The sequence below is a fragment of the Peromyscus maniculatus genome, chromosome 14 (assembly GCF_049852395.1).
Source record: "Peromyscus maniculatus bairdii isolate BWxNUB_F1_BW_parent chromosome 14, HU_Pman_BW_mat_3.1, whole genome shotgun sequence".
NCBI classification, from domain to species: Eukaryota; Metazoa; Chordata; class Mammalia; order Rodentia; family Cricetidae; genus Peromyscus; species Peromyscus maniculatus.
The window spans coordinates 1642614-1786792 of NC_134865.1; the positions used below are offsets into that span (position 1 = coordinate 1642614).

Genomic DNA, 144179 nt, shown 5'->3' on the forward strand with positions numbered 1-144179 from the left:
CCCTTCTGACTTCCTTGTACACCAGACACACATGTAGTATACATGTATACGTGTAGGCAAGACATTCATACACATGAAATAACTCCAAGATATTTTTCTAAAAGAAGAGAAGCTTCATATAAAACGTAAGAGAAAGAGGGGCAAGTGTGCTGTTACACAACTTTAACCCCATTGTCCTGTTTGGAAGGCAGAGGCAGGAGATTCTCTGTGAGTTCCAAGACAACCTGGTCTACATATCTATCTAATCTCAGTCAAGCTAGGGCTACAGAGTGAGACCCTGTCTCAACAGACACAGACACATACACACACAGACACACAGACACAGACACACACATACACACACACACCATACGCACGTAAGTAGAATTTTTTTTTTTTATTGAGACAGGGTTTCTTTGTGTAGCCTTGGCTGTCCTGGAACTGACTCTGTAGACCACCAGGCTGGCCTTGAACTCACAGAAATCCGCCTGTTTCTGCCTCCTGAGTGCTGAGATTAAAGGCATGCGCCACCACTGCCCAGCTAGTAGAACAGATTTTTTTTTAATTGGTAATTTTATATTAGTTAAGAGATTAAGTTAAACCAGGAGGTGGTAGAACTCTGGAGGTGGAGGTAGAGGCAGGCGGCCAGGATATACAGAGAAACCCTGCCTTGAAAGAGAGAGAGAGAGAGAAAAGACAGAGAGATTAAGTCAATCAGCATGATTAACTTTCATATTGCACTACCTGAATGATAAACACATAGAAAATTAGAGTCTAGTGTTAACTAGTAGTCACTGCTGTGATTTGCTGTCTTAGTCTCAGGCTGCCAACCTGTAACTTATTTTGTACATTTTTGGAGGATATCACAGTTTGCATGTATAATTGCTGTGGGACTAGAATTACTTAGGTGTGGCCACCACAAAACACTCCAGGAGACCTAAACAATGCAAAAGCAAAAATAAAACAATTGAAAAGGACAAGGAATAAAGGCAACATTTTTTAAATGGTTTCTCCTAATTTTCCCTTACCTCAAAGAAACTATGACAAACTCATGTTCCTCATCTTCTACTCCACCCAAACTGCCAATTCCTACAATACTTTTAAGAAAAAAAATCGCTTGAGAATTCAAGGGCCCTGGCGTATTAAAGTGCCTCTGTGACTTGCACCCACATGTCCTCTCTAGCTACCACTCCCCAGCGTCTTCAGCTTTTTGGAATATTTCTGCTAGTAGCTTACCACCCCACCCCACCCCCACCCCCGCCTTATCTTGCACTGCAAACTAGCCTCTAACTATGTCACTAACAAAATCATCTTAGGAAAGTCCCAGTCATTTCTAAACGGTTCCTACTGGGACTGCTGAGATCGCTCAGCAGGTGAATGTGCTTGTGCCTGAAGAACTAACTGAGTTTGATTCCTGGGACCCACATGGTGGGAGGGAGGGAACTGACTTCCAAAAGTTGTTCTTTGACCTTGCGTGTGCTCTGGACCCATGTACACAAAATACAATGTAATACAAAACTCTAAAGGAGCCACATAGAATATAGAAATGAACACCTGCAGGTACATTTTGATAAATTCTTATCTATAAAAACGAGCAGTGGATGTATTTTGGCTCACAGGCCATCATCTGTGGTCTTGAAAATTCATCACGCCTGAATTTTCTCAACTTGAACACTCTAATCCCTATAAACGTTTAAGAATGGAATTTAGAAACTGGGAGGTGGTGTGGCACATGCCTTTGATCCCAGCACTCCATTGTTGTGGGTTTGTGGCCAGCCTGGTGTACAGTGAGTTCCAGGACAGCCAAAGCTAGAATCACCTTAAAAAAATTTTTTTTTTCATGTTCAGTATGTATGTCTCCTCTGTATGTGTGTGCATGTGAGTGCAGGTGCCCACAGAGCCCAGAAGTGTGGGATTTCCCGGAGCTACAGGCAGTTATAAGCCACACAATATGGCTGCTGGGAACCAAACCCAGGTCCTCTGGAAGTATATGTATTTCCCATAACCACTGGGCCATCTCTGGTCCAAGAAATAATCTCATCTTACGGAAGGCAGGCACTGTCCTGCACGTTAGCCACTAGCTACTTGGAACTTCTGTGCCGGGGGGATGTGGATAGTTCACATTGAGACACGCTTTAAATGTCAGATAATACATCTAGATCATGAAGATTTTGTATAAAAAGGCTGTTAATAATTTCTTTTTTTGTTATTTATTCATTCATTTCATGGTGCTGGGGATGGAACCCAGGGCCTCATAAATACGAGATAAGAATTCCTTCTCTGGGCTGTCTTGGGGCATTGTTTTCATTTATACAAAAATCTTCAGGACCCCAATCAGACTTCCTTTGCACAGTGTGAGTCCTGGGGGTCTCACAAGGCTTGATGACAGGCACTTCTACCCACTGGGCGATCCCACTAGCATTTTTATATTTTGTTGTTTTTTTTTCCTGCAGGCTTTGGGTAGCTCTGGCTGTCCCGGAACTGGCTCTGTAGCCCAGGCTAGCCTTTAACCCAGAGATCTGCCTGCCTCTGCCTCCTGAGTGCTGGGATTAAAGGCCCGAGTCACCACGCTGGCTTAACAGCACTTTTATTTGTTTCATGAAACAGTCTTGGTTGGATTAGAACTTGTAGCAGTCCTGGTTTAGACTCCCACGTGTTAGGATTGCAGTGTGAGCCACTACATGGGACTCAGCATCTGACTTTTACAGAAGCCTAAGCTGTTTCTGGTATCATTCTACAGGGACTCAAAACGACCAATTGGAAAATTATGGGAAACTATTCAAAGCAAACAAGTTTTTAAACAAAATACTAAAAAATATTAAAAGTAATAATAACTGTCATCTAGTCACATTCATAGTAAGGGACAGACCACCTGAATCTAAAACCTCAGTCTAGAGATTAACATGAACCTCTCTATGCCCATTTTTTCAACTAGAAAATGGGAGCCTGTCTCCCAAGACTGTTGGGAGGCTACTCAGAATTTATATGTATACATGCCTAGAACAATGTCAGACAGACATGCGGCAGACATTCAGCAAATGTGATTATTTCAATGCTTCTTAACATTCCATCTCTTTAAGTCCATCTGCAACCTAGACCTATTCACAAACTTTTTCTCAATGCTGGGGATCAAACCCAGGACCTTGCCCATGCTAGGCAAGCAAGTACCCTTGCCCTGCTAGGGAGTTGTATCCCCAGCTGATTATCATATTGTAATAAACTCAAAGATCTAAATCCTGCTTCTATAACCAAAATATTTGGTTGTTTTCCTCTCATGTGCTGTGATCTTCTTCCTCAGTCTATTCAGCTATTATAGAAAACTTCTTGCTCATCAATAATGAGTTTCACATAGCCTATAAACTACAAGTTTTTCACTTTTTAAAAGTTCACTTATGGGGGCCAGCAAAATAGTTCAGCTGGAAAAGGCCCATGGCACCAAAGCTGAGGACCTGAGTTTTATCCTTGGGTCCCACAAAGTGGAAGGAGGGAACCGACTCACAAGTCTTCCCCTGACATACAGGCCTGGGCACTCATGTACCCACACATACATATAATGAAATAAATGTGATTTAAAGTGCTAAGTGCTCATTTCTAAATGTCCTTCACAGAACTTACTTCCAGCTAGGTGTGATAATTTATATCCACAACCCAGCCCTCGGGTGGCTGAAGCAGGAGGACTATTGAGGGCAAGGCCAGCCTGGGCAACACTATGTGAGACTCTCCCTGTCTGAAAAGCAAAAAACCCACCTTACTTCCATAATTCCTCTTAACTACACTTGTTTAGTTCCCACATCCTGTTATATTAGTATAGGACAACTTTCCAGGCAAGAGAAATTCACATGTGGAATCAATTATTTTTCCTAGTTTATATGAAACAGGGTAATACTGGAGGAAACAAAATATATTAGTTGCTATGTCAATAAAACTTTTCCTCTTGCAAAGTTCCATAATATAAAAAAATAGAATTCAGAACTGATTACAGTAATGCCACGGGAAAAAAAGGCCACAATTGAATGATGTTATCTGAGCCTATTCCAAACTAATCTAGGCTATCTAAAGGGAAGTGTGCTTTTAACAGAGAAACACATTTTAATCCAAAGATTAGACCACCATAAAAATAAACATCTTAAATAATTCACAAATTTTTCAAGAAATGGAACTGAAAACCCCTGGTTTCACATATTTACATGTAGAAAAAAACGTCAATAAAGCAGGCTTTATTGATGTACACTTGTAATCTCAACACTTGGGAGGCAGAGACAAGAGGGTCACTATAAATCTGAGGTCTATCTGAGCTACACAGTAAGAGCCTGTATCAAAAAACAAACACACCAACCAACAGAACCACAAAACCTCCAAGGTTAGCCTGGAATCCCAGAAGTTACATAGAAATGTGGTCAATTATATAAGCACTGTTTCTCAAAATCTTGATTCAAATTTGATTAACAATAGTCTTTGAAAATGTTGGCTTTAGAGATGGAGTCCCCATTTCCCATAAGGGGCCACATGGTAAATATGCATTTTCAGGTCATATACTGTACCTGTGTCAGTCACACTGTTTCTCACACAATCTTTTTCCTCCAGTGATATGGATCAAACCCAGGGCCTTGCACACATACGCCAGGGGAGTCCTCTACTACCGAGCTACATCCCCAGCCCAGTTTCCTATAATCTTTAACACTCCTTTGAAAACACTATTCTTAGCACCACCTCTGTAAAAACAGGCCACAGCTAGACTTGCCCTTGCTCCTGTCTCCCAGTCCAGCTGTTACACTGTATCTTTTTGTTATAGTACCAACTGCACTGTTTTTCTCCTTCAACCGTTTGTCCAACGTAACCTTGGTGAAGCCTTCTGAACGTCCTTCCATTCCCTTTTATGTAACATACTGTGCAAGTGTCACCAGTATTTATACTTACCATCTGATCTTTGTTCTCCACCCACCGCCCCTGTATGTCCACGAAGGCAGACATTTGTTGTTTTGTACTTTACAGAAACAGTTCCAGGAATATTAGGTTCTCAATAAATCAATCTACCCTCAAACTTATACAACAGATACCACAGAGGAAGTGTGTACTCTATGAAATAATCCAACATGTTAAAAAAAAATGCTCAAGGACAAAATTGACAAGTAATTGAAAGTTGTTCAAGTAGCCATAAGACATTTTAAATAACGGGAGGGTTTTAAAAGTTAAAGCATTTTTTCTAGATATGCCTGAGTCAAGATTACAAAATCAAAACTAATCTGGATTACATATTAAAACTAAATCAAAATTAAAAACTTTAAATACTTCTTACCATCCCACAAAGTGAGCTTGTTCTTAGTCTAATTCTCTTGAAGCATACCATTACTTTAGCTAATATAATAAACAAATTTCAATTATGATTCCTAAGTCCCTCTACAGACCAGTTCTACTTTCTTTGATCTTATCCACAAGTGCTCCCTGCCAGTTCAACTAGTTCGGCAGCTTTAAAGTTTGGCAAAGTAGTAAGTTACTTTTTTTTTTTTGGTTTTTTTTGCAGCTCCTTCTTATAATATTTCAATAATATAAACTTCTGGATATTATCACTTCTATAGTCCACAAGCAAAATATATATATTAAATATATGTATATATATATATAAATATATATTAAACAAGCAAAATGCTAGACTATTGACAGCTAGGCTTCAAATATTATGTTGATTAGTCTGATATAAAAAACATTTTAAATTGCTACATATTGTTTTACAAATATAATTATTATGTCTAAGACTTATCTGACAACAAGTTGTGTATACACACACACACACACACACACACACACACACACAGAATGAGAATGAATAACTGGAATGTGGTCAAGTATCACTATTCAGACTAAGGTGGCTCAATCTCTGTTTAAAGCATTACAAACTATTAGAAAATATTTTCTACTGTTAACACTGAGAAACTGACCCTGGACATCTCAGTAAGTCACAGTAATGGATATAATAGTGAAGTTTCAAGATGAGCCTTATTGGCTGGTTAGTTAAAATGGTCTCATGTAGAGCAGGCTGACCTCAAACTTCTCCTCCTCCTGCCTCCAGTTCCCGAGTGCTGGGATTACAGGTGTGCACTAACAAACCCAGCCTTAATGTGTGATCTAAATCATACTATGTATCACATCAAGACAGTATAGAATCAAACTACAAAAAACTTGACGGATTAGTATAAGGAATGCTTACAAGAATATTTAAATTATTTTAAATTATTCATCCACAATTTTATCTTTTACATGACTATAATTCTGTCCTTATTATTAAACAAGCAACTTGGAACTCAAAATTTTAAAATTCAACTCTACTATTAAAGAGTAAGACAACCAAAAAAGGACTCTGCAAAGCAATCAATTCCTTACTTACACAATTTTTTAATTTCAAAATGCTAGGACTGTAATTTGAAAAATGCAGGATAGACTCCTGAGGTAGAGATGGTAGCACATGCTTGTAACCCCAACTACTTCAGGAGGATGAAACAAGGATCACAAGTTCAAAGTCCACCTGAGCAACTAAGCAAGTCCCTATCTCAAATAAAAACCAAAGCAAAAGGGTCAAGGATCCAGCCAGCAGGTGGTGGAGCCCTTGCCCTGTCTTCACAAGGGGAGGGGAGACAAATTCAACTGTTCCAACACTCTCCGTTGTCACAAAACACAGCTTGGTGAAATTAAAACAGCCTTAAACAGCCACTATTTAAGGGGGGAAAATTCTTTTTTTTTTAATCTTTTATGAAAGTCAGGTGAGTCTCAAATTCTCTTTTTACCATATATCCCTGGAGAGTAACATGGCCCAAGATACCAACACATCCCACTTATCTACTCCAAGTAACGTAACGTGAGAAACTGCACTGTGTAATTCCTTTATTTTCTGCATGTCAGTGCTCAGCAACACTACAACCATAAAGAACAATTCCAAGGACTGCACTTTTTAGCTGGGGGAGGGGGATCACAGTCTACAGACTCATTTACTTATATTAGACAAGATTAACCTCATTCAAAACTTACTGCAAGTTTATAAATTCACACAAGTACAGAAATTGATGCAATTAGACAAAATCTTTAGGACCTTATTTTTTTTTAATTCTTCCATTATAACTTTTTCTGCAGGCTCTAATTTCCTGCTTCGTAATCACCAATGTTATGGTTCAATTATAAACCTTTTATATATACTCTTAAAGAAATGTAAGTGAAAACTACAGTTTCTTTCCAAAAGGTTTAGGGTTTTTCAAATTTCAAGTTTCCCCCCTCCCACCTTTTCAGACATTTCAAATAAACTAAAAATAACCCATCTCACCTGCAACATTCAGTAATAGCAATCACTTGTATAAAATTTTAACTATGCCCCCAGTTATTTTAAGACACACACAAAAAAATGGCTGTCTACCAATCTGTCTGTCACAAGTTAGAATACTACATTTAAGAATCAACATGAGGGTTTCAAGTTTCCTCCAGTTTAGGCATTTATACCTTTGTGCTTATTTTGTTTCAGGATGTTACTATAGCATTGATATTCGTATAACCATATTTATGTACCTTAAAATGCAATCATTTAAAACACTAAGAATTACATTTATGCTGGAGCTTTGGGAATTTTAAAAAGCAACTGTGTTCTTAAATGTGAATCAGCCTCATTTCTAGAGATATTTTTATTAATGTGAAGATGAGAACTTTAGGCTTGAGTTGCATCTTGAATTCAAAAATCCCTCTGCACCAATAGGGGCCTACAACATAGCACCTTTTCTCATCTGCTTTAAGTTAGTTTTACTTACAGTTCATTTTTGTATAGCCTTCTGTTTCTCATACATCTTTGGTAAAAAGCTCCATTATACAATATGGCCAAAACATGAAGGACCAATACTGTCCAACTATACCATGATATCCGGCTTGATTTTAATTTTCAGACACCCTCATAAGCAAAACACTCCACCTTTTCCTGTATACTGCCCTTGCAGTCTACATTTCTGAAATTCCCTAAGTTTAATTCCTTGAGGATCACTACATTAATCCTTAAGGCTACATAAGAACCAGATGCTGCTTCACAATTCTGAATCAACATTAACATTTGGTTCAATATATTACCATAGTGGTCTCAATCTAGTAACTGGTCCTAACCAGCTCATCTTGTTAAGATCTGGGTATCACCAGTGAGCACAATGCTTACCCTTAAAGAAGAATAAATTTACATTCATTGTCATCTGTAGGTTCTCCCTCTGCCTCCTCCTCCCCTTTAACTGCCCCTCCAGTCTGCTTCATTCATTCGGCACATTTCCTTCCTTAAAGGAGATACTGTAGACTGAACCAACAGGATAGCTATTTGCATGAGTTACTCCTACAATCAAGCAAAACTAAATACCTTCTTTTAAATAAACCATCTTTTCCAGTGTTTTAATTCATGGAGATGTAGATCACTCATTAAAAAAAAAAGTCATATATCTTCAGTTTAATCAGTTGCTGTAATGTGAAAACAGGAATGTGTATTTTTTTTCCCAGCTAGGTAAAAGGTGCATATAATTTGACTTTCTGAATATTTTATTAGTGAACAAAGTAAATGTTTAGTAATTTTAAAGCTACTGGTCTTAAGATATTTGAAACAAGGTAACATATTCCAATTTTGCCTGAAAGTCACTTAAAATATCTACAAATATTTCATCTGCGTGTGGCATACACCATTATTGCTCCATTTTCTGGAAAGAGTCTATTTTTAAAGGTAAGACGAGGAGGGAGACAGCAAAGTTCCCAACTTTGCAGTGTAAAAGACCTGCGCCCTGGTACAGGTTACAGTTGTTTTCCGCAGCCTAAGTTAGCTGCGGGCGGGGAACTGGAGTTTTACTCCTGCTCACGCACGTTAATAGCTGACACTCCAAGGGATTTCTTACATTACCTGTTTAACACACTGATGTGCAACTGGAACATTACACTGGTATTACTCATTACTTTGCCACTGTGGGCTAAGTTAACCATACTGGTCTTGGATATAAAAGGTCACATTTGAAATTGCTAAAGTTAGCGCTAACAAGGAAGGGGGGGAAGGCCTTAAACATAAAAGACAAACGGCAGTTTGATTAAGCAATAATTTTCAGTTTACTAGATGAAACAGACTTGCAACACAGTCTGCATGAATGCAAAATAAGCCATCTACAGCAAGTGATAAGAAACTGGGCAAAAAGGAAAAAAAGCATACATGGGAAAAAAAGATTCTCTCAAATAGAAAAATCAAACCATTATTATAAAGGATTTTACCAAGAGCTGCTATTACCCCACCCCGTTTGCTGGAAGTCACAAGAGCATCTAGCACTGTATTCGTGTCAAATATCAGATCAGAGCATCCTAACGCAAAGCAAAAAAAAAAAAAAAAAAAAAAGGAAACAAAGAAAATCCCAACCCCACTAAACGGTAGAACTGTAACTCCAGAGTTCAGATTCAAAAAAGAAAGTGGCAATTCAAAGAGGTTGATGACGGTGGCGATAATCCTATGAATGGGTCTTTGATTTCTCTCTTTCCGGGGGATGGGTGGAGGATGCCCATTAGGATTTGTAGTTAGAGGTTAACCATGTGAGCCCCTCATAGAGTCCGTCCCCAGAGGTGGCACAGGAAGGCTGCACATACCAGTTCCTGTCCCGAATCCGGGTCAGGCCCAGTTTCTCCTGGATCTCATGGGGTTTCATGGCATCGGGCAGGTCCTGCTTGTTGGCGAAGATGAGGATTATGGCGTCCCTCATCTCCCGGTCATTGATAATGCGGTGCAGCTCCTGGCGGGCCTCGTCGATGCGGTCGCGGTCGGCGCAGTCCACCACGAAGATCAGACCCTGGGTCCCGGTGTAGTAATGCCGCCAGAGCGGCCGGATCTTGTCCTGGCCGCCCACATCCCACACGTTGAACTTGACGTTTTTGTAAGTCACCGTCTCCACGTTGAAACCCACCGTGGGAATGGTGGTCACCGACTGGCCCAGCTTCAACTTGTACAGGATCGTGGTCTTGCCGGCCGCGTCCAGGCCCAGCATGAGGATCCGCATTTCCTTGTTCCCGAAGATCTTGGATAGCACCTTCCCCATCGCGTCGGAGGAGCCGGGGCCGGGGGCATTCAGGTGTCCCGGGTCCCCTCTTGCCTACACCACCGCCGCCGCCGCCGCCGGGGATCGAAACGAAGCCGCCCCGCCGCGAGGACGCCCAGCGGCCTGCGCGAAGCTGCCTGCTAGAGGGGCAGGGGGCCCGGCCTGCGCTCGCTCACTCACTCGGGCATCGCCCGCCGCCCGGGCCCTGCGTCTGCGCCGGGAGAAGCCGCCGCCCTGCTGAGCGAGGCGAGGCGCGGCCGGCCCGGAACTGCCCTTCCCCCCCGCGGGCGCCGCCGCCGCTCGAGCGCCGCCGCCGCCGCCAGCACCTCCGCCGCCTCGGCACGCGGCGGGTCAACGGCGGCCCTGCGAGCCCCGGGACTCGGCCTCCCGACCGACCGACCGACCCTCGGCCACCCGACGAGGAGCGAGCGAGCGGGCGGGCGGGCGCGCGCGCGATCGACTCCGCGCCCCGTCAGGTCATGGATCCTCGCGGGAACTCCGCCGCCTGCAGGGACACAGAGAAGGGAAGAAGGGAGTTAACCGCCGGGACCGCCGCGAGGGTTCGCGGGGGGCCGGCGCGGGCCCGCCCGGCGGGATCGGTTACCTCCAGCCGCCGCCCCAAAGCGCGGGTTCCCCTCCGGCCTCCACCACCTCCTCCTCCTCCTCCCAGCTCTGCCGCCGCCGCCGCCGCTGCCGGAAAAGGCGCCGAGGAAACCGCCTCACTTCCCCTCCCGACCGCGCGCCTGCGCAGCTCGGGCCGCCCCGTTCGGAAGAGCGCGACCTCTGGAAGGAGAGTGGCCCGCGCGCCCGACGTCACGGGCGCCACGCGCCGGCGGGGGCGGGGCCACGGCGGGGGGCGGGGCCACGGCGGCTCGCAGGGCTCGCGGAGGGAGGCGCGCCTCTCGCGCGGAAGCCGCGGGCGCGGGGCTGGCGGCGCGCCCACCTGTCGCTCTCCGAGGGTCTCCCCCCCCCTCTCCGGGGTGGGCTTTGCCGGGCCCCCCCCCCAAGACCGACGCCCCCACCCAGGCTTGCCAGGCTTGGTCCCAGACTACCAGCGCGGGGCGCCTCTTCCCCAGCGCCTGGGTCTCCTTTTTTTACCCCGACTTCCTCCGGTTTCCTGGAAGACACGTGGGAGGTCGGTGTGCCGTGGAATCGGCCAGGCTCCAAGTAGCCCGCACTTTTTCTAGTCGCGGGTTCGCCCCTAAGCCCTCCTTTTTGAACGTTTAAACTCTTAAGTCTCGTGAGAACCACCCACGTTTCTTATGGAAAAGAGGATCGGGGCGGGCGAGATGGCTCTGCCGCCCAGAGTGAGCGCCCGCGCCCCATCCCCAGAACCCATATAGGGAAAGGAGAAAAACAACTCCCTTAAGTTGACCTCTGGGCTCGACGCACAATCAGGAAACCTAGTTGGCTTTTGCTTTTGTTTTTAAATACTTTTTCATTTACTGTTTGTGTGTGTGTGTGTGTGCGCGCGCGCGCGCGTGCGTTAGAGAGGTCAGAGGACAACTTGCCATAGTCGATTCTTTGCCACCATGCGGGTCCTTGGTATCAAACATCAAGCTTGGCAGCCAGCACCTTTTACCTGCTAAGCCAACATGCTGGCCCAGGAAACCTTTTGTATTAAACGGATAGTGTTAAGGTTAAAATAATAAGCTGGGCGGCGGTAGCTTAAACACGCCTTTAATCCCACCCAGCTCCCCGGGAGGCAGAGGCAGGTGGAGCTCTGTGAGTTCCAGGCCAGCCTGGTCTACAGAGCGAGATCCAGAACAGCCAAAGCTACACAAAGAAACCCTGTCTCAAAACAACAACAACAAAAAAGTTAAGGTTACAGTAAGATGGAACTTTAAATATCAAATAAGGGCAAAAGTAAACACAAGGTGGAAAAACAAGAAAATTAAAAGTTGCTACAACAGCGTATGATGATATACTGTTTCTACTTTGTAATTTAAAAAATTTTGAAGCCACCATCGAGACATGGTGCCTCACACCTATCCCAGGAATGATAACGCTGAGGAGGTAGAAGAATTGCCATAAATTCTAGGTCATCCTAGGCCTAGGCTAGAGCGTGTGTCATTATTTGACAAGTAATACACTTAATGTTTACTTCAGGCTGGATTCCCAGGCTGGCTTCGCATTCACTGTGTAGCTCAGGAAGATCTTGAAATTATTCTCCAGCCTCCATCTCCCAGGATAGTGGTTAGGGGTAGGATTACAGGTGTGACCCAGTGTACAGAACTAGCAGTGCTTGAAACCACACCAGGCGTTTTTTACTTGGGTGCTGACTGAAGATTCGAACTCTGGTACTTATGCTTGCAGAGCAAGAGCTTTTTATCCACTGAGCCATCTCCCCAGCCCCAATAATAAATTATTAAAGAATAATTATAGTATAAAACAGTTAACAGTAGGGGCTGGGGATTTAGCTCAGTGGAAGAGCGTTTGCCTAGCAAGCGCAAGGCCCTGGGTTCGGTCCTCAGCTGGGGGGGGGGGGGGGACAGGACGGGACAGTTAACAATAGCCAGAACATAATCACTGATAGCGAGAATTTTAAACTTTGTATATCATGCTACCTTTTAAAAATAGGTCAATTTGGGGGCTGGTTGAGATGGCTCGGTGGTTAGAGCACTTGCCACCACCCCTGACTTGAATTCAATACTTGAAATCCACATGGTGGAAGGAGACCTTACCCCTACAAGTTGGCCTCTGAATTCCACTAGCGCGCGTGTGTGCACATACACACACACACACACCAAATAAAACGTTAATTTTAAAAAATTTAAGGTAGTGTATGCCCTTGACCCCAGCACTCGGGAGACACAAGCTGATGCATATCAGAGCCAGCCTGGTCTACATATCAAGCTCCAGGATAGCCAAGGTTACATAGTGACATCTTGTTTTTAAAAAAATAAAGGTAAGATAAGTTTTAATATAATCAAAACACTTCCAAGTAGTAACTATTTAATCAACTACTAAACCATACTACAGATGAAACATTTTATTTTCTTGATTCCTTCTGGGGAATAATTTTTAATTGAACTTTTTATTATCATATTAGTGGTACATAACAACCGGTCTCATTTTGACATTTTCAAATATGTACATAATATTTTTTCAACCATACTTACCCTTGGTTACCTTCTCTAATCCCCCTTTCACTGATTTCCTTTTGTCAGCTAGGCCCCCTTCTACTTTCTTGTTTTTTTGTTTTGTTTTGTTTTTGTTTTGTTTTGTTTGTAACACAGTGAGTTTCATTAGGATTGTTTACAGGAACATGGGCACCTTACCAGTAGCTATGACCCTTAAAACATGCCTCTCCTCCCCCTTTCAATTGTTAACTGCCTATAAATTTGGAAGGGGAGAGATACGTGAGCCCCTCTCCACCTCCATGGCAGGGTATTAGCAGACCCAATCTCATGTCGGTAATCACGACCGCTGGGAGTTCAAGTGTGCCATCAGCCATACCGGGAAGTCTGTCCCCTCTTCTCCCTCTCCTCAGGATCTTAGATTCTTTCATGATACTCTCCGGGATAGCCCTGGAGGAGGTAATATAGAAGTCCTGTTGATGGTTGGTACTCACAGTCATTATGAGACTCTGCAGCCACTGCAGATAGGAGCTTCTCTGACCAAAGCGGACAGCAGCACTACACTATGGACGTCAACAGTTATCTAGCAGGCAATTTGATAGGTACATCAGGTCTATTTAACAAAAGCACCAGCAGTAGCTTCCGCAGTGGGGCCCGTGACCTCCCCGGCCCTATCCTTTTGGCCAGGTTTACAGTATCAGGCAGGAATTCCCTCCTGTGCAGCAGGCATACATTCCACTCAGACAGTTGGTGACTCTCAGAATTGCCCCTGTGGCGCCAGTGGGCTCCTCTTGCCTGGCCAGTCAGTATTGTTGCACAAAGGATTCAGGGCTGAGTAAGATGTGGAGGACAATTCTCCCCCAACGTCCTACGAAGCTCTCCGTATTTGAGGGCTGGCCAGCAAGGAGGATGCTTCCTGCCTTGTTTCAATTGAATGTCCTTATGTACTGTGACCAAGATGTGTATGTATGCGGCATTTCCAGCAACTGAGTCTTACCAGCCACCATCTTACACCATCACAGCAGGGCTTCTGGTTCTTAACGACAACACAGTCACTTGATCAACCTTTCCCACCCCAGTCCCTCCTACTCTCCCAGTTTCCGGTCACGATAATTCTACTCTCCATGACTATGAATTCAACTTTTTACACTACATTTAGGAGAGTGGGATGAAGTGGTACTTGTTCTTCTGTGACTGGAATATTGGAAACAATTTTTTTCAGTAAAGCTTAAAGTCAGGAGTGGTGGCTAAAACTTGTAATTCCAGTACTTGGGCGGGTGAGGCAGGAGGATCACTACGAAGTCAAAGCCAATCTAGGCAACAGTGTCTCAAAAACAATAAAGAAAACTCAGCACGGTGGTGCAGGTGCATCCCTTTCATCACACACAGACACAGAAGAGGTAGATTTCTATGACTTCAAGGCCAGCTTGGTTTACATACAGAGTTCCAGCCAGGTCTATATAGTGAGGCTCTGTCTCAGGAAAAAAAAAATTAACACATTTCAATTTTGAAAAGAACATTCCCATTCAGTTAAATCGTTTATGAACAAACTAGCATGTGTGTATGTGTTTTGTTACTGTTGTTACCATTTTTATTCTTGCAGGACTGGGGATTGAATCCTGGACCCTGAACTGTGGTAGAACATGGTAGGCTAGCAGTCTACACTGAGCTATAAAATCTCCATAGTTGTCCAGACTGGCCTTGAACTTATAGCAACCTTTCTACCTCCTCCTCCCAATAACATTTGTGTTTATGAAACAAAATATTATATTTCTCTAGGGTACCATTTTATTAATTTACTTTAAACAGAGACAAATTAAATATAAACTAAAGAACCATAACAAACTAAAGAAAATTTGGAGACTAGATGCCTATAGTCCCAGCACTGGGGAGACCGAGGCAGGAAGGTGGTGTTGAATTGCCATCCTCTGCCTTAGTACAACAGGATTATGATACACCCAACTGAAGAGGCTTTTTAATGAACAAAAACAGTAAAAACTGAGACTCAACTTAACATTGCACAATGTACTTCTGTCCTTTTGGCTCTCTGGGCAGTACCACGGCAGTCAGCAAGAACAAATGCCCAATGAAAGGCAGCGAGAAGAGAGTGGCTGACGCATTTCCTAAGGCAGATTGGCATGATGGGAAAGCTCCAGTCCCATTCATTGTTAGAAACACTGGAAAATCAGTAGTCACCAGGACTCAAGGAACCAAAACTGCATCTCACGGCGTGCCGCAAGGGCCGTGTGTTTAAAGTGAGTTTTGCTGATCTACGGAGTGGCAAAGTGGCATTTAGAAAATTTAAGGTAATTACTGAAGATATTCAGGGCAAAAACCATCTGACTAGCTTCCAGGGCATGGATCTTACCTTGGACAAAATGTGTTCCATGGTCAAAAAGAGGCAGAGCATGATTGAAGTCATGTTGATGTCAAGGCAACTGATGGTTATTTGCTTCATCTGTTTTATGCTGGTTTCACTAAAACCTGAAACAACCAGACACACAGAAGTCCTGTGTGCATCAGCAGGTCCAGCAGATCCAGGAGAAGATGATGGAGCTCATGACCTGAGAAGTGCAGACAAATGACTTGCAGGAAGTGGTTAATAAATTGTTTCCACAGCCAGGCATGGTGACCCACGACTTTAATCCCAGGAAGTGATGGCAGGAAGCAGAAAGCTATATAAGGTGTGACGACCAGGAACTAGAGCCTGGTTAAGCTTTTAGGTTTTTGAGCAGCAGTTCAGCTGAGATTCTTTCTGGATGAGGACTCAGAGGCTTCCAGTCTGAGCAAACAGGATCAGCTGAGGAATTGGCAAAGTGAGGTAGCTGTGGCCTGTGGCCTGTTCTGTTTCTCTGACCTTTCAGCGTTCACCCCACCCCCAGAAAAAAAATTTTTTTTAAATAAATTGTTTCCCGACAACACTGGGAAAGACATAGAAAAGGCTTGCTATTCCATTTATTCATTTCACAATGTCTTTGTTAGAAAAGTAAAAGTGCTGAAGAAATCCAAGTTTGAATGGAGAAAATTCATGGAGCTCCATGGTGAAGGTTCTGGAAAAACTACTAGTGACAAGACAGGTGTTAAAACTGAACAAGCTTCGGGCAGTGGTGGCACAGGCCTTTAATCCCAGCACTCGGGAGGCAGAGGCGGGCCGATCTCTGTGAGTTCCAGGGCTGGGCTATAGAGTGAGTTCCAGGATAAGGCTCCAAAGCTATACAAAGAAACTCTCTCTCAAAAAAAAACCAAAACAAACAAACAAACAAAAAAATTGAATGAGCTGATGGACATGAACCACTACTAGTCCAAGAATCTGTTTAAAATTCAGACTTTTAATAGGGACAAATAAAAAGTCCTATTTGTGAAAAAAGAAAGAAAAAAATCATTTTCATGTACAAGTGTTCTTTGGTAACTTTAATGGATTGTTTTCTGAGGCAGGGTCTCTTGTAACCCAGCCTGACTTTGAACCCCTTATCCTCCTGATTCCACCTCCAAAGTGCTGAGATTAGAGGCATGACACTGAGCCCACCTAATTATATCCTTAAATGACTGCCTAGCTCTTCTTGGCTTACCTGGATGATTTACTCATTAGTGATTATCAATTTCCCTATTCCTGTCAGGGGGAAAAAAATCTCTTCTATGAATCACACAGTCTGTCTTCTTCTTAGCAAACCTGAAGAAGCTGAAGCATAGAAAAGGTGAGCAAGTTCTTCAGATCAATAAATGAGCCAGGCGGTGGTGGCTCACGCCTTTATTCCCAGCACTCAGGAGGCAGAGGCAGGCGGATCTCTGTGAGTTCGAGGCCAGCCTGGTCTACGGAGCGAGTTCCAGGACAGCCAGGGTTACACAAAGAAACTTTGTCTCAGAAAAAACAAACAAACAAACAAAATCAATAAATGATGCAGAGCAGATTCAAATGAACACTCGTTTGTTTTTATTTATTTCATTAGGGACTAGTGATAAAACATGGTTTATACAGCCATCATGCTGGCCCCGAACTCGTGATATAGACAAAACAATCTTGAATTCCTCTAATTCTCCACCAAGTGTTGTGGTGACAAGCATACACTATTAGAGATGGCTTTTACATTATTTTTAAAAATTAGGTCTTATTATGTAATCTAGACTGACCCCAGAACCAAAATCTTCCAGCCTCAAACTTTCAAGAGTTAAGAAAATTAAGATTTTGGCCGGGCGGTGGTGGCACAAACCTTTAATCCCAACAGTGCGGGTGGGGGTGTCTCTGACTCTTTTGCCTGCAACTAGGACCCCTTTCCTCCTACTGCATAGCCTCGGCCAGCCTTGATAGGAGGGTTTGTGCCTAGTCTTATTGTAATTTGTTATGCCCCTTCAGTTGATATCCCTGGGAGGCCTGCAGGTTGTTTGTTTGTTTAAGGGAAATGGAGGAGGAGTGGATCTGGAGAAGAGGAGATACTGTGGTCAGGATGTAATGTATGAGAGAAAAATAACTTTAAAAAAGGTATTTTGGCTGGGCAGTGGTGGCACACGCCTTTGATCCCAGCACTCGGGAGGCAGAGGCAGGTGGATCTCTGTGAGTTCGAGGCCAGCCTGGGCTACAGAGTGAGTTCCAGGAAAGGCGCAAAGCTACACAGAGAAACCTTGTCTCGAAACCGCCCCCCCCAAAAAGGTATTTTCACAACATACCATAATTATAGCTTAATTATTAATAGAACCAGAACCAACTAATCAGTGCCACTAAAAGAAGGGACTCAGGCCAGGCATGATGTATTCTTGTCATCCAGCATTCAAGAAGCCAACACAACTCAAGATCTTGAGTTCAGAGCCTGCCTGAGTAACCCAGTGAGACCCTATCTTAGTAAATAAAAGGTAGAGGGGAGGGGCTAGAGATATAGCTCAGTTGGTAATTGCCATTATTATTAACTGTTATCATTGTCATTATTATTTTTTTAAATTTATTTTTATTTCAGGTGAGCTCGTGTTTTGCTTGCATGTATATCTGTGTGAAGGTGTCAGACCATCTGAGACTGGAGCTACAGACAGTTGTGAGCTGCCATGTGGGTACTGGGAATTGAACCCAGGTGCTCTGGAAGAACAGCCAGTGCTTTTAACCTCTGAGCCATCTCTCCAGCCCCATTATCATTATTATTGAGACGGGATCTCTCTACATAGCCCTGGCTGTCCTGGAACTCACTATCACTATGTAGACCTGACTGGCCTCCAACTCACAGATGTAAGTGCTGGGATTTAAGGTGTGTACCACCATTCCAGGTCTGTAATTGTCTTAGCCTACAGGAAACCAAGAAATTGATCCCTAATAGCACGTAGAGACAAAAACTGTGTGCCTGTAATCCCAGCCCTCGAGGGGTAGAGACAGGAAGATCCGAAGTTCAAAGCCCTCCTGGGTTACATGAGACTGTGGAAGGGCAAGAGGTAAGAGGGAGATGGGAAGGAGTGATAGAATATTTAGCAACCATTATTATCTACAGAATTCATGCTCAAGAACCTCAAAATTGAGTTATCCAAAAGAAAAACAGAAAATCTCATTTTTGAAAGTGAGTTTATAATTTTGTGTTGGGTCCATCATAGCTATCCTGGGCGACAAGCCTCCCTCTGGCTGCAGGTTGGACACACCTGCTGAACTAAACTTTCCTATGGGTCCTTGGTCCATTTAACTACCCAGTGTTAACTACCCAGTGTGTAAAAATCTCTCCTGTTGGCCTTATCCCCAAATCAGGAGGAAGGGAGGATGAAGGTGATTGAATAAACACTCTCTCCTGCCTCGGTGTTCCCTAGGATAGGTGTGGGTGAGCAACGCTCAACCAATCAACTAGTCAGTGTGTTGTTCCAAGGTTTGAATTTTGAGAGATTGAAAGTTCCGAAGTTTTAGCTGGATGCACATGCTTTACTCCTGGCACTCCAGAGACGGTGGCCGGTGAACCTCTGGGAGTTCGAGGCTAGCCTAGTCTACAGGGTGAGTTCCAGACCAGCCAGAGCTACATCGTGAAATCCTGTTTCAATCAGAAATTTGACCTTTTAAAATCTGAAGGTAGTTTTAAGCTAAAACGAGACTACTATTTCAGCAGAAACTGACACTTTCCACGGCTGATAGTCATCAGTTGTTTTTAAAGAACGGAGAGGCCCCGTCATTCAGGCTGTCTCATTAGCTGAATAGCCCAAACTTACTCATTAAGTAATAAGACAACGCGGGGCGCAGCATTTGTGGTGACAGTTGTCGGCCTGTGTTATCAGCTCCTTGGCTGTACTGTCAGTCAGACACAGTAACGCAGTGGCCGCCTCTTCCTACAGATGGCTCAGGAGATCAAGGGAAACCAAGACTCCGATGGCTCCTTCTTGTCCTTCAAAGGACACCGCCATCTGACACTGTCATTTTCAAATACATTGGGCTGCCTCCCTAGCTCTCCTGGGACAAATTCAGGTTGCTCTGAAGATTTCTATGTAAAATTTCCTAACCTCCAGATTTTCTGCTTCGTTCTGGGTTTACTTGTTTTCTCCTCTAGACGTTGACTGATGATGATGATGATGATGATATAGATTCAGACACTAACTACTAGTTGGTGACGTCACGACGGTACTAAACAGAGTCAATCATTTAAAGTATCTTACAAGATACTCTGTGTTGCTCTTTTGCCTCTAGATGGAATTTTGTGTTTTAGCTGCCTAGCTTGATAACTTGTAGGTTAAAGGGCAGTTTTTCAAGTGAGTCCTCCTAGTGTCTAGCTTGTAGTAGTGTCCAGCTTGTCTAGGTGGTAGCCACAAGTTAGAACATTCCAGTCATAAGATCCAGAAAAAAAGAGCTAATCTTCCAAATCTCAACAAAATAATTGATAAACCAGGCTGGTCTACAAAGCAAGATCCAGGACAGGCACCAAAACAACACAGAGAAACCCTGTCTTGAAAAACCAAATAGTAATAATAGTAATAATAATAATAATAATAATAGGGGCTGGAGAGATGGCTCTGAGGTTAAGAACACTGCTTGCTCTTCCAAAGGTCCTGAGTTCAATTCCCAGCAACCACATGGTGGCTCACAACCATCTGTAATAAAATCTGGTGCCTTCTTCTGGCCTGCAGGGATATGTGCAGACAGAACACTGTATACATAACAAATAAATAAATCTTAAAATAAATTAATAATAATAATAATAATAATAATAATAATTTTAGTGCCATACAGTGTTACTTTAAAGAGAGAGTAAGTAGAGTAATAAAAAGGAGCAGGAAGGATGAAGAAGGGGTGAAGATTGGCGTCGCAAGGGAGAGTTGGGAAATGCAGGGCATGTGCTGAATGAACAGCTTCAGGACGGAAGGGGAAATGCCACTGCAAACATACCCAGGTAGGTTCCTGTGAGACTTTCTGTTCCTTATCCTTTGGAGGTTTTGCTTTGTAAGCACACATAGTATGTGTACCAAGAACAAATATAAATACTGGAGCAGCTTTGCTGTGTGGCTCAGAACCTTTGAACCACCAGTATGTGATTAGCTGCAGTAGTTTCTACCCTGAGATACAGAGTATGGAAAGGGTTGTAAAATCCTAGGTAAATGTTACACTGTAACCAATTTAACAACAGCTTAGCTGAGCACAATTTATGGGTCTGTTTCTATTCTGAGAAAGAAGGATTTACACCACAGTAGATTTAGAAAGACACCTACTGGATTTTATGTCCACAAATAACAGCCCTGTCCCACAGGCTGTGGTGCTGAGGACTGGGTCAGTGGTGTGTGACCCTTTCTGGTGGATACTGGGGCAGCCGTTTCTCTGCAGTATTCACGGTGTGAAGGTCAGTAGTTACCCTGTGCACTGATTTCAGAGTCTACTAGAACCACCACCGCCCAGCTTCCATGGTTAACTAGTGGCCAGCTCCACCCTCTGATCTCCAGGCAAGCTTTATTTGTCAGAACACAAACAGAATATCACCACAACAAATGCCACAAAAGGGAAGCTCCAGCAGGGGCTTTGAAGCAGTTTTTAAGGCTTGACTTCACTTACAAGTGTAAGAATGGATCTTTCTTCTGCTCATTTTATCTTATTACCACCACAAGAAAAACAGGTCCTATGAATTAGCATGCTGATTATAGAGCAGTAACCCTGGTTATGTAGGAAGATTGAGCTTTGGCTGGATGCATCTTTAACAGTGTGTTAAAGGTTCTAGGAATAGAACGAGTCCTGCTGCATGGACACTCAGATGCCTTCGGGAACACCACCTCCAATACACACACAAAGTTGAGTCCTGATGTCCATTTTTCAGGTCTCCCCCAACACAGACATCCACACCACCTGAACCACAGGTAGACAAACTATTCTAATTACCGGCTCTTCCTCCCTTCCTCCCTCCCTCCCTCCCTCTTCTCTCTCTCTTCTCTCTCTCTCTCTCTCTCTCTCTCTCTCTCTCTCTCTCTCTCTCTCTCTCTCCCCCCCCCCCCCCCCGCCAGGGACTGAACCTGCCTACCAGCATGACCTCTAAGGTATATCCCCATATTTTGTTTTTTGAGATGCAGTCTTACTAAGTAGCCCAGGCTAGCCTCAAACTTGTGATTTTTTTCCTGTCTTTGCTGCCAAGCACTAAAATTTTAGGTGTGCACTATGCTTGGCACTAATCAAATTCACACTGATAATTTAGGATTAGATACAAGGAAAGATGATGTGATCTGTTTCTCCTCAGCACATCTACATGCTACTAACCAGGATCTGTGTCAAAGTCTATCCTTTGTGTTGGTGGGTACTGGGTGACAATGTAAGTTTTCTTTTTCCAGGAGGAAAAAAGGAGCAGATATGTGGAGGGAGCAGACTACTCCTCTATAGTTCCAGGTCCTTCCTTAGCTCTGTAAGTCAACTTTTGAGCTTTATGAGACAGATTACATCTTCATATCAAATTACCTTTCTTCTGCTAAGGCAAGCTCTAGTCAGCTTCTGTTACATGTAAACAGAAGTTACAGATTTACAAAACATGGCAAGGGAAAATATGCAGGTAAAATAATTTTAACATCAAAACAATTGCATCAAGCTGGGCATGGTCATCCATGTGTGTAATGTAGCACTCGGGATGGTGTGACTGAAAGATGTGTTCTAGGCCGACCTGGACTACACAGTGAGCCCTAGCTGGGAGGTGGTCAGGGTAGGCATTGAGGCACCAATCTCAGTTTATAAAGAGCACTACACTGCTATGGGACCTAGCCCTTTGGCCTATCTCTAAATTGGTTTATGGAGTCCTTAGAATAATTCAGTGCATTCCAATTTGGATGTGGTGGTACATGCCTGTAGTTCTATCTAGCACTTGAGAGCGACCAGAGGATTAAGTTCAAGAATAACTTCAATGACTTGTGAATTAGAGGCACATAAGACCCTGTCTTTAAAAAAGGGGGAAGAGGAGGAGAAAGAAAGAAGTCAGGCAAGCAGGTACACAAGAATGCAAGGATAATTTATACATTTTTCAGGCTCTAGAAGTAGCATTCTTGTTCTTGTCTGGCAGAGTCCTACTGTGCAGTCTAAGCTGACCTAAAACTCCTGATATAGCACAGGCTGGCCTTGAACTTGCCTCCCACGTGCTAGGATCATAGATGTGTACTACCATGTGGGGTTAGAAGTAGTTTTCTTTTTCTATCATTTTATTCTTTTTTCATTCTTTCCTTTCTTTTCTTTTTTTTCTCTCTCTTTCTCTCTTTCTTTCTTTCTTCCTCTGAGTATGTATGTGTGTGTGTGTGTGTGAGAGAGAGAGAGAGAGACAGACAGACAGACAGACAGACTCTCACTATGTAGCCATGACTAGGCTGGAACTCACTATGTCAGTGTGTGTCACAACCCCTTTGTGGGTCAAACAACCCTTTCACAGGATCACATAGCAGATCGACGACCTATCCGATATTTACATTACGGTTCATAACAGTAGCCAAAGTACAGTTATGAAGAGGCAACAAAATCATTTTTACGGTTGGGGGTCACCACAACATGAGGAATTGTATTCAAGGGTCACAGCGTTAGGAAGACTGAGAACCACTGCACTATATAGACCAAGATGAAGCTGGCCTTAAGCTCGAAAGAGATCCACCTCCTTTGCCTCTTAAGTGCTGAGATTAAAGGCGTGCACTTCCATGCCCAGTCTAGAAGTAATTTTGTTAATGTGGGAGAAGAAAGGGACATCATAGAATCCCTGGGGCAGTCTCTCAAATAGCATCATTAAGCTCAAACAGAAAATAGTCATAAAAAATGCAATAGACATCTAGTTCTTGGATATTGGAGTAGGTATGTATTTTTTACAATTCTTCTTTCTAGGCAGCACTGAGAACTATAGGCTCTACACACAAGACATGCACAAGAAGACACTGGGGTGACTCTCCATTAAGGAACCCATACACTTGAGTCGGTCTTACTTTATGTGACTATTTGGAAAAACCCAGAACCCATGCTCTGAGGTGTGTCTTAATTCCTTCTAGGCTCCTGTCTGTCTCTTAACCATCATGCTTAAGCCTGTATTAAAATATCTTCATTAAAACCCAACTCTGCCTCATTGAGAACAAGGGGAAAAGAAGACACTAGAAGGTGGAGAGAGGTAGACTGTCCTTGTGGTGAGTGCTCTGAATTTTCTTTTTACCTCTTATCTTCCAGATCTGGAGCTTAAGAAGCCAGCTACTGAGAAATGGCAAACTCCCCAAACCAAAAACAACCAAACAGAAACTCAAAACCCAGACACTTGCAGAAAAGCCTGCCCTCTTGAGAAAACCGTAAGGGAAGAGACAAGCTAAAGACTGGGAAACTTGTAGAAATGGTAGCAAGGGCTTGGTGGGGAGTCCCCCTTTGCTTTCTGTACCTGCCAGGCTCCTGGGGAGCTAGCTAACCCAGTGCCCTGCACCCTCACTAGATGGAGGAGGGAACCTGTGTGTCACTGCAGGATGGAGTCACAAGGTGCCTGGGCTCCCATTGCCACTTGACAGCACCGACCACTTGACCACACTCTTTCCCACTGGGGTGATGAGAGGAAGCCTGGTGGAGAGCCAGGACACTCACCATAATGAGGCCAGGCCCCTCTCACGGTGTCCTGATGTGACATCGTGACACAATATGTAATCTGTGTTTGGGTTTTGTCCCCAACTTAGAGTACAGAGCTGACACTGTTGGAATTCTCTGAACAATCAGCAGAGTGAATGAAGGAAACATCTTACTATTCATTATAAACCTTTCCAGCCACACCCAAGTTTATTCTAATGAGGTGACTCTAGAGGAGGTAGGTGTTGCCTGATGAACGAACCATGTGATTAGAAGGTTGGAATTTTGAACTCTCAGGGGAGTGGAGGAAAGGTGTGGAGATTGAGTCAGCCGCTTTCAGTCAATGATAGCCAATCACACTTACACCGTGGAGCCTCTATAGCAGCCTGAATGTTCAGAGAGCTTTTGGGTTGGTGGATACATCAGGGCCCCCCAAAGCCTGGCACCCACAGAAGGGCATAGAAGTTCTGGGTGCCTTGTACCACCACACCCTGACCAGACATCTCTCTCCCTTGACTGTTCCCATACTCAAGCTCCTGCCTGAGCTCTGTGAGTTACTTCAGCATATTAGGAACCCTCAGGAGGAAGCCATGGTTCATAGGCAGTGGGTCCAAGTACAAATTAACCCACAGCTCAAAACACAGCTCCCATTTCAAAGGGACCAAGAGACGGTTTACTCTGAGCCAAAGACGAGTGACCACAGCCGAGGAAGACAGAGCCAAGTTGCCCCAAACATGTTCCAGTATGGAAGCAGTTGCATGAACTTTTATATACTCACAGGACAACAAAAAGTTCTAAATCAAGACATTTTCCAAATACATTGGTGGGAACATCAGGTAAGCAAATTCCAGCAAAGTGGAGAGAACTTTGCTAGAGGTCTCAGACGCTATCTGATGACATTCTCGGCGTCCGAGGCAGTGGAAACTAGTGGTCTAAGTCAATACATTCAACCACACAGTCGAAAGGATGTTGTGTCAGACATAGACGTCTGCAATAAATGGCTGCTAAGGAGACTAAAGGTGGCCCGAGACAATTTCGCTCTGGATCGGCAACATCCCAACTTTCTAAAATTATGACATTCTAATCAGTCAATCAGCCTTGTGGAATATCCTAAGTTTGGCTTTTTTTCTGGAACCGGCAGTTCATACTTGGGACTTGAAACTGAACATTCTGTTTATTTATGAATGTACTTATTTATTCAGGGTCTCATGCCACCCAGCCTGGCTTTGAACTTGCTGTGTATCCAAGGATAACTTTAAATTCTTGATCCTCCTGCCTCCACCTCCCAACTGCCGAGATTATAGGCCTGTACCACCAAACTAAACCTTTAGCCAGGAGGATCTGCACTGACTCTGGGTAGCTCCTGTCAGAACTGAATTGTAGGGCACCCACTGGGGTCCAGAGAGTTACTAAATGGCTTGATGTGAGGGGAACTCCCAGGTTTGGTTATTCTAGAAGTGTTCTGAGTGAATAGGAAATGGTTTTTCTTTTACTCTTCACCCTGAGTATCATCATCTCCTGTGATTAAATGTCACTGAAAACCAAGTGGGTCAATTAGAAGGTAAGGTGGTTATATGAGTCTGATGAGGAACCAGTGTCCCCACATCCACCCAGCAGCGACAAGGATTTCACCCACCCCTCACCATGTCAACAGAGGTCAGTAGGAAACCTAGACCACTGATTGTCCTTACCTGGCAGAAGCAAGGTTCCTTTTTTGTCAGGAGTTAGCTAGTTAGATATTAGCAAGCTTGGATGTCTTTAGGGTCTGACAGCTCCCTTGTGATAGCAGCTCGTAAAAACAAGAACTGAAACCACAGGACTCTGACTACTGCTATACAGAATGGGGTCTGAGTCACAGCTCTGACCCTGGGTGGAAGCACGACATTCAGAACTGCCTGAAAGGTCCTTAGCAGATAGCCACCTAAGCTCTATGAGGTCATCGTCCATCTGGAGGCTTTGTGCTGAAGAACAAGAATATACCGTTGTTCTCTCCCAAAAATGTCTATCCAAGTGGATCTGTCAATCACTTGGGCAGGAAAATACCTCCTGTGAAAAGCTGTCTCTCCTCTGGCGACTTCAGAAATAGTAAAAATCCTACCTAATCAGTAGTTCAGGATGGGTGGGGTGCTGGAGAGATGGCTCAGTGGTTAAGAGCACTTGCTGCTTTTCCAGAGTCTCCAGGTTTAGTTCCTAAGCACTCAAATGCCAGCTCCAGGGGAACTGATGCCCTCTTCTGGCCTCTGAGGGTATCTCACACATATGGAACACACATAATGTTAAAAAAAAAATTAAGAGAACAATTTAGAGGAGACATACAGTGTCGTATAGAGGAGAGGTTGTTTCCAGCAGAGTAGATGAGAGCACACTCTCAAAGGGTGACAGTGAATAGTAGATCCACTGACAAGATATCATTGTGCTGACCTACTTGTTTTTAAAGGTGTGTGTGTGTGTTTTCCACAGTGTGAATGTGGAGGTCAGAGGACAACCTAAATGAGTCAATTCTTTCCTTCCACCATTGGGTTCTAGGAATTGAACTCAGGTCTGTGGGCTTGGCAGCAAATGCTCCCCTCCCTTCCTCTATCTCCCCCTCCCTCTCTTTCTTTCTCCTCCTTCCTCCTCCCTCCCTGTCTGTCTTCCCTTTCTCCCTCTCCTTCCTCTCCCTGTCCCTCTCCCTCTCTCTTTCTCTCCTAGCCTTCAATTTATATGCAACCAAGGATGGTCTTGAAAGTCTAATCTTCCTTCTCTACTTCCCATGTGCTCTATTAGAGGTGTACACCACCACATCCAGTGTCATAGTTAGGGCTTTCATTGCTGTGAAGAGACATCATGACCACAGCAACTCTTATAAAGGAAAAACCTTTCATTGGGGTGGCTTACATTTTCAGAGGTGTAGTCCATCCATTATCATCATGGTGCAACATGATAGCGTACAGGCAGACATGGTGCTGGAGAAGTAGCTGAGAGTCCTACACCTTGACTTGCAGGCAACAGGAAGTGGTCTATCTCACTGGGTGTAGCCTGAGCATAAGAGACCTCAAAGCCCACCCCACAATGACACACTTCCTCTAACAAGGCCACACCTTCCATTAGTGCCACTCCCTTTGGGGGGTCACTTTCTTTCAAACCTCCACACCCACTTTACAGAATGCTGGGATCAAACACAGACTTCTTGCATGCTAAGCAAACACTCTACTGGCTGAGCTACATCCCCAGCTCCTCACCTGAATTATTTTGTCAGAGATCTCAAGGACTTGGGGGCTGGGAGGTGGGGTGATCCAGAGCCATCGCAGTACCACTTTCCGTGTTGGAGAGGCACTAGAAGAAGCCAGCTAAAAACAGAGGTCTAAGTAAAATCTAGAAATATAATGCTCAAAATATTCAACTTTCAACCCAAACCTACTCATCCTAATAACTCAAAGTGATTTGTTTAAGATAATAAATGCCAACACCAAGATGGAAATCATGTTTGACTCTCCAACAAAGATCTCAGCAACAGCTAGAATAAAAATGCTGTAAGCAATTATGAACATACTTCAAAGAACTGAAAAAATACAAAATCTTGGCCAAAAAAAAAGTCTCAGCAGAAATATGGAAGATAGATAGATGTTGGGCGTAGTGACCTATGCCTTTAATCCAGGAGCCCAGCTGGTAGAGCGCTTGCCTGGCTCTCAGGAAACCATGAGTTCAATCCCTTGTACCACCTCTGTGGGGATCAGGGTACCTGTTGTAAGCCCAGTACTTGACAGGGGGAGGATGGAAGGTCAGGATTTCAAGGTCATCAGTTGCAAAGTGATGCAACTAAGCCACATAAGACCCTGTCTTTTAAAAAAAAAATACTGACTGGATGTAGTGGTACACACATCCTTTAATGTAGCAGTTGGGAGACAGAGGCAGGCAGGTCTCTGTGAGTGAGTTCAAGTCAGCCTGTTCTAAAGAGACAGTTCCAGCCAGAGCTGCATAATGAGATTCTGTCTCAAAATAAAAAAAGCTGGCCAATTTTTTTTTATTGTTTGCTTATCCATTTATATTTCTTTGCTTGAGACAGGATCTTGTTATGTAGCCCAGGGTGTCACAGAACTTACGTAGCCCAGGTGAGTCCCAAAAATTGATTCTTCTGCCTCAGATTCCTATACATTGGGATTATAGGCATGTTTCACTATTACATCTAGCTGTCCTGGCAAGATTATTTTTTAAGATATAGGAAAGATTATTATAAAGCATGCATAGGAAACTGAGCATGAAAGTACATCCCTGTAGTCCAGGACTCAGAAGCTTGAGGCCAATCTAAACTACATAATAAGTTTTGGACTAGCTTTGGCTACATAGTAAGAGTCTACCTCAAAGATCAAACAAACCCCAGGGCAGTAGTGGTGCACACCTTTGATCCCAGGACTCAAGAGACAGAGGCAGGTGGATCTCTGTGAGTTGAAGGCCAGTCTGGTTTACAGAGCCAGTTCCAGGACAGCCACAGCTGCACAGAGTATCATAGTTATCATAGTGGGTTTAGAGTTACAGCTTATTGTGCTTTTGTTTTTGCTGTTTTTCGAAAGCAGAATTATTTTTCAAGAGTTTTTAAAGGCTTTATTTATTTACATAGAGGTAATGCATGCCACAGCATGTCCAGCTGGTGGCAAGTATCTACTGGATGAACCATCTGCCTGCCCTGGTTTTTTGACATATGGATACATGGAGCTTAGGCAGGCCTTGAACTCCATATGTAGATAAGGATGACCTTGAACTCTTGATAGCTAGTCTGCCTCCACCTCCCAAGGATGGGATTACAAGCATCTGCCTCTTCTCTCAGATATTACTAAAACTTTTAATCAGAGTAGATAAACTACTTCCTGTATAGTAACAAATAAAAGCATTAATGTTAGTTTTCAAAGTGATAATTCAGAAAAATAAGTATATATTATATTATATATACATATAATATATATTATATATACATATAATATATATTATATATACATAAACATATATATACACATACCCTTCTGTAGTATACATATGCAACATTGTTTGTATACGGCAGTGACAAAAGATTGTCCGTGTCTCTCTTGCTCTTTTTTAGGCAAGGTCTCAGCTATGTAGCACTGGCTGGCCTGGAACTCACTATATAGACCAGGCTGCCCTTTAATTCAGACCTCTACATGCCTCTGCCTTGAGTGCTGGGAGTAAAAGTGTACATCACAATGCCTGGCTATATTGCCCCCTTTTACAGAATGTGACTTATCTGTGGTGGCTTTCCTTTCATCTCTTGCCATACCTCAGGCCATGCTCCTCTTTGAGAATAAACTGTGACAGGAATGAATCAGAGCGTTGTCATTGTGTAGTGGAGTGGCATAGACAGAGGTCAGTTGTAGCCTGTGCCTTCTGTATTCTGCATATAAATAGGGTTGCTTGCTGAGGGCATTAGCCCTAAATCCAACCTCTGAGGAAAGGCTGAATCCTTGTGGTCATTAAAAGTGGAACAGCGGGGGTGAGGGTGGGGTGGGGTGGGGATCCGTGGCTGATATGTAAAATTAAATTAAATTATAAAAAAAGTGGAACAGAATTCACAGTGTAATGCAACATTCTTAAATTTTTATTTTTTTCAAGATAGGGTTTCTCTATGTAGCTTTGGTGCATTTCCTGGAACTCACTCTGTAGCCCAGGCTGGCCTGGAACTCAGAGATTGGCCTGGCTCTGCCTCCCAGAGTGCTGAGATTAAAGGCGTGCGGTACCACGGCCCGGCAACATTCTTAATTATTGACAATGTAAACTGGGTTAATATACAGTATTTGGGAAGCACCCCCTAGCATGAATCTTGACTCTATGTACTCAATAATTACATCATCAAATTGAAACGAAATATTAACAAGTTGACTAACCATACAGAGAAAAGCTTAAAATTCCCCCTCCACAATTACAGAAGTGAAAGTGGGCTGCGATTTGAGCCCGGGAAGGCTCTTTATAGTTTCAATAGTCTCACATCAGTTCTTGAGGAGAGGAGGTCTCCTGGAAGATGTTACTTCCCTAAAACCTCCACAGAAGGAAAGTCTTTGGATTTTTGTGTTACTGGTGGTCAGGACCAAAGGTTGGACAAGATGTACACATTTTCAGTCCTTACTCAGAAATGATGCCCTTTCCCTGGGATTCAAGATGAACAGACATAAATTTGTACATGGTTAGACTGTCTGTAACATGTTGAGAAAATGGTTCCTGGCTTGTAGTTTTAATTTCAATACTTAACACTTATCCCCCAAATTAACATTTCAGGATACCCAGAACACAGCAGTCGCAGTATGTATTTTTTTTTTGATGAGTAAATAGAATGGTTTATTTAGATTAGTCGTTCTCAACCTTCCCAATGCTGCAAACAATACAAGTTCCTCATGTTGTGGTGATTCCCCCTAACCATAACATTTTTGTTGCTACTTCATAACTGTAATTGTGCTACAGTATGAACTGTAATGCAAATATCTGATGGTTGTAAGTGACCCCTGGGAAAGAGTCATTCGGCCCTGAAGGGTTCAAGACTCACAAGTTGAGAACCATTGATTTACACAAAGAATGTCGTCTTGATCTCTCACCTTAGTAAGTAATCTGATTTCCTATCAAACCTAGGCTGTTCTAGGATTAAATGTCAGCATTCACATAAATTAGATGAAGTGGGACTCCATTTTTACAACCTGCTATACTTAGTCTTTGGATTTAGAAGTAAAAATAAGGTATCTCTGGTTTTCTGTTTTAAATAGCTAGCCTGTTTAAATACATTAACTGCGGCAAATAATTAGACTTGAGAATATAAATTCAGGAAAGGCAAATTGATATGCCCATTATTTTGACTGAGTGTGACATCAGGCTGAGGGACATCCTTCAAAGGAAGAATCCTTCCAACATTGGTTGACTTAAATGAAGTCTTAGAATGATTTTCAAAATAAATAGCAAAGAGTCTCTGCCCCACTGCAGTGAAGAAGCAGAATGGGCATTCTCAATACATTCTATTTATATATATATCACACTGTAATGAAATTCTGTTATATTCTAAGATGTCAAAACATTCAGGGTTGTCAGATGCAAATTAAAATATATTCAAGTAGGAGAAAACAGGCCTACCAACTATGACATTGGTTAAGTAACTTTTAACTGTTGGGATTTAGTCTGAGAGTTAACTTGACACAAGAAATTCGTTTTTGAATTTTGTTTTTGAGATGGTTTCTCAACTACCTCCAACTGGCACGGAACTACTTACTCGAGGCTGACCTTGAACTTTGATTCTGCCTCCACCTCTCAGGTGCTAGGATTACTGGTATGCGCCACCATGAATCAGATTATGGGATGTTGGCGATATAATCCAGAAATCCAGGGTTTCACGCAAGTTGGGCATGCACTTTGTCAACTACGCCACATTCCCAGCCTAGTTTTTGTTTTGATAAGAAAATATTAATTCCATTCAAGTTAATCCCTCCAAGCAAGGTGCGGCCATTAAGTAAACGTGTGCTACATCCATGTGTAATTCCAGTTACTTCGAAGCTCAATTATTAAACGTAATAAGAGTCAAGGTCAGACTACAAGGTACATGTCCCTAAAAGGCAAATAAAGTCTGCCCTAATAAATATCCTGTATGCTGTATCAGGTAACCCCATTATGGCGAACCGCAGAAAAGTCGATCCACGATGGGGAAACGGGGTTTGGTCTGGAGGGCGCAGCTCAGGGACAACCGCGGAAGTTCCACCCGAGTTCGCCCTGGGTGATCAGGTTTCTTCTGGCTCAGCCGGGGCCCCGTCCCGCCTCCCCCTGGCCCCGCCCTGCCATTTCCAGCCCCGCCCTTCTCGTTGTCGGCCCCGCCCTTCCCCCCTCCCCCGCGTGGGCTGTGAGCTTTCCGGCTGCTGCGAGTCCGCGCGCCCTGCGAGCTTCCGCCCGGACTCCCTTGAGTTGGGGCTGGGAACTGGACCCCTGAACCCCCCGGTGGCAAGCTCGTCTCTAACCTCTGCGCCGCCTCCAGCCGCACGGCGGCCCTTCTCCAGCGTCCTCTCCGCGTCCAGCCTCCCCTGGTCCTGGGTGGCTGCCCAGGTGGCTGCCTTGGTCTAATGGCCAAGACCCTGCAGAAAGCTGTTCCGTCTGAGCCCTTGCTCTTCTGGGATTAATTTAGAAACATCATGAGTCCTCAGGTGTGCTTTGTAGACAGGTTTGCATTCCATTTGTGAGGAGGGTGTTACCTGCAACAATGTTCAGGGCCCAGGATTCCCCATGGTACAGGTTATATTTCAAAGGAGATTGCCTTTTATCCCAATCACTGCTGCTCCCAGGCAGCCGCAGGAGGATCTCCGAGAGTTGGAGGTCACCTTGACCTTCAGGGGAAGTTCCTGGAGCATAGTGACACCCGTTTCACCAATAATTAATAATAATAATAATAATAATAATAATAATAATAATAATTTTATCGTTGGGGGCCACCAAACATGAGGAACTGTATTAAAGGGTTGCAGCATTAGGAAGGTTGAGAACCACCGAGTTAGAGCATCCTGTGATGATGCAGAGGCCCCCAAATATAGTGATTTAAAATCCGGAGCTGGCCTTAGTGGCTCAACATTACTCGTGTTTGGACCCTGGTTTCTTTCTACCTAAGGCCATCCCAGGTCCCGAATGGGATCCCCGCATCTCTTCCTGATCTGCACGTTAAGTTAAAGCTGGCGGCACTGCTGCTAGCCTTCACTGACGCCCTCTAGCGCCGAGCAAGGCAAATGCACAAAGGGGAAGAGGAATTCTTCATTTACTTTTGGTTTTTTGAGACATGCCTCCAACTCCCTATGTGGCTGAAGATGGCTTTGAACTCTTGACCCCCTAAATCGCCTGTTGAGTGCTGGGATTCCAGGAGTGTGCCACCCTGGCCTGAAGTTATTTTATTTTTAAGCAAGTGTTACAAATCACACCACCACTCTTCATTCGTGTGCCACTAGTGAATAGGAAAACTAGGAAATGTGGCCCACTAGGATAAAAATATCAAACCAAAATGTATTAGCGTAATAATAGGGGTAAGAAATTTGGGGTACAAGCAACCTTCAGCAACATCCTCGTTTTTATTTAATTCCTTAAGAGGAGCTCTTTAGTTTACATTGGGTCTTTGTTCCTTTCAATCAAAATCACCGCGACTCCTCCTTCAGGTCTCAGCTTTTGCTTTACTTTGGAAAAAGGCATCCAGGGAATAGTTGTTTTTGAAGTGAAGGCTCAGGGTGGAGCGGGAGAGAGTGGGAAGGAGGAAGATAGATTTGGTAGAGGAATTTTTACAGAGTTAAGAGACCACGGAGGGTTTCCCTTCCCGGAAGGTCTAAAGATTAAACTTCGAGGAGGGTTGGAAATGGGAACGGGTTGAGAGACTTCTCCCCTCGAACGGCCAGAAAGTGAAGTTGTCTGCTGCAAGGACGGAGGGAGGGAGCAAGGGAGAAACTCAGAAAGGGTCTGCTGCAAGCCGATCTATGGTCGGAACTTTTCTCTCTCCCCTTACATGCCTTCCTAACCTCACCTTACTCTAAAACACTCTACAACCGTAAGGAACCCACGCCCACTCCCGTCTGCCCACTTGCTATCTTTCCTCCAACAACAGAGGAACCGAAAGCAGGGGTAGGCGAGGGCCGACTGACGTCCTAGGTGTCCTTCCTTCCAGTTAAGACCCCGCTGGTCTCGGCACCTTTGCGAACCCCTCACCTCTGCCGCTAGGTGTCGTGCTACACAGCCTTTAGATGGCTCGCTGGTAAACGGCATCTCCCAAAAGATGCAGCCGGCACTTGGGGCCTGAGAAGCAACGCGATGCCCAGCAACGCGATCGGTGCTCTCCCTTCGCCTCTTGCGGCGTATAAATACAGCTACGGGCAAGAAGACACAGGCCAATTTTCGAAGACTACGCACGGACTTGGAACAAAAAAAACCGCCAGGCTCCGGCGGAAGAAGGCGGAGCCGGGTGACATCACGCGGCGTCGGCCCCGAGACCGCCCGGCGCTGGGCGTGTCTGAGCCGTTGTGACCCAAGGCTTCGCCCCGCCCCCGGTGACGTCACGGCAGCCCGAAGCTCTAGTATCTCCGCGGCCGCGTTCCCGACCGCCGGGCGCGGTGGCGCACGCCTGTAGTCCCAGCTACTCGGGAGGCTGAGACAGGAGGATCGCTTGAGTCCAGGAGTTCTGGGCTGTAGTGCGCTATGCCGATCGGGTGTCCGCACTAAGTTCGGCATCAATATGGTGACCTCCCGGGAGCGGGGGACCACCAGGTTGCCTAAGGAGGGGTGAACCGGCCCAGGTCGGAAACGGAGCAGGTCAAAACTCCCGTGCTGATCAGTAGTGGGATCGCGCCTGTGAATAGCCACTGCACTCCAGCCTGGGCAACATAGCGAGACCCCGTCTCTTTTGAGTTCTACCACTGCGGTTTTTTTTGTTTGTTTTAAATGGCATTTCGCTCTCTAACGTTAAGAAAATTCGGATAAATTATCTTTTTAGGTTTCAAAGAAATTGGCTTAACACGAAGTTTAAAAATATATACTGCCATTTTTTTTCTAACTTAAATCTCTGGCTTCCTCATTCCCACTCTTTCCCCGTCTATTCACCGGTTTTCTATTTCCTTTGGGGTTAAAACTTAACAGGTTCGCTCAAGATTTTCAGGGACTTGTAGCCTCTCACTACTGACTCCTACCGGAGGATAGTCAAAACATATCCCAAAACAGATGTTATTACCCAAGGAACCAGCAGGGGCTGCTAGTTGGTTTAAAAGGGCTGGAGAAAAACCGCCGTCTGCTAAAAAGTGCTTTCCCAAGCAGCTCACAAAGCTGAGTTGCAGCTTAGTGGCAAGTGATAAATTTAGCTGTCTGTGTTCCCGCGTTCAGTCCTTAGCTGGAAATTTTCCTGTTATGTCTTCCGAGCTTTTTTTTTTTTAAATGCATGCCTCTGCATCCATTTGTGATATGTCTTATTGCAGATGAATACAGAATGACTTTTTTTTTTTTTTTTTGGTTTTTCGAGACAGGGTTTCTCTGCGTAGCTTTGCGCCTTTCCTGGAGCTCACTTGGTAGCCCAGGCTGGCCTCGAACTCACAGAGATCCGCCTGGCTCTGCCTCCCGAGTGCTGGGATTAAAGGCGTGCGCCACCACCGCCCGGCCAGAATGACTTTTAACAACTTGGACGCCATGCCTAAGGATGTAGCCCAAGGTAGTCCTAACTTAGAATGCATAAGGTCTGGCCTCTATCCTTATCACTGCAAAAGAACAGAAGGAATTTAAGTCATACATATTTACTAGATGGAAACAGCAGAGATGCCAAATATTAAAAACAACAACAATAAACATACTGTCTCCCTACTACAAAAACAGAGACAAAACAATTTTGGTATATCTCATTCTGGTTTTTGTTTTTTGGGTTTTTTCCTCCTCTTCTAAATAGGTGCCTGAATTTGAGCCATAGCAGCTTAGCTGTGCCTATAAGTACCACATCAGAGTAGCTAGCTTCCTTCTTAGCCCTGGAATTCTTACCCTCTTAGTCCTTTCTGAGACTTTTAGAAGAATTTCTCAGCTTTGTGGAACCTAAGAGTGAGAGAGAGGTGGCATAATTCCTCTCTCCTCAAAAGGTGTCTGTATGCTAACATCTGGAAACGGCCATACAGACACTGGAGGGATAAAAAGACTTCATAGATTCCTGTAACTTTGGGGTCATGAGGTAGAAAGGTTATTCTGATGGAGCCAAATATAATCCAAGGGTCCTTATGTGAAGACAAAAGTGCCAGAATTACGGAACGAGATAAACCTGGAAGCAGAGATCAAAGCCATTCAGGATCACCGAGGAAAGAATATGGCAACTTTGGGAGCTGTGAGAGAAAATGCAGGGGATTTTCCTGAGACACCCCCCCAACACACACACACACTCACTCACTCACTCACACAGATGGGGAGGTGCAGCTCTTCAGACCCCTTTGGGACCTCTGACCCTCAGAACGCTCAGAGAATAAACTCGTGTTATGGGGTGGAGAAAGCCTCAAGTGAGCATGGGTGGTTGACATAGGCACAGCCATGGGGAGGACTCCAAAGCCCCCCATTAACCCGTGGAGGAATGGCAGAGCCTTCCCCTAGGGCGAGGTTCAGAGGCATGGCAGTCTTCCTCTGGTCCAAGTATGGATGTTGGCAGTGTGTGCAGAATATGTCCACCATAGCTTTTTCCCTCTATGTATTTACAGCCTGAAGACTACTCCTCTACAGAGACTGCTCCTACTGAGACGAGCTAAATCTGTCTCCTTGATCCAGCTGTAGACCGTAAACGCTGCCTCCTTGTTCAACTGTATACAATAACCCACCTCTCTGTTCAACTCTAGTTAATTAACATGCTGAGCTCAGGGCAGGGGCTGGCGTTTCTCCAGCAGAGAGCCCTGGCCATTTGATCCCAGCTTTCTGCCTGTGTGTCTGTCTTTTTCTTCATTCTCTTACTGCCCTAGTCAGACCCATCCCTGGATGCTGCACATGGACAAGGCCTTGCATTCTTTCCATCTCTACACTTGTGGCTGTTACAACAGTAACAGAAGCCATTTACAGAGGGAGTGAAGCTTCATGGGTATGCAAAAAAACCAAATCAAACAAACAAACAAACAAAACACACACACAAACAAACAAAAACCCCGAGAGCTGAAGAGATTCTTGTCTGTTGCTCTCTTCTGTAACATGCCTGTATTTTATTTTAAATATATTATGTTGGTCACTTTTTTTGTCAGTTCTTTCCCCCAGGCCTATGTCTCTGTGTTTTGGCCATACACTGAACCTTCTAATTGTATTTAGGACAGAAAAAAAAATTTGATGCTCATTACAAAATGCTGTGATATGGATAGGGTTTGAGTGCTGGGATCTTGGTGACTGGCGAAGTGGTGTGGAGGTGACAGAATCTTTAATAGTTGGGGCTTAGATATTACCAGGTGGGTGGGCAGTTAGAACACTGGGGTCCCTGTTTCTCTGGAGAAAACAGTTTCACTCCCATGAAAGAAAACTGTCATAAAAAGCAGCCTGGCCAGGTGTGGTGGTGCACACCTTTAATCTCAGTACTCAGGAGGCAGAGGCAAGAGGATCTCTGTGAGTTCCAGACCAGCCTGGTCTACAGAGCGAGTTCCAGGACAGCCTGAGCTACACAGAAAAACCCTGTCTCAAAAAACAAAACAAGAAGAGGAGGAGGAGAAGAAGAAAAGAGCAGCAGCAGCAGCAACAACAGCAGCAGCAGCCTGGCCTCTTGAGTCCCTGCTGCGTCCTGTCTCACCTTGTAACTGTCCCCTCTCTCGCACATGTGATGCAGCCTGACAGCCCTCGTTAAATTTGAAACAGACAAGACCACTGGATCTCAGATTTCTAGCTTTCAAAATTGTGAAGTAAGTAAACTATGAATCGTCTAACCTTTGGCATTTTGTTACAGCAACTGCAAACAGATCAAGACATTTGCCAAGATGAAAGGCTTATGATCTGGGCATGGCAGTATGTACCTGTATTTCCAAAACCAAGGAGACTCGGTGAGGGAGTCTGAGGCCACCCTAGGTTATATGGTGTGTTTAGACCAGCCTTGACAGTACACTGTCTCAAAAAACTCCAAATAATAATTACAAAAATCCTTATGTATTTAGATACACTAATCTGACTCTTTTCTTGCTTTTGGTGTTTTGTTCTACAGGGTCTCACCCATTGGTCATTTGAATGCTTATTTTTAACTTCTAAGTACACATATCACTGGTCTAAAGTTTGCCCGCTTTGCTAAGAGTGTTGGTAATTTCAGCTGAGGCAAGAGCATAGAGAATTCTAAGGCAGCCTGGACTACATGTCAAGACCCTGTCTCAAAAACAACCACACACACACACACACACACACACACACACACACACACCACGCACACACATCCTTCACTGTCCAAAACTAATAGATTTTTGTTCTTAGTTTTAAATTTGTTTATTACTAATACTAGAACTTAAAAAAAAATAGACTAATTAATTAGCATATATTTGGACCCGGAATAATTCATGAATCAGTAGCGCGCAGAACCAGAAGATCAGAGAACGCTGGGATGTGGGCGAGGAGTAATTCTCCTCCTCCCACAGGAACTCACGCTTTATTTTTATCTGACATCTTAGCTAAATTCTTGAATATTTGAGGTGGTAAGAATTTATGGAACTCGGGCTGTATAGCACACCCACCACATTCAAGCTGAATGCGAATCCTGCAGGACGCTGCAGAATCCTACTTCGGATCCTACCCATCCAAAGAGGAACCCCTCTCTAGGGATGCGGAAATGCCAACAGTGCGGGTTTTCTCTGGGTTCAGAATCGCGTGCGGGAAGTGCCCTTGCTCTTCCACGCTGAGCGCCAGCGCCCTCCAGGGGAAATTCACCATGCACTCGCTTCAAAATTGTCACTGACCAGCAGTGCCATTGTGGAGGTCGACTTGAAGCCCCAAACGCAAAGAGGCAGTGCTAATCCTGCCAATGTTCAAGGAAGGGACGCGGTTTCGAGAAGGTAATTGGCCCTATTTCGAGTTGTTTTAATACAGTGGAAAAAAACCAAACCAAAACAAAACCGAGCTGATCATGATTGAACCGAGAGTCCCAGTGACATGACGCACTTTCGCTTCAAGAAATAGTGGGTCGTCTGGGCTGCCGTAGAGACGAGCCAAGCACGCGTGCGCAGAAGCCAGGCGGCCGTGCGTCGGGTCAGCAGCCGGGAGGACTGCGGTGGCGACCCGGACCCGAGCCATGAAGAGCCGCTTCAGCACCGTTGATCTCCGCGCGGTGCTCGCGGAGCTGAATGCCAGGTACGGTGGTACCGGGTGTGCAGGCTCGCGCGAGGCGCGCGGGAAGCAGACGCCGGGCACCCGGGTGGCCGCGAGGCGGGCCCGGGATCCCCGCGGCCGGCCCCGCGCCCCGGGGATTGGTGAGGCCTGGGGGGGCCGACCTCCGGGGCCGGAGCCCTCGGGGGACCCCCGGGGACGTGTGCCCGCCTGCAGCCTGTCCCCAGCGCTGCTCCAGCGGCATCCTGCCGGGTCGATCTGATAAACACTGGAGGTGCCAGACGGATGGCCATGGCCCCGGACTGGCGGCCTGGCTTCTTCGGAAATCCCGTCCTTCCGTCCCAAAGAGGGGGACCCGTGCCGTCCCCCCCCTTCCCCCCAGCTGTAATTCGCAGTTTTGGACCTGGATGCTGAACTTGTCTTTTACTGTATGAGCTTTGTCATATTTTCGTGGGGCTCGGCTACTCCTCACTCGTAATAAATCAGTGAGATTAAGTTTTACTGTATTTCCCCCAAAGTCCTGGGCTGTTCCAGACGAAGGCAGTTATCTGGTGTTCCTGAGGCCAACAGACCATTTTTGTGCCTAACTATCCATAGGTAATTTGGATGATAACCTTAGTAGGTGGTCCTGATATCCTACTGAAGAGTTCCCCTTACTCGACCTTAATAAATGACGGAAAGTTTTGCTTCAAACAAGAACGTGATTTTGTTATTTGTTTCTTTTTATCTTTGCAGCTTGCTAGGAATGAGAGTAAACAATGTTTATGATGTGGATAACAAGACATATCTTATTCGGCTTCAAAAGTAAGGATATTTTATAGACTTACTTTTGGTAAATAAATGACATTCTTGTTGGTTTTTAACCTGCATTTTAGGTTTTTATTTTTCCAGAGAGTAAGCTTTGGCAATTCTCTAAAGAAAAATTTGACTTTCTCTTGAACAGACCTGATTTTAAAGCTACATTGTTACTTGAATCTGGTATACGTATTCACACAACAGAATTTGAGTGGCCAAAGAACATGATGCCATCTAGTTTTGCCATGAAGGTAAATTTTAAGTTTGAAGTTAATTTTTACAACTACATTTATGTATTTGTTTGTGTGTAAGTATGTGTACCTAGGTGGAAACAACAGACAGGCACAAGTTGGGGCTCTCAAGTGAATGGCAGGACAACTTGCGGGGAGTCAGTTCTCCTGGTATACGGTGAGGGGAGGGGGGTAAGATCCAACTCAGATCCTCAAAGCTGGTATGCTTTTTCTGTCCCACCTGCCAGCTCCCAAATAACCACATGGAGACTTCTTACAATGAAAGCTCAGCTGATAGCTTAGGTTTGTTCTTAACTAGCTCTTATAACTCAAATTAACCCATATTTTTATTAATCTATGTTCGAACATGTGGCTTTTACCTCTATCCTATTTATGTGTCCCACTCATTTCGAGGCTCTCTGGCTTCTACATCCTTCTTCCCAGCATTCTCTCTGCCCTGAAAATCCTGCCTAGCTCTTGGCTGTTTAGCTTTTATTTAAACCAGTCACAGTGACATATCTTCACACAGTGTGTTCTGGCCTGGAACTTGCTCTTTTTTGATGTTGTTTTCAAGACAGGGTTTCTCTGTGTGGCCCTGGCCTCAAACTTAGAGATCCATCTGCCTCGCCTCCCCTGCCCCCTGAGTGCTGGAACTAAAGGCATGTGGCACCATTCCCAGCTTGAAATTTGCTATATAGACCAGATTGGTTTCAAATTTAGAATGAGCTTTCTTTCTGTGCTAGGATTAAAGGAGTTTACCACCATGTGTCACTCTAAAAAAATTCTTAGGCCGGGCGGTGGTGGCGCACGCCTTTAATCCCAGCACTCGGGAGGCAGAGCCAGGCGGATTTCTGTGAGTTTGAGGCCAACCTGGGCTGCCAAGTGAGTTCCAGGAAAAGTGCAAAGCTACACAGAGAAACCCTGTCTCGAAAAAACAAAAAATAAAAAATAAAAAAATTCTTGAGCTGGGTTTGGTGGTAACCCCAATGTTCAAGGGGCTGAAGTACGATGGTTAGTCTGGGCTACTGGGTGACATTTTGCCACAAAAAAAAAAAAACAAAAAAAAACAAAAAAAAAAAACCAGAAAACAATAACAAACTCTTGGCAATCTGATGAGTTAAGTATGTTTGTGTACTTAAATGATAAGTTTTTTTTTTTTTCAAAAGAGCAGAAGGTATATTTTAGATAAATAAAGAGTTATTGGTATAGGACATAAGCAGGGTAATTCCTAGTGCATGGTAAGTCAGTGGTTGCCCTGGTTCTCATCATTATTCTAAAAAATAGAATACAGAACAACCATTTCAGTTAGAAGTTATTAGAATAAAGGCTTAAGGATTGTCCCACTCATGAGGGCCTGGCAGGATGGCTCAATGGACAGAAGCTACCAGCTTATTGACCTGAGTTTGATCCTTGGAGAGTGGAAGAGAACTCATTCGTGCAAGTTATTTACTGACCTCCACATGCACACTGTGGCATGCATATGTTACCACACATACCCCAAATAAATAAATAAATATGTAAAATTTTTTTCTTCTGATTATCATTTGTAAGCTTTTGTTTTATGACAATTCTGTTTTATTTACCATTTAAGTATTCTCAGTGGCATAAAAATAATTTTCATAAACTAGTACCAGGTAGTTAGGAATTTACATTTACTACATAAATGCTTTTTTTCTTCTGTTTCTTGCTAGTGTCGAAAACATTTGAAGAGTCGGAGATTAGTCAGTGCAAAACAGCTTGGTGTGGATAGAATTGTGGATTTCCAATTTGGAAGTGATGAAGCTGCTTATCATTTAATCATTGAGCTCTATGATAGGGTAAGTTAACTTGAGAGGAGTAAGAGAATAGAGCAATATGTCTTTTTTGTTTTTCATTCCTTTCATTCAGTGTTATGTTTAAGGTGTTCGTCATGTTCAGCACTATCGTTATAATTGATGATATTAAGAGTTATTTTAGCTGGGCGGTGGTGGCGCACGCCTTTAATCCCAGCACTCGGGAGGCAGAGCCAGGCGGATCTCTGTGAGTTCGAGGCCAGCCTGGGCTACCAAGTGAGTTCCAGGAAAGGCGCAAAGCTACACAGAGAAACCCTGTCTCGAAAAACCAAAAAAAAAAAAAAAGTTATTTTAGCCGGGTGGTGGTGTCACACGCCTGTAATCCCAGCACTCGGGAGGCAGAGGCAGGTGGATGGATCTCTGTGAGTTCGAGGCCAGCCTGGTCTACAGAGCTAGTCCAGGACAGGCTCCAAAGCTACAGAGAAACCCTGTCTCGGAAAAAAAAAAAAAAGAAAGAAAGAAAACAAACAAAAAAAAGAGTTATTTAATTCTACATCTTTGCTAATAGTCTTTTTATTTTTATTTTTTTATTTTTTTTAATTTTTTCAAGGCTGGGTTTCTTTGTGTAGCTCTGGCAGGCCTCAAACTCCCAGAAATCCACCTACTTCTACCTCCTGAGTGCTGGGATTAAACACACACACACACACACACACACACACACACACACACACACACACACTTTTTTAAACTTGGACATAACACTAAGTTCTTGTGTATTGTACACTTAGTTTTTACTAATGTTTTATAATATTTGTTAAACAGTGATACATAATGTTAATTGAATTATAGGCTGTCTTCATTCATAGTTTTTCTGTTCCAATGTATCATTGATTTTAGGGAGTTTCCATTTGAAGGATCTGAGCAAGGAGGTATGCATACTGTCTAGGTTCTAGAAATCCAATAAGTGGTGAATACTAAGAATTTATGTATGAGAGTGTGCGCTTGGAAATCTGTTTAGTCATTGTGGTATTTGTGAGAGGGAGTTGTTAAGAATATATTTTAAAGATTGCTCTTTCCTTTCTGTGGACCAGAATTTGACCTCCTAGCTTTCTTTCTTTCTTTTTTTTTTAAAAGATTTATTTATTTACTATGTATACAGTGTTCTGCCTGCATGCCAGAAGAGGGCGCCAGATCTCATTACAGATGGTTCTGAGCCACCATGTGGTTGCTGGCAGTTGAATTCAGGACCTCTGGAAGAGCAGTCAGTGCTCTTAACAGCTGAGCCATCTTTCCAGCCCCCTCGTAGCTTTCATGTCTGGAATTTTGAGGATTAGTGTTTCTAGGGTTGATTAGACTGTGTGTAAAGAGAATCACTGCAACTTAAGACCAACTTAAGAAACTGAGAAGTATAAATTTATGATAAATTTGGGCTGTTGAGATGGCTTAGGAGCTAAAAATGCGTGCCATGAAGCCAGAAGACCTGAGTTCATTCCCTGGAACCTGTATAAAGATGGAAGGAGAGAACCAACTCCACAGACCTGTCCTCTGACATTCACACACAGTGTGACACATTCATATGCCATCTCCACAACACACACAGCATATATATGTGTGTGTGTGTGTGTGTGTGTGTGTGTGTGTGTGTGCGCGCGCACACGCGCGCACGCGCGCATTTATACACACAAAAATACTAAAGATTCAAAACTTTTTAAAGTTATGATACATTTAGTGGGAGCAGTTCTGAGAAAAGTAACATACGATCAGAAAGTAGTGTAGGAGGGGAGGGATTATTTAATTAGTTTTTTAAATTTTGTAAAAAAGATTTTCAGTATTGGGGCAATGGTGGCACCTTTAATCCCAGCATTTGGGAGGCAGAGGCAGGCAGATATCGGAGTTTGATGCCAGCCTGGTCTACAGAGTGAGTTTCAGGCAGCCAGGGCTACCCAGAGAAACCCTGTCTTAAAAATAAAAACAAAAACCTCTGTCTGGTTGCTGTAGAGGGCAAAAGGTCAAAAGAAGATGCTGAATTCCATGGAACTGGAGTTACAAATGGTCCTTAGCCACCCTGTAGGGACTCGGAATTGAACCCTGGTCCTCTGGAAGAGTAACAAGTTCTCTAAACTGCTGAGCCATCTCTCCAGCTCCCTAATTTTTTTTTAAATGAATCTTGTAAGAAGATGTATTTTTTCATTTTTAATTATGTGTATTTGTGGGAATGCACAAATGCATTTGAATGCAAATGCTCACAGAGGCCAAAAAAAAATATCCTCAGATTCCCCTGGGACTGGAGTAAGAGGCAGTGGTGAGCTGCATGCCATCGGTGCTGGAAATGAGCTCAGGTCCTGTGTAGTAGCAGTGTGCATTCTTAACCATGGAGCAATTTCCCCAGCCTGCTTTTTTTTTTTTTTTTTAACTCTTCAAAATAGGGCTCCCTATGTATCCTAGACTGGCCTGGAATCTGGAATCTTCCTGCCTCAGCCTTCTGAATGTTGTGATTATAGTTGTGCCCCATCACACCTGGCTACACCACACTGTTGTCCTTTATCAGACATACTATGCTATTTCATACTTCCATGCATTTGCATTTCATGTTCTCTTGACCTGAATTTTTTTGAAACTTGGAACTTTTGTTCTTGGTTTGTGAGACAGACTCAACTCTGACCTCAAACTTGCTATGTAGCCAAGAATTACCTTGAACTCCTGAATCTCCAGCCTTCTGAGTGCTGGGATTGTAGGCATATGCCATTCCTGCTTGGCTTTGGCACACTTATTAAAGGCACACACTGTTAGGTTTTCACAGCTAGTACTATAGTAGCTTGTGCAGTAAGCAGACAAAGAATGTGAAGTTGCTCTAGGTTCTTTGCTCTAGGTTACTCTAGGTTCTTTGCTCTAGGTTCTTTGCTCTAGGTCACTCTAGGTTACTCTAGGTCACTCTAGGTTCTTTGCTCTAGGTTACTCTAGGTTGCTTCCAACTTGGAGTCCTTAGAATTCATTTCACAGCCTGGTGGTCAGTGCAAGGAGTCCTACGTAGACGGCCTGCTGGTTTTTGATTTGCAGCTTCACTTCTGTAGCTATCTGTAGGTCTCCTGAGACATCTTTTTCAGTTTTTAAGATGCTTCAAGACTGATTTGTAAAAACATTAAATTATATTTTACTCTATTGCAGGGGAACATTGTTCTTACAGATTATGAGTACCTAATTTTAAATATTCTAAGGTTTCGAACTGATGAAGCAGATGATGTTAAGTTTGCTGTTCGTGAACACTATCCCATTGATCATGCCAGAGCTGCTGAACCTTTGCTGACTTTAGAAAGGTAAGTGTTTATACAATCATCATATTGTATTAAAAGGTAAACTAGGTTAGATTTCAGAAAAAAATTGAATTAATGTTTAATTATATAACACTGAATTGTATAAACATGCGTATGAGCAATTACATTTTATTTGTGGGTAGCAGATGTCTTCTCTCTCTCCCTCCCCGTTTTGGTGCCTATCCTGGAGCTCACTGTATAGACCAGGCTGGCCTCGAACTCACAGAGATCCTCCTGGTTCTGCCTCCTGAGTGCTGGGATTAAAGGTGTGAGCCACCACTGCCCTGGCTCCCTCTTTTTTAAGAGAAGGTTTCACTATGCAGCTCTGACTGGCCCAGAACACTGTGTGTAAACTAGGCTGGCCTTGACCTCACAAAGATCCACCTTCTTTGCCTCCAAATGGCTGGGATTAAGATATACACCACCAAGCCCAGCCCTCAAGTAGATGTCTTTTTATATACAGTTTGGATTTTTCCTTCCTTCTTCCTTTCTTCCTTTCTTCTTTCCTTCCTTCCTTCCTTCCTTCCTTCCTTCCTTCCTTCCTTCCTTCCCTCCCTCCCTCCCTCCCTCTTTCCTTCCTTCCTTCCTTTCTTTTTTTTTTTTTTTTCTTTGAGACAAGGTTTCTCTGTGTACCTTTGGAGCCTGCCCTAGAACTCACTCTGTAGCCCAGGCTGACCTCGAACTCACAGAGATCCACCCGGCTCTGCCTCCCGAGTGCTGGGATTAAAAGCGTGCGCCACCACTGCCCAGCGCTGTTTGTGTTTCTTAGTGCTTCTGATTTCTTGGCAAAGTGAGGTGCTGACTTCACTGTTCTGTGAGAAGACAGATACATTAGGCAGGCAGAGTGTAGTGTGGGTAGTTCTGATTTATTTAGGAAAAGTGAAAGGATAAGGTGATGATTAATTACAGCTTCTCTGACCGTCAGGCTTTGCTACCTAGTCGTCCACTTGATGTTCTTCAGCTCATGTTCATCAGAATCAGAGGGAGGGCTTGCTGAGCTGTAAACTCTCCACCTTTGCCATTGCAGTAGATCCAAGGGGGACTCTTTTTTTGGTTTTTCGAGACAGGGTTTCTCTGTGTAGTTTTGGTACCTGTCCTAGATCTTGCTCTATAGACTAGACTGGCCTCAAACTCACAGATCTCCCTGGCTCTGCCTCCCGAGTGCTGAGATTAAAGGCGTGTGCCACCACCGCCCGGCCTGAAATTATCTCATCTTTAATTAGGTGTAACTGTTGCAGGTGTTCAGATATGGCATGTAGGTTTACAAACAAGATGTAACTTTTATATAGAAATGCATCTTTCGTGTCACATTGATGATAAGAAATTCATGACTTTGTTGAAAAATACTGATTTCTTATAGAAAACCTGGATTTAAGTCTCAGGTTAACATTCAGGAACCTTCTAATTGTGAATAAATTATGAGAGTGTGTATGTGTGTGTTGATACAGAGTCTTGCTGTGTAGCCTAGTCTGGCCTTGAACTCAGGGTTTTCCATCTACCTCTGACTCAAGATTATAATCATATATCACCATACCCAGCTCTGGCTAAAAAAATTCCTTTTAAAGTAAGTGTGTGTGCACATGTATGTGTGCCCAGGTGTGTGTGTGTGTGTGTGTGTGTGTGTGTGTGTGTGTGTGTGTGTGTGTGTGTTGTGCGCTCTACAGAGACTAGAAGAGAGCATCAGAGCCCCTGGAGCTGGAATTACAGATGGTTGTGATCTACCAGTTGTGGGTGCTGGGAAGGGACCTCTGGTCCTCTGCAAGAGCAAGTGTTCTTAACCTCTGAGCCATCTCTAGCTCCATGGATAAATTACTTTTAGGACTAGTTTTTCATGTCTACAAGAATAATTTCAGACTCTTGTAAAGAAAGATTAAATAAATTGATGTAGATGAAGGTAATATGAATGTGAATAATGCTATAAAGTTTATTAAGTATAAGATGATAAAAAATGTGCCAATTTTGTCCACAGATTGACTGAAGTCATAGCTAGTGTTCCTAAGGGTGAACTGCTGAAGAGAGTTCTTAATCCATTACTTCGTGAGTACTCCTGCATTTCGCAGTAAGATGTTTGTGTGGCAACACTTTCACGAATATATTTAAATTTTTTTTTCCCTTTCAAAAAATTGAGCAAGAGGCTGGAAAGATACTTAAATTCAGTTCACAGCACATGACCAATGGTTCATAACCGCCTATAACTCCAGCTCCAAGGGATCTGATACCCTCTTCTGGCCTTCATGGGTATCCACACACATGAGGCATACATTTACATAACATACACATAAATAAAAATAAAGCATTATTATTTTTTTGAACAAGAAGTTAAAAGGGATCTTTTGAGTACTTATGGTTTTATTCTCAAAGAAAGAAGTTTTTGTTTGTTTTGCGGTACTGGACACTGAGCCCAGGGCTTTATGATGATGAGCAGCCGTCTCCCACTAGGCTTCATTGTCCTGAAAGATGGAGATTTTTCTATTGGTTCGATCTTATTTAAAACAGTACAGATGGAGCCGGGCGGTGGTGGCGCACGCCTTTAATCCCAGCACTCGGGAGGCAGAGCCAGGAGGATCTCTGTGAGTTCGAGGCCAGCCTGGGCTACCAAGTGAGCTCCAGGAAAGGCGCAAAGCTACACAGAGAAACCCTGTCTCGAAAAACAAAAAAAAAAAAAAAAAACAGTACAGATGGAGCTGGTTATAGCTCAGTTAATAGATGCCTGCTTAGCATTCACAAAGCCCTGGGCTCAACCCCCAGCATTATGTCAAGTGGCCTGATGGTCCACACCTACAATTTCAGTACCCTTGGGAGGCAGGAGGATCAGAGGTTTGAGGTCATCCCTTGACTTTGCAGTCAGCTCAAGGCCAGCTTGGGATAGATGGATGAGCAGCCCTTTTCTCAAAAATAAACGCAGTGGCTGGAGCGATGGCTTAGTGGTGAAGAGTGCGTGCTGCTCATAAGGATCTAGTTCAGTACCTACTTGTTGCTCTCAGATGCCTGTAACACAACCAGTTCTAGGGTTTCCGACGCTGTTCTGGCCTCCATGAGCTCTTGTTTGCCCTTGATGCAAGTAAACCCACATACACACACAATACACATAAATAACGCGTCTTTTTAAAAAAAATAAAAGTGGGGCTGGAGAGATGGCTCAGCGGTTAAGAGCACTGACTGCTCTTCCAGAGGACCTGCGTTCAATTCCCAGCAACCACATGGTGGCTCACAACCATCTGTAATGAGATCTGGCACCCTCTCCTGTATAAGTAAATAAATAAATCTTTAAAAATAAATAAAATAAAATAAAAGTGGCCAGGTGATGGTGGTGCATGCCTTTAATCCCAGCACTCGGGAGACAGAGCCAGGCAGATCTCTGTGAGTTCAAGGCCAGCCTGGTCTACAGAGCAAGGTTCAGGACAGGCACAAAAGCTACACAGAGAAATCCTGTCTTGAAAAAAACCAATAAATAATAAACAAACAAACAAACAAATAAATAAAAGTGATACAGAATATGTTATCAGTACCTCAGTATTATAGAATACAGAGCATTTCCTTTTTTTTTCAAAGAACTGTTTTGTTTAAAAACCACTTAGCTTAGTTGTTTGTATTTATATTTATTTTTTTAAATTTATTTATTTATTTGTTTATTTATTTATTTATTATGTATACAGTGTTCTGTCTGCATGTATGCCTGCACACCAGAAGGGGCACAAGATCTCATTACAGATGGCTGTGAGCCACCGTGTGGTTGCTGGGAATTGAACTCAGGACCTCTGGAAGAGCAGCCAATGCTGTCAACCTCTGAGCCATCTCTCCAGCCCAGTATTTATTTTATTATTTTACAAAGTTTGTGGACCTCAAGGCTGATAGCCTCTGCCTGATATTCATTCTCTCCTGTCCCTCTCAGCTTTACCATGTCCTTTTGTCTGTTTGGTTTGCTTTGGTTTTGACACAGGCATGGCTCAGCTAGCCTTGAACTTGTTATGTAGTGCAGGCAGCCTTAAATCCACGGTGATCTTCCTGCTACAGTTTATCTTGGCAGATTTCTATGGCTTTTGAAATTAGATAATTTAAATATTCTTAGATCTTTCTTTTTTCCTCCGAAGTTTTGACTATCCTTTTGCATTTCATTGTACAGTTTAGAGTTGGAGTATTGCTTTCTACAACAACAAAAATTTGCTAGGATTTTGATGAGGGTTGGGTTGGTTCTGTGGGGAGAATAGCAGTCTGAATTTGCAGAGTCTTCTATGAACAAAGAACGTCTTACCATTTATTTGGATTTTTCTTTTAATTTCAGTATTTTATAGTTTGTGTGTATAAATTTTATTCTTAAATGCTTGGATTTTCTTTTTGTGTTGTTGTTAGTTTTTAAAAATTAATAGGCATGATAGCCCATGCCTTTAATTACCAGCACTTGGAAAGAGAGGCAGTCAGGTCTCTGAGTTTGAGGCTAACCTGGTTTACATAGGGAGTTCCAGGACAACTATGACATAATGAGACCCTGTCTGCAAAAATAAAGAACAAATCAATAACTATATTTTAATTTGTTTTGTGAGAGTGGGCACACTCAAGCCATGGTGCACAGTGGATCTCCGTCAGAAGACAACTTGGCGGGAGTCAATTCTTCCAATGTGTGGGGGTCTTGGGATTGAACTCAGGTCATGAGACTTGGCAGTGGCAACCTTTACCTGTGGAGCCATCTCATCGGCCCATAGAATTGTTTTCTTAATTTCATTTTTTGTTAAGAATACAATTGATTTTTTAGAAATATTTGTTTTTATTTTTTATATATATGTGAGTACCTGCATGTATGTCTAGTGTCCACACAGGTCCAAAGAGTAGTCATGTCCCCTGGAACTGGCATCACAGTGGTTATAAGCCACTGTGATTGTTGAAACTAAACCAGCATCCTCACTATGATTAGCAAGTTCTCTCAATTACTGAACCATCTCTCCAGCCCCCAATTGATATTTATATATTTTGATATTTATATAAACTTAATTTATATATATTGTATCTTTCAGAGCTGATAAAGTCATTTAGTCTAGAAGGCTGAATGTGTGTGTGTGTGTGTATGTGTGTGTATTCTTTAGGAATTTTTAGCATATAGGGCCATATCTCCTCTGAGAATAAAGCTGCTTTTTCTGTTTTACTTTGAATGCTTTTGGATAATTATATCTTTTAAAAAATTATTTGTTTTATGTGTATGGGTATTTTGCCTGCATGTATGTCTGCTAAGATTTATTTATATATTTTATGTATGTGCATGCTTTGTCTACATACCAAAGAGGGCATCAGATCCCATTACAAACAAACGATTGTGAGCCACCATGTAGGTGCTGGGAAATTAATTCTATCTTACTATACTAGCTGTGATCTAGAGTACAATGCTAAGTAGCTGTGGTAAAAATTAAAAGCTTTACCTTTTACCTCATCTGAGAGAGAATATATTTAGTGTTTTATTAGTAAGTATGGTATTAGCAGTAGTTTTTTTTTTTAATAGGTATCCATTGACAAATCGAAATGGTTCCTTTATTGAGTGTTTTCTAATAGGAATCAGTGGTAGAATTTTCAGATGGTTTTCTGCATCTCACTGATATATGGTTGTTCTATGAATATGTTCTGTGAATATGGTTTATCTTATTAGCCAGTTGTTTTGTTTGTTTTAATTTAAATATTTATTTTTTTCTGAGTTTGATATTGGTTGAATCCTCCTTCTTATACCAAGCTATATCCTAGGCTCTTTCTTTTTATTTTAGTTTTTTAATTTAGTGTTTTGCTTGCGTGTGTGTGTGTGTGTGTGTGTGTGTGTGTGTGTGTGTGCGCGCGCGTGCGTGTGCGCGCGCGCACCTGCCTGCCTGCCTGCCTGTGTGTATGTGCCTGATGCTCAGGGAGTCAGAAGAGAGCGCTAGATCCCCTGGAAGTGGACTTAAAGATGGTTATAAACTACCATGTGGGTTCTGGGAACTATCAGAGTGTGCCCAGGTTCTCTGAAAGAGCAGTAAGTGCTCTCTTAACCACTAAGCCATCTCTGTCTAGCCTCCTACCCACCCGTTTAAAAATATTTGACATATCTTTACTGTGTAGTACAAGCTGGATTCCAACTTGAGATCTTGCTGTTTTCAGCCTCTTGGGATAGAAAGCATGTTCCAACATGCCCAACATTTTTTTTTTTTTTTAAATCTGGTACCTAATAAAAACTGTGTATATTATTAGGGTAACAAGATTTTAGTACATATGTGCAGTGTTTGTGTTATCTTTAGTCACCCTGCTGTGCAGTGATATACCACGACCTTGTACTCTAACTCTGTGTCTAACTCAGTACGCACTGATCAGCCTTTCTCTAACCTGTCATGCCTGTCCCTGTCAACCACTCTGTTTCTCAAATGTAATATTTTTAGATTTTACGTACTGTGAAATAATGTAGTTCTTGTGTTTCTATACCTAGCTTATTTCATTTAACATAATAAAACACAGTTCCATTCTTGTTATTGCAAATGACAAAATGACAGGATTTCGTTCTTTTTAATATCCAAATAATATTGCAGTCTTTCTTTCTTTTCTTCCTTTCTTTCTTTCTTTCTTTCTTTCTTTCTCTCTCTCTTTCCTTATCTTATCTTTTCTTTTTTTTTTTTTTTTTTTGGTTTTTCGAGACAGGGTTTCTCTGCATAGCTTTGCGCCTTTCCTGGAGCTCACTTGGTAGCCCAGGCTGGCCTCAAACTCACAGAGATTCGCCTGGCTCTGCCTCCCGAGTGCTGGGATTAAAGGCATGCGCCACCACCGCCCGGCATCTTATCTTTTCTTTTCTTTTTTTTTTTGTATTTGAGACAGGATCTCTATGTAGCCCTGGCTATCTTGTGTAACTCACTTTGTAGGGTGATACCTCATTATTGTTTTGGTTTGCATTTTGTGGATAATTAGTGATCTTGTACAACTGTATTTTATTTTATTTTATTTATGTGTATTGGTGTGTGGGTATGTGAATATGTGTGCCATTGCCTGTAGAGCTCAGAGAGGCATCAGATCCTCCTGGAACTAGAGTTAAGTCCAGTTGTGAGTTACCTGATGTAGGTGCTGGGAATCACACTTGAGTTTAACTGCTGAACTGTCTCTCCAACCTGTGTAGAACATGTTTTCCATAACTTTTGGCCATTTGTGTATCTTTTGAAAAGTGTCTTAAGTATTGCACATTTGTTAATTGTAATATTTTAGTTGATTTTTGTAAACCAAATCAACCTTGAAATACAATGACAAATCCCTCCTGGTCATGGTTTATAATTTTCCTTATGATTTCTTTGTGGTATTAAGGGTCAAGCCCAGGGGTTTTTGTTTGTTTGTTTGTTTAATATGCTAAGCAAGTGCTCTGCCACTGAACTACATTTCTAGCTAATCTTATATGTGTGTTGCTTAATGCCATTAAATACCTGTAACATGCACGAATTCTCTGCTTGCTGGAATTTCAGGCTCCTCTCTTTACTTCAGGTCTTAATCCTACTACCACTTGAAAAGAAGTAAAATTACTTTCCCTGGCTATTTATATTGAGTAGGGTATTCATACTGAGCTATAAATTTTTTGAAATTTATTTAAGTTTATCTTATGTGCATTGGTGTGAAAGTGTCAGATCCCCTGGAACTGGAGTTATAGACAGTTGTGAGCTGCCATGTGGGTGCTGGGAATTGAGCCTGGGTTCTCTGGAAGAGCAGCCAGTGCTCTTAATCATTGAGCCATCTCTCCAGCCCCTTAAGCTATAAATTCATACTGTGTTTTAAATGTGAAGTCCTAAAGGAAAATAATAACAACAATACTCTTTACTTTTGTAGCCTATGGACCAGCTCTTATTGAGCACTGTCTTATAGAAAATGGATTCTCTGGCAATGTCAAAGTGGATGAAAAACTTGAAAGCAAAGGTATGTGTGTCTGTCTGCATGGTCCAGATTTTGTACATTTTCACTTCTTTTCTTTTCCCTTTGACCCTTTTTCTTTGAAGTTTTGTGGTACTGGAAATTAAACCTAAGAACCTACAAGTCCTAGACAAATGTACTGCTGATAAACACCTTATTTATTTTCTTTTTTACGACTTGATTTTTTTGGAAATAAGCTTTCTCCTACATTGTAGTGCAGTATCATCTTGAGCTCTGAGTCTTCCTGCCTCAGCCTCCTGGATACTGAGATCACATGTGTGTGCTAGCACACCTAGCCCTTCCTTCCTTCTTTCTTTCTTTTCCTTCCTGTTTTTTTCTTGTTTTTTTTGTTTGTTGGTTTGTTTTGTTTGGCTTTTCAAAACAAGGTTGCTCTGTGTAGCTTTGGAACCTGTCCTGGAACTTGCTTTGTAGACCAGGTTGGCCTCGAACTCAGAGACCTGCCTGGCTCTGCCTCCCTAGTGCTGGGATTAAAGGTGTGCGCCACCACTGCCCGGCCTTTTCCTTCCTTTTCAGTGTGTAGGAATGTTTTGCTTCCTTGTGTATCTGTTTGCTACATATTTGCCTGGTGCCCTGGAAGGCCAGAAGAAAGTGTCAGATCCCTTGGGACTGGAGTAAGAACCCATGTGAGCCACCATGGTGGATGCCAGGAATTGAATTTGTGTCGTCTGGAAGAATAGCCAGTGCTCTTACCTGCTAAGACATCTCTCCAGCCTTTGGCCCTTGTTTCTTTACTAGGAATAACTTAACTTTTTAAAGTTAGAAGTGAATGTTTAACTCTAGACTTAGAAAACTTTGGTCTGGGATTGTTAAGATGGCTCACCAGGTAAAGAACTTGCTGTCAAGCTTGAGGATCTTAAGTTTGAGCTCCAGGATCCACATGTTGGAAAGAAAGAACCAGGTCCAGCTTTTTATTTGTCCTCTGACCTCTACATTTGGGCCCTACCCCTGTCCCTATACATACATACATGTATATGAAAATATATAAATAATGGTAGTTCATACCTGTAATCTCAATGCTAAGAGTGGATTTTGGTGAGTTTGAGGACAATCTGGGCAACATAGTGAGTCCCTGTCTCAAAAAAAAAATAATTTTTTAAAATTAAAAAGAGCAACAAAAAACAACAAACAAAAATTTGATCAGAGTATCCTACACATATGGCTTTCCTCCATTCCTCCTCCAGTGTGAACATTTATTCCTATTAATAAGCACTTTAGTCTTTTTTGCCTACCTTCATGCCTTTGAACTTTAGAAGGTTTTTTTCTTTTCATACATACCCTCTAGTTTTTGCACTGACTACTGAGCTGGGGATGGTAGCCATCTTGATTAGTTGGATCACTAGCCTTATGACTGAACGCACAGGGTACATCTAGAAATAGCGTCTGTCATGCATTTGGATTTCTGCAGTCCTGTAAAGTGTCTGCATGATGAAACCAGGCTGCAGTGGTTACTCACGGAAGCTAACTCATCAGAACGAGAAGAAGAAGAAAGTAGGGCCGGCGAGATAGCCCAGTGGAAGGGTACCTGCTCCCAAGCCTGATGACCTGAGTTGATTCCAGGATCAAACTGACTCCCCAAAGCTGTCCACTAATCGCCACCTGCACACTGAGGCACACACACAAACATACAATAATAAATAAATATTTTAAAAATAAAATAATAATAATTATTTTAAAGCTGTTATTTAAAAATGAATTTAAAAAGTAAATGTAAGGAAGATTTGTTCTTGGACAAATTATGACCTTTCTGACTCTAGATGATGTTTGAAACATTCCTAATGTTTGTGTTTGAGGATTATTTGTCATTTTCTAAGGTATAGAGATAATTTTCATTTTATGAATGAAATTTTGTTTGTTTAAAAATACAAATCAATGCCAAGTGGTAATGGTGCATGGCTTTAATCCCAGCACTTGGGAGGTAGAGGTAGGCGGATCTCTGTGAGTTAGAGACCAGCTTAGTCTACAAAGTTGCAGAACAGCCAGGAGTGTTAACACAAGAAACCCTGTCTTGAAAAACCACCGAATAAACAAACAAAAATAAAATACAAATCAAACGTTTCCTGAAATATATTAATGCCGTGTGTCCTCTTTGTCTCTAGTGACAACAGATGGTGGTGTGTAGCTGGAGTTTTCTCCTCTCCCTCCTGGGCCAGCAGCTACTCAGACCCAAATAAACACACAGAGGCTTATATTAATTAAAACTGCTCGGCCATTAGCTCAGGCCTACTACCGACTAGCTCTTACACTTAAACTCAGTCCATTTTCGTTAATCTGTATGTCGCCGCATGTTTTGTGATTTTACCTGTGTGCCATTACATGCTGCTCCCTGGATGGGCAGGCTGGCGTCTCCTGATTCAGCCTTCCTCTTCCCAGAATTCTCCTTGTTTGCTTATCCCGCCTATACTTCCTGCCTGGCTGCTGGCCAATCAACATTTTATTTATCAACCAATCAGCAACACATCCGTAGCATACAGAGCGATATCCACAGCACTTCCCCTTTTCTTTTCTTTTTTTTTTTCCAAAAAGGAAGGTTTTAACTTGAACATAGTAAAATTACATATAACAAAACAGTTATCAAGCAGATTTAGGACTGGTGGGTGAGAGAGATTTGTCCTGACCACAGGCCAGGTGGGACACAGGAAAACTTCAGCTACAAAGGTGGTATTTTTGGTGTTTTTTATAAAATGAGCAAAAGCACGGGAAAGTGTTTGGGACAACTCTGGTTACTTAATGTTAGTTATATAACCTTTTCACAGGTTACAATGTAGTATGAGGCTGTAGAAATTAAATAGTAACTTTTTGGAGAGGGAATTTACAAAGAACCCAGAAAGAAGTATATATGGAAATTAGTTTTATGAATAAAGAATCCTCTTGTTTGAAAGGTGGATGATTTAGAATAGGCTGACCAAATTATAACCTTATATATATATATATATAAATAATATATATTTAGTATATATAATATATATTTAGTATATATATAATATATTTATTATTTATATATAGCAATTACACAAATGAAACAACTGTACCTCATTTTACTCATTTTATTAAGCACTTACATTATTTCATTAGTACTTTTCCTTTTTTTGTTAAAATTTGTATGTGAGTGTATATGTGTGTGTGCGCCTGATATGTGTTGGGGAGACAGGACACATGCCATAGCATCTATGTGGAAGTCTAAGACCAACTTTGTGGAGTCTATTCTCTTTCCACCTCTATGTTGGGTTCTGGGGATTGAATTCATGTCTCTAGGCTTGTGCAGCCATCTCATTGGCCTATTTTTATTTTTATTGTTACTAGATTTAGTGTGTTTATGTGTGTGTTCAGAGGACGGCTTGTTAGGAATTGGTCTTCTTCCTTCCACTTCTGGAGACTTGATAGCATCCCAGTTGTTTTTTTTTTTTTTTTGAGATAGGGTTTTACTGGGAAAGTTGGCCTTGAACTCATGATTGTCCTGCTTCAGCCTCCTTACTGCTGGTATTAGAGGCCTGTACTACCATACCCAGCTACCTTCCTGCTGTTTTTGTATTTTAATAAATATATTGAGCCAGGTGTGGCAGCACTGCATAACGCATAATGAGACCCTGCCTCAAAAAAACGAAAATGAATAGTACATAGTTATTTAATAGTGGTTAATCAACTTGATTGGCATCCCTTTTCCCCTTGTTTTTATTTCTCCATTAGATATTGAAAAAATCCTGGTTTGTGTGCAGAAGGCAGAAGACTATATGAGAAAAACATCCAACTTCAATGGAAAGGTAGCAGCGTCATGTAAATACTTACCATGTATTGTTTGCATGTATCTGTTTATTGGGGAGGTATCATAGCCTTCAAAAGGTTAGACAACCTGCAGGAATTGACTAATTCCTTTGCTGTGTGGGTCCTAGGGATCAAACTCAGGCTTGTCAGACTTGGTGACAGACATCTTTACCCATTGTTGCATCTCAGCAGCCTTGTATTATTTTGATCTTACCGGATTTCCAGAAATACATTATCTTTTATCTATTTAATATCTTTTATCTATTTATTGTTCTAACTTATAGTTTTGTTTTTCTTATGTGGGGCTTGAATGCAAGGCCTTGTATATACAAATTCATACTGTACTATTGGACTATACACCTGGTTCTGGGGTAGTCTCTTCGAAAATTTTTTTTCTATCCTTTATCTTTTATAGAAAATACTGTGTTGGGGCTCAAGGTAAAACTCAGTTGATAAGAGTCTTGCCTAGAGTACACTTGGCCCTGGGTTTGGTCCCCAGCACTGCATAAATTAGGTACTATGAGTGCCTGCCTGTAATCTTAGCACTTGAGAGGTGGAGGCAGGGGGATCAGAAGTCCAAGGTCATCCTTGCCTGCATAGCAAGTTGAAAGCCAACCAGAGCTAAACAAAATCTTAAAACAAAACAAAGCAAAAATCCACAAGAGAAGAAGAGTTGAGGAATTTGTGTAGAAGAAAAAAAGTTTAACTTTTTTTTAAAGGTTTTTAATTACATGTATGTATATGTGCATATGTGAATGCATGCCACAATGTGTTAGTGTTAGTACCCTTGGAGGCCAAAAGAAGGTGTCGATCCCTTAGAATTGGAGTTACAGGCAGTTGTGAGCCTCCTATTATGGTTGCCGGGAGCCAAACTTGGGTCCTCTGGAAAACAACAGGCAGTCCTAAGTGCCTACTCCAGCCAGTTTCTCTTTGATCCGAGGTCTTGCGGTGGGGCCCAGGATGGCCTTAGTACTCAAGATGTTCCACATCGGCCTCCCAGTGCTGGGTTTTAGGCAGGGATCACAGTACCTGGCTAAAGTGTTGCATCTTGAGTTGATTTTAGAGAAGCATTCTTTAATTTGCTAGCACTTAAAAAAATGGTGGCTTATAATCTCATAGTTAAACAATTAGAAAATTACCTCATACTTTAATATTTTTCTTTCATATTCAAAATGCATCTTTAATTAGAAAAAACAACAGTCAATATGTCAGTTTTTGTTAGTTGTGAATATAGATGAGTCTAATATTAGTTGCTTTTTGTTTTTTGTTTTTGTAGGGCTATATAATTCAGAAAAGAGAGGTAAAACCAAGCCTGAATGCAGATAAACCAGCTGAAGAAATACTCACGTATGTAGCCATGGGTCAGTTTGCTTTGTATGCTAATTAATATTCTTAATTGTGATGTAATAAATATGTTTTACAGGTATGAGGAATTTCATCCTTTCTTGTTTTCTCAACATTTACAATGTCCATATATAGAATTTGAATCATTTGACAAGGTGGGTTTTCTAGTTCTGTTTTTTCACTGGTTAACATGACATGAGTTGTAAGGATTGTTTATGCTGTCTTGGGGTTGGGTGTTTAGTGTAGCCCATTGTGAGTGCATGCACAAAGCCCTGGATTGAATCCTCAACACTGCAAAAAAAAAAAAAGAAGAAGAAGAAGAAGAAAGAAAATTAACTCAAAAAATATTCTTGCCTTACAGTCAGTGTGAATCTGGGGATTGACTAAAAATCAATTATAGTTACAGATACAACTGTTAGAAACAGTTGTTGCCATTTTTATTTAAAGATATGACTAAATACTTGACATTATTTTTATTCTTGACATTGTTAGCTGTATTATTGGAAATGTGGTCAGGTCCAGTGAGGGCACTACAGTACAAAACAGGCTAACACTGTGTGTGTGCAAGGTGAAGTAGAGACCATGCTTTTTTTCCTTATAGCCAATTGTTTGTCTTTTTTTTTTTTTTAATAAGGCCGTGGATGAATTTTATTCCAAGATAGAAGGTCAGAAAATTGATTTAAAAGCTTTACAACAGGTATAGTATTATTTAAAATATTTGTATTAGACTAACTAGTCAAAGTGGTTTGGAGGTAAATATGCTTTCATTTAAGAATAAGTTGCGACTTTTAAATTATAACCTGTTTTTATGTTCAAACTATCTGTGTGTTATTTCTCCTGCAGTTGTACATAAAATGTTTTTACGTTCAAAAAAAAGGGACAAATACTATAGAATTGTATTATATAAAATATATAGAATATACAAATTCCTAGAGACAGAAAGATTAGACATTATCTCAAGATAGAGAAGAAAGGAATTTAGAGCAATGATTTCCTAAGTACAGAATCTCTGATCTGTGTGATGGAAAAACCCTATAAATGGATAGTAATATTAGGACATAATATTATGAATGTAATAAATCAATACAATTAATGTAATTAATGAATATCATAAATATAAATATTGAATGAATACTACGAATGTGATCAATGAATACCACAAATGTAGTTAATATCATGAGTGTAATTAATGACTATCATGAGTGTAATTTAAAAAAATAATTAAAATAAAAAATTAATTAATTAATTAATTAGAAAAGAGAATAAGTTGGCCTTCTAGAAGTAAGGGACATGGTATGAGAGTCCTCAGATCAGATCCCCGGAACTGGAGTTACAGATAGTTATGAACTATCATGTGAATTCTGAGAACTGAAGAGGCCTCTGGAAGGGCAGCAACTACTCTTAACCACTGAGCATCTCTCCAGCCCCAGTGTTTTCTTTTGAGCTAGGGACTCACTGCAATCCTGGCTTGTCTTGACACTCAATGTGCAGATCAAGTTGGCCTCAAACTGAGATCTGGGATTGAAGGCATATGTCACCATGACATTCCATCCATGTCACCTCATTCCATCCTCCCACTTTTGTTCCATTTCTCATCTTTCTAAAGCCTGTTACATACCCTAGTATGACTCAGGATATTTAAAGCAACCCAGAGCTTCTCAAACTTGGACATTATGAAACTACATTATAAGGAACACGTTCCATGGGCCAGGGGGAGAATGTATTTTCTGTACTGTTTCTTTATTGTAAACTTGGTATTCTTTTTCTTAAGCTGCTTTAAAACTAAGCCCATGTCTGTTCTGTATGATGATTGTCAATGAGGATTTTACATGCACTGTTTTTGCAGCATATTTGACCATGTTTTTAGAACATGTGCTATAGATCTGTTTCTTTTTTTCTTTTTAATTTTTATTTATTCTCTCATACAATATATCCCAAAGTCACTTTTAATTTGGAAGGGATTTGATTTTTTTCAAAAATATTAGCCATAGGGCCTCAACCCCAAAGAACTCTGGGCAACTATGGAGTGCTGAAAGTGGGAGAAAAGGTCTTCCCCAGGGAAGGCCCTGGATTGGCTGTCCAGGACCAGGTGGGCGGCACTGAGGTCACACACACACACACACACACACACACACACACTGGTAGTATTATGTGGACTGAGCAGGCTGTATTTCAGTATTCAGCGTGGGGGTGGGGGAATGTGTATAACAGTGGTGAAGAAAGGCTGAGTTTGGGGAAAGAGCAAAGGAGTGTGCATGGGAGGGGCTGGAGGGACAGGGAAAACAAATGTTGTTATAAAAAAAGAGTTAGAGGGCTGGAGAGGTGGCTCAGAGGTTAAGAGCATGGCTGCTCTTCCAGAGGTCCTGAGTTCAATTCCCGGCAAACACATGGTGGTGACAACCATCTGTAATGAGATCTGGTGCCCTCTTCTGGCCTGCAAGAATACATGCAGGCAGAACACTATACATAATAAATAAACAAATCTTAAAAAAAAAACAAAGTTAAACATAACAAAAATAGTGCAAGATTTCAAGTTTTATGACTGCTTATACACTCTTCCCTTTTGTTTTAAAATAGTACAATTTCCAAGCATGTAGTTAAATAAATTGCATCATGTGATTGTCACATGATGGCAGGACACTGGCTGGAGAACAGAGATTTAGCAAGAATACTCATTATCAATATTATTCTTATATTTTTAATTTTGTTTTTTTGAGACAGAGTCTATACATAGCCCTGGCTGTCCCGAAACTCACAGAGATGGGTCTGCCTCCGCCTCCTAAGTGCTGGGATTAAAAGCATGCACAGCAATATTTATTATTTTATTTATTTATTTTAATATTTTTAAAAAATTTAGATTTATTTATTTTATAGGTATGAATATTTTGCCTGCATGTGTATATGTATGTATGCATGCCTAGTCCCGCTGCATTAGGGCACCAATGCAATTTTATATGCAATTAGATCAACACAATGATATTGAAAGGGTTTCAGATATTTATATTAGGGCTGCACAGCTGATAGTGTATATACAGGTATTCCAAAATCCAAAACAACTCCATTATAAGAAATGTACCAAACACCTAGGTTTAAGGATACTCAGACTATACCAGTAACTTCTTGTGGTAATCACTTTTAATAGTCCCCACTCTTATAAATTAGATCCTTTAGGTATTTTGTCCAACATTTAAATAATAATTAATTGGTGATGCTATAAGGTTTTAAAAAAAAGTCCTCAAATCAGTAATTTAAAAATATAAGTCAGGATGGTAGTGTATGCCTGTAACCCCTGCTGATGAGAAGTGGAGTCAGGAGTATCAGGAATTAGGCTAATGAGTTTGAGGCCAGCCTTGTCTGCTACATATGAGACCCTGTCTCAAAAAACAAACTCTGAAGTATAAATTATGTCTGATAAATGTTATACAGGAGGGCAAATAACTTCTCTGAACCTTTGTATTATTATGTGAGGGAAAGGTGTTAATGAAAAATACTGGAATTTAATGCTGAGATAACTAAATGTCAATAAGACAATAATTTGTGCCTTTAAAAAGTTGATTTTAGGCCGGCCAGTGGTGGTGCACGCCTTTAGTCCCAGCACTCAGGAGGCAAAGCCAGGCAGATCTTTGTGAGTTCGAGGCCAGCCTGGTCTACAGAGCAAGATCCAGGAAAGGCACAAAGCTACACAGAGAAACCTTGTCTTGAAAACCCCCCCCCCCAAAAAAAAAATAGTTGATTTTAGTGGGGGTGGGGTTGCGCACACCTTTAATCCTAGCACTGGGGAGGCAGACGCAGGTAGATCTCTTGAATTCGAGGCCAGCCTGTTCTACAGAGCAAGTTCCAGGACAGCCAGGGATACATAGTGAGACCCTGACTTGAAGAAAGAAAAAAATAAGTTGATTTTAGATGTATTTATTTTATGTGTATAAGTGTTTTGCCTGCATATATGTGTACCACATGTGTGCCTGTTGGCCATGAAGGTCAAAAGAGGGTGTCAGATTCCGTGGAACTGGAGTTACAGATGCTTATGAGTCACCATGTAGATTCAGGGAACCAAAACTAGGTCCTCTGCAAGAACAGCAAGTATTCTTATTCACTGAGCCATCTCTCCAGCCCCTAGTTTGTACTTTTAAAGAACTTACTGGGAGGCTAGAGAGAATGGGTAAGGATGCATAATGCTCTTCCAGAGGCTTCCAGAGGTTCAGTTCCCAGCAGCCATGCCAAGAGGTTCACAACTGTCTGTAACTCCAGTGCTAGGGGATTTGAACCCTCTTCTGGACTTCACATATAGGAACCCACACATATGCACACATACAATCTTTAAATACATATTTTACACAAGGATTTATGGGGCTATGGAGGGAGCTCAGCTGTTAAGAGCACATGATGTTCTTGGAGAGGATACAAATTGAGTTCCTACGACCCACATTGGGCTGCTCAAAATCACCTCTGACTCCACCTCCAGGAGATTCAGTGTCCTCTCTGGCCTCCATGGGCACCTGTAATCAAATACACATTCACACATACATGTAACTAAAATAAATTTTAAAAAGTTTTATTTGGAGCTACTGATGTAATTCAGTGGTAGAGTGCTTTCTTGGTATGCATGAGGCCCTGGGTTTGATCTCTAATGCTACATAAGAAAGAAAAGCTTAGCCAGGCGGTGGCGGCGGTGGCACATGCCTTTAATCCCAGCACTCGGGAGGCAGGCAGATCTTTGTGAGTTTGAGGCTCTCCTGGGCCACAGAGTGAGTTTCAGGAAAGGCACAAAGCTACACAAAGAAACCCTGTCTCGAAAAACAAACAAACAAAAAAAAAGAAAAGAAAAGAAAGAGAAAGAAAGAAAGAAAGAAAGAAAGAAAGAAAGAAAGAAAGAAAGAAAGAAAGAAAGAAAGAAAGAAAAAAAGAAAGAAAAACTTATATGCCTTAAGAAATCTTGAATTTTGCCTGCTTGAATAATACCAAAGGAGTTGGGGTTATACTTTATATATAACTTACTTGTAACCAAAGCACCAAAGGACTGGGAGGAGGGTAGAGATAATATTTCAACATGACATGTCTTGAGGGAGTGAACTATCAGGAGACTTTTTTTCTTTTTGGTTTTTCAAGACAGGATTTCTCTGTGTATTGCTGGCTGTCCTGAAACTCAGATCTGCCTGCCTCTGTCTCCCCAGTGCTGGGATTAAAGGCGTGCACCACCGTCACCCGGCTTATGGAGAAACCTTTACAGCTGCCTATTTGATACCATTGATGGGTAGAGGAACCATTAGGACAGTAAGTTTTAGGAATTGAGGGTAGAAGTGCTGTGCATTGAAAGAAACCTAACCTGAAAATTCTGTTTTGTTACTGAAAGGAAAAACAAGCCCTGAAGAAATTAGATAACGTTCGAAAGGACCATGAAAACAGACTAGAAGCTCTCCAGCAGGCTCAGGTATTATGCCGAGCTTTTCCAGTTCTTCTCCGAACGTGATCATCTCGGCTGGCTTTATAGTAAATACATTGGGTTTGTTTCCTAAGGAACTGGACAAACTGAAAGGAGAGCTTATAGAGATGAACCTACAGATAGTCGACCGAGCCATCCAGGTCGTCCGAAGTGCATTAGCCAACCAGATAGACTGGACAGAGATCGGAGTGATTGTGAAAGAAGCCCAGGCTCAAGGAGACCCTGTGGCCACTGCAATCAAAGAACTAAAACTGCAAACAAACCATGTTACCATGCTGCTGCGGTGAGTGTGCTCCTTACCAGCTAGTGCTTGCCTTTATTTGTTAATTGTTCATGTATTCTTTTCACATAGAAAATATATAACTAAATCATTTTTAATTTTATTGGGGAAAATTTGAAATGAAAAGTGATGTCATTGACATTAGTGAAATACTATTGAATATTTTTAATAGAAATCCATACTTGTTATCAGAGGAGGAAGATGATGATGGTGATGGTGATGCCAGTGTTGAGAACAGTGATGCTGAACCACCAAAAGGGAAAAAGAAAAAGCAAAAGAACAAGCAGCTGCAGAAGCCTCAGAAAAACAAGCCGCTGCTTGTTGATGTGGATCTCAGCCTGTCAGCCTATGCCAATGCCAAAAAGTAAGCCATTTAACTATTCCTTTAGCTTTTACTCATATGTATGAATAGTTTGCTGCCATGTATTGTGTGCACCGGTGTGTGCCTGGTGTCGGAAGAAGCCAGAAAAGGGTGTCAGGTCCCCTGAACTGGAGTTACAGATGACTGTGAGCAGCAGTATGGATAACAGGAACCAAACCTGGGTCCTCTGGAAGAGCAGCCAGTGCTCCTAACGGATGACTCATATCTCTACACATGACTATAAATTCTTAGTAAATATTACCTATGGTAAATCAGTAGGATGTTAAGAACAGGTGTCATTTTGCCTGTTGTATGAGAGAGTTGCCCTGGGGAGATGAAACACAACACACATACATGTGCACATATGTGTCTGTTCACCTTAGGAAGGGAATCCACAACAGACCAAAGAAGAACACACACACAGTCACTTCTCTCTCTCTCTCTCTCTCTCTCTCTCTCTCTCTCTCTCTCTCTCTCTCTCTCTCTCTCTCTCTCTCACACACACACACACACACACACACACACACACACACGTCTTTTCACCCCAGGACGGGAGTCCACAACAGATCAAAGTAATGACTGCACCAGAGTCTCACTTGGTGAGCCAGTGAGGTTTTTTTGGGTTACTGACTGGAGTCCAGGGGAGGGCTGGCTTACAGGATCGAGGATAAGGCTGAAACAGTTGCCTCTCAGCATGGGTGGTGCCTCAGGAGCGCTGTGTATCTGGAGCCCTGTGCTCAGGTTAGAGACACCTCGACAGAGGCACGGGATCTCTTGCAGTTCAGCTGAGTCTCCTCAGGCAGTGTTGACTGCTTCTCTAACACGAAGGAGACCTTGAGGAATCTTACTTACTGCAGCCGACAGCTTTCTCAGACTTGGGAAGCGCGTTTACTTCCTGGGTCTCTTAGCACCCCCTCCTGGAAGGGATGTTTCAATTTGTAAGAAACTGCTACAGAACGTGTTTACATACTTCTTTGGTAAAAATTAATTTTGTGCTCTATACAACTTCGTTCTATATGATTTAGGACTGTAAATTAAAAATAAAAACTGAAGGTTTTACTTAATATTTAAAATAGATTTTTTTTTCTAGATATTATGATCATAAGAGGTATGCTGCTAAAAAAACTCAGAGGACCGTTGAAGCTGCTGAGAAGGTAACTTGATAATCTGACACTCATTGTTTTTTGTAGCTTTAATGACTTTTCTGTTTAAGTGAGCTTTTCTTTTTTCTTTTTCTGTTCTTTTTTTTTTTTTTTTTCAAGACAGGGTTTCTCTGTGTAGCCCTGGCTGTCCTGGAACTCACTCTGGAGACCAGGCTGGCCTCAAACTCACAGAGATTCACCTGCCTCTGCCTTCCCAATGCTCCCAAGGTGTGTGCCTGGCTAAGTGGGGTTTTCTAATTCAAAAATCTCCATTTTTAAATTTTGCTTTAAACGTGCTTATTTCCTGCGTTTACTTTCTTCTCTAAACCTGCACCTCCCTCTTTTTTCCTCATCTCAGCAAATAGCACTGTCACCCTTATCTGCTTCAGTGTTAGAGATATCCAGAACTCTCTTCTCATGTCCACATCTGTCATTTCCTGTGTTAGTGTGTGTGCATATGCGTGTGCACAATACCACAGGGAACCTGTGGGCTTGAGGACAGTTTTGTAGAGTTGCTTTTCCCTACCTTTATGTGGGCTCCAGAGATCCAACTCAAGTTAGCAGGCTTTGAATCATGTGTTTTACCGGCTGAGCCATCTTGCCAGTCCCACATTTTTTTGTTTGTTTGTTTATTTCTCAATTTCATGTATAACCAGAACCTACTGGGTCCTGTGTCACTTGACTGTGATTTTAGGACTTGGGAAGTGGGGGCAGAATGATCATGAGTTCAAGGTCATCCTAATTTGTCTAGTGAGTTTGAGACCAGCCTTTGACACATCACACACCCACGCGCGCGTGCACACACACACACTCAAACAAATTCTGTACACAGAATTTGACCACGTATCGTATTCCTTTGGTTTAGGCCTTGGTTCCCTGTATCCACATGACTAGACCTTTTCTCCCACTGCAGTCTATTCTCAACTTAGCAGCCATAGTGATGCTTTTAAACCCCAAGCAGACTGTCATCTTTCCTGCACTCACACCTTCCAGTTTCATCCCGTCTGAGTACAGTCAGCGCTGTCTGCCTGGTCTGTAGTGCCCTGTGTGATCTGTTCCCCTTTGACTCACTACATACTCTTTCTGCTACACTGGAGCCTCGCAGTTCTGAAACCGGAGTGCACTGCTGTTCTCAGAATCGTTGTACGTGCTAGTCTTCTTAGCTGAAGTGATCTGCCCTCGGATTTTCAAGGTTTTCTCTCCATTTGTTCATTTACATATCTGCCTGAGTGAGACATCAGAGAAGCCTTTGTTGACCATTTCTACTAAAAATAATGCCACTCTCAATCTACTTCGCTGTTTTTCTCAACTCCGCAACTGATATAAAATTATTTGAATATTTGCCTATTTATCTTTTAGAGTGTAAGTCCATAAAAGTATCATTGTTGCTGAGTGTGGTGGCATACACTTTTAATCCCAGCACTTGGGAGGCAGAGATAGGTGGAGCTCTGTGAGTTCAAAACCACCCTAGTCTCCAGAGTGAGGTTTACGTTGGTGAGTTCTAGGCTAGCCAGAGCTACATAGTGAAACAACACAAAACAGAAACACCAACCACAAAGATTACCATTGCTGTTTTGTTCATTGTTGCATTCTAGTCTTCAGAGATTGTCTGGAACAAACCAGAGACTTTAATTTCTGTTAGATGAGTAACCTCCTTGACCTACCCTCGATACTCCAGGCTGGCCCCACACCTGTATACCCAGGCCAGCTTCAAACTCAGGTCTTCTTGCCTGTCTTTCAGGTGCTGGGGTTATAGGAGTACACCACAATTCTCAACAACAAGAAAGCTCTTCATTTATAGCTCTTAAAAATTTGCATACGGGGGCTGGAGAGATGGCTCAGAGGTTAAGAGCACTGGCTGCTTTTCCAGAGGTCCTGGATTCAATTCCCAGCACCCACATGGTGGTTCACAACAATCTATAATGAGATTTGATGTGCAGGCATATATGCAGGAGGAACACTGTATACATAATAAATAAATCTTTTAAAAATTTGCATACAGTAAATATTTAATTCATTTTACTTCTTAAGGTAAAATATCTTTTTTCATTATACATATACTTGTGTGTATAAATCAAGTCACTTTATGACATCAAGTCTTTTTTCTGTTTTATTTTTTGCACATAGTACACATAGAGAGATTAGAGCAAGTACACATAGAGAGATTAGAGCAAGTACACATAGAGAGATTAGAGCACACCTTGTGGGCACAGGGCTCAAACTCAGGTCAGCAGGCGTGGCAGCAGGTGCTTGACCCACTGAACCATTGCATGGGTCACAACAGCTATTTATTAAACTAGGTGTGATGGCTTGTCCTATAATCCATGGGGCTGAGGCAGAAGGATCTTTGTGAGTTAGAGGCCAGCCTGGGCAATATAGTGAAAGCTGTCTAAAGCAATTTGTTACGCCATTATATACTTTGATGCTATGTAACTACATCCTAAAATTACTAAAAAAAAGTTTTTTGTTTTTTGTTTTTTTATAAATAGGCATTTAAATCAGCAGAAAAGAAAACAAAGCAAACCTTAAAAGAAGTACAAACAGTTACTTCTATCCAGAAGGCAAGAAAAGTGTATTGGTAAGTGTTCTGCTCTTTTTCATATTTTGGGTTTTTTTTATTGGAATTATATATGCATATTATTTGGAAAGTCAGGCAATTATACAGCGCTAGCTATAAAACCAGTAGTCTTATCTCTCTTCACCCTTACCCATTGCCTGCTCTCCCAAGGAAACTACTTTACAGTTTTAGTTCTTTCTATTTATTTCCTTATCCATTTATTTCTTGTGTGGGTGTGTAAACGGGGAAACGTGCCATGGAGCACATGGGGAGGTCAGTGGACAGACAGCTTTCAGGATTGCTTCTCTCCTTCCTCCATGTGGGTCCTAGGAATTGAGCTCACGTTTGATGGCACACACACACACACAGCTTGTTTTTGTTTTTAGGTGAGGTCTCATTATGTTGCCTAGGTGCGTCTTGAACACCTGGGCTCAAGCACTCTTCCAGCCTCAGCCTCCTGAGTAGATAGGCTCAGTTGTATGGCACTGCACTAGCTAGTGCCCACACCCCCATCTTCATCATGACCAGCCTTTCGCCAGCCCGCAGGTATCCACCCTGTAACCTTGGATGGACTTGGCAGGCTGTCTGCGGCCTGAGCTTTAGCTCCAGCTCCTCAGTCGTTTCAGCAGCTGATGCTTTGTGCCTTCTGCAGAGCTCTTATGTAGTGGACCTCCACCCCCGCCCCAAATCCCCTTACAGCCTCAGAATTTCATGGATAGGAGTTGGGGAAAATGTTTTAGTCTGTCATGCTACATACTTTGTGGGCCCTTTTAGTTTGGAAATTTAAGTTCTGAGACACTTTCTTGACGGTTTTTTCCTCCCTGTGTGTTTAATGCGTGCATGTGGAGTGAGGGGTGAGGTGGGTGATGGCATTCCTTCTGAGTCAGAGGACAATTTGTGGGAATCTCTTCTCACTTTCTGCTCTGTAGGGATTGAACTCAAAGGCAAGCACCTCTACCCACTCAGTTATTTGCTGGCCCCTTTGTATAGTTCTCTTAATGTATTTCCTTTTCTGTGTTTCCATATGGAGCCTTCTGAATGGGTTCTCCAATTTTCAACTCGGTGTCTCTTTTCTGCACATTCTCAGTGATGTTTTCAATTTTATCTTTCAGTTCTTCGGCAGAATTTCTTACCTGAGCTGTCTCTCTTGTATGTGCTCACAGCTGTGTACACAGAGGTCAGGAGACCTCTAGTGCTCTCTACTTTTGTTGTTTTTTGTTTTTTTGAGACAAGGTCTCACTTTGTAGTTCTGGTTGGTCTGAAACTCACTTTGTAGACTGGTCTTGAACTCACAGATGTGCCTGCCTCTTCCTCCTGAGTGCTGGGGTTAAAGCGTGTACCACCACACCTGGCTTCTCTAACTTACTTTTTGAGACAGGGTCACTGAATCTGGAGCTCTGCATTTTGACCAGACCAGCTGCCCATCGAGGCTCCAGGTTTCTCTTCCCACACCCTCTCTCTGCACTGGTGTTACAGTTGTGTGCTGCCTCTCCCAGCTTTTTGTGTGGGTGCTGGGGATCCAAACTAAGGTTCTTGTGCAGTACTGTACTGGCTGAGCAAGCTCCTGAACTTCCTGTCAGGTTTTCAAGGGCTAATTAGTTGGTTGGTTTCTCCAAGTACTCTGTAGAAGCTTTGGTTTGTGTATTGCTGTTTGCTGGGTTGTTCTTTGGTTGTTGATCAAGAGTCTTATTCTATAGCACAAGCTTTCTAAACTCCATTAGGTAGACCAGGCTGGACTATGTAACTGAAGCAGTCCTACTTTTACAGACCCAAGGCTGGGCACCAGTCCCCAGTGCGTATTACTTACTCTTTTTTCCCCTATCAATTACAACTTCTCCAAGTTGTTATAGTTTATTTTATTGTATATATGTTTGTTTTGTTTTGTTTTTGTTTTTCGAGACAGAGTTTCCTGGAACTCACTCTGTAGACCAGACTGGCCTCAAACTCAGAGATCCACCTGCCTCTGCTTCCCGAGTGCTGGGATTAAAGGTGTGTGCCACCACCGCCCGGCTTTTATTGTATGTATTTTAAAGTATACAACGTGAAGTTTTCATGTTTAACATGCACAGTGAAATGATTATCACATCCAAGCATATCTACCATAGGCTAGGTGTGGTGGTGCACGCCTGTAATCCCAACAGTTGGGAAACTGAGGCTGGAGATTTGTCATGAGTTCATGAACCAACTTGGACTAAAAAACAAGTACTTGGCCAGCCAAGACTTCAGAGCAAGATCCTGGCTCAAACATAGGGGCTGTTGATCAGGCTTGGTGGGGGTAAAGTAGCTGCCAGGCCTGCTACTCTGAGCTTAAGCTCCAGGAGCCCTTATGCATATGTCCAAGGAGAGAGCACCTACAGGTTGTCCTCTGACCTTCACTCATGGGTGATCCTGCACAGAGAGAGACAGACAGACAGACCGACAGGCACTGGACATATAAATGTAGTTTTAGAAAAAAAAGGTTTAAAAAGCAAATTTCTATTTATCATGTTTCATTGAATACCCATTTTGTAGTTGTTTGGTGATAATACTCTGATCAAATTTCCAGTGTACAATAAGCTAATTCTTCTCTTCTCCTTTTCTCTTCTGTTTCTCTGTCTTGACAGGGTCTCACTGTGCAACATTGGCTGCCCTATAACTCCTAGAGATCCACCTGCCTCTGCCTCCCAAGTGCTGGGATTAAAGGTGTGCGCCACCACACCTGGCTTTACAATTCTAATTATTAATTAATTATATATAGTCCTCATGTTGTACATTAGATCTACAGATTTGTTCAGCCTGCATAACTTTAACTCTGTGACCTTAGAGTTATATTTGCCTTATGACCTTGCTTGCCTACCCTCTTTTTTCCTGGAATGTCCAGCTTTCGTAGGAGAGACATTCATTAGTATTTGGTGCCCCTTGTTGTCACTCACATTTCAGAGGAGGATATTGAAATGCTAATGAGATGTTCTCTGGGTGGTTGGGCTTGTAACATGATCTCTGGTACCTGTTTGTGTAGACCTCTCAGTCTAATATGATGGATTCTTTCTCATTTATCAAGTTTTGTTGTATTTCTTGTTTCCCTTTTCTTTCTGCTGAATTTGATTACATTTGACATCTCTATTGATCAGTCTGACCTATAATTCTCATTTTCTTTGTAGTGTTCTTATCAGGTAGTCATATCAAGGTCATAGTGCCTCATAAAACAAGCTAGAAATGTTCTTTTTTGAGTTGTCTTTAAATGTGGATCAAATTTTCCTGTAAAATGGAGTAGTCCTGAAAGTGTTTCAAAAGCCTGGTATGGTGATGCACACCTTTAATCCTAGCGCTCAAGTGGATCTGTGAGTTCGGGGACAGACAGGACTGACTTCACAGAGAAACCGTCTTGGGCGGTGGGAGGGAAGAAAGTATTCCATTACAAATACGGTTTTGTTTTGTTTTTTAAGACCAGGTCAGTCTGTCTGTCTTTGGCTGATCTGGAACTCACTGTGTAGGCCAGGCTGACCTGCTACAACCTCCCAAATACTCTAGATTATAGGCCTGCATCAGCCGACTCTGCCTGGCTTTCTTTGTAGAATTTGACTCTTTAGATTCTCTAGTTGTAGTAATCGGGGTTTTTCTCAGAAAGTTTATAATAATTCTACTTAAGAACTTAATATAATTATGGGTTTGTCCATTTCTCCTTTTCTGCCAGGTTTGCTTTATGTGAGGCTGTAATAGGTACAGATGTGGAACTGTTATCTAGTTGGGCTTCTTTTCATTAGTGTGTGCGTGCTCTATTTATTTCAGTCTTTCTGTAACCTGTATTTTACACACGCCCATACACGCTGTTATTATTATTTTCTGACCTGATAGTTTCCCATGTTTTACTGAGGGCTCTTACTATATTTATGCCACACGTAACTTCTTGTTATTTGCAGCTTACACACACCCATCTTGCTGTCTGCTTTCTGTTTGTTCCATCTGTCCTGTATTTGTCTTTCTTATTGCACATTGGCTAGTCTTTCCTGACTTCTATATTAGTTCCCTTTCTCATTGTTGTGACAGAATACTAGGAAAAAGCAAATGAAGAAAGTGTTTATTATGGCTCCTCCACAGACCTGTATGCTGAGGCGGGGGCATGGCAGGGAAGGCATGGTGGCTGGAACAGGAGGCAGCTAGTCACACTGTGTCCATAGTCAGGAAGCAGAGAGAGAGGAAGGCAAGTGTTCAGCTCGCTTTCTCCTTTTATTAGTGCAGGAGCCCAGCCCATGGGACTGTGCCACCCATATTCTGGGTGGGTCATCCCTCTTCAATTACACCTTTTGGAAACACTCTCTTGGATACACTCAGACGTGTGTTGGTTCCTTGGTGATTCTGAATTCACTCAAGTTGACAAGTAACATTAACTGTCATAGCTTCTTAATTATATATTCCTCTTCAAGTGTGTGTTCTTTTACTAGGCTATTTTAGGGTATGTGTTTTATCTCTCCTACTCTGTCTGCTTATCCTTGTTTCTCTATAGATATCTTTTCTGGCAGTCGTGGAATTAAAAAAAGAATTAAAGGCATTCACCAAGGATATTTTGTGTGAAAAAAGAAAGATGTAGAACATTTGTATTACAATGAAAAATGACAATGCTGGAATAAATGTTTTGGCTTCTTTGTACATAAAGAAACTAGAGTTCTGTATGCAGGAGCTAACCGGTTAGACAGTGATGAGAAGCTGAAGGGATGCACCATGTCTTTGTGTAAACCTTGCCCTGCTGTTTTTGAACCAGTGTATACTTCCCAGTCAGAAACCAGATTGGGGCGTAATGCCAGCACTCAGGAGGCAGAGGCAGACATGTCTCTTTGACTTTGAGGACTGCCTCGTCAACATAGTGAGACTCGGTCTCAAAAACACCACCATCAACAAAATTAGATTACAGGAAAGGGATGTAACTCATTAGCTAAAGTACTTTCCTGACTTTGCCAAGTTCCTGGGTTGTATCTCTGACAATGCTAAAAACATGGAAAAAAAAAATATGAACTAGGCACAGTGTCATATTTTTATAATCCTGGCACTCATGAAGTTCAGGCAGGATGATCGTAAGTTCAGGACTAGCCTGAGTTACTTCGTTGTGACCATGTCTCCAAAACAAAAATGGATGGGGGATGTTGCTCAGTGGTAGAGCATTTGACCATCATGTCCAAGTCCCTAGACATCAGTCAAAATTAACTCAAGTTCTGTCTCCAGCAACAAATAAGTAAATAAACCAAAAAAGAAAAACTTTTCATATTGTATTTTGAGGGATGTATTTTTTTAAGATCTATTTATTTATTATGTACACAGAAGAGGGTGCCAGATCCCATTACAGGTGGTTGTGAGCCACCATGTGGGTGCTGGGAATTGAACTCAGGACCTCTGAAAGAACAGTCGGTGCTCTTAACCTCTGAGCCATCTTTCCAGCCCCCTTGATAGATTATTGCTTGATGTATATATGTCATATTTTAATTGGAAGTTTTTGGTTCTATAGATTGACTTATATAGAAGATATCTGTTATATATAATATAGCAAATCTTTATTTTCATCTATGTTGTCTGTCATTTTCTAAATGTCATATAAACACTTACTGTTAGACCTTCTTTTATTTAATTTTATCTTTATAAATATGGCTCTTAAACATGTATGTAGGTCTGTACTCTACCCTGAAGTGTCAGATCCCCTGGTACTGGAGTTACATATGGTTGTGAGCTGCCATGTTCATGCTGAGAATCAAACCCAGGTCCTCTGGAAGAGCAGCGTGTGCTCTTAATCCCTGATCCATCTCTCCATCCTTTTATTCTTTCTACCCTAATAATAAATTAATGAGAACCTCAGTTATTTTGTCTTTTGAGAAAAGCTATATAATGTGACCCTGTTGGAGGGGAGACACATGTCAAAGGGAATGATGAGACAGGGTGTCTTAGTTAGGGTTTCTATTGCTGTGAAGAGACACCTTGACCACGGCAACTCTTATAAAGAAAACATTTAATTGGGGTGGCTAATAGTTTTAGAGGTTCAATCCATTATCATAGCAGGGAGCATGTGGTGTGCAGGCAGACATGGTACTGGTTGCATTTTGATCAGGAGATAACAGTGCAGACTGAAGCTCCGGGTGTGGCTTGGGTCTATACGAGGCCTCAAAGCCCACCCCCACAGTGACACATTTTCTCCAGTAAGGCCACACCTACTCCAAATAGTGCTACTCCCTGTGAGTTTATGGGGGCCAGTTACATTCCAATTATCACACAGGGTCTCCCTTGGTAGCCCAGGCAGGCCTTGCACTTTGATTCTCTTGGTTCACCCTCCCAAGTGCTGGGATTACAAGTATCTACCACCCCCGCCTGGCAGTTTCTTTCTTTACCATGGTCCAGAGTCTATTTAGTATCCCATTGAAGGAAAGCTGGATCTTAGGGCATTTGATATTTTGTACTTTTTGATTTGTATAATTAACTCATTGTTATGCCATCCCTATGTTTAAGAATGCTGCCTATATAGAATAAAGAAATAATTTGGGAGCTGGGTAGATGGCTTAGTGGTTAAGAGCACTTACTGCTCTTCTAGAGGAATGGAGTACAGTTCTCAGCACCCACATTGTACAGTTTACAATCTTCTGTAACTCGAGCTCCAGGGGCTTCAGTACCCCCTTTTGGACTCCCTGGGTGTTGGTGGAAGTTTCTGTTCCACCAACACCTCCAAAATACTCAGCAGCCACTTCCCAAATTACCACACAGAAGCTTATATTAATTATAACTGCTTGGCCATTAGCTCAGGTTTATTACTGACTAGCTTTTACACTTAAATTAACCCATAATTCTTATCTATGTTTAGCCGTGTGACTTGGTATCTTTTCTGAGTTTGGTATTCTCATCTTGCTTCCTCTGCATCTAGCTGGCAACTCCTGACTCCGCCCTTCCTCTTCCCAGCATTCTTTGTTTGCTCACTCTGCCTACACTTCCGGCCTGGCTACTGGTCAATCAGCATTTTATTAAACCAGTTGGAGTGACAAATCTTTACAGTGTGCAAGAGAATTATCCCATAGCACCTGGGCACCTGCTTTCACGTGTACATATCCATAAACGGATGCACACATGAACATACACCTATAATTTTAAAAAGGTTTTAAAGAAATAGAGCCAGGCAGTGGTGGTGCACACCTTTAATGCCAGCACTGGGGAGGCAGAGGCAGGCGGATCTCTGTGAGTTTGAGGCCAACCTGGTCTACAGAGTGTGCTCCAGGACAGCTAGGGCTGTTACATAGAGAAACTCTTGTCTCGAAAAACCAAAACAACAACAAACAAACCAAAAAACCCCCACAAAACAACAGCAGCAAAAATAAGAGGAACCATCTTGAAAAACCAAAAGAAAAATTAAATAGAAATAACTTGGTTTGTGGGTTGTTGTTTTTCTGATAGCTTAATATAGCCTAGGCTAGCTTTAAATCCAGTATATAGCTGTGGCTGGCTCTGAAAAGCTCGATTCTCTAGCCTCTTCCAAGTGCTAGGAACTTAGGTATGTCTCACCCGCCATGCTTAGATGTTTTTTCCAGAATTCATTTAGTTCATCCTCCTCTTCTTCCCCATCTTGTCCTCCCTGACCCCCACTCCCCAATGACAAGGTCTCACTGTATCAGTGGGTGTCATAGAACTCATCCCTATGTTTAAGAATGCTGCCTATGTCCCTTACCTCTGCCTCCCCAGTGCTGGCATGCACCACTATGCCCTGCCAGAATGTAGTTTCTTTAAGACTGTTGTAAAAAATACATTACAGGTTCTTAATTTTTTAAATTTTTTTTTAATTTTTTAAATGTTTGTTTTTAATTTTTTTTTTAAATTTTTTAAAAATTTTACTTGGTCCTTGAAAAGTAATTGGATTGTTGATATTTTGTTCTATATAGTAATGACAGCTTCCTATTTTGTTATATTTTGTTTTAAAAGTGGTATGAATTCAGGCAGCTATAAAGAAAAAATGTTAACTTTATTTTCTTTCAATTTGATAGGTTTGAGAAATTTCTGTGGTTCATTAGCTCAGAGAACTATTTAATTATAGGTGGTCGAGATCAGCAACAGAACGAGATCATCGTGAAAAGATACTTGACACCAGGTAAGATTAAAATCTATGAAAATTTCTCTTAAATGATTTATCAATTATTTCATTAATAGGCACTGGTTTTCATCTTATTCTCTTGTTTGACAGAATTGGGGGTTTAATGCTCTACGGTTTACAGTTGCTTGGAGAAGTCTTTGCCAGATCTTAAGTGGGTATTACAGAAATAGTATTGATGAGCTAATCTGTGTTGTTGGGCGTTTGATCTGCTGTATTTACAAAATAGTTTCCAGTTCTCTGAGTGATGGTGGATCAACATTTTTAAAGCTTAGTGTTTAAGTGCTAAAGTCTGTGACCATTTGTCCAGCGTACATGCTGGGTGTGTAGTGCATGCCTGTAATTGCAGCTGCTAGAGGCTAAATCAGGAGGACCACTTGACCCCAGAAGTCCCAGAGTAACCTCAGAGCATAAAGAGACCCTGTTTCAAAACCAGGAAAGAAGCAGGCAGGAGAGGTGGCCCAGCACTTACGAGCACTGATGACCGTCGCAGCTACCCTGAGTTCAGTTCCCAGCAATCACATGGGTGCTCCACACCACCTGTAACTACAGTTCCACTCCCTTCCATGGGTGCTGCATGTGGGTAGTTCACTTACGTCCGGGCAGGCAGAACGATTGTGATAGGAAATAGAAGACTGAACGGGTTGATAACTAAACCTAGCAATATCTCTAGAACATGGCCTAGCACGTATACAGAGAACATAAAATCTTAAAGTAGAAATTTAGAAGAAAACAAAACAAAAACCAACCAAACCAAAAGAAAGAGGACCTCAAGTATTATTTCACATTTGTCTTTCTTTAAGGAGATATTTACGTGCATGCTGATCTTCATGGAGCTACCAGCTGTGTGATTAAGAATCCAACAGGTACTATAAGTCCATTATCTGGAAATTTCTTTCCTTAACATTTTTTTTGTTTGTTTTTAGTTATGTATATGTGTGAGTGCATGTGTGGGAATGTGCACATGTGATCCATGCAGGTGCCAATTGTGTCCAGAACAGAGTGTAGAATCCCCTGGGTAGAGTCACAGTCACAGGGACATAAACCATTTGGGCTCTGGGGACTGGCCCCAGGTCCTCTGCCAGAGCAGTATGCATTAACTGCTAAGCCATCTCTTTGGCCTCCTGAAAACATTTTTAATGTTACTGATAAACAAGAATTAATATTCAGCTCCCAGTGTTGTAAACAACAAAAAAAGAGATGAAGAAAGATTGTAATGATAATGAGAACATTGCATGAATGTAAGAGTCATAACTAATGATAATGAGAACATTGCATGAATGTAAGAGTCATAACGTGTGTCTGACACATATATATGTGTCCTATACTAAATGAAACATACAGTAATGGGGTGGGTAGACACAGGTACATACAGTAATATTTGGAAATGTCAACATTGAACATGAACAAGAATAGAATAAACAGTAGATTAACAAGGAAGTAGAAGACTTGAACAGATTGATAACTAAACCTAACAATATCTCTAGCACACAGCCTAACAAGTATACAGAGAACATTCTCTACATAGACCAGATGATAGAAACAGAAAATTGGGGGGAAAATTCATAACAAGTAAAGAGATTGAAAGACTTCATAAAGAAAATTCCAGCTAGGCAATGTTGGCGCACTCCTTTGATCCTGGCAATCAGGAGGCAGAGGCAGGCAGACCTCTGTGAGTTTGAGGCCAGCCTGGTCTACAGAGCAAGTTCCAGGACAGCCAAGGCTACACAGAGAAACCTGTGTTTTTAAAAAAAAACAAAAAACAAAAACAAACAAACAAACAAACAAACGGACAAAAAGAAAAAAAAGAAAATCCCCAGACTTAGATACCTGAATTGATGAATCTTTTAGTTAAAACAAACAAACAAACAAACAAAAACTAGTGCTTCAAAAAACTCTTCCTTCCAAATAAGAGAGATAGGAATACTTCCTGGTTCATTCTATCAGCTGGTATTTCCTAGTAATAAAACCCAATAAGTACATCACTAGAAAAACAGCAGCTTCACTTCGAGTACAGGCACAGAAATCCTTCACACGGTATAAGCAGCCTGAATCTAGCAACAGTCTGAAAGGATTATGCACCATGTGCTTTATTCCAGATTTCAATTGATGTAGAAAAATCATTGGTAAGCTGTGTGTGGTCACGTACACATGAAATCTCAGTACTCTGGAGGTTGAGGCAGGAGAATCTCCAAATTTAAGACCAGACTAGACTACATAGTGAGATTTTGGCATTAAAGTAAGTCATTTGATATGGGAGGGCCCAGCCCATGGTGGGCGGGGATAGCCCTGTGCTGGTGGCCCTTGCTGCTGAAGAAAGCAGGCTGAGCAAGCCATGAGAGCAAGCCAGTAAGCAACACCCTCCATGGCCTCTGCATCAGCTCCTGCCTCCAGGTCCCTGCCCTGCCTGAGTTCCTGCTTTGGCTTCTTCCAGTGGACTACAACACTGGATATGCTAGCCAAATAAATCCTTTCCTCCCCAATTGCCCTTTTTTTTTTTTTTTTTTTTTTTTTTTGGTTATGTTTTATCACAGCAGTAGAAGTAGAAACCCAGACTAAGACAACAATAAAATGAAAGTTAAAATGCTCAAATTGACAAGCAGTAAAACTCTTGTACCCAAACTATCTTTTACATACGCATGCACACACACACACACACACACACACACACACACACACACACACACACACATAATTTGTTTGGTGTATATGTGTGTGTGTGTTTGCTTTGGTTTTTGGAGACAGGGTCTCTATATATGGAGACACTTAATCATGTAGACCAGGCCAGCCTCAAACTCTGAGATATCCACCTGCTTCTGCCTCCTAAAAAACAAAACAAAACAAAAACACACAACTAAGGACCAGAATTTGAGTTATAATAAAAAACAACAATGTTCACACAGCCTATGATGAATACAAAATAAGTTGTAACTAAGGATGGTGGCACAGGCCTGCAATTCCAACAACTGTGAAGGAGAGGCAGGAGAATCAGGTGTTCCAGGTCATTCTTAACCAGTCTGGGCTTTGTGAGACTCTGTACCAAAAAAAGAAAAGAAAATACATTGTATTTCTCCATACTAGTGTCTTAGTTACTTCTCTATTATTGTGACACCATGACCAAAACAACTTATTAAAGAGTTTAGTATAGACTTGCATTTCCAGAGGGTTAGGAGGTTTTGGTGATAGACAAGCCACCAGAGGCGTGGTGGTCACTGGAGCAGCAGCTGAGGGCTCACGTGCAGATCCACAGACAGGAGAGGGCAGGAGGCTTTGAAACCTGAAGCCCATCCCCACTGACACACCTCCTTCAACAAGGCTACACCTCCCACCCCCATCCTTCCCAGACAACCACCAGCTGGGAATCAGGTATTCAAATGCCTGAGACTTAGGCGGGGGTGTCTCACTGAAACCACCACAACTAGCAATGAATAAACTGATAAACTAGGCATAATTAAATTAAATAAAATAAGGAGTATGAGGATGTAGTCAGTAGAGTGTTTGTCTAACATGCATTAATCGCCAGTGCCACATAGACCAGGCATGATGGTGCAGGCCTATAATCTTAGTATTCAAGAAGCAGAGGTGAAAGGATCAGAAATTCAAAGTAATCCTCAGCCACATAGCAAGTTTGAAGCCTGCCTGGGCTGTATAGACCTTATCTTTAAAAAGGAAAAAATAGTCATGGATCAGTGGTATAATACTTTTCTAACATGCATAAAGCCCTGGCTTTTAATCCATAATTCCGTAAAATTAGTCATAACCTTGCCAAGATAGAGAAGGGTGTAGGTAAAATCTGTGAAATATTAAAGGAAAGGAAAGAAAGCCAAGTGTGGCAGAGCATACCTATAATCCCAGGAGCAGAGGCAGGAGGACCACTCTAAATTCTAGGCTAAACACAAAAGGCTACAAATAATTCCATTTATCTGAACTTTGCAAAATATGTACAGAAAGTAACTTAGTGATTGCAGGTAGCTGAGTTTGGAAAGGAACATTGCTTTGGGTGGGGCGGGGGTGGGGGGGTGGGATGGGGTTGTGATAATGTTTTGGAATTATATAGTGGCAGTGGTTACACTGCATTGTCTCATGCTCATGAGCACACACACACAAGTAAATAAATGTAAAAAGTAAAACTTTCGGTAGCTAACACTGCAACAACAGGTGGGTAGATAGGTAGATAGAATCTGGAAATAAAATATGGTATAAATATTCAAGATAGAAGATGATTAAAACTGTTGTACTAAGTATAACTTTGGTGTCTTGCTCTGTAGAAACCCTGTACTTTGATATTGAAACATAGCATTGCTGTTATAGGAGAACCCATCCCTCCACGGACTTTGACTGAGGCAGGCACAATGGCACTTTGCTACAGTGCTGCTTGGGATGCACGAGTTATCACTAGTGCTTGGTGGGTGTACCATCATCAGGTAATAAGGGCTGTGGTCCATTTTCTTAATCTCTTGAGCTATACCTCATTACAAATGGTTAGGCTATAGAAGGTAGATAAAGTACCTACCTTGATAAAGTTTATGTTTAAGCAGTAGAGAAAAATATATGCATACCAGGTGGCAAGTGCTGTGAAGGAAAAAGCCAAATTTCTCCTTTGGGTTTTTGAGGCAGCGTCTTCCTGTATAGCCTTGGCTGGCCTGGAACTTGCTATGTAGACCAGGCTGGTCACAAAGATGATCTACCTGCCTCTGCTTCCCGAGTGCTGGGATTAAAGGTATGTAGCACCATATCCAGCTTGATTCAAATTTTTCTGAATTCTCTTTTGCCCTTCCAGAAACTAGGTCTAACTTGTGTTTTATGTATTCATTTGGTTTTAGTGATTGCCCTTCTTTATGTTCAGTGCTGTTGAATTTGCTTTTGTATACCTGTTTGATTCTGTTTTTTTCATACTGAAGAGTGCACTTAGAGACTCATACATTCTAAGCAAGTGCCCTTAGTCCCTTTGTTACTTTTACTTTGTGAGGAGATCTAAGCTCCTCCAACTGGCAGTGAACTCACTGTATCCCACACAGAATTTGAACTCTCAGTCCCCTACCTCAGCCGTCCAGATAGCTGGGACTCCAGGCCTGTGCCACCAAGCTCAGCTGTTAGTGCTCTTTGATATTACCATTTCATAGTTGACTTCCCATTGCAAATAGATCCACATTTTCAAGAGTTATAGTTGATAATGATGCATTAATTCTACAAGAATCAGAAATTATGTGGTGATTAAAGAATATCATCCTTGAGATTTATTTCATTTTATATTTATTTGCTATTCTGTGATGTGGTTTTAGGAAATTAATATACTTGAGGGATAATACTTTATTTTAAGGCCTTTGTTTAAAATTTATTATGAATACAATGTTCCATCTGCATGTATGTCTGCACACCAGAAGAGGGCGCCAGATCTCATTACAGATGGCTGTGAGCCACCATGTGGTTGGTTGCTGGGAATTGAACTCAGGACCTCTGGAAGAGCAGCCAGTGTTCTTAACCTCTGAGCCATCTCTCCAGCTTAGGGATAATACTTTATACCTCTACTGTTAGTTAAAGTGGTTTTCTAACTGCTCATAACTAATAAAATACACTCAAATTTAGAAAATTCACAAATATGTAAAATCTTTGGAATAAGCTCGCCCACTTTGTTTTACCAAACTATATTTTAAAAAATTCTGTTATCTTTATTTCCTTCTAGGAAAAGCTGTTTTAGCAACTGGGGAGGTGGCTCAGTCAGTAAAGACCCTTGTCATCAAGCGTCCTTGCAAGCTGTCTTTTGACCTCTACAGTGCAGCGTGTACACACACACACACACACACACACACACACACACACACACACACACACAAATTGTTAAAGTTTGGGAGCTGGAGAAATGGATTACAGGTTAAGAGCTCTGGCTGCTCTTCCAGAGGTCCTGAGTTCAATTCTCAGCAACCACATGGTGGCTCACAACCATCTACAGTGAGCTCTGGTGCCCTCTTCTGGTATATGTATACATAATAAATAAAGAAATCTTTTTAAAAAAGAAAGGAAGGAAGGAAGGAAGGAAGGAAGGAAGGAAGGAAGGAAGGAAGGAAGGAAGGAAGGAAGGACTTTCAAAGCCAGGCATGGTGGTGGATGCCTTTAATCTCAGCACTCTTGAGTTTGAGGCAAGCAGCCTGGTCTACAGAGTGAGTTCCAGGACAGCCAGGGCTACACAGAGAAACCCTGTCTCGAAAAACCAAAGCCACAAACAAAACAAACTTTCAAAATATTTTTTTTTAAGGAAAAGAAAAGCTGTTTTACTATCAAAAAGAATCCTGGGAAAGGATTTGAGTGACTGTAACTTTATCTTCCAGTAAGGTTTTGTGCTAAACTTATTAAACTTATTCTTTTCTCATTGTATCCTATGCTGGAAGAAAAAGCTAGTTTCAATCTAGTCCATGTCATTTTATTGGACTAGTAGATCTTTTGTTATTTCTTTATAATGTTGTCAAGTATATCTATCATTGGGAGGATATATCTGTGTCTGCAGTGTTGAGAATTTTTGCTAAATTACAAAGTTTTCAGGACTTAGAGTTGCTTGCTTGAATATGATTATTTGCTCCTCTTGGGTAGAAAATTTTTGAAAAGAACATCTTCGGAGACTAAAGATGGAATTGTGTTGGGTACAAGGCCTTCCTAGCATGCACAAAGCCCTGGCTTTAATCCCCAGCACCACTTACAGGAGGCATGGGAGGCACAATGGTAATCCCAGCGTTCGGAGGTGGAGGGACTTGAAATTCAAGGTCATCTTGAGTTACATAGCAAGTTCAAGGCCAGCCTGTAAGAACTGAGAGCCTGTCTGTCTCACTTCTTTCTTTAGATAAGAATATAATGCATTCTTGTGTTCCTCAGGTGTCCAAAACAGCACCAACAGGAGAGTATTTGACAACCGGGAGCTTCATGATAAGAGGTAATAGCTTAATGTGAAAAATAGCCTTAACTTGTATTATGGAGGCAAGAGCCATTTTACAGATATTCTTGAGTAGAAATGGACTGCTGTAATTGCACATACAACTTTATGTATAGGAAATAAGGGAATTTTTTCCTTGGCATGGCAAATTTCAGCATTTGTCATCATCACACATTTATTGATGAAAAAGAATTATAGCCTGACCTACTTTTTTTTTTTTGGTTCTGACAAACCCAAAAGGTGGGGGCAAGTATTCATACTTTCTCTTGATAATTACTCCTATACATAATAGTATTTTAAATGCTTATGTCTAGTACAAGGTAAAGATGGATATAATCATTGGTATATAATACTTTCAGACATAAAAGTGAAGAAAACTGATTTTTTATAACACTAATATGTATTATCGTTTACAGGAAAAAAGAATTTCCTTCCTCCTTCGTATCTAATGATGGGGTTTAGCTTCCTTTTTAAGGTACTCGTCTTCACTTTCTGTGGGCTTCCTTTGTATATACTCTCACTAAAGTTCAGCAGTGAGGAAGAACTCTTTCTCCAGGTAGATGAGTCTTGTGTTTGGAGACATCGAGGTGAACGGAAAGTCAGAGCCCAGGATGAAGACATGGAAACCCTGACAAGCTGCACAAGTGACCTCATGTCGGAAGAGATGGAACCACTAGGTAGTTGACATGCTATAGTAAATGGCTTGTGATTTGTGTGTGTGTGTGTTCATGTGCACGTGTGTGGGAAGCCAGAGGACAGCCCTGGGTGTTTCTTGGGCACTGTCTGCTTTCTCTGGAGACTGAGCTTCTTTCTGGTCTGGAGCTTGCTGATTAGGCAAGGCTGGCTGGGCAGCGAGCCTGCTCCTTATTACCATCGCTGCTGGGATTACAAGCACGCGCCACCACACCTGATTTGTTGCTGGTCTCCCCTCACGTGGTCTCCTGGAAGAGAAGCACTTGGCCAGCTAAATCGTCGTCTCCCCGCCAGGCTTGTGACTTTGTTTTCCTCCTGAGACGACTGTAGCTCTGGCTTACCTGGAGCCTATCCTATGGATCAGGCGGCATTGAACTTGCATCAGTCCTCTGGCTTTGTGTCTCAATGCTAGGATTCTAGAATTCATCGTCAGGTCTAGTCAAGCCTCATGAGGTTCACTCTCTGGTTTTATTTCTAAATCTTAAGAAATTGTGTCTCTTCTGTGATAACCAGAATTTCAAAAATAGCCCAAAATACTATCAATTTTACTGATTTTTGTTTCTGGAAATGCTGAATTTTTTTATACTAGGGATTGAAAAAATATTCTAATGAATTAAAAAATAGTTAATGAAATACATCACCAAAATACTTTTGGTAAAATTTGAGCATTTAATGGATATCTTTAAATACATTTAACAGATAAACTTGGATAAATAGGAATTAACATTTCCTTTTGGGTTTAGGAGTTAGAAATGATAGGAAGATGAATTTATATCAAGTATAATTTCTAATATGAGAGTTTTGGTTCAGGCCAGGCTTTTGACTACCATCCTGACTCAGTTTTCAAATACTGATATTACAGGTATAAGCCAGTATGCCCAGCTTTGATTGTTTTTTTTTTTTTTTTTAATAATATATTTGCCTCAAGTAGAGAGATCTACTACCTAAGGAACTTAGAGAAAGGGTACCGTGAACTACTTCTGTGGTTATTCTCTCTCCTAGGGTCATTTCTTTTTGGAGTCACATTGCATTGCTTAATTTAAAACTACTAAGTATTAGAGTCTATTGATTGATTCCTATCATGTCCCTGTCATAAAGTGATATATGAAAAACAATAATATATATATATTACTTAATTTCATGATAATCCTTGAAAGATGGCAATTGGACCATTATTATTAGTTATAATATATATTATTATATATTATAATATATATAATAACCATAGTTATTAGTATTAGTATTCTTTTCGCTTAAGTGTGAAATTAGTTATATAATGTATCTTGGATTTCATTTACAAATTAATAAAACTTTAGAATTTAAAGAACTACTTTTACCGTCTTGCCTTTTAGAAGTAGCTGTGACAGAAAACTTAGGTTTGTTACAGAAATAATAGCAATGTCTATCTGTGGTGGAGTGATCTTGGTCATGTAAGAACTGTCCTTTTGTCAGAATAGAGTGTAGTACATTGTGGAGATGGCCAGGAAGTTTTGGTGACCTTTTGGGCAACCTAGGAACTGTCGGGGTCCCATAGCCTCGGTGGGAGCTGCATTACTGACTCTCCTGATGGACTTCCACAGATGGGGATGACAGCAGTGAGGAGGAGAAGGAGGAGCTCCACAGAGCTCCTGGAGAAGGAGAACTCAGGACTCAGCTCCAGCGGGAGGACGTGGCTGCTCAGAGGGGCCCGGATGAAGTGAGTGAGGAATTGGTACCCGAAGAAAGCTCTGAAGATGAAGAAGCCAACAAAGTCACAAAAGATGAGCCGGTTGGTGAAATGAAGGAGGAGGAGGAGGAGGAGGAGGAGGACACCTTCGATTACCCTGACACCACCATTGACCTGTCCCACCTGCAGTCCCAGAGGTAACTGGACAGAGTGGAGTTCCTTTATAGACTGGAAATGATGTTGAGGGAACCCATAAAACAGTGTCCTATGTTGCGTCATGCGCGGTTATTCAGGTCCTTCCACCCCCTCTGTGCTTTGACTTTTTCACCATTTGATTGGTCTCCTGCTAGAAGTGCCCCGACCACAGGAGAAAAGTACATAAAGTAGCCAGAGTAGGTCAGACTAGAAACCAGCAGGCTCTGGATCTGTCAGTGGTAGAGTGTTTGCTTTGCGTGCTTAGAAACCTGGGATTAAACCAGCATTGCAAGAGCAAATTATGATAATTTTTTTATTGTTGGTTTGGTTTTTGTTTAGCATTATTAGTAGAAGTCAAACAGACCAAAATTAAGTCTTTTAGGGTGTGTCTTTTTTTTTTTTTTTTGGTTTTGTGTCCTTTAGTAAGCTACTTTAAGCATTGATTTCTATCTTAGAAAATGGAGTATCCCTTTCACAGGGTTTCTGTGGAGCTTTTCGTGCACGGCATCTAGCAGCAGCTAGCACAGAGTGAGATATCAGCTGTACAAGTGGGTGTAATGCTGCGTACCTGAGATTGGAAGAACAAAAGTTCAAGGTCATCCCCAGCTACACAGAGAGTTCAAGGACAGTGTGTCTCTAAAAGATTCAATACATGTTACATGAAGAATGTATATAAAAGTGTGGGAAGATGATTTGGTTGTGTTTTGTCAAATTTGAAGGTTTGTAGGATTTTAAGTAAGAAGATGGGAATTTTAGGACTCTTAACTGAATGGCTTTCATAGGCTAGTTCTTGTTTTCATAGGCCTCTGCAGAAACTGGCTTCGAAAGAAGAATCTTCTAATTCAGTAAGCTATTTTTGAAGTTACGTTAAAAAAAATTGTGTTTCTTGGAATAATTTTCTCTTAAAATTTACTTTTTGAAAAAATGATAGTAATGGTCTCATGATTCCTTGCTTTTGTTTTTAATAGAATGACAGTAAGTCACAGAGCCGAAGACATTTGTCAGCCAAGGAAAGAAGGTAAAAGTGCTCTATGACTGAGTCCCGTGATGAGATGATTTAAAGGGTGAAAATGTGTGCTATAGGAGCGTGATAACCTAACTGATCGCAGATCCCATTGTAGGAGAGAACTGACTCCTGAAGGTTGTCCTCTGACCTCCACATGTATGCATGTGTGTGCCTGCATTCACACATTATCTACCCAGAAAAATAACCAATAAATTTAAACTTTAAAATAACTTAGCTAACACATATTGGACTATTTTGAAGACTCCTTAGTCACTAAAATTCTTTTTTGTTGCTGTTTTGTTTTTCAAAGCAGGGTTTTTTTTTTTTTTTTTTTTTGTGTGTGTGTAGCCCTGACTGTCCTGAACTTGCTTCTATAGACCAGGCTGGCCTAGATCTCAGAGATGCATCTGCCTCTGCCTCCCTAGTACTGGGATGAAAGGCGTGCGCTACCACCATTGGGGGCTGGAGAGATGGCTCAGTGGTTAAGAGCACTGGCTGTTCTTCCAGAGGTCCTGAGTTTGATTCCCAGCACCACATGGTGGCTCACAACCAACTATAATGAGATCTGGTGCCCTCTTCTGGCATAAGGACATACATGCAGGTAGAGCACTCATATACATAAAATAAATACATAAATCTTAACAGGAGAAAAAAAGGCATGCACTGCCACTGCCTGGCTATCAGCAAGATTGTTTTTGTCCAACTCTAATGTGGTTTTTTTGTATTTAAGACTCATCTGTGATAGGTGAGATAAATGGGTAGTAAAACAGACCTTTTATTACGTAAACATGGACAGTGATTATAGAACATTACGGATATAAATTTTTTAAAATTCATTTATAGTAGTTGTACAGATTAATGAATTTCACTGTGATAATTCCATACATTTCTATACCATGCTTTGATTTTTTTAAATTATTTATCTTTTAAATTTTAAGTGCATTGGTGTTGTGTCTGCATGTATGTCTGTGTGAGGGTGTCCTGTCCCCTGGAACTGGAGTTACAGACAGTTGGGAGTGCCGTGTGGGTGCTGGGAATTGAACCCCAGGTCCTCTGGAAGAGCATTTGGTCGTACCCCTAACCACTAAGCCATCTCTCTAGGCCCCATACTTTGATCTTATCTCCCTTTTCTTTCCTACTTTCTCTTGCCTTTCCTTTTCCCCCCTCTTTAATTCTAGGATATTAATAAGAATAAATAGAAATTCTTAAAATTAATTAGGAAAATTTCGTATAACACAAAAGCCTAGAGATGGGTTAGGTCAGTAAAGTATTTGTCAGGTATACGTAAGGACCTGTGTTCCAGTTCTTAGTCCTCTTGTAGAAAGTTGAACACAGCAGTGAGCACATGTTGTCTCAGCACTAGGAGGGAAAAACAGGAGGCTTCTTGGGTCTTGCTGGGTGGCCAGCCTAGTCATAAACCAAAAAAATAGAGAAACTCCCAGTTCAGTGGGAGATCCTGCCTCAAGGGTCAAGGCAGAGTTTGATGGAGCAGAACACTTATCGTCCTCTGGACTCTCCATGCACATACACACAAGAAATATACCTTAGATATTTTAGCAGTTAGGTCCTTGAAGGTAAAGAGAGACTCCAAGGAGAATTAGCACTGAAACAAGGACAGAGAGGTTTGGAAGTAAAATGTATATGTGATACTTTGGAAAAATGATAAACAGACTTGAGGGGAAAGAGTTTGTGTGTACGTTATAAAGTCATAGATGGTTAGATTAGAAGGTAAATTTAGATTAAAAATAAGAAGACTTGGAATTTTTTTTACAAGTGATATTAGGGGAAATTTGGAAAATGTTCAGTGGGACTATGACTTAGGTAAGGAAACAGAAAGTTATAAGGATACAGAGGAAGTCTAAGAGCAGTGAGACCTGGACCAGGGTAATAGCACTGGGAATAGAAGATGCCAAAGCAGCAGAGTGCACCCTTCTTCCTTACTGGGTTTATGTTTGGATACACTTACTTATTCCACCAGCCAGTCAACAAGTGCATCAAATGTCCAAGGTCTGGCAAAGCCATGCTGACAGAATACTAGAAGTCCTGGTGTCTGCATATCAGCGTTGTTAGTTGAATAAATGAATGTGTAGTTGAGGAGGGATAAGCAGAAGTAATACTTTGAGTCTAGATGACGAATGATAAATTTTTGAAAGATTTTCAGTTCTTTCTTACCTGATAATGTGAGCCTCTTTGTATACAGTGGTCTGGTGACAATTAAGTTAAAGAGGCAAACATTGTACATGTTCCCCTTTCCTTTTACACATTTTTAGGTCACATTGGACATTCTTAAAATTTGATATTTCTGCTTGGTTTCTATTTAGAGAAATGAAAAAGAAAAAGCTTCCAAGTGACTCAGGGGATGTGGAAGTGATAGACGGGAAGGACAAAGAAAAGGAAAATGCTGTGCACACTGAAGCTTACCAGACCAGCAGCAAAAGTGCCGCAGCTGGGCAGCCGATGAAGAGAGGACAGAAGGTAAGAAGAGTGTGCCTGAAGGGTCCGTTAGCTCCGTGGGGCTCGCAGCTGAGTGAGGACCCAGGTCCAGTTCCAGCACTTGGAACTCTCTGTCACTCCAGTTCCTGGAGCTCCAACCCCCTTTGCCGGCCTCTGTGGGGCACCAGGCATGCAAGTGGTACACAGACACACATGCAGGTAGAACGCCCTATCCATACAATAACTCTAAGTTTTTTTTTGTTTTTTTTTTTTTTTTGGTTTTTCGAGACAGGGTTTCTCTGTGTAGCTTTGCGCCTTTCCTGGAACTCACTTGGTAGCCCAGGCTGGCCTCGAACTCACAGAGATCCGCCTGCCTCTGCCTCCCAAGTGCTGGGATTAAAGGCGTGCGCCACCACCGCCCGGCTTAGTTTTTTTTAATTCTGAGGCTGAAAGCTGGAAAGGTAAGACTGGACCTGATGAAGGTGTCCCGGGAAAGAGCTTCTACTAACACATACCAACTTCCTGATGTTAAACATAGCCGAGAAATCATGAGTACTAGTTTCAGCACGGAGGCTGAAACGGTAGAGAACACCTTCCTTCGTTGTTGCTGCACTGGGATTTGAAAGTTGGACAAGGCAGTAATTGTGATGTGGATGTCATGTTCTCACGGTGGCAGGACCATCCCAAGGGGCATCATTTGCTTCAGACAGTGGGAAACAGGAAACAGGAGATCCACGTTCTGACAAGAGGGCTGCAGTGTGTGTCACTCACAACCTCAGTCAGCTGTGGAGTCACTTAGAGGAGCCGGCTCAGTTCTGGCCCTCTACCTACTCAGGGATCCAGTGGACCTCTTACACCGTTCTTGCAGAGGAGCCAAGAAGGAAGGCTCGTAGACAGGGGGAGAGGGGCACTGTATTGAAGATAAGTTGTGCTGATTTACCCTTGCTTGTATATATGTCTGCTGTGTCATTGTGGCAGATTCCATAAGGGACGAGGGCTATGGTATACTCATCTTCCTGTCCTCCATATTGATTGTTCTTTACATGGTTGGTGCCTTGTTCAAAAGCTATTTGATAGAACGAAGGAGGCATTTTAAAAAATATTGTTTATTGCTCTTTTTCCCAAATCTTGATTTCAGAGTAAAATGAAAAAAATGAAGGAAAAATACAAAGACCAGGATGAAGAAGATCGTGAACTTATTATGAAATTGCTAGCAGTGAGTAACATCTTAAATCATTTCTCTTGGTTTTCATTGGGCATCTAGGCATCTATGATAAGCATTCAAAACTTAACAATATTGGGCCAGTGAGGTGGCTCAGTGGGTAAAGGCACTGGTCACCAAGATTGGCAGCCTGAGTTCAGCTCCTAGAACCCACATGTTCAAAGGCGAAAACTAACTCCTCCGTGTTGTCCTCTGAACTCTATGTGTATATTATGACATGGACACCTACACTCATAAACATACACAAGAATGTAAGGAAAAAGAAAAACTTAGATTCAAAACATTAAAATGATTTAAAAACCTTAGTAATAATTACATGGATTTTCCCCTTATGAATTGAAAGTCTGCAGGTTCAAACAAAGAAGAAAAGGGGAAGAAAGGAAAGAAAGGAAAAACGAAAGATGAACCTGTGAAGAAACAGCCACAGAAACCCACAGGTAGACCGCAGCGGGCTTTAGATGTTGTTCAGAAGGAACCTCCATCCCTTCAAGTTGTAACTCATGACTTACAAGACTTAGCTGTAGATGATCCTCAAGATGACAAGGTAAGTGTTCCCAAGTGGGGTGACCACAACCTGGGGCTGACAAGGTTAGTCTTCATCTTAGAAACAAAGCCTCAGAGACTAAAATCAGTTTCATAAAAATGTGCAGCCAATAAATTGATTAGAAACCTTTGGGAAGTTAGTTTGGAGCTGGGAAGATGGCATTTTATAAAATGCTTGCCACAGGGCCTTGGTTGTAGCCTCAGAACTAGGTGTAGTTTATGTGCTTAGGATCCCCACACTTGGGAGGCTGTTGGCCAGGGAGCAGAGACCACTAAGCAGGCTCCAGGCCAATGAAAGATCTGATTTTACAGTAGATGGTGTTCCTGATGACATCCAAGATTGCCCTCTGACCTCCCCAGAGGACACAAGTGTACATTCACATAGCACACACAAAATAACAGTTTTATGGGAGAGGTTTCACATGATTCCAGTGGAACTCAGTGAAAATAAGAGGAAATATTGGGCTTATCTTGAGAAGAAAATAAGCTTCTACTTTCAAGCTTTTCTATAAGATTATAAGCTTTATCATGTTATATTAAAATAACTATGTTATCAGGGGTTAGGTCTCAGTCATAGAAGCAGGAAGAACATTTTTTCCAGCTAAGGTAGTTACTTAATTGCTTAATCAAATAAATCATTTAAAAGACACAGTTAAGTATATCTTTATGTATGAATAGATAACATTCTTGAAATGCTGAGCTTTTAAAAATACATCTATATAAAGTACAGACTGAGGTTTGTCACGTGTGATGATCATTGTGATCTGGACTCAGTCAGCTGTTTTTAGTTGGGTTGCACTGTTTTTAGTTAAAGTGAGTTACACCTTCACTAGTGAGACGTTTATAGGTATTTCTTGTCAGTAGTCTTTTTCCCTCTACTAGACAGTGTTGTTATTGGTTCTAAATTTCATTTTGGTTCGCACGTTTTTATGCTATTACCCTATTTGTAATTTTATCTATAAACTTTAGGCTCAAAAATATCCATGCCAGATATGGTGGCATATAGCTAGAATCCCGGCACTTCAGAAGCCGAAGCAGAAGGAAGGGGCCAGCTTAGATGAGTAGCAGGTCATGCAGAGGGGAAATCCCTAAGAGGTATCATTAATCTTCTTTCATGGGTGTGGATTATGGTCTAAATGCCAGTGTGGTAATATTAACAAGTGGAGGTTTAGGGGCCTGGCAGTAGAGGCACACATCTTTAATCCCAGCACTCGGGAGGCAGAGGCAGGTGGATCTCTGTGAGTTTGAGGCCAGCCTGGTCTACAGAGTGAGATCCAGGACAGGCACCAAAGCTACATAGAGGAACCCTGTCTGGAAAAACCGGAAAAAAAAAAAAAAAAGAAGTGGAGCTTTTAGAAAGGGAAGTAATGCCCTTATGAGGTTGAAGGGACCCTGTCAAATGAAGACCTGGCCATCAGATGCCAGTTTTTGTTGTTACTGTTTGAAGGGTCTCATGTAGCTGGGTGGCGGTGGCGGTGGTACACACCTTTAATCCCACCACTCAGGAAGCAAAGGAAGGTATATCTCTGTGAGTTTGAGGCCAGCGTGGTCTTCAGAGTGAGTTCCAGGACAGCCAGGGCCACACAGAGAAACTGTCTCAAAAACAAACAAACAAAACCAAAATAAATAAAGTCTCATGCAGCACAGACAGACTGTTCCTAAACTTGCTGTTGCTGAGAAAACTCCTCATGCCTGGACCTTTTAAGGGCAGGGGTTACAAGTGTGTCCTACCATACTCTACTAAGGTACCATTTCAAGGCAAGTCTTCACAAAATATGCTGTCCTGATCTTGAACTTTTAGCCTACAGAACTGTTAGATGTAAATTTATTTTTTTAAAAAATTGTGCACTCTGAAGTCTCTTGTTATAGCAGCCTAAACAGACTGAGACTAGTTTGTCTCCAAATAGGTATTGTCCACATAACTTAAATATACAAAACTAAACTTATCTCAATATTGTTGGCAAACATTTTTTTGAAGTTCTTTTTGTAAGATTATTTTCTCTGCAAATATTGAACTTAGTTCTTACTTCAGGTTGTTTCTACAACTTAACACAACTTCAGCATATACTTTAAAAGATTTTGTCACAGTGATAAAAAAAAACCTTATTTTTCTCTTTCAATGGCAATGCTTTCTAAAGTATTAAATACGTACACACTGATCCACTTTAGAGTTTTAGGGGACCTAAGTTGTATTCTACAATTTCCTACTTTATGAGTTATACAACAGCCTTATTATGTCAATTTCTTTCTGCTTTTTGTCTTATTGGTACAAAATTTCATATCTGACTTTAATCTTTTTTATGTTTGGAACTAGGAAGAGCATGATCTGGATCAGCAAGGAAATGAGGTATGATTTGAGTGGGGGTTTCTGTCCAGCTCACTGTAATCTCTGCCGGAATAGCTGATAGTATTCAAAACTGAAAAGTAAAGACAGCTGCAGGAACTGTGCAGATCTCAAGCTGTTCTTGTATTTGTTGTTGGACAGCGTCTCAGCATGTAGCTCTGGCTGGCCTGGAACTTGCTTTGTGTTGTTGAAATATCTTGAACTCAAGAGATCCGCCTGCCTCTGCCGCCTCGGAGCTGGGATTAAAGGTGTGTACTACCGTACCTAGCCTGAAAATATTCTTTATCCCTCCCCTTCCTTTGTGCCTCTGCATTATTATTATTATTATTATTATTATTGGGATAATAATCACTTTTTAAAGTATTCTGTAAATTACTTTAAAAGTTCAGCACCAAGCATTTTGCCCTTGTAGATAGTCTACAAATGAGAACTAGTTTAAGGAGTTCTGCAAGTTCTCCTTAAGAACAGAGGAGGCTCAGCAGTTAATAACACTGGCTGCCCTTCCAGAGGACCCAAGTTCAGTTCCCAGCCTCTGCATGGGGCCACTCCAAACCACCTGAAGCTTTAACTGTAGGAGATTTGATGTCCTCTTCTGGTCTCCATGGGTGCACACAAGTACACACACACAATACAATCTCTCTGACACATAAATACACACACACATACATTAAAAAGAGAGAAAGTAGCCTAGGCTTTCTCAACTTGAGCACTGCTAACATTTTGGAAAGTATGATCCTTGTTGTCAGGCCTGTATAACGTATTATAAATTGATTACCCTTAGCCTAACCTGTTAGATGCCAATCCTTTCATTCTGAAAACCAAAACTGTCTAGATATTGGTGAGTCTCCTGTAGCAGGGGCAAAATCCCCAGTCCAGAATCATTGGTCTAGCCTTGGTAGCACACGCCTTTAATCCCAGTACTGGGGGGACAGAGGTAGGTAGATCTCTGTGAGTTTTATGTCAGCCTGGTCTACAATAATGAGTGCTAGGACAGCCAGAGGCTGCCCAGCATGAGACTGTTTTGTCTCATGAGATAGCTCAGTCTGTAAAGTGGTCGCCATGCACACGAGCACCTGAATTCAGTCCCTAGCACCCACATGAAAAGCCAGGCAAGGCAGCATGCACCTGTAATCCTGGCACTAAGGAAGTGGAAACAAAAGGCTCTCTGGAACTTCCTGACCAACTAGGCTTGCCCAATTTGTGAGCTCTGAGCTCAGTAAAAATTAATTAAGTTGGAGATTAATAGAGGCTTCTACACAGGACAAAGAAAAATCACTGGTCTGGCCCACGTCTAAGTCCTGTTTCCTTGCAGTTAGTTCTTAGTGTGCATCTTTTGAATCCACAATAGCTTCCCTCCCTGAAGCTTAGTTGCAGTGTCCAACTTGTCTTCCTGCCTCTCTCGAAGTCATCAAATGGTGGTTTGACAACTGTCCCATTGTTGACTATCACAGGCCAAAGTTGTAAAGAATATATATATATTGGAACATTACTCTTCAGTTCTTTGGAACTATAAAGCAGAGTCTGGGCACTGCTGTCAGTCTGTCCGAAAAGCTAAATCTGTAGTATACATTTAGATGCTCATTTGCTGTATTTATGATGGTGTGATATGAGAGGGTCTGGTCTGCACAGTGGGCAAGGGCTCTGCTACTCAACACCTACTGTTCTTTTTCAAAGTTTGGCATAAATTCCTTTTATAATTGTTTTTATTTTCCTCTTTAGGAAAATCTGTTTGATTCTTTGACAGGGCAGCCACATCCTGAAGACATATTAATGTTTGCTATTCCAATATGTGCCCCTTATACCACCATGACAAATTATAAGTAAGTCACCATTACTTCACTCATGATAGTTGCCACAATGCCTTTATGAGAAATCTCTTTACGATCTCCGTGTAGTAACTCATACAGTTTTTTTTTTTTTTTCTTTTAAGATACAAAGTGAAACTTACTCCTGGAGTTCAGAAAAAGGGGAAAGGTAACTTAGGATTTTAGTTGTCATTTTAAAATAGTTTAAGTGACTGAACCAGAAGTACATTCTTCAGCTCTCTATTTACAGCTGCAAAAACGGCCTTGAATAGTTTCATGCATTCCAAAGAAGCAACAGCAAGAGAAAAAGACTTATTCCGCAGTGTGAAGGTAAAGTTTTCCTTCAAAACTCTGGTGACTGGTGGTGTGGCCAAGGTCGTTTCTATTGTCTTAATAAAGTGCTGTGTTACTAGGAACCATAAGTACAGTCAGCTCAGCAAAGTTATGAACGCCTTTCTTCTGACAGTAGAGTATACATAATTATACTAAACATGATTTACTACTTGGGATATTAAGCACTTTTCCTTTTTCAGGACACAGATTTATCAAGAAACATTCCTGGCAAAGTGAAAGTCTCTGCACCTAATCTTCTTCATGTAAAAAGAAAATAGCCAAAATGAAATCCTGAAACACTGTGAAGAGCCAGTTTTATAGCCTTGGAAGTTCAAGGATGCAGACATGTTAACAGGACTTCCACATTTACAAATTGCCTTGCTATATCACCAAAAGGACTTAAGAGTTTTTTTCAAGTTTTATATATATATGTGTATATATATATATATAAACTATTACAATAGTATTTCCTAAACTATTTGTGAAAAGTTCAGTGATACACATCTGTAATTGTTCTACATTTTATTGAAATTCTTGAGGTTTCATTTAATGATGTAAAGACCTGACGTGGCTCAGCTGCATTAACTACTGACCAGAGGTTTACTGTATCTAATATCTAATACACACATATTACAACCAATCATGAGGGGTTTGTTTGGTTTTCTGGGGGCAATTAAACATTCAGGGATTGTGTCTTGAAAATTTTATCAAGTTTTCCATCAAATGCAAAAAATAACACCTAGAGGAAAAAGACAATTGTTTCCGTGTGTTCATATACATCCCCTTCCACCCTAATTTCTTCTGTGGAATGTTGTTCAGTTGTGTGCCAGGTTCTTTTGCATCCCTAGCAGCCATCAAGTAGTGTCCTAACCTGTAACTTCAGAAGTGCACTTTTTAGGCTTAGCACTAAAGATTCCTGGCCCAGATTTCTCTCTCCTACCAGAACAGAGAATCAAGCCATTCGTTTTATCTCTGTTCCTTCGTGAGGTACAAACTGCCACTTTAATGAACTGGACAGTAAACATGACCGCCTGTTCCAGGATCACACCAATACATTAAGGTTGAAGTACTAAATTAATTGTAGCTTGGGCTGTATAAGACTTTCACTCTCTGCCCCCACCACCAACACACCCAGGTGTGATAGCATGCTTTTAATCCTAGCACTTGAGAGCTGGGGGCTGGAGTATTAATGATTCAAGACCAGGTTACATAAGTGAAAGACTAAAAATGTAGCATTTTCTACATTACATCCAAATTATCAAAAGATAAATGTATATTATACCTATTCTTGGTATATAAAAAGCCAATGCAGTGGGTTTTTTTTTTTTAACTTTAACAATGGACAAGTACTGGTGTTAAATACATTTATTGTAAACTTTAGACACAAAAATAGGTTCTCTAGGCCATTCACATGCACATAAAACCCAGAAAGCTGCAAACTACAACAATGAATATAATTATACAATGGATGCCACTCTGTGACAAATACAGGGTTGTTTTCCATGCAAGCAGATCAGACTTATTATCTGTGAAGCCTTATGACCCAGAAGTGTTGTTACTGCCGAACCTCTGATTAACACTGTGAAGGAGGTGTTTTGGAAGGCAGCTCCATGAGTTGGCTAGCATTTCTTTAAAGCAAATGACTGCTTCAAGGCTTAGCCTAAAAGTGGACAAGGAAAGAGAAAAATAATTTTACATTAACTTGAATGAAGATTCATTATTGCCTTTAAATAACCATCTACCTGGTACCAAGTACCTGGTAAGAACTTACCGTACAAGAGATTTTGGTTGAACTGAAAATATAAGTACTTCATTACTGTGTGCCTGGAAAAAAGGAAGAGTGTGTTAAAATGCAAGTGCTGAAAGTAGGCTGGTGTGGTACACTCCTGTGAGCCCAGCTCTCGGAGGCAAAGACAGGACTGCAGCAGCTCTGAGCCCAGCTAGTGCAGGAGCTGTACCCAGAGCTGGCTTAATAGATACTACAGCTCGGTGCTGAAGTGCTACTTAGCATTTAGTCCTTGTGTTCAGAAAAGGAGGGTCTGAGAAAGAGATGGCTCAGTTGTCTGCTCTTTCAGAGGACCTGAGTTCAGTTGCCAGTACCAACATGGGGCTGCTGTTCACAACCACAACCACCTGCAACCCAGCTCTAGGGGGATGTAATACCCTCTTCTGGTCTCCATGAGAACTGCATGCATATGGCACATAGACATACATGCAGGCAAAACAACCATCACACTTTTTTTTTTAAAAAGTAACAAACAGCCATGCAGTTGTGGTGCACACTTTTATTCCCAGCACTCAGGAGGCAGAAGCAGATGGATCTCTTGAGTTCAAGGCCAGCCTGGTCTACAGAGAGGAGTTCCTGGTCTACAGAGAGGGCTACACAGAGAAACCCTGTCTGGAAAAGTCATAAATAAATAAGCCCAGCAAGGTTCATCTGCTAAAGGCTCTTGTCACCTTGGATGACAACCTGAGTTGGATTCCCAAGACCCACATCATGTTAGGGCAGCATTAACTACAAGTATTGTCCTCCTCCCATGGCACATATGCACATGTGCCTGCACACACAAACATGATATATTCCCATAAATACGTGCAGTGAAATGTACTTACAGCTCTATGGTGGACCAGCAGATTGTTTGCACAACCACCAAAAACAATGACTTCTCCTTCATCGCTTGCACAAGCTGTATGCCATAACCTGCACATAAAACAAAGTTTGAGCCAGGCGGTGGTGGCACACATCTTTAATCCCAACTCTTGGGAGGCAGAGGCAGGTGGATCTCTGAGTTCAAGACCAGCCTGGTCTGCAGAGTGAGTTCTAGGATAGTCAGGGCTACACTTAAGAAACCTTGTCTCTGAAAAACCAAAAAAAGCTTTAGTTCAATGTAACTCAAAAGTCCAAGCTGATTACTTTAACTACATTGTAGAGCTAGTGATAGAAAGACAGAGATTTTGCCAGGTGGTGGTGGGCATGCCTTTAATCCCAGCACTCAGGAGGCAGAGCCAGGTGGATCTGTGAGTTAGAGGCCAGCCTGGTCTACAGGGTGAGATCCAGGACAGGCACCAAAAGCTACACATAGAAACCCTGTCTCGAAAAAAACACACACACACAAAAGGAGAGATTTCAAAGTGGTTCAGACCAAATATAGTAAGAAATCCAATCTCAAGGAAAAGCTTTGCATAAGGCTGGTGTTGTACACCTTGAATCGGAGCACACTAGAAGTGGAGGTAAGTAGATCTCTAAATCTGAGGCCAATCTGATCTACATAATGAGTTCAGGCCAGCCAGGGACACATAGTGAGGAATTTTAACCAAATAATCAAGGTCTTTGTTAGCAATGAAAGTCTTATGCATAGGGGCTAAGCAGTGGCAGGGTGAGCTGGCCTCGCACTCAGTGTCTCAAAAGACTGAAATTACTAAAGCTTTCCAAGCTGGGTAATTAATTCTGTGAAACGGTCATTTCTGCCAAAAGTCTAAGCAGAATAACTGACTATACTTGAGTTTGGGGGGAAAAAATGGAGAATGGCATACTTAAATTCACTTTAAATAACAATGCTAAGTATATAACTGCCTATAGCAATTCCTTTGGAGACTAAAAATGTCCCATCAGTATTTAAAAAGGAAAAAAAAATAACTATTTTAGAGTGTCTCATGTAGCCCAGAGCCCTTGATCTCCTGATCCTCCTCCTGGCTTCTAAGGGCTGGGATTACATGTATGTGTCTCCTCATACAGCCTTTTTTTTTTCTGCCTTTAAAAACAGTTGTACTTAATCTTGAATAATGCTACTACAAACTTGTGAACAATTCTTGGTTTGATTCCCGCCCCCCCCCCATGTATGTGCTTGAAAATTTTAAGGCATTAAAATTCCTATATGAAGTGTTCTTCATATAGATGGGGAGAAAGCAAGCTCTGGACACTTAGGTAATGTTGGTTGGTCTTTTGGGAAGTATGACATGAAACCTTAATGAGCACCAGATTTTCCTAAGCATGTTGGATAAAATTAGCCAAAACATCTTCAGTTCTTACCAGTTCTGTACACTCATGGGACTAATTAATTGTAAGAAATTATACCTTTCAGGTAGTTCATACCTTGGCTTTTCAGTATAAGGATGATTAAACTGAATCCATTCATTTTTACTGATGCAGTAAGTCCAGGCGTCACCTGATTAAACAAAGAAAAAGCTATGAAGTATGTTCATCCTGTCAGCGTGCCACATACAGGGCACAGCTTTAACAAGAAGCATATCAAGTCAATCCTAGTCCCTGTCCTCTGTGGTTACAGAAGTAAGGCTGCTGCTTGTACAACCTTTCAGCAGGAATTTGAAGGGTTCCAAGCCATTTTTTTTTTAACCAAGCAGCATGGACTTAGTCCTAATATGTACAATTATAAGGTGTTATAGGGTCAACATGAAGTCATCCTGAAAGGGTACAGCCAGGACTCAATTTCAGTGACTCGTATACATAGTAGTATACTGCTACTGAGTGATTATGACACATGATGATAATATATATCGAAAGGACTCACTTAGTGGCTGTTTTTCAGTGGTAAATCCTCCAAAAAGAAAAAGATGATCGGAAGAGACTGGTGTCAGTGAGTGCCAGGATCGACCAACGGGGCATATGCCTTGTGGAATTCTAAAAAGAACATCTGAGTTAGAATATCTGTGGTTAGAGTCTGGGAGATAACTCAGTCAATCAAGTGCCAGAGAACCCGAGTTCTATCCACAAAACTCGCACATTATTTCAAAGGGGGGCAGGCTGGATGCATGCTTGCAATTCCGTTGCTAGGGAGCTGAACCCCTGGAGTATGCTGGCAAATCCCAAGCCAGCGAGAGACTATGTTTCAAAAGGAAAAACAGATTCACACTCAGAATCCCAGCACTTGGGAGGTTGAGGCAGAAGACTTCCACAAGTTTGAAGAGAGCCCAGGCTAAGTTCATGCTAACCTGTACTGCAGTGTAAGACCCCGTCACAAGAACGACACCCCAAAATTAAAAAGGTGAACAGCACCGAGTACAGAACGACTATTCTTAGTCTTCACACGTATGCATCATCAACCTTATACACAAAAGTCTGTGTTTAGAGCAAACACCACAGAAATGCTGAGGATTTCTTTAAAAATGTACATGGATTATTATAAAAAGAAAACTTAGGCTTCCTGACGTCTCAGGAAGTGGCTTAACAGGGAGACTGCCATGAAAACATGAGGACATTCAGATCCCAGCACCTACATAAGTAACATGTTACCTAGTGCGTGTAGTGGCATGCGTGGGCTTAGAAGGCCACAATGAGATCCTCTAAGCAAGCAGGCTAGCCAGCTCTATTGGCAAGCTCTGGGTTTAGCTGAGAGACCCCTTCCTCAATGAACACAGGAGACAATGTTTGAAGACCCCTGATGTCAGCTCTGGACCTATACATACCTGCACACATGACATGCACCCACACAAACATACATCATGTATGCACATCTTATATCCAGACACATGCTTAAGAAAAAGAAACCTCTCAGTATGAACTACATACTTATACTGAACTGTTCTTTGAAGACAGAGTCAACTTTAGAATTTCTTTTCAGCAAACATGCTGAACCAGGCCCATAGTTAGGGAAACTGGAAATAAAAATAAAAGTCCTTCCTTAAGGACCCAGTAATCATGTTTATTTAAACCCCAATTACAGAAACTGGAAGCACGTTCATTACATACTCTAGAGAATGGGGTAGGGTCTGAAATGCACAGAAGGTAATACCTACAATTCACTCCACTCCCATGTGTCCAGGTTAAGACAGTGGAGATCATTCATTCTAGCATCCTAAAAAAAGAGTAAGTGAGCAGTTAGCATTTGAAGGATCCAAAAGCAAGTCGCTCAGAACGGTTTCTGTACTCACTCGGTATCTGCCGCCAAACACAAAGCCCTTGTTTCCAACAGTCGCACAGGCGTGGGCAGCACGGGGGGAAGGTGCTTTACCCTGTTAAAAAGGCAGAAAAGCGGCTTCATAAAATGAACTTTATAAACAGAGGGAAAGTATCAGTCTTTTCTGAATATCAGACAACAAGAATATGCCAGATACTCAGGCGTTTAAAGGCCAAAGTACAGACTTATCGACAGCAACAGTATTAAAAGCTAATACCACAACTGAACATTTTAGTATTTCCGAAACTTACTGGATGAACTAGTTAGTATGTCATAGTTGCTTAAAAAAAGACTGGCACATTGTATAGTGTCTTTGAAAGGAAAGAAACTGATCTGTAGTAACTTTCAACTAAAGCTCGATTAGTTACTAGCAGATGAAGGTAAAACACAGACTCTGTGTATCTGCTGAACTTCTGAAGTTTGTACTCCTTGGAGAGCAAAAAAGCTACAGACCGTCTCATTCCAGAAAACAACCAGAATGAACTGTCAGTTTCAGACCCTCCCGACTCTGGTGTACCCTCTTCTCTAAGTACACTTCATTCTTCGGGAACTCACGGTGGTGATGGGCTGGCTCCAGGCAAACGTTTCAGTATCTAATATATGTACATGATCATTCCATCCTCTTGGATGACTTGAATTCTGCAGAAAAAAAGATTCTGTTACTTTACAAATACTGTTTATTAAATTATATTACCCTTGCTTGCCCAGTTTATTAACAAGTAAAATGAATAAAACTACTGGTGAATGTAAGTGATTTCAGAGTGGCAAGACGACTCGGCTGGTGAAGTGCCTGATGCCCTAGTGTGAATCCCCAGATCCCACATGGTGGGAGGAGAACCGATTCCCGCAAGCTGTCCTCTGACTTCAAGACACTGTGTCACTTGCACTATGGCGTGCACTCACACACAATAAAATTCCAAACTGGAATAAAAACTTCAGAAAGTAAATAAAAACAAAATAGAATATATTTTTAACATACTAAATAGGCCATGTGCAACATGAAACTTCACTTACCCAAAAAGATGTTTCATCAAATTCAAAAGTTCCCAATACTTTATCTTCAGGTAAATATCCATACCCTCCAAAAAATATTAACCTGTTTGATATTAAACCAAAACATAAAAGATTTAAGTTATCTGTAAGCTAAGTCAGAGGATATTTTAAATCTTGAAATATGGAATGAGTTGAGTACAACTAAGTATATGGAAATACTATTCAAAGAATAGTGCTTAACATGACAACTAGCTGCTAGTTAAATGAGCTCGTGTATTCGTTTACTATGGGATGTGCTCCATGCTTATGTAGAATGCTGACGGGGTACTTACAGGGTGACTAAATTCTGCACAAAAGGCCAACCCTACAGAGCTTCTAACGTACTTGTTTTTATAGACCCAGACACCAAGTTTGTCCTTGGATGATGGAGGAATTCCTTGGCAATCAATTCTTTCCCACTGTAACACTCTGTCTGCAGATCTTGAATCCAGCATGTAGAACTGTCAGAAGCAATGATTTCAGTTAGTTTTGGTTCTGGAGAAAACTCAGTATTGACATTTGTTTTTAACTGTATTCTGTGATGAAGGTGCATCTAATTCAGGGCTGAGTCTGACTGCAGACTGGCTGCCACACTGGCCTGGGTCAAGATTATGAATTTACAACAGAATGTAAATTAAAGTTTTTGGGTTTTTTAAAATTTTATTTATTTCTATTTTATGTATGAGTGCTCTGCATGTATACCTGCAGGCCAGAAGAGAGCATCAGATCCTGTTGTAGATGGTTGTGAGCCACCATGTGGGTGCTGGGAATTGAATTCAGGACCTCTGGAAGAGCAGCCAGTGCTCTTGACCTCTGAGCCATCTCTCCAGCCCCCAGAATATAAATTTCTTAAATCAATAACACTTTAAAAATGTTCAGCTGCTTTTGTTTTCATTAGCTACACTTCTATGACAAAAGAATTGGATATGGGGTCCTTTGTATCTTGGCACAAGCTCCGTATGTTGCCTTAACTTTGGATAAGCAGCTTGAATTTTGCTAATTTGTTTGTTCATTTACAGCAAGACCATGTTACCAAAACAAAAACAAAAACAAAAACTAGGCTCTTCAACTTAACATGTCTTCCTGCCTAATTAATTATAAAAGATCAATCAATACTTAAAAGGTTAAACACTCGAGAGTTGGCTGGATGACTGAGTGGTTTAGAGCACTGGCTGCTCTTCCAGAGAACCTGGGTTTGATTCCCAGCACTCACATGGCAGCTCACAACTGTTCCGGGGGATCTCATACCCTCTTCTGGCCTCCATGGGCACCAGACACACATGTTGTGCAAAGACACACACACAAGCAAGACACTCACACATAAAAATAAATCTTTAAAGATAAACTTAAAAAAAAAAAGTTTAAATCCTAAGGACTCAAATCGAGGTAACAGAACACACACACCTCACCTTTCTGAGACACCTAAGTTTCCTTCTGGTCAAATGTAAAACCCTGAACTATAGCAGTGTTACTAACTATTATAAAACTGAACTACAGCAGTGTTAGTAACTATTAATCACTCTGCTCCCCAACCCCTGGAAACGAGCTGCACTCCTCCCTAAGCCTTTTCAGGTCGAATCCACGCATTTTCCTGCCATATCTGCATCTGTTTATCTAAGGAAAGAAAGGATGGTCTGGAGCTTCAGTGACACATGGTGCTCCTCCATGCACCCAAACCACAACGCCACCTGACATTTCCACCAAGAGAACGGACCTGCAAGTCCACTCTGACTTCTGACTGCTCAGCTGAAACAGCTGAGTAAACACTTGTTCCACACCATCCTACAGACCCAACAGAGCTGCTACTGTGCACCAGGCTCCATCTCACCACAGAAGGCCCAGACTGCAGTCATTTAGTCATTTAGTCAGGTGTCTCTTCTGGAACGTGAGCTCCTGAACTCAGGAACTGCATCGTTCATCCCTACTGTCTCCAATGTCCAACTCTACTCTGCATAGAAAATGCTTACTAAGTCGCAAAGTAAATGAGTTAATAGTTTACCTATAACTGTTTCATGCCTTGCTGAAACTTCATCTGTCTTTTACTGTCCTGAAAAGAACAGCTGACATCTTTTTCCCTATTTGGATCAAAATCAAAGCAGCATGCATCTTAGGGCAACATTAGAGGAGTATTACTATTTACTTCTTTCTTTCTTTTTGGTTTTTCACAGGATTTCTCTGTGTGGCCCTAGCTGTCCTGGAATCGATTTGTAGACCAGGCTGACCTCAAAAACTCACAGAGATACACCTGCCTCTGCCTCCCCAGTGCTGGGATTAAAGGCATGTGCCACCTAGCTACTTTTTTTTTTTTTAGTATTAATTTATTCCTATGACTCTGAGTTCACCTTTACTGTTTACTATACATCCTTTGTCTGTAACCGTCTTTGAAAATGCTTTCTAGTTAACATTCACCTACCACTCAGAGTTGTCGAAAGGACAGGCAATTGAGAGCACCAAGCAAAACCACCTAGGAAGTGACTACACACAGGCTGCTAACATTGTTTGACAAAGGCCTAGTACAGACTGGTAGAGAAAATCCTACAATACACATTTATACCACACTCAAGTACACACTTAGAGTGCACAAGTGTAAGCCCAACTCTAGAAATCTGAGGTTGAAAATGAGGAAGGAGAAAACCGCTTCAAACCACATTCCTTAGAAAACACTAACCTTATTTGTATTGCCCCTGGAATGGTGTCCTCCAAATAAGTACAGCACCCTGTCTACACACACAGCACAGCTGCCAGACATGGAAGGAGGAACGTCACCTTCAGTGTTGATTTTTTTCCTAAAAGGGGGAGAGTTAGATAAGTTTCCCAGAGGGTAAGAAACACAAGGCTTACTAACTTATATCCCACAGTAAGAGAAAAGAAGGCTGACAATATCTAGGGTCTTCTAGCTACAAGATAACCCAAGGAATCAGCTTCCCCATTTTAAACCTGTCCCGACTGCCTAACAGGCAGAAGGAAAGGCTCTGAAAGCCTTTTCTCAGACCGTTGGCTTTTTATTTATATGGTCTTAACTGACTGGAGGTCTGTGTTTTCCGCTGATTTGTGTGTATGTCTGGGCACAGCTGTGTCACAGCACACTATGGGGGTCTGCACATGGCAGGTGCAGAAGACTTGCTCCGGCTACCATGTGGGCTTGATGGCAATCACCTACTTGCTGAGCCATCTCCATGGCCCCAGTGTGTTTCTAAGTAGGCCGAGAAACCAAAAGGAAAACGCCAGCATTATTAGTGCTGACAGATAATCCAACAGATTTTTTTTTTAAAGTCACCTTTTAGTGACTTAAATAAACCCCTATGTAATACTGCCAGGTATGAAGTCCTGGCTGGCCCAGAACTCACAGAAATCTGCCTGTTTTCTCCTCTCTTAAGTGCTAGAATTAAATGAATGTGCCACCATGCCCAGCTGTAGAGATTCACAAAACTAATAGTTCACCTCAGGTCTTCTGATTACATCATCAGTTATTGTTACTTTATCTTTGCTTAGCTTGAAGTAGGTTTAAATTCTTAATCTTTTTTGTTGTTGTAGTTTTCAAGACAGGGTTTCTCTGTGTAGTTTTGGTGCCTGTCCTGGATCTCGCTCTGTAGACCAGGCTGGCCTCAAACTCACAGGGATCCTCCTGGCTCTGCCTCCCTAGTGCTGGGATTAAAGGCGTGTGGCACCGCTGCCCGGACTATTTTTATTTTTAAATAGATCTTTTTTTTTCCTTTTTCTCCAATTGAAAAGTCAAGCGGGGCGGGTGGTGGCACACGCCTTTAATCCCAGCACTCAGGAGGCAGAGTCAGGCAAATCTCTATGAGTTTGAGGCCAGCCTGGTCTACAAAGCAAGGTCATGCACCAAAACTACACTGGGAATCCCTATCTCAAAAAACAAACAAACAAACAAACAAACAAACAAACAAAGCACACACCCCCTCGTGGGTTTTCAATTTCCTCTGCAACCTTATTTGAAGTTTGTAAGCCCCACCTCCCGCCCTAATATCCAGTTACCATCTTCCAGTCTCCATGTTGTAGATCCAAAGTTCTTCTCTGGGTAGATAAAAGTCATATAATCCTCTCACTTGATTACTCTAGGAAGAACAAGAAAGATTGCAAATATAAATAACTGCCATTATTTTTAACTTATTGCTAATGTGTTGGGACGTGTAGTGATGTGGTCATTGGACCTTGTGCCACAGTGCTCATTTAGAGGTCAGAGGACAACTGTGTGAGTGGGTTCTCTCCTTCCACCTTTACGTGGGTTCTGGGGATCGAACTCAGGTCATCAGGCTTGTGCAGTGAGATTTTTACCCCTGAGCCATCTCCTTGCCCCAGTAACTGATATTTTCAAGAGGCATCTTATGGGGTTTGTATCTATCTTTCCTGAGATACTATTTATGAACGTGATCATATAAAATTAAGTTTTGTGTGCTTACGAAATGCAGTCTTCCAAGACCCAGCTACGTACAGTAATGCTGAGTGCAGACAGATCTTCAGTCCAACTTTTCATACAACTCTTGCAAATAGTACAAGGGCCCCTCCCTGGGGAGTCCCTAAGGCAATGGCTCTCAGCGTTCCTAAGGCTGCGACCCTTTAATACAGGTCCTCATGGTGTGGTGACCCCAACCATCAAATTATTCTTGTTGCCTCTTCATAACTGTAATTGTACTGCTGTTGTGAACTGTGATGTAAACATCTGAATGGTCTTAGATGAGCCCTGAGAGTCTTTGGACCCCCAAGGGGGTGGAGACCCATCAGCTGAAAACTACTGCCCTAAGGTCTGCTGTATCCCAGCAGACCAGGCTACACACCTGATTCCGGTGGCCTGACTGGATGACTTACGTGCCCCGCCCACATTAACATGGTGTTCTAGCCAAGCTTTCCTTTCACCCCCTCAATCTGAGGGAAAAACTACAAAGATGCAAATACTGAGTCTTTCCTTGTTCCATTCTACTCTATGTCCCTTCAGGTTTTAACAAAGACCAAGTTTACTGTATGTCCTCAAATTTCCTTTGTAACCCTAACAGAAAACTTATTAGAAGACTTCAAAACATAAATGATCTGCGTAGGGTTATTTAACAAGCAGTGGTGAAGCCAGGGATCTTCCATTCTAGTGAGGATTGCCTGACGGCATTCCTGGATCCTCTCTGGCAATAACAACTGCACTTCACTGAAAAAGAGTCAGGGCCCCAAACCCTTGAATGTTATCATATAGTAACCGAGCAGCTAGCCATGGAACTCTTCTTTTCCTACCAGAGTGCCAAGAGAAGTAAAGGTCAACATTAGAAAGCAAACAGTGGGCTGGCCAGCCTGGCTTGGGGTGTGTGTGTGTGTGTGTGTGTGTGTGTGTGTGTGTGTGTGTGTGTACGTACGTATGTACGTACGTACTGCTGACCACTAGGAAAGAAGCCAGTTTATTACCTCTGATATATCACCAAGGCTTCCTGTGCCTATTCTGAGTTAGGGTTACAACCAAAGACATGTACAAGTTGCCAGGAGTGATGGCACACACCTTAAATCCCAGCACTGGAGGCAAAGGCAGATGGATTTCTGGGAGTTTGAGGCCAGTCTGGTCTACCTAGCAACTTACAGGCCAGCCAGGGCTGGAGACCTGGCTTTGTTTGTTTGGAGGAGAGCAGGTTCTGTATCACCTGCTTCACTGCCAGCCACTCTGCCCCTCTCCTTAATTTCAAGGCATCGAGGACCTTAGAAACCCACCACCAGAAGATTTCCACTCTCACAACTTCCCAACACACTATGGAAGAGTCTCGTGTCAACACTTGGGTGACCGAAACAGAAGATCAAGAGTTCAAGGACAAACTCTATGACACCATGGCTCAACGCTCATTTTTTAACAACACAATTATGAATGACATAGTTTAGCCTGAAGTGTGATTGACCAAGAGGCCTACCTTCCTCAAAGAGAACTTACATTTTTGAAGAGATTAATTTTATGTGTGTAACTTTTGCCTGCATGACTGACTGTGCACTCCCTGGGTGCAGTGCCAAAAAAGGCCAGAGGAGGGTTCCGATCCCCGGGACTGGAGTTACAGACAGTTGGGAGCTGCTAGGTGGGTGTTAAGACTCCAACCTAGAAATCTGGCCCGTGCTCTCAACCATTCAGCCACCTTTCCACCCCCAGAATTTACGTTTTAATAATGCGCCCTACTTCTGAAGTTCTCAACACCAACCTCTAAAAACCTAGTCCCTGGAAGCTGGAGACAACGTGATACATTAATTGGGACGAGCAAAAGAACTAATGGTTAGACCAAATGAAGTTATCAGGACAGTTATCTCAAAAATGGCCAACTGTGATCAGGTCACCAGTACCATAAGCTAAACTGTTACTAAGTCCCTAAGCAAACACTCCCAAAACAGCACGGGTGCAGAGAACTGGATTTCAAGCCAATACCAAGGGTCAGGTCATTTTAACATTAAAACAATATTCATAGTTTTGTGGTTCAAATGGACCAAATGAGTGTGAACCAAACGAAATCCAAGAACTACAGCGTATCGTGGAGTTCTAAAACCAGTACAATAGAACCGGTTAGCACCGTTTTAAACAGGAGACAACACAGAGCGGTATTCCCCACCTCGGGGCACAACACGCAGTGCAAATGAGACTCCAAACAGATACCTGGTCACAAAGGCCAAAGAACTGCACTCCAATTACCTATGATGCTGGGGACTCGTTCGTTACTGGTGGAATTTTTTCCTTTAATTTTCGTAGTAGGGCCTTCTGAGGAGCAAGCCTTCCTCAGCTGAAACTTGTTAAGAAAAACGGCCCTGCGTTCATACAGTAGGCTGGTGGACATCAGCACGGGGGTCGTTACAGCTTCGGGGAGGTTGAGTAAGCGAGTCCTGGGGCTCTGGTTCACACAGTGGGCAAACAATTACAATATCCGTCGGCTAACTGGCCCCGGCTCGGGATGCTAAAAGCCTTCGCGGGTGAACCGGGCCAAAGGTATGAGTGAGTGACTCCTCGCACAACCTCGCCTCCGCCCTTTTCCATAACTTGGGCCACAGTCACCCGCTACTCAACCCACATAACAGAGCCTGGCTCTGATCGCTCCAAAGACAACAAGGCGGGGGTGGAGGGGCAGGCTGACGCCTAAGTCCAAGAGAGCGGTGACGACAGCCCGGGCGCCTGGAGTCCACCGAGGCAGGGAAGGGGGATGCTCTCCGGAGCGACCCGGAGCCGCAGCCATCGCCCACCGCCCGCGGAGCCCGCCCCGCCCCCGCTGACCTTGTAGCCGCCCCAGACGAACATGTGGCGCCCATCGCTGACGGCGACGTGGCCGCTGCGCTCGGCCGGGCAGGCCAGCTCCATGGCCTCGTAGCTCTCGAAGGCCGGGCCTGGCAGGTCGTCCGCTCGAGCATCCTCGTGGCCATCAGCCATCTTGAGGCCGCAGGGCTGGGCGCCCCGGGAGCGCTCCGGCCCCGCCGGCGGGAGACAAAGGAAAAGCGGAGCCGCGGACCGCGGCGCGCAGCCGGCGCTGGCGAGCCGCCTCTGCCGCGCTGCGCCTCCACCTCCCGGCCGAGCGCGCGCGGGGCGGCGGCGGCGGCTGCGGGCCTCGCGGGGGAACCGCGGTGCCACCCGGACGGACCCCGGGCTCGGAGCGGGAGAGCGGCCGCCACGGCTCGCACTCGCAGCCCGCCCCGCCTCCCTCCGGCCGCTCGGGGCCTTGTTTACGCCTCCGCCGGAAGTCGTCCGCCGCCGCTGCCCGCGCGCTCCGGAAGCGCCACCCCCACCGCCCACCCCCCGCGCGTGGGTCCTCCAGTGGTCCGTTCCTCCCACCTCCCGCGGTGGAAGGCGGAGACGGTTCCTAAGCCACAAAACCGACAGACCACGCCTGGGGAAGAAGGCGAACCCCAGCCTCACAATGTGGGCTTCTAAGGAGGCCAAGTGAAAAATGACGAGTTATTTAAACCCGATTCCTCGCCTATAAAATAAGGCTGGGTTGGGAAACACTTCGGGTTCCTCATCTAAACGGTGTCTGTCAGGGCTCCTCGTCTTTTTCTTTCCTCTCTTCATTTTGGGACTGTCACGAAGAGCAATATACACTGGGGGGGGGGGGACCAACAACAACAAAAAGCTTTTCTCTGTGACACTCCCCCAGCTGCGGCAGATGCGCTTGCTGAAACTCAGAATTGAGGGCCTGGACTGCTTATTCCAGCACTTGGGAAACGGAGGCAGGAAGAGCCAGAGATCATTCTCGGAAAATTTGAGGACAGCCTGAGCTACGTGAGACCCTGTCTGAAACAAAACACCAACAGCACTCCCGAGACTGATCTCTTTGAGATCAAGGCCAGCCAGATCAACGTGCTGGATTGGCCCTCACTTGAGTGACCGTCGTTTTAGTTCATTCAAATCGACTGTCGTATATAAAGCTAATTTATTATGTACAGAATACCCTTATAAATGTTCGTCTGTTTTGTTTGTTTGTTTGTTTGTTGTCTTGAGATCAACTGCTGCATCCCTGCCTTTATTTTAGAAGTTTGGGATTACCAGCATGTCCTATCATACCTGGCATACATGTTCATCCTTCTTACAGGCTTACATCCGTACAGCACAGTGAAACACTTTTTACTGTTTAACAACAGCCATTATTTCTACCCTCTCCAACAAAGACCCAGACCAGGTATGTGAGACTTGCTTCTGAAAATGTGGGGAGCTACACCTAGCTGGAGAACCCCCAAGGGTCTCCTGCTTTGGGGGCCTTTCAGAGATGGCCCTTCCGACAGAATATTTTTAGACTGTGAGAACAATAGAATAGCCTCTTCTTTCTTTTTCTTTCTTTCTTTCTTTCTTTCTTTCTTTCTTTCTTTCTTTCTTTCTTTCTTTCTTTCTTTCTTCCTTCCTTCCTTCCTTCCTTCCTTCCTTCCTTCCTTTTCTTCCTTCCTTTCTTTCTCTTTCTCTCTTTCTTTCTTCATTCCTTCCTTACTTCTTTTCGTTCTTTCTCTATCTGTTGTTTTGTTTTTGAGACAGAGTTTCTCTAAATAGCCCTGACTGTCCTGAAACTCACTATGTAGATTATGCTGACTGGCCTCCAATTCAGAGATCCACCTTCCCTTACCTCCCAAGTGCTGGTGGATTGCACCACCACAATCAGCTTCACTAGGCTTTTCTTGACTGTCACCAGCATGACCAGCATCAACCAGGTCTCCCTGTGGCAATGTCACCACGGAGGAGAATGTGAACCTGATGCACTCATTGCTGTGTTGAAGGGGACTCCCTCACCTACCATTGCCAGAGACAGCCAGACAGCGAAACAACTTCTGTGCTGCTGCCCAGGTTGCGTTTCTGGCAGTTTCTACCAGCCACTTTGTATTTGATGACTCTGGAGATGAAAATCCATCATCAGTTTCCTGTCTGGTGGGCAGAAGACACCACTTCGTGGGCCACACCTCTCATTCTTCAAGTCTGCCTGTAATTTGGATGACCAGTCTGCACTGAAGCTGAGGCTTGTGATGAGCAGCTGATCTCCCGACAGTGGAGATCACCTTGCACTAGGGGACTGGACCGTGCATGTGGATATTCCCTATGATATCAGCCTTGTCCCAGATGAGATGCACTTGGACACATCTTACTGCCCCGAGATTGTTGTCTGCAAGAAAAATTCACTGATGTTGTAGGGGTGGCCACCAAGGCAGGGAAGGAAGATGCCCTCTTGAATGAACAGGAGCCCAGTCCGCCCCTGCTAACCTTAATGAGCTAATGAGAAAACCCTCACAGGAGTGCCCAGCTGCTTAGGTTTTAGTTGATTCTGGTTGCCGTCAAGTTGACAGCTAAGATTAGCCATCACACCGTGTGAAGTGGAAGGAGGGGACAGGGTCAACAAAATTGTCCTCTGACCTCCACTGTGGCATGAGCACACCACTCCTCTCCAACACTAAATTAAAGGATTAAAATAATTAATGATAATAAAGCAGAGAGCCATTGAGAAAGACACCCAACATCTGACACACACACACACACACACACACACACACACACACACACACCTGGGTGCCTACACCCACAAAAGTTAACAGAAACTTTTTAAAATTAAAAAGATCTACTAATATTGAGAGAGAAGAATCTCTCTGAGCAGCACATTCGGGAACCTCAGTGGGGTTATTCATGTCATTGGGGGTGACCACAGGCCACATCCTGTTTTTTATGGTCTGCCTGGACTTTGGTATCCCAAGGATCCTGCCACAGAGGCCAGGATGAAGGTGGCCTAAGTCACAGAGCCACGTTTGACCCTGGTCTGCGGGAGGCTTCGCCTGTCACTTCAATGAGACTGTCAATAGGTACAGAGAGTCCCGGGCTGTCTGCACACTTGAGAGTATCAGAGAGCCTGGAAACAGAGCCCAAGGCTGTAACCAGTGAGACTTGAGGCAAAAGATGGGGGACTTAACATGTGCAGGCCAAGGAGCTGGTGCTTAAGTCGGTGGGGGGAGGCTGGTGGCCAGCAAGCTCAAGAAGGGCATGTGTACAAAGAATGAGAAACTCATCTCTGGAGAGTGTAAAAGCTGGTCACAAAGATAGACCACATCCTGAATGCGCTGTAGCCTTGTCTACCCTAGCCAGAACAGTCCCAGGGTGCCTCTGCTCTCAGATAGGAGTGGGTGGAGTAGAGGAAGGTTGGACCAGGACTAACACAGGCTGGCACATGTGATTTGCAAAAAAAAAAAAAAAAAAAAAAAAAAAAAAAAGACTTCAAGGAAAATAAACCCAGGCTGGCTTCAAGCTCACCATGTCACTTAGGGTGACCTCGAGCCTCAAATCCTCCTGCCTCTACCTCCCAAGCATTGGGATTCTAGGTATGTGCCACCATACCTGTTTTATCCAGTGCTGAGGATCAAACTCAGGGCTATATACATGCTACACATTCCACCAACTGAGCTACATCTCCAGTACCCTTCTAACGAGTTTTCTAGGTTTTTTTTAAATTTATTTTTATTTTATGTGCACTGGTGTTTTTCCTGAATGTATGTCTGTGTGAGGGTGTTGGGTCCCCCAGAACTGGAGTTACGGACATTTGTGAGCGGTCATGTGGGTGCTGGGAGTTGAACCCAGGTCCACTGGAAGAGCAGGCAGTGTTCCTAAGTGCTAAGCCAGCTTCCAGCCCCTCTAACAAGTTTTCTTATGTAAGGCTAACTACAAAATAAAAAGTAATGTTAGGACATGGGGGCTGGAGGGGTGGCACGGGGTTAAGGGCACTGGATGCTCTTCTAGGGGACCCCAGTTTAATACCCAGCACACACATGGCGGCTCACAACTGGCTGGAACTCTAGTTCTCTGTGAACCAAGACCCTTTTCTAGACTCCAGTGGACCAAGCATTCATGTGGTGCACACACATACCCTCAAACACCTGTACAGACTATTTTCATATCTTTTTAGAGTTGCATTATAGTGTTTATTATAGGCTTTGTAATCCTTATGAAGGATTGCAGGCTTTGAGAGAGCAGTAAAAGGTACCGTAGGAAAAAACAGACTAATCTGTAAAAGATCTCTAATTGCCATGTCATTTATCACAGGTTTCAAAAAAAAAAAAAAAAAACAAGAATTCATATGGAATCACAAAAGACCACAAGTAGCCAAAGCAATACTGAAGCATAAGAAAAAATGCTAGAGATATCACAGTGACCCCAGATTATGCTATAGAGCTATATGATAAAGGCAGCCTGGTACTGGCATAAAAATAGATGGGAAGACCAATGGGATAGAATAGAGAACGGGGTTGGGGGTGGGGGAGACAGCCAAGCTGTGCTCACTTTTTTTTGGCAAAAGAGGCAAAAATGCACACAGGAAAAAAGATAGCCTGTTCAACAAGCTGGCAAAGTCGGGTTCTCCCTACAGATTGTCCTTCACCTTGTAAAACAAATTGATTCAAAATGGATCAAAAGCCAATTTAAAACCCAAAACACTAGAAATTGTAGAAGAAAACACAAGGGGTACCCTTCCAGATATTGAGGTAGGCAAGAACTTTTTTTTAAAATAGCGGACCAACAGCACAGGAACCAGCCCCAAGTATCAGCAGATGGGACGGCATGAAGCAATCAGCAGGACGCACGGACAGCCCCCGGCACGGGAGAACATCTGACCAGCCACTCTTCAGACAAGGGACTGCAGAAATTAAACACCAAGGAAATAAAACTGCTAGTCAAGGAAATAAAACCTCTAGTCAACAAACAAATAGGCAAATGAACTGAATAGACAGTTTAAAAAAAAACACATGGCCAATAACTATTTTAAAAAGTGTTCGATCGACCTACCCATCAGGGATATGCAAATTAAAACTACTTTGAGATACCTCTTCACCCTGGCAGAATGGCCATCATCAACAAATGAATGTGGCAACAAATGCTGGAGAGGATGTGGAGAGAAAGGAACCCTTATTCACTGTTGGTGGTGATGCAAATTAATACAGCTACTGTGGAAGTCGGTTTGGAGACTTCTCAAAAACTTAAAAATAGAACTACCATATGACCCACCTATTTCCCTCCTGGGCACACACCCAGAGAACGCCATACCCAACCGTGGATATTTGCAGCCTATGTTTATCTATGCTTAATTCATTATAGCAAAAAATTGGAATCAGCCCAGTTGTCTACTGACAGATGGATGAGTAATGAGAATTTGGTATACGGAACTTACTTGTTGGGTAATAGCCTCGTGAGGAATTGAGTCAGGCTGCACTGGGCAATAGCCCCGAGCCATAAAGAATTGCACCAGCCTGACTGTTCCACTCCACCTGCAGAAATATAATGCCTGGGTGACAAAGCAACTCAGCCTGCTTCCAGTCAAACCACAAAGAAATAAACTAAAATAATAGCTGTAACTACCTGGTGTGCGTGCACGTGTGTGTCTCGGTCCCTCTAAGTGCTCTCAACCTTCATCCTGCAGAAAGGTTGGGGCCCCTCACTGTCCCAGTAAAGCAGTGTCAGCCTGTGGAGACTGGGCAGCTTCTGCCTCTCTAGTTGGCCTGTGGAGATGGAGTCCGTCTTTCTGCCTCTTTTTTTTTTTTTTTTTACACTGCTCAGCGCTAAAGAAAAATGAAGTTAAAATTTTTTTGCCGGGAAATGGATGGACTTGGAATGTATGATATTAAACAAGTTCATCCAATGTCAGACAGAAAGGTTATGTTCTCTCATATGTGGAGTCTAGCCAATATGTATATGTATGTATATATATATAAATGTTCATATGGGTTCTGTATCACACAATAAAAGAGAAATACATGGATGAGCAAGGGTTGAGAGCAGGCACAGGACATGAGTTATGAAAGAGGACATAAAGTTGATTGTTTTTCTAGTATTTCCATAATCCTGTCATGAATTTTTTTTGTTTGAGTGGTAGGTGAGTGCATAAGATATATTCAATAAAGAAAATATAAAATTTAGTGTGAAGTTTCATAGCTTCCATTTTGAGTGCCAATTCTAACTCTATAAGTCCATTAAGTTGTATAGACTTTGGGTCTGGTTAATTTTGGTGTCTGATATATTTACTTGCAAGATTTTTTTTTATAATAAAGTTTGTATAAAAATAAAACGTAAAAAATCTTTTACATAAGTTTCTGTAACAATGTAATTTTGGAAGAAATATAGAAATTATTATAACTAAGTCACTGAAATTTTATCTAAACAGCAATCACATTTCCAAATGAAGGAATAGTTATTTCAACCCTAGCAATCCAGAGGCTGGGAAGGGAGGAGCGCCATGATTTTGAAGCCAGCCTAGGCTACAGAGACCTGGTCAACAACACAACACAAACAAACGCTTAGTCAGCACAGTGCTGATTCAGCCATGAGGGCGTGAGTTCAGATCCCCAGAACCTACTTAAGAACTGAGCATGACTGTGGGCTCCATGCTCCCAGCACTGGGGATGTGGAGACAGGTCCTGACTATCTAGTCAGCAGAGCTGAGTTGGTACGAGCTCAATGAGAGACCCAGTCTCAAAAATAAAGTGGAGAGCCACTGAGGAAGATGCCTATGTCAACTTCTGGCCTACACATGCACATACGTGTACATATATGCACCCACATGCACATGTATACCACACACACACACACACACACACACACACACACACACACAAGTTCTTTAGTCCCTACATAGGAAACAGGACGATAAAATATTTCCTTTCTTTGTATTTAGATTTTATTTCCATGCAAAGGCAATGTTCAAGAATATTTTCAGAGTCTGAGAAGTTGAGTCACATCAGAACCAAATCTATTTACAACAATATGCTTACAGAGAATTTCTTGGGATAAAATTCAAAATTGAATTGTTAGAATACTGAAGATTTTCAATTCAGTGTTACTGCCAAAAGAACTTATTTGTTCTCTTCCTGGAGCTGAGGACCGAACCCAGGGCTTTGGGCTTGCTAGGCAAGCGCTCTACCACTGAGCTAAATCTCCAACCCCAAGAACTTATTTGTATAATGTTAGCATTCTGGAGAGAATAGACATAACTGCTATTATGTCCACTATAGGCAAAGATTTTTTTCTCCTTCATAATAAAAGTAGCATTTGTGAACTTGTAAATTGAGTCATTAGATGATAAAACATTGTTTAGTATGAGAAAATGTTGTCAAAAGAAAGAACATTAGAGGCTGGAGAGATGGCTCAGAGGTGAAGAACATTTGCTGCTCTACCAGAGGATCTGAGTTCGGTCCCCAGATCCTACATCAGGTGACTCACACCTCCTGGAACACCAGTTCCATGGGACTGATGTCTGCTGGCCTCAGCAGGCACCCACACACATGTTGCACAAAAGGAAAAATTTAAAAACAGAATTGCCATAAGGATTTCCTGGAGGCAATCCAGGGCAGCGAAAACAACCTAAATTGTTTTGGGGAGTCTTTTGAACTTTCCTGACCAATAACTTGAAAGATTTCTCATGCCTGGCACTGGGGCTTTTGTTAGTTTATAACTCTTGGGGAAGCATTGTAACCCAAGTGATGTCAACTTCATTTAAACCACACACACACACACACACACACACACACACACACACACACACACACCACAACACACACCACACACTCCACACACAACACACACTCCACACACTCCACACACAGCACACACTACTCCACACACAACACACACAACGCACACACATTATATGTAACTTTAGGTGTATAAAATAACTTTTAATTTAATAACTTCATTAAACTACACATACATGCAGATGAACACTTATATTTATCGTATGTAATTTTAGGTGTATATAAAATGATTCCCGGTGGCATTTTAAAGCATCCTTGGTGTTATTGATCCCTCCTTTCCTGCCTGGACCCCCTCCACTTCCCCCATTTCTCCCTTCACCTTACCCATATCCTGCTAGTCACCTCTCTAGTGCGGCCCACCGCACCTTCTCATGGGCCCTTTTTACTTTTCTGGTTTTTAGGGTTACACCAGGTTATGTACTCACATCTGAAGATTTGGAGCTAGGGACCACAGATGAGAAAGAGCATGTGTTATCTTTCTGGGCCTGGGTCCCCTCATTCAGTATAATACTTTCTAGATCCTTCCATTTTCCTACAAAGTCCGTGATTTCATTTTTTTGTTAGAGCTGAATAGTATTCCGTAGTGTATGTGGTGTACATAGTGTACCACATTTTCATTCGCCATCAGCTGAAGGACATTTAGATCTAGCTATTGTGATTAGAGAAGCAGTGAACATGCTGAGCAAGTATATGAGAGTGGGATTTTAAGTCCTTCGGGCATATGTCAAAGAGCGTTATAGCTGGGTCATAAGGTGGATTCATTTTTAGCTTCTCAAGAATTCTGTGATTTGCATAGTGGCTGCAACAATTTGCAATCCCACCAACAGCGAATGGGGTTCCCCTCCCCCACATCCTCACCAACTTTTATTGACAGTTCTTTTCTTGATTGTAGCCATTCTGGGCAAAATATCAAATCTCAAAGTTGTGATTTTTACTTCCCTAATTGCTAAGGATGATGAACACTTTTTGAGATATTAGTTAGTCATTTTATTTCTTCTTTTGAAAATTCTCTGCTCAGATCTATTTTAATTGGGTTGTTTTCTTTATTCTTTGTTTCTTGAGTTCTTTATACGGTCTATTAGTCCTCTAGGAGATGTTATCACGAGTGTCCTCTGAGCCAACGGACCACCATCTTGGGGAGTTCAGCTCTATTCCCCGTTGCAAAAGCTCATCCCGGCTGGGCTTCTTGACTGATGGTTTACATACCCCAAAGAGAGTTGAGGAGAAGAGCATGAAATTCTCACCAGTATCCAGCTCCTCCTTATCACCTGGCAGCTCTGCACATGACCTGGGGGCAGAGAAGACTTTGGGGGCTCCATCTGTGGCTACCGAGGGAGACAGATATACCATCCCTCCTGGGTAAGGCTTTTCAGGTGCCGCTGGTTTCGGGGAGAGTGTGCGCTCCTCTCAGTAACCCCTCACAAAGACTCGAATGAAGCCCGGTAAAGTCACAGGTTCCCTACAGTGAAATTTTAAAGAATTGTGATGCCTCAGTATGTGGTTGGGATCTTGAGAGGTGTAGGCACTGCTTTATGTCTCCCCTAGAAAGGAATTTTGGCAACAGATATATGATTGGCAAAGTTATCTCCCTCTCTGTGGGCTTCTCCTTCACATCTTAACCGTAGAGAAGCTTTTTAGTTTTATGAGGTCCTGCTTGTCAACTGTTAGCCTAACTCTCTGAGCCCTAAGCAGAAAGTCCTTTCCCACACCTCTCTCTCACAGGCAGGGCACTGCCTGTGTTTTTTCATGCCCCCCCCCCCCGAAACTGGACTCAGAGGAATCAAGCCGGATCTGATCGAAAGCCCCTTCCCTGAGGACCAACCTTCATGGTACCCAAGGTGCTGTGCAAGCTGCCAAGGGAGGCAAGCACTCAGTAGTCCTACCCAGCTGCGATGTCTACGGACCACACCAAGACAGGGATGGCAAGATAGCCCCAAAGGTGCAATAGCGACACTCAGATCTTGTTGGTAGCCGACAGCTGTTTAAGTGGAATTAATTAATAGGAGGAAATCCATACTTAGTACTTAGAAACCTAACCAACTGCTTGTGGCGAGTGAGTCCACGCATATTAGAGGAGAAGCTACAAGCCACTTTTCTAAACAAGTATAATTCCTAACTGGATTCTAAACACTTACCCTTACACCCACAGATAAGCATAGTGCTCACCTCTCATCACCGAGGCTCATCCCTGCAGTATTCAGAGACCATTACAGAGAGCTACCAGCCCTGAGCCTGACTTTGATCACTGGGATCCAAGTGGTAGGAGAGCCCCAACTCCAGCGCATAAGTTGTTCTCTGTGTACACGCATGGACACACACACACACACACACACACACACACACACACACACACACAATCACGTAACTTTAAAAACTTATGACAACAAATTGAATACAGAGCAAGCTAAAGAACCTAGCTATCATCTATTAAGTATATTCATAAAAATGCAAAACAATATATTGCTCATTGCCGTTTTGAATTTTGTCTTGGAAAACAAGGTTAATATATATATATATATATATATATATATATATATATATATATATATAAAATTCTTATGTTGACCGGGGTGGTGGTGGACACCTTTAAGCCCAGCACGGCGGAGGCAGAGGCAGGTGATCTCTGTGAATTTGTGACCTACCTGGTCTACATTGTGAGTTCCAAGACACCAGGGGTATGTAGAGACCCTATCTAAAAAAAAAAAAAAAAAAAAAAAAAAAAAAAGTTTTATGTTGATGCACAGCTAGGTTCACAGCTACATTTCAATGGATTAAATGACCATTTTAAATTAATGCTAATTGTAAATTAACTCTAGGGTTTTTTGTTGTGTTTTGTTTCGTGATTTGGTTTTTAGAGATGGGGTTTCTCTGTATAACAGCACTGGCTATCCTGGAACTCTCTTTGTAGACCAGGCTGGCCTCAAACTCACAGAGATCCAACTACCTCTACCTCCCAAGTTCTGGGATTAAAGGTGTGTGCCACCACTGCCTGGCCAACTTTGGTATTTTTTTTTTTAATTTTAAAAATTGTATTTATAGGGCTGGAGAGATGGCTTAGAGGTTAAGAGCACAGGCTGCTCCCCCAGAGGTCCTGAGTTTGGTTCCTAGCAACCACATGGTGGCTCACAACCACCTAGAATGAGATCTGGTTCCCTCTTCTGGCCTGCAGGCAGAACAATGTATACACAATAAATAAATCAATGTTTGTGTGTGGGTGTGTGTAGCTAGAGTTTTCCTGCCTTGCCCACAGTCAGGACAATTTTTGTCACCCGCCAGTCCCACAGCCGCTCAGACCCAACCAAGTAAACACAGAGACTTATATTGCTTACAAACTGTATGGCCATGGCAGGCTTCTTGCTAACTGTTCTTATAGCTTAAATTAATCCATTTCCATAAATCTATACCTTGCCACGTGGCTCGTGGCTTACTGGCAGCATCTTCACATGCTGCTTGTCATGGTGGCAGCTGGCAGTGTCTTTGACTCAGCCTTCCACTTCCCAGAATTCTTCTCCTCCTTGTCCCGCCTATACTTCCTCCTGCCTGACTACTGGCCAATCAGTGTTTTATTTACTAACCAATCAGAGCAACACATTTGCCATACAGAACATCCCATAGCAGGTGTGTGCCAAAAACCTTGAGTTTCAGGGGTTCTTCATTCCTACAGTGCATTACTTATCCTACTTCAGGAGCTTACCTATGTTGATATTTACATATTACTAAAATACACCCAAACACCAGACCTCTAACTTTTCAACCACTTATACATTGCTCCATCTGATCAAATCCATAGAACAGTTAAATCAGCTTAAGACAGTATTCTTGGAACAGAGGTGGTTCAGTGGGTCTAGATAACCTAGTTTGGGTCCTAGGAACCCACATGGTACAATTTCTTCTCTGATCTCATCATGTGCCGCCCCAACCCTGCCTTAACAAATAAATAAGAGTAAAAAAATAAAAAAAAATAACATTTTCCTCATTGTCTTAGTTTCTATAGCTATGAAGAGACACCATGACCACAGAAACTCTTATAAAGGAAAATACCTAACTGGGGCTGACTTTCAGTCCAGAGGTTTAGTCCATTATCATCATGGCAGGAAGCATGGCAGCATGCAGACGGACCTGGTGCTGGAGAAGTTGCTGAGGGTTCTATATCCATATCAGCAGGAAGGGAGTATTTTGATCAATCCACATGAGTCTATGAAATGGATGACAGAATTTATTAAGCTATAAATTGAGGAAATACACTCACCATTACAGAACAGAGTAGACAGCAGAAGTCGTCCTCTGATCTGACTGGGAGCAAATCCACCTCACAGGCAGGAGCAGGGAGAAGAGGCATGTGACCCTGCTCCAACTCCTTATTAGAGGTCATATACAATGGCAGAAGCACAGCCTCCTTTGGGCCATATAGCCCAAGGTCATGGGCAGAGCAAATACCACTACATTTCCCATTTTTGTCCAAATAAGAAGGTTCTAATCTTAATGCAAACTATATTTAATAAAAATGGTTATCAAGCCGGGCAGTGGTGGCACATGCTTTTAATCCCAGCACTCGGGAGGCAGAGCAAGGTGGATCTCTGTGAGTTCGAGGCCAGCCTGGGCTACGGAGTAAATTCCAGGAAAGGCGCAAAGCTACACAGAGAAACCCTGTCTTGAAAAACCAAAAAAAAAAAAAAAAAAAAAAAAAAAGAATGGTTATCAACTATTGTCCAAGAAAAACAAAGGGTAATAGCATAAACAAAAATGGAATTATAACCAACAAGAATAACATCAAACAAGAAAGACATGCTAAATGTCCAGAAATGTCCAGAACGTAGGTAAATGACAAATTACCAGGATTACTCCAATAGCTGTCCTATCTTGAAGGTTCTGACTCTAGAACGAATATGTTCTAGCTAAGATACAAGAAGATTGTAACTATAACTATCTAGTCTTCAACTCCATCAAAGACTTGAGAAGGAACATAATAATACCTGAGAAAACAGGAGATGGATGCAGGCAACTTTCGGGAATCTTTCAAGAGTAGACAGAGACAACTGGTAGCCTGGACAGTCACCTAAAGTTTCTCAGCATCATTAGTGCATTCAAATTGGCTACAGGCCTAGTGTATCTGACAGACCATTTTCAGAAGCAGGAATTTTGAAAGACCATCTTACCCTGTCTTGGCAGAGTTTAGTAGTCGCTTTTTCTTGTGTCCCACTTATCCAGAAAGGACAGCGTTCATACTGTCAGCAGTCTAGGCAAGGGTAGTTCTTTACCCAGCAGGCCATTTTGTGTTAAGAAGACAAACTTCCAAATGGAAATGTCTCAGAAGCCCAACATTCTCTTGGGATCAGAATGGTGCTGCCAAGAGCAATTGTGCCTAACATCAACAGAATTCCAAGTTATTGAAACATTTAAATGCCACATTCTCTAGATCTATTAAGTGTTTAAAGATTACCTGTACATCTGACATAAGTTTCTGTAAATCTGGAGAACCTAACTAACATAACTATAGAGATGACAAGCATGAGTGACTATAGCTCAGTAAGTCTTCTCTACTAAAATAACTTAAGGACTAAATGTAGGGAAAAGGAGTTGGCTAAAGAAACACAGTTTGGCTCAGAGATCAGAGCCATCTCTGCCGCTGGCCAGCTGACCTGTTAAACCAACCAATCACAGAGCAGGAAAGTAGCACCCTGGACCTGGAGCCCAGAACCAGGGAAAGAAACACAGTCTGGTTGTGGGACCTAAGTCAGAGAAATGAACACTTTATCCCCAAACCCAGAACCAAAGAAACATGCTCTGACTCTGAAACCAGTACCAAAGAACCACTCCTGGTCCCCAGAATCAGAGTCAGTGAAAAAAAAAAATATGCCCTGGCCTTAGAACAGTGTTTAAGAGCCAAGAAAGGCCAGTGAAAGAAACACAGTTTGGCTCTGAAATCAGGGCCATCTCTGCCCCTAGCCCACAAAACTGACCAATTCCTGGACAGGAAAAAACTAGCCAATTCCTGGTTAACTCTGCCCCCAAGATATCCTATATCAACTGCCCTGCCTGGTCAGTTATGGGCTATTCTCTCCACCCTGGTAGAGGCAGCTACTCTCCTGGACTTCTCCTTCCCAAATAAATCTCTTTCTCAAAAGAGTTTTAGGTATGAAAATTTTCATTCACTGGCATAGAGAAGAACCTTGCTGAGGTGTCCCATAGTGGACAGAGCAAGGAGGAGCTGAACAGAAGATCCTTGCTGAGATGCCCCATAGTGGACAGAGCCAGGAGGAGCTGAACAGAAGATCCTTGCTGAGATGCCTCATAGTGGGCAGAGCAAGGAGGAGATGAACAGAAGATCCTTGCTGAGATGTCCCATAGTGGACAGAGCCAGGAGGAGCTGAAACAGAAAAATCTTGTTGAGACATCCCTCAGTGGACAGCAAGGGTGAGGTGAAAAAGTAATACTTTTCTCTGGAGCCGGAGGAGATTGCTACATTTTTACAGGGGTTTCCCCTTTTGCAGAGTGAAGCAAAAGAAGCAACATCTCAGGCTGGAGAAGCAGAGCTCTGCTAGGAAGCCCTCTTAAGTTGGGGCTGAGCAAAGCTCAGCTGTAGCAGCTCTATAGGAGAGGAGCAGGATTGCTATATCCTGTGGGGAGACCATCCCCCACCACACCAGGTATAGTCTGACTCCTAAATAGTCAGGGTACCCTTCCCTGCTGAACTGTCTCAGCAGCTCCAGACCTGACTCTCTCAAGCAGTCAGAATAATTTCCCCTCTAGAGCAGAGCTGTCCTAAGTGGCTCAAGGTATCCAGGATACCTTCAGGGCTGAGCTGTCCTAAGCAGCTTGAGGTATCTGTGATACCTCCAGGGCTGGACTGCCCTAAGCGACTCAAGGTATCCAGGATACCTTGCCCTTAAGACGTCAGAGCTGTCCTAAGCAGCTCAGGGTATCCAGGATACCTTCAGGGCTGAGCTGTCCTAAGCGGCTCGAGGTATCAAGGATACCTTGCCCTCAAGACATTAGAGCTGTCCTAAGTGGCTCAAGGTATCTGGGATATCTCGCCCTCCTGCCGTCAGAGCTGTCCTAAGCAGCTTAAGGTATTCAGGATACCTTGCTCTCCAGCCATCAGAGCTGTTCTAAGAGATATCCTGGATACCTCACCCTCCAGGGCTGAGCTGTCTCTTTGCAGCTTCAGCTGTCAGAGCTGTCCTAAGCAGCTCAAGATGTTGCCTGACTCCCCAAGTAGTCAGGATACCTTTCCCCAGAATTGCAAAACTCACATTTTGGTGCCAAAACCTGGGACCAAACCCACAGAGTTGCAACAAAGCTACTTATACTAAGGCTTCACATTAACAAGATGAATGGTCTGTAAGCAGATGTAAGGACAATGACCTCAAAATTGTGACAATACGCAAAATAGCTTAAACAGAGGTAGGAATGTATAGTGCAATATGCAATATGACAATAATCCTAAATATGTATAATTATACAAAATATCCTAAGCAGAGATAGAACATACATACAGTATGGCAAATATAATTTTACATTTGTATCAATATACAAAATATTTCAAACAGGAGTAGGAATATATGTACAATACAATAAATACAGTTTTGTATTTGTATCAATATACAAATTATCTTAAATATGAATATAAGAATAGTTTACATTTGTTTTTTGTTTGTTTTGGTTTTTCAAGACAGGGTTTCTCTGTGTAGCTTTGTGCCTTTCCTGGAACTCACTCTGTAGCCCAGGCTGGCCTCAAACTCACAGAGATCCACCTGCCTCTGCCTCCCAAGTGCTGGGATTAAAGGCGTGCGCCACCACCGCCCAGCTCTACATTTGTATCAATACACAAGAATCCATATCAGTGCAAATTATCTAAATCTGATATTTTACTGAATAAGTTTACTAGTAAATACAATAATCTACTTTAATATCCTATACCTATCCATTCCCCTTTTTCTTTTCTGAAAGATAATACTGAGTCCAATATTTTCTTCCACCCCCAACCCTATAACCATTATCCATAACCATGAGAAACATGAAACCTTTGGGAGAAAGGGCATTGTTTTCTTAGAATTGTTTCCTGCTGTTTAGGGGGCAATGGTATCTCTGTGTGGTCCTGTAAGAAAGCTCAGATAGTTAAGTCTCAGTTGGACTAACTGTAGATTCTGCAGCCAGTCTCAGAGTAATGGATAAGGTTGTCTGAGATTCTGGCTAGAAGTGTAGTATGATGAACCATCTTATCATGGAACTATCTTGGAGAGTTTTCAATTCAAGGTTGATCACTGAGTAATGTTTATGAATATCAAGGCATCATTCTGGACTGGGTAGAGTTGTTGTTGTGGGGCCCCATCTTCCTTCTGGAGACTTCAGAGATTACTATTGGCAAAGACTTATTTTTTTTACTGTGGAAAACTCGAACATTTTGGAAAGTTTTGTATTTATACTAGATAGAGAAGGGATTCTTCAAAGGCAAGGAAAAGCGTAGAAAGAAATAGAGTCTAGAGGATAATGGTCCTTAAATTATTGTTTTTCTTCTGTCTCATACCAGTTGGCTCTTCCAATATGAGACAGAATCTCCTAATTTTTCTTTTAGTAATATACTTGGGTTTAGAGAAGGGGAGAGCCAAATTTCAACTCCAAAGCCAGCTTGATTTATAATTGAATCGGGACCACAACTATTCTAGAGTTAAAGAGATATTGATGTTAGGCAGTGAGATATTAACCTGTAGAGTATATTGGTACCAATAGGTTCTTTCCTTCTGTTGGAAATATCTTCTGGATATCCAAGGCCTTATGATTTCCAGAAGATGGGTATTTCTATTATTCTGTAAAGGCTGAAAACAGCACCCTGCCCCAACCCTTGTTTGTTAAGTTTTTCTTACTTGTAGAGATGTCACATTGGCGGATGAGCTTTTACTTCTCCTCATCAAGGAGTTTCTCCTGTTCAAATAGAATTTGTATTAATTTTGTTGGTGTTCATAGCTTTTCTTCTCCTGCAGAAACAAAGCAAAACCCCTTCCCCAATGTAGGATGTATCCTGGTTTCCATTCTGAGGTCAACACATCTTTTGAAAAAAGCCAGTTGGTTTAGCTCAAAAGATTTTTCCTGTGGTCAACTGTCTCTCTGAAGATGTTATTCCTTTCTCATTAGCATTGGAAAACTCATGGTTAATAAAGCATTATGCAATCTATTTCTAGGAGTCATTGTTACCTGTTGCTGTTTATTTAAATTTCGATTGGATCTTTCTATGACTGCTTGGCCTGTGGGATTTTGTGGTATACCTGTAACATGCTTTATATTGTAATAAGCAAAAAAAAAACTGTCTCATTTTATTTGAGACATATGCTGGGGTATTGTCAGTCTTTATTTGTTTCTGTTGTTTTTTTATGAATTCACTCTTCCATTTTTTTCAGCTTATTAACATGGCAGAGCTTTTTTTGAGACAGAAAGCCATTTGTTAATAAGCATAAGTTAAGAAGAGTCTCTATTGGAAGTTGACTTGAAGAGATTATTGAGGATCAGGTTCAGGAAGCTCGAGATGGAACTGGTCCTCAGCATCAGAGGTAGACATGCTGCTAGGATCTATCCTCATCTCTTACATCCCTGTGTCTTTTTTTTCTTTTTTCTTAAGAAATTTTCTATTCATTTTACATACCAACCACAGATGCCCTCCCCTCCCTCCTCCCACCACCAGCCTTCCTTCCCTATCCCAACCACCATTCCCACCTCCTCCAAGGCAAGGCCTCCTATGGGGAGTCAGCAGAGCCTGATACACTCAGTTGAGGCAGGTCCAAGCCCCTCCTCCTGGACCAAGGCTGTGTAAGGTGTCCCACCATAGGCAGTAGGCTCCAAAAAGCCAGCTCATGTCCTAGGGATGGATCCTGATCCCACTGCCAGGGCACTCCTAGAGAAGATCAAGCTACATCACTGTCTCACATATGCAGAGGGCCTAGTCCAGTCCCATGGAGGCTCCACAGCTATTGGCCCACAGTTCATGAGTTCCCACTAGTTTGGTTTGGTTGTCTCTGTATGGTTCCCCATCATGATCTTGGTGGCCCTTGCTCATAGAATCACTCTTCTCTCTCTTCAACTGGACTTCTGGAGCTCAGCCTGGTGCTTGGCTGTGGATCTCTGCATCTGTTTCCATCAGTTACTGGATGAAGGCTCTATGATGACAGTGAGTACCCACTAATCTTATTACCGGGTAGACTAGTTCAGGCACCCTCTCTGATATAGCTAGTGGTCTAAGGTGGGGTCATCCTTGTGGATTTCTGGGAGGTGAACATTTAGGGAAATGTTCGTGTTCTCATCCTTATGGAGGACTGATGTCATTGCAAATAAGGGCCTGTTGGAGTGACTTTGCCACCTTAGTGGCAGGTAATGGCACATGGTGTTTATCTCTCCCTTCTGCTCTATCATTGACCTGTGAGAGGACAACAGAAAGTTATCTGAGAAGCCGGATTCCAGATGCTGCCATCTTGCTCCTTATCTTTGCACCCACAGAACTGAGAAAGTACATTTTCTTCTTTCTTTCTTTCCTCTTATTTATTTTTTTGGTAATTTTTTTCATGTATGATGCTTTGTTGAAACACATAATCATATATAATCTTGTAGCAGGAATCTTAAAAGTTCTTATTAATAAAATCAAACCTGAGCCAGGTATTGGGGTAAGCTGGAAGATCAGAGAACCAGAACAAGTCACAGCTAACCTCTCCTGGCCAACTTCTCAGCTGGTCTTGTTTCCTCAGACTGGATGCTTCTGCAATGGGTTTCAGCTGAACTGCTTCTCGAAAGCCTGAAGCTTAACCAGCTAAAAGCTTAACCAGCCAAAATGCTTCTAGTTTCTGGTCCTCACGCCTTATATATCTTTTTGCTTTCTACCATCACTCCCTGGGATTAAAGGCTTGCTTGCTGGGATTAAAGGCTTGAGTCACCATGCTTGCCTGTATCCTTGAACACATGGATTTCTGCCTCTGGAATGCTAGGATTAAAGGCGTCTGCTACCACTGCCTATCCTCTATGTTTAATATTGTGGCTGTTCTGTTCTCTGACCCCAGATAAGTTTATTAGGGTGCACAATATTTTGGGGAACACAATACCACCACATAATCTCATAACTTTACTTTGAAATATTGACCTGGGGTACAGGGTAGAAAATAGTTTTTACCTTGTCTCCAACATTTCCTGACTTAAGCTGATACTTTTCTACACTACCTGCATTTTACTACTAATTTTACTACTATAGCTATTGACTTTAAAAGTTCATTGTTACAGACTATTGACATTGGTCTTGGGGGTGCACCAGAACTTGAGGTTAAGACCCCACTGCTGGAACTACAGGCATTAGTTACAGGACAAAGAGAAATCAAATGTGTCATGAAAGGGTGTGTTCTCCATAGTGACTAGATTTATAGAAATGCCCTATTTAGGTTCATGGGTGGGACCAGTAGGCGTTTCCTCCAGGTGTATTCCTGTGAGCTATAAATGACGAACAGTGTAGCAAGATATACCTATTGGTGCAATAGTTGCATGAATGTCATGGGCATGGCTGTCTGATTTACTTGGTATTGTGACAAGACACAAAGACCAAGGAAACTCGAAGGAAAAAAGTTATTAGGGCCTTACAGACTTAGATGATGAGCCCATGGTCATCATGGCAGAGATCATGGCAACTGACTGGCATGCAGTTGAGTGCTCACATATTGGGATAACAAGCATGAGTCAGAGAGAAACCTACCTCAAGGTTCATCTCCAGTGACATACCTCTTCCTACAAGGCCATACCTCCTAATCCTTCCCACACAGTTTTGCCCTCTGTGACCTAATCAAGCATAGGAGCTTATGGGCCCATGCTCATGAAGAACACTGCAGTGACGAGCCACATTCTCATTGGAATTAAAATCCAACTCACAAGAATAAAAGCATAGGTCACAGTGTAAATCTAAAATAGTACCTGTGGCTGGCAAACTCACAGGCCCCCAGGTGAACCTACAACTATTATGTTAAATGGTCAGATCACACTGCCCTCTGAATTCACATCTCTATAGTCATAGGTCAGTGAGCTCAGTCCTCATCAGAGAAATCTCTTAATGCAGGAAGCTGAGTGTCACACTAGAAACTGTCGAAATTCAGAGATGTGGAATTCACAGGCATAAATGTGATATTTATATTACACCTTCCTCTGAGTCTCAGAGACCATTCCAGAAGAGGGGTGGACAGATTTTCAGATCCAGAGGTCATGGAATTGCAAGAAAGCACTGCCTACTTTACCTGGCAGTCCTGCTGCATTTAGGAACTCTGTGATCAAACCAGTCAGTATTCTAGCATGGAAGGGAAAGGAGCTCACTGGTCCCTCTCCTAACCGAGAAGCTGTTGACAGTTGGTGGCTTCTAGAGGAGGAAGAGTCACTGTTTCTTAATGTGATGATGCAATGGTAGGTTGAGCAAAACTTGTTGGACAGCCCTACACACATGAGAGAATGGGCAGGAAATGCTGCCTTAGGAAGGTTCCCTCCTCCCCCAAAAGGACACCAAACTGGTGCAGTTGAGTGTGAGATCAGGCAGGATTTGAAGAAGCAGAACTATGTAAAAAGTAAACTATGTGCATGTATGAAATTTTAAAACAACTGCCGGGCAGTGGTGGCGCACGCCTTTAATCCCAGCACTCGGGAGGCAGAGCCAGGCGGATCTCTGTGAGTTCGAGGCCAGCCTGGGCTACCAAGTGAGTCCCAGGAAAGGCACAAAGCTACACAGAGAAACCCTGTCTCGAAAAACCAAAAAAAAAAAAAAAAAGAAAGAAATTTTAAAACAACTAAAATATATTATTTAAAACTTCGGTTTTTTAATGCTGCTAACATCCGTAAGAAACCTTTTTATACTTTAAAGGAGAAGTGTGAGAATTCACTGTCACGGACTACACAGTGGAGATCATTGTCACCGCAGTTCAGCCCTGTGTGCTGTGGAGTAGAAGAGGCAGGTGGTGGGTGGCCTCAGTTCACTGCCTTGTGCTTTTCAACCATTTTCTTTTCCTCAGGAGATGTGAACTGCTGCCCTGTGTATCTTAATGAGGCCTTTGAAAAGGTTTCATCATCTTTGGGGGAAAGGTAATGTTAATTATCACTTCATTTTCTTTGTATTTTGGGGAGTAAATACCTTAACTATGAAGTACTTGGTACCTAAATAAAACATGAATAATGAAAAGTCCTGGGACTCAGCTACTTCGTGTGAAGAAGTTTCATTTTTCTCTCTACCCTGTGGCCCTTACAGGACCGAGTGTTACATTTCAGCACTAATGTGTGCTAGTGACAGCTGTATTTGTTCAGGTGAAACATCCTTAGCGCAGCAAGAGCAGAAAGACCACACTACAGTGTTCTAATAAGCCATCCATATGCCCTGGCCAATGAGATTTACAAAATTACAAATAGAGACCACCCTTCCTTGTAGAATCAGTCTAGTGACTGAAAAATATAGGTAAGAAGATGCTGTGGGATGGTCTGTATGTCAAATTGCTCTGATTGGTCAATAAATAAAACACTGATTGGTCAGTGGCCAGGCAGGAAGTAGGTGGGACAAGGAGAGAGGAGAATTATGGGAAGCGGAAGGCTGAGGGGGAGAGACACTGCCAGCCACCGCCATGACCAGCAGCATGTGAAGACTCCGGTAAGCCACCAGCCACGTGGCAAGGTATAGATTTATGGAAATGGATTAATTTAAGCTATACGAACAGTTAGCAAGAAGCCTGCCACGGCCACACAGTTTGTAAGCAATATAAGTCTCTGTGTTTACTTGGTTGGGTCTGAGCGGCTGTGGGACTGGCGGGTGACAAAGATTGTCCTGACTGTGGACAAGGCAGGAAAACTCTAGCTACAAGAAGATGAATTTTACAAAATGATTTTAAGAGCTGTTTCCTATGTAAAGTAGACCTGCATAATGTATTAATTTTCATTGACTTTGATATAAAATTGTAGTGAATATTCTTTCTGGTTGACCCTTCTCCTAGAGTGTCCAACATGAGTAACACTCACCGCTGTAACCTTAGGTAGATCAGGAGAGGAGCCCGAGTCCTGATGTGCTGATGTGTGCTCCACTTGTTGCTGGTCCCCCGTCATAGCAGAACCCTTTACCAGGCTCCACACTGAGGTCAGGGGAGAAGAGTGTAAGCCTCATGTGCTCATGTGCTTCCATCTGCAGCTGTGGCTCTCATTGCAGATGTTAGGAACAGAGCCAGGGTGGTGGCCCCTGAGTGTCATCCCTTGAGGGAGAGAGAAAGGAGGACTGAGGTGAGCTCAAGGCCAGGGCTGCCTGCTGTGGATATCTGTATGTTGTGAATGTGTTGCTCTGATTGGTTAATAAATAAAATGCTGATTGGCCAGCAGCCAGGCAGGAAGTATAGGCAGGACAAAGAGAGAGGAGAATTCTGGGAAGTGAAAGGGTCAGGAGACGCTGCCAGCCGCTGCCATGAGAAGCAAGATATGAAGACAGAACTGGGAAAAGGTACCAAGCCACATGGCTAAACATAAATAAGATTTATGGGTTAATTTAAGTGTAAGAGCTAGTCAGTAATAAGCTTGAACAAATGGCCAAGTGTGTTTACTTGGGTCTGAGTGGCTGCAGGACTGGCGGATGAGAGAGATTTGTCTTGACCATGGGCCAGGCAGGACTGGAGAAAACTCCAGCTACAACTGCCCATGCAGTAATACCTGGTTTAAAATCAAACTAGATATTAGAAATGGACAAAATGATGATTAACTAAAGAGTTGGATGTCCTGGATATTGAAAACCACATGTTAAGAATTCTTCTATGATTTGGGCACTCAATGTACTAGATGGAACTTAATCTGCAAATTATAATACTTTATGTCCCCAGAGCTTTTAATTGGTTTTTCACAGTAAATTACATACATCTCAAAAGATTTATTCCAGACATGAACCAACTATCCATAATATTTGCATAAAAGTGAAAATGGTTTAATATTTATGTAGATAATACAAAAGCCTTGTAAGTGCCTTTGAGGTGTGGGGAAATAGTTGAGTTATATCTAAACCTAATTGCAAAATTGAAAAACATAATTTATAGGATAATTCCTGGCTTCCTGGAGTCTGACTCCAGGTACTCAGTACTCAGGTACCCATATAAATCTAAAACAAAAGGCCGACCAGGCTTCTGCTGCTACTGCAGTGAGAAGTGAGCGAGCGTGCAGTCCTCGCCTCTGTCACTTCCCTTCCAGATGAAGGCAGCACAGTAGGGGTTGGGTTAGTGTGACAGGGGGGCTTGGGAAATATGTGGGTGGCATGGGGCTGTAGGAGAGGATAGGATATTAGATCCTGGGATGTCAGCTGATACAAAGACTCAAGGTAACTCTCTCCCTGTCACCACAGAACCCCATGTCCAACATGATGTTGCAATGTCTGTATGGGTGTCTTCTTAGGAGAAAGGAGACATAGGTGTGGAGACAAGAGTGTTGAAATACAATATAAACACAGGAAAGCTGTCTCACTGCATAAACATTACAATAGGAGTATCTAACCCAGCCAGTCTTCCATTAAATAGTTACATTTATAATCTGTAATTGAAAATAAAGTCACACCGTTTGCACTGTCCTTCTTGCTCTAATTGTTACCATTTTTCTTCTCTCTCCCTCTCAGAATGATGATGGCATGTTTTCATTATTGGCAGATTTTACAGAAAAATGCTTAAATTTAAACCTGTCATAGACGGTGCCTGTTCAGTGATGCTTGCATGTGTGTTTACAGGTCTGAATACTAGGTACTGGATAACCAGGTAGGGGATTCATCTCCCGGGACAACTAATCCTCCCTCTATCAGCAATGCTTAGTTCCCCATAGCTCCTCGTCTCGGGACCAGTCCCCATGAGTTTCCCCCAACCCATAACAGCATGTCCAGTGGTATTCCCCTTGTTTCTGTCTCGTTTTGGCTCCCGTATTTTCTGTTTTCATGGGTGCAGTTTCCATGTCATTTCTACAAGACACCGTCCCTGTGTCTGTGAGTATCAACACGGAACACACCAACACATCTGCCACCTGTCCCTCTCAGGATCAACAGGAGCAAGTCCAGAGCTGCAACCCGCCAGCCTCTAGTTCTCTAAGTGAAGGAGCACAGCACATTTTACTGTTCCTTGGACATGAATCTGTCCGTGACTGTGTTGTTGCACCATGCAGAGGATATCAGTGGGGTCCTTTCACCTTCCTGTGGAGTCTCACTGGAAGACAGTGTCCAATGCCTGGTGTCCTGTGATCCACAATGAGCCTTCTCTTACTCCTCTGTCCCCCCAGAACTTCATCAGCCCCTCTCTAACAATGGGTGCTCATCTGATTTCCTCACTGGATGGGGTTGGGAGCTGTCCCTGCAATTTAGAAATTTTATCCCAGTGATTTTATAACTAGGTGAGGGCTCCTACCTATGTGGCGACTTTCACTAGATTTTTATTTAATTTTTTAAGAGACTCCCACAAATGGCAAAGAACCAAACCATGGACAGAGGTGCACTGATCTTCAGGATGAGGTCTGAGCATACAGATATGTGCTGTATAGGGAGCTACCTATACTTCCTGTTTGTGAATAACCATCACAGCCTGTTCTTAAGCAGTTCAATGTTAGAAATATAGGGAAAGGACCAAAATAAACATTTCAGGATAAACCATGTAGTAGATAACCTTATATTTATTGAAAACTATATACACGATGTTAGGACAAGACATGTGCAATAAGACTGATTACTACAAAGCTTTATATCTGTATCATAAAAGATCTATAGAAATCAGGTTATAATTCTGGCTTCTTGTAGGTAGGCTCTGGTGAGGGGGTTTACAGAAGTCTAGGAACGCATGTCTAATCTTTGAACATACTAACAAACATGTCTCCAGAGGAGGAAGTTCTGGGTTTTCCATTATACATTTTTATTAAAGTTATATCTGCACTCCTGGTTCATGACATTGTAATCCAATGGGTTACTTGATGCTTCTAATCAGGTCAGGTTGAGGGCCAAAGTCAACAGTGAGAGGCAGAGAAACCTGAGATGTCAGGTCATGAGGGTTTGGACTGCAGTCTGGACATTTGTGAGGGTGATGTCACATACCAGACTACCAACTCTGGTCGTTATGGTGGTTCCAGCTTCCTCAGAGGCTGTGGTGTTGGCCAACCCACACAAGATCATTTCTCCTAGATCTCTTGAAGACTGCTGGGCACACAATGGCTCCTAGGTGCGGCCCACACACCTGTCATGCCCAATCTGCCCAGATTGTTTCTCTGGTGTGTCTCATTTAATGAAGGCTAGGTTTTGTGGTCCTGGGTCCTCTCCTGCGTTTGATGAAGAGAGGATGTGGCCCACAACCCTTGAATTTAGATGTGACCCAGGCTTCTTGATGGTAGGTGAGCCCCCAGCTTACACTGCTATCAATTTGGAATCAGTCATCAGCTTAGAAAGCATTCTCGTGCATTTAAGATTCTTGGTGAACGGAGTCAAGCTTGGGATAAAAATCAGGTGAAGTCACTAGAGGGTCTTGTGCCATCTAATCATTCTTGAGATTAAGACATGACCATGTTTTCAGTCATTAAGGAGAGTGGGTCCTTCTCCCACTTGAGGCCATGGTGTATGGTCCTGGCTCCCTTATTATGAGCATAGTGCTGGGTCATGTAAAGAGAGGGTACAGCCCACACACCCTTGGGTTACATTGAAGTTTACATTAAAATTTAATCTAGACCCAGGGTACTGGTAATCAGGGAGCTGGCAGGGCCCCACTGATGTTGCTTTAAGGCCTTTGCCCGTACATCCTTCAGGCAGCCACCTCCTGGTGTTATAGTGTGTAGAACCTTCCTGAAGTAGTGTATGTCCTAGGTCAGACACAAGGTCCAACTGCTGTTCTTGATCTGTGGTGTTCCAGATTAAGACCTGGACACAGAGGATTTCCTGGGTGCGGCCCACACACCCTTGATCCCAAGCTGTGCCCCGTCCTTTAACACTCAGGTGTGGTCCAGATTACTTGAAAGCCATGATGTTGTCCTGACACATCGGATGTGAGAATGTTGCCTGTGTTGGGAGGATCGTGGGTACAGCCACAAACCAGAGTGGAACCAAAAGACCCTCCAAATCAACTCCTTAGTGATTGGAGTTCATGGGCCTGTGATCTGATGTCACTCATTGGTGAAGATCCCAATTGTCTTGGTGATCATGGCGTGGCCTGGGTCACAAATGAAGCAATGGTTTGTCTAACAAAATAAACTGACATGAAGATAATGCCTGGCTTTAGACCAGGTCATGGTTATTGGGGTGTCCATTTCCTTTGATCATTGAGGTGGGGTTTGGTCCTGCTAAGTCCTGGCTCCTTTATGGTGGGATTTTGTCCTGGGTTGGATAGAGGGTGTGGCCCACACACCCTTGAAGATGATATTGGCCCATGCTACTTGGGGTTCAAGGAGCTGCGGATTTCCTTTGAGGTCTCTTTATGGCTTGCACCTGGGTTAATAATCAGGTCATCAACATCTAGATCTTGGAGGATAGAATGTGTTCAGATATCAATTACTCAGAAAGAGAGCTTATTGGGGTTATTCCAAGATTCTTGGGGAACAGGCTATGGCCTGAGTTACAGTTGAAAAATGTTTGTTCCTAAAGAAATCACTTTAAGTCAAGACAAGGTCTTATTTCAGAAGGCCACAGGGTGCAGTATGACACCCTTTTTGATATGGTGTGTCCATACTGATAGGTCATTTCAGTAAGCCCTTGGCACATTATGGTGGTAGTGTCATCCTGGCTCACATGTGTTGAGGATGTGGTCTGCATAGATTGATGTGTATCGAAGCATGTGTGTGTGATCCACACACCTTTTATTCAGATGTCAGCTTACATTAGTGGTTGAGTGTATTGTACTCAAGTCCAGGATTATGGATGAACAAGCTGGGATGTGTCTGCATGACATCTTGGTTGGTTGCAAAAGAACTGAAGTGAGGCATTGGATCCGAGTGCCAGATGGTGCACACTCCAACCACAATGTGGATGTACCCTACTTTAGGCCCAGGTGCTCTTCTGTTTCAGGTCCTGGGCTCTTTGGGTGAGAGTGAATCTGGGATAATTGTACAGTAGCCTTTTGAAATGGACTTCATGCGTATTGGGGTTTGGCCGAGGCACAATCTTTTTCCTGGTTTTTCTGGATCTCTTTCAGGTCTCATTTTGGACCCTGGCATCTTCAGTATTGAGGATAAGCCCAGTCCCATGGCTCTGTTTGTTCTGGGACCAGGATAATTGTGGTTCTGATATATCCTGAGCACACTCCTTTGTTTGGATTTTCCTGGCCCTCTTTCATTCTGTAATTTCCAACATGTCTTCATGCTTTGGGCCCAGGCTTCTTCAGGGTCAGGGACAGGCCTAGACTCAGTTCTCATCTTATTTGAGCCTAGAACTCTTCAGATTCATAGATAGGCCCATATTCACATCTCTTCTTGCTTTGGGCCTGAACCTCTTCACTGTTAAGAATAAGCCCAGGCCCACAGCTCTCCTTTGGGGCCAGGCATCTTAAGGGTTAGGGAATGGCTCAGGCCCACATTTCTTCCTTTAGCCCGGGACTTTTATGGTTTATGGACAGGGCAAGGCCCACACTTCTTCTGTGGACCCAGACCTCTTCAGGATAAGGATAGGCCCAGGCACATATCGCTTCTTTCTTTGGCCCCAAGCATCTTCAGGTTAGGGAGAGCATAGGCCCACAGTTCTTGTTTGGTCCTGGGGCACTTGAGGATAGGCCCATATCTCTATTTATTTATGCCCAGATCTCTTCACTGTTAACGATAAGCCCAGGCTACATCTCTTGTTTAAGCCTGGGCCTCTTCTAGGTAAGGTCTATTTTTTTGGGCCTGGACCTCTATAGGGTTAGGGAAAGGCTCAGGCTCACATCTCTTCTTGTTTGGGCCCAGACCTCTTCAGAATCAGGGGAAGGCCCAGGCCCACATCTCTTTTGGTACCAGGCCTCTTTGTGGTTAGGGATAGGTCTAGGCCCACAATTCTTCCACTTTTAGCCTGGACTCTCCAGGTTTAATGGTAGGCCCAGGTCTACATCTCTTCTTGTTAGGGCCCAGGACTCTTCAGGGTCAGACACAGGCCCAGGCTCATATCTTTTTTGTGTGCCCTGGCCTCTTTAAGTTTATGGATGGGTCTAGGCCCACATTTCTTCTTCTTTGGCCTAGGACTCTTCAGGTTTAAGGGTAGGCCCAGGACCAAGTGTTTATGCAGACTTTAGCGCACCCTGAGCAGCTGAGTGGCAGCCAAGACCGTTACCATGACATCCGGGATGTGGCACTGCCATCACCATCACCCTCCAGTCCCCACACTCAGCATGGTAAGGTAGAACATACAGTGTGCAGGGTTGCAAGCCCCAATGCCTCAGGGACCCTCTTCACCAAAGGTAGCCTAGTAAGAGTGACAGGCAAGAGTATAAGGGAATTCAGGATGAGACCCGAGGTCAATAAATGCCTCACCATCAGCATGCCCTCAACTTTGGTTACTAAGGCAGAAAACTCAACCACAAGATGGCACACGACAGCAGATTTCCACGCTCTCTAGACTGAGTAAATGGAAGCCATTTTACCAGGATCATTACCTTGTGCTAAAGGTCCTGGCAGACCCGTATGGGATCTGATGTGTGTTTTATATATATATATATATATATATATATATATATATATATATATATATATATATATATATATATATATGATGTGTCCCTATTTCTGATGGTTTCCTGTAATTGTATGAATAGTGAGTTAATTCTGCATTATCAGGAATAAATTCAGCAATCTTAATATGTAAAACAACTCTCTCTGCATATTGAGAGTCACTGATTATATCGAGGGGTTCTGTGAAGTCCATCAGTACCATAAGAATAGCATACGGTTCTGCTTTTTATACAGAGATGTATGGACTTTCAACCACTTTACTTAAGTCTCCTGATTTGTATCCTGCTTTCTCTGATTTATTTGCATCAGTATAGAATGTGGGGACTCCAGAAATGGACTTTTGTCATACAATGTGAGGAGGGACTCATTCAGTTCTCTTTATGAATTCTATTCTTGTGCTTTTAGAACAGCTGTTAATCTCTCCCAAAAAGTTACTGCAGGCTCTTTGCCAGTATTCATTATCTTTCCATAGTGAGGAAATTTCCTCAGGTAAAGGTATGACAATTTCTGCTGGTTCCATTCCTATCAACTGACTAAGTCTTAATTTTCCTTTTAGAATCAAATCAGAGATCTTTTCCACATATACCCTTAATTTCTCACTCAGTTTACATGGTAGAAATATCTATTCCAATATAATATCTTCCCTCTGCATCAAAATCCCCGTGGGGGAGTATCTGGAGGGGAGTATGACCAGAATACAGTTAAGTTCTGGATTCACATGATCCACACACACTTCTTGTATTGTCTTTTCTATTAGAGCCAATTCCTTCTCAGTTTCAGCTGACCATTCTCTTGGACTATTTAAGTCCTTGTCCCCTTTTAGAGTATTAGCCAAATTTTCAGTCCATCTTTAGGTATTCTAATGATCACCTGTAAGTTGGAAATGCTTCCTAACAATTTTTGAAAATCATTAAGAGTCTGCAATCAATCTCTCCTTTGTTGTACCTTTTGGGGTCTAATTTTTGGTAGCTCTATCTTATATCCTAAGTAATTAATAGAATCTCCTCTTTGTATTTTTTCATGAGCAATTTATAGTCCTTTGTGAGGATTTTTTTTTTTTTACTTCTTCAAACATACTTTCTAAGGTACCTAACTGTAGATGTAACGGTCTTATTAAATAAGAAACACAGAGCCAAATGCAGAGTTAAAAGTCCAAGAGGTCAGAGCATTAGCTAAGAGCTGAGACTAAAACCACCTTCTTATCACGCGCTGCCATCCTTTCCCTGAGAAAGAGACCCACTTTCTGTGTGTCTGTCTTTTTATTGACTTTCTGTTCTGCCTTCTCATTGGTTGTAAACCCAACCACATGACTTCCTCATCATTGCCTGTCTATACAGACCTCCAGGTCTCTATGGTTGGTATTGAGATTAAAGGCATGTGTCTCCAGACTGGTTGTATCCTTGAACACACAGACTCTACCTGTATGTGATAGGATTAAGGGTGTGTGCTACCACTTCTGCTATGGCTTGCTATTAGCTCTGACCCCCAGGCAACTTTATTTATTAACATACAAATAAAATCACATTTCAGCACAAATAAAAATATCACCATACCTAACTTTGGATCAGTTAATAAGATATCTTCCATATAATGATAAATTATAGATTGCTGATATTTCACACGAATTATCTCCAGTGTTTTTTGCACAAAATATCCACACAGGGTAGGGCTGTTCAACATTCCCTGTGGGAGGACCTTCCATTGATATCTCTTGACTGACTGGGAATTGTTATAATTAGGTACTGTGAAGGCAAATTTTTCTCTATCATTTTCTTGTAAAGGTAAGTTAAAGAAACAGTCTTTTAAGTCAGTAACTATTATAGGCCATTCTTTGGGTAGCAGACAGGGCAAGGTCATCCCATTCTGTAGAGAGCCCATAGACTAAATTACTTTATAAATAGCTCTCAGATCTGTCAGCATTCTCCAATTACCAGACCTTTTTCTAATAATACAGGGCTGGTAGATTCTTCAATGTGTTGAGCATTTAACTGCTCTTGAACGAGATGTTCTAAAGCTTGTAGCTTCTCTGTTGTCAAAGGCCATTGTCTAACCCAGACAGTTAGCCATTTTAAATGCAGGGCTGTTGGTACTTCTGAGAGTTCAACAGTAGCTGTACTCTGTTTATGTACAGCCTGAATGGTTGGTGACTGTTTCTTATAGCATGTTATAATATTATTCCTAGGAACACGCATTGGTCTGTATTCCCTTTCTGAGACTGTAGGGATTTTAATCTGGGTAGTCCACTGCTGTAACAGATCTTGGCCCCAAAGATTCACTGCTACATTTGCCACATATGACTTCAGCCTTCCTCTCTGTCCCTCTGGCCCTAAGTATTCAACCCATCTCAAACTCTGTTTTACCTGAGGTAGGGTTCCAGTCCCTAGAAACTGGACATCTACCTCTTGAAGAGGCCAATTTGGATGCCATGATTTTGGTGTAATTATAGTCACATCCTCACCTGTGTCTACCAGGCCCTCTAGAACAATGCCATTAATTCGAAGTCTGAGCTTTGGTCTCTGTTCATTTATGGAAGTCTGCCAAAATATTCATTTTATTGTGTTCTTTGGAACTTTTTATTCATCTATCAGAGATGTTCTATCTTCCAGTGCAGTAGATTTCTTTACATTAGACACTGAGCTATCTAATTGTCCTAGAGAGGAATTTCCTTCACAGTGGCTGGAAATATTTGGACCACATCAAATTTGGGGGCCTACAAGAGGCCCTCTGATGCATTTCCTGCTGGTAAAGGGTTGCCTTGTGTATCTATTGTTGATCTGCACTCATTGGTCCAATGTCAGCCTTTGCTGCATCTTCTACATGATCCAGAATGTTGGGGTCTCCCATTTGGGTTATTTCTAGAGGGAATATTGCTTCTAGGAGCACCCCATGTACAGTTTCTACTTACATGACCTGGTGTACCACATTTAAAGCATTTGGTACCCTGAGGACTTCCATCTCTAGAAATTGCCTCTCCTATCCAAGCCTCATTACTATAGTTAAGAGACTCAACACCATTAGTATACTAAATCCATTCTTCCAAAGGAGCTGATCTGACCTTTAATGGCTTAAGTATTCTTTTGCATTCTGTATTAGCATTGTTAAATGTCAAGGACTTAGTTAATACTTCTTTATCTTACACAGCTTTTTTTACAGCTGTGGTTAGCCTTTGTAAAAAGTCAGTAAAAGGTTCTCGTGGTCCTTGGAATATCTTTGTGTATAACTCAGTTGGTTTTCCTGGTTCTGGAATTTCCCCCCAAGCATTTAGAGCTGCTGTACAGCATAGGGATATTGTAAGCTCATTATAAGTGGCTTGTACATTTCTATCAGTGAAATGTCCCTCACCAAGAATCTCACCTTGGGAGATCTCAAAACCTCTGGTCTTACCTTGCTTCCTCTATGACCCTCACTTCCTCTCTCAACCAACTTTTCCATTGTAACTGCTGGCTGTATTCTAGAACAGCTGATATTAATGGAGTTCAATCATCTGGTATGATTCTATTTGTGGTAGACCACATATTTAACATGTTTTACATATGTTAAGTGTATACCATAGGTGACCACTGCTTCTTTAATGTTTTTTAAATCTCTGATAGGAATAGGTTGCCACATATATTCTACATATGGCTCAGGATGTCTATCATCTACTGGCCTCTCACGGATGATGACAGGATAAGCCTTTGTATGACAGCCATCTGGAGATGTTATGACTTGTATGGCCTTGCCCTTTTGCCTATTTGGTCCCTTGTCATCTTTATTGAGAGTTTCTTTTTAAGGCTTGTAGACAAGCTCCTAGGGTCTCTTCTAGTGAATCAACCTTCTCTGTTGTAAGAGACTCCAGAAATTTCTTGGAATTATGCAACCTTTTATGTTCTTTTGAAACATATGATTCCATAGACCTTTTTTTTAATCTGTTAACAATAATCTTTCTTACTTATAAAGTGTCTGAGTAGTGACAACTTCACCCTGGAGACCTATTTTTCTATCCATTAAGTATTCATATTTATTATCAAGAAAATCAAATCTGTTTGTACATTTATTATTAATGGACTGAAGTTCTTGTAGTAAGTTAGCAGATTCCAAACTAAGGAGCCTTTCATGTAAGTTACTACCTTATAAATCCTGAGTAACAGATTCCAGAGAAAGAATCTTTTTTTTTTTTTTTTTTGGTTTTTCGAGACAGGGTTTCTCTGTGTAGCTTTGGTGCCTTTCCTGGAACTCACTCTGTAGCCCAGGCTGGCCTCAAACTCATAGAGATCCTCCTGGTTCTGCCTCCCGAGTGCTGGGATTAAAGGCGTGCGCTACCACCACCCGGGGAGAAAGAATCTTTTTATGTAAGTCTTCATTGCTACCTTGTAAAGTCTATATCAGTCCCAATAATGACTCATCTTTGTTACTATTATTAAAGCATTTTTCAATGCTATGTGAATTATTATGGTAAATGTCAAAGTGGTGTACATTATATACATCTCAGACAGGTCATATATGCCCTGTAATATTTCATTCATCATACAAGCAAAAAAGTTTTTAAATCCTTGTGAAGTAATATTTCCCACCATGTTTTGAGAAATATTCAAAATTTGTAAAGAAAATTTTATTAATTTATTAATCAATTTTAAGGTGTAAAATCATCAAGTACTCTTACCTGGAATGAAATTCTTGCTTGCTTGTGTTTTCATCCTTGCTATGTTTTTTTGGGGTGCAGTGGTCATTAGCCAGCAGTTGCCGGTATAATGCTAAAGCAGGTCTGGTGCAAGCTGACTGAGGTCCCTGAATAGCTCCTGTGAATTAAGCACTTACCCAGGCAACCCCTGAGCACTAGGTAGGGTTGCTGGGACCACAGCAGACTGTATACAACAATGAGGCAACATACTGAAGAGCTGGAAACACTCAGGCACAGTCACGCACCTGGCAGGAGCCGCCAGTCTGGTTGCTGCTATAGGCCTGGTGATGGCAGGCAGGGGCTTGGCACCTGGACCAGACTCAACCAGAGTGGAAGAAGCCGGGTGGGTGGGCAGGCAGGCAGGTATGCTCTCAAGGGCAGAGCGTGGTGTTCCCGGATGTCCTGGAATTGGCAGCTGCTACACTGAACAATTTTTTTTTTTTAGCTGAGGACCAAATCCAGGCCCTTGCACTTGCTAGGCGAGCACTCTACCACTGAGCTAAAACCCAACCCCAACACTGAAAAATTTTAAAAGTAAAGAAACAGTCTGCTAGTAATCTCTAAACAGGAGGGGAACTGTGACCCATTCTGTTGCTAAGAGCATGGAACTAGAAAGGCGCATAGTGCTGCCTTGTGAGTTGCCTGGTCAGAGAGTGACTGACTCACACACCACGTGAGCTGCCTGGGCTACAGGCTCCCCGCTAGGCTGCTGTATGCAGCTGGCCACCTGAGCAGGGGTCAGGCCCTTCCTCCGGGGTTGGGCTGGGCAGTCTCTGCAGGGTGGATAAACTCACAAGCAGCTAGCTGCATGTGTACGTTAGGGTTTGGTCACGCAAGTAGCCCCAGTAGAGACACGAGGGGCTCAGATCCACGAGGTTGGGACCGAGTGGCCCCAGGGTGCTAGCGTGGTTGACCTGCAGGGAGCACACAAGCCCCTGAGCCAACCTGTCCCGCTGCCTGCCGCAGAGGCTGCAGGCAGAAGCTACAGGGAGTGCGGGGACTTTATGTCACGTGGGCGCCACTTATTACGATCAATGCACGTGAGTCTATGAAATGGATGACAGAATTTATTAAGCTATAAATTGAGGAAATACACTCACCATTACAGAACAGAGTAGACAGCAGAAGTCGTCCTCTGATCTGACTGGGAGCAAATCCACCTCACAGGCAGGAGCAGGGAGAAGAGGCCTGTGACCCTGCTCCAACTCCTTATCAGAGGACACTTACAATGTACAACAGCAGGAAGTACAGCCTCCTTTGGGCCGTAGAGCCCAGGGTCATGGGCGGAGGGTGGGAGTGGGCTTGCCTTGAGCTTCTGAAACCTCAAAGCCCATCCCCAGTGACACACTTCCTCCAACGAGTCCACACTTCCCATAGTGCCGTTCCTATGGTGGTTTGCCTCATTCAAACCACCACACTCATGAAGTCAGTACAAAATGAATTGACCACAGGTCACTCATCGTTCAGTGACTGATGAAAGTCACCACTCTATCCTAACAAGTATCAGTCCTAGTCAACCTGAAAGATCAGCACCTGTTCTCAGGAGGCAACCAGGTGTCCTGCCTCAGGGTCTGTCATCCTCTGGCTGATCGTGCTAGAAGATTCCAAGGTATGGAACAGGGACGCCCCAGAAGCCAGGCACGCTCAGAGTCCAGGTCCAGGATTCTGTCTCCTCTGCTGTCAGCTAGATCCACAGGGATGGTTCCGACATCCCTAAAGCCAGGGGACGAGTCTCAGAGACTCTAGGCTGGGCTTTCTCAAGGGTCTTGGCATTGTTAAGACTCTAGGTGATAAACTGAATACACGTGATGCCCATGAGCCTGTGGGGCTAAGGATAAAATATTATGGTTTGAAAGTGAAAGCTCCACACGGGGTCATGAATGAAACACTTGGTCCTCAGATGGTGGTG

General features: G+C 42.5%; 3 protein-coding genes and 1 pseudogene across 8 annotated transcripts; 2 read left to right on the forward strand and 2 right to left on the reverse strand.

Moving 5' to 3' along the window:
* Positions 1–6838: 6838 nt before the first annotated feature.
* On the reverse strand, positions 6839–10799 carry Arf6 (ARF GTPase 6). The gene is made up of 2 exons (XM_076550563.1): positions 10651–10799; positions 6839–10551 (listed from the first exon to the last, which is right to left on the reverse strand). The coding sequence occupies exon 2, from the start codon at positions 10044–10046 to the stop codon at positions 9519–9521; it is 528 nt and encodes a 175-aa protein (XP_076406678.1). The 5' UTR covers positions 10047–10551; positions 10651–10799; the 3' UTR covers positions 6839–9518.
* A 3731-nt stretch (positions 10800–14530) lies between these two features.
* Positions 14531–25649, forward strand: LOC143268399 (small ribosomal subunit protein eS1 pseudogene; annotated as a pseudogene). The gene is made up of 3 exons (XR_013044245.1): positions 14531–16821; positions 21878–21948; positions 23727–25649. The product of XR_013044245.1 is annotated as a small ribosomal subunit protein eS1 pseudogene (transcript).
* A 12834-nt stretch (positions 25650–38483) lies between these two features.
* Positions 38484–95657, forward strand: Nemf (nuclear export mediator factor). Of its 5 annotated transcripts, XM_076550564.1 has the most exons (34): positions 39045–39298; positions 39389–39467; positions 39606–39674; positions 39814–39916; positions 41587–41712; positions 44833–44981; positions 46948–47015; positions 52785–52871; positions 56571–56644; positions 57922–57992; positions 58069–58144; positions 58624–58686; positions 63340–63417; positions 63504–63712; positions 63882–64073; positions 65161–65224; positions 67702–67790; positions 75752–75855; positions 76659–76721; positions 80167–80279; positions 82720–82777; positions 83194–83252; positions 83334–83454; positions 85051–85333; positions 86134–86176; positions 86300–86349; positions 88659–88812; positions 89909–89986; positions 90336–90536; positions 92850–92882; positions 94599–94699; positions 94810–94853; positions 94935–95014; positions 95218–95657. In XM_076550564.1, exons 3-34 carry the CDS (start codon positions 39616–39618, stop codon positions 95293–95295), a joined length of 3171 nt encoding a protein of 1056 aa, XP_076406679.1. In that variant the 5' UTR covers positions 39045–39298; positions 39389–39467; positions 39606–39615; the 3' UTR covers positions 95296–95657. The 5 variants fall into 5 exon arrangements, with proteins under 5 accessions (XP_006985495.1, XP_076406680.1, XP_042116466.1 ...); XM_006985433.4 differs by lacking the exons at positions 39045–39298; positions 39389–39467 and adding an exon at positions 38484–38894; XM_076550565.1 differs by lacking the exons at positions 39045–39298; positions 39389–39467 and adding an exon at positions 38791–38894 and having other exon boundaries at positions 44883–44981.
* Positions 95658–96367: 710 nt separating this feature from the next.
* Positions 96368–109616, reverse strand: Klhdc2 (kelch domain containing 2). The gene is made up of 13 exons (XM_006985432.2): positions 109196–109616; positions 105961–106040; positions 104633–104750; positions 102310–102425; positions 101947–102028; positions 101488–101571; positions 100907–100987; positions 100772–100830; positions 99547–99656; positions 99111–99183; positions 97631–97718; positions 96789–96841; positions 96368–96677 (listed from the first exon to the last, which is right to left on the reverse strand). The coding sequence occupies exons 1-13, from the start codon at positions 109346–109348 to the stop codon at positions 96554–96556; spliced, it is 1221 nt and encodes a 406-aa protein (XP_006985494.1). The 5' UTR covers positions 109349–109616; the 3' UTR covers positions 96368–96553.
* Positions 109617–144179: the final 34563 nt, after the last annotated feature.

Bases quoted from the DNA above. Each gene is read 5' to 3' on its own strand.
- Arf6 (XM_076550563.1), bottom strand. From the start codon at position 10,046: ATGGGGAAGGTGCTATCCAAGATCTTCGGGAACAAGGAAATGCGGATC.
- Klhdc2 (XM_006985432.2), bottom strand. From the start codon at position 109,348: ATGGCTGATGGCCACGAGGATGCTCGAGCGGACGACCTGCCAGGCCCG. The intron at 100,831-100,906 runs GTGAGTACAGAA...CTCTTTTTTTAG, and splicing joins TGTTTGGCGGCAGATACCGA to GATGCTAGAATGAATGATCT. The intron at 97,719-99,110 runs GTATGAACTACC...TTTTATGTGCAG, and splicing joins CCTTATACTGAAAAGCCAAG to GTTATGGCATACAGCTTGTG.
- Nemf (XM_006985433.4), top strand. From the start codon at position 38,836: ATGAAGAGCCGCTTCAGCACCGTTGATCTCCGCGCGGTGCTCGCGGAG. The intron at 57,993-58,068 runs GTATGTAGCCAT...TATGTTTTACAG, and splicing joins CCAGCTGAAGAAATACTCAC to GTATGAGGAATTTCATCCTT. The intron at 86,350-88,658 runs GTAAAAGTGCTC...GTTTCTATTTAG, and splicing joins TTGTCAGCCAAGGAAAGAAG to AGAAATGAAAAAGAAAAAGC.